The sequence below is a fragment of the Folsomia candida genome, unplaced genomic scaffold (genome assembly GCF_002217175.1).
Source record: "Folsomia candida strain VU population unplaced genomic scaffold, ASM221717v1 Fcan01_Sc006, whole genome shotgun sequence".
Lineage (NCBI taxonomy): Eukaryota > Metazoa > Arthropoda > Collembola > Entomobryomorpha > Isotomidae > Folsomia > Folsomia candida.
The window spans coordinates 1,843,811-1,987,095 of NW_019091198.1; the positions used below are offsets into that span (position 1 = coordinate 1,843,811).

At 38.5% G+C, this 143,285-nt stretch overlaps 9 protein-coding genes and 1 long non-coding RNA gene across 30 annotated transcripts in view; 5 read left to right on the plus strand and 5 right to left on the minus strand.

Moving 5' to 3' along the window:
• Positions 1–7,494: 7,494 nt before the first annotated feature.
• LOC118436117 lies at positions 7,495–8,134 on the minus strand. The gene is made up of 3 exons (XR_004835220.1): positions 8,015–8,134; positions 7,696–7,954; positions 7,495–7,611 (listed from the first exon to the last, which is right to left on the minus strand). It is a non-coding gene; the product is annotated as an uncharacterized LOC118436117 (long non-coding RNA).
• A 4,900-nt stretch (positions 8,135–13,034) lies between these two features.
• Positions 13,035–37,559, plus strand: LOC110850898 (paired box protein Pax-6). The gene is made up of 10 exons (XM_035852635.1): positions 13,035–13,801; positions 16,253–16,347; positions 17,573–17,774; positions 18,189–18,369; positions 26,146–26,398; positions 32,640–32,786; positions 32,874–32,956; positions 33,217–33,413; positions 34,974–35,206; positions 35,351–37,559. The coding sequence occupies exons 2-10, from the start codon at positions 16,335–16,337 to the stop codon at positions 35,440–35,442; spliced, it is 1,401 nt and encodes a 466-aa protein (XP_035708528.1). The 5' UTR covers positions 13,035–13,801; positions 16,253–16,334; the 3' UTR covers positions 35,443–37,559.
• On the minus strand, positions 37,559–43,023 carry LOC110851080 (transmembrane 7 superfamily member 3). The gene is made up of 9 exons (XM_022098715.2): positions 42,746–43,023; positions 42,345–42,635; positions 42,000–42,265; positions 40,625–40,799; positions 40,221–40,388; positions 39,763–39,915; positions 38,959–39,056; positions 38,168–38,330; positions 37,559–38,074 (listed from the first exon to the last, which is right to left on the minus strand). Exons 1-9 carry the CDS (start codon positions 42,825–42,827, stop codon positions 37,863–37,865), a joined length of 1,608 nt encoding a protein of 535 aa, XP_021954407.1. The 5' UTR covers positions 42,828–43,023; the 3' UTR covers positions 37,559–37,862.
• Positions 43,024–44,339: 1,316 nt separating this feature from the next.
• On the plus strand, positions 44,340–66,862 carry LOC110850951 (ankyrin repeat and sterile alpha motif domain-containing protein 1B). 2 transcript variants are annotated; one of them, XR_004835112.1, is made up of 18 exons: positions 44,340–46,267; positions 50,667–50,747; positions 52,699–52,778; positions 52,874–52,956; positions 57,206–57,259; positions 57,394–57,494; positions 57,856–57,984; positions 58,077–58,309; positions 58,398–58,512; positions 59,683–59,827; positions 60,254–60,811; positions 60,929–61,199; positions 61,297–61,424; positions 61,534–62,124; positions 62,220–62,432; positions 62,557–62,700; positions 62,833–63,405; positions 63,828–66,862. XR_004835112.1 is itself a non-coding variant. In XM_022098565.2 (17 exons), the coding sequence occupies exons 1-17, from the start codon at positions 46,167–46,169 to the stop codon at positions 63,283–63,285; spliced, it is 3,480 nt and encodes a 1,159-aa protein (XP_021954257.1). In that variant the 5' UTR covers positions 44,340–46,166; the 3' UTR covers positions 63,286–66,862. The 2 variants fall into 2 exon arrangements, 1 of the variants encoding a protein (XP_021954257.1); XM_022098565.2 differs by having other exon boundaries at positions 62,833–66,862.
• Positions 66,863–84,005: 17,143 nt separating this feature from the next.
• Positions 84,006–85,513, minus strand: LOC110851203. 10 transcript variants are annotated; one of them, XM_035853150.1, is made up of 5 exons: positions 85,285–85,442; positions 85,125–85,184; positions 84,687–84,851; positions 84,512–84,602; positions 84,006–84,423 (listed from the first exon to the last, which is right to left on the minus strand). In XM_035853150.1, exons 3-5 carry the CDS (start codon positions 84,843–84,845, stop codon positions 84,164–84,166), a joined length of 510 nt encoding a protein of 169 aa, XP_035709043.1. In that variant the 5' UTR covers positions 84,846–84,851; positions 85,125–85,184; positions 85,285–85,442; the 3' UTR covers positions 84,006–84,163. The 10 variants fall into 10 exon arrangements, with proteins under 10 accessions (XP_035709043.1, XP_035709041.1, XP_021954582.1 ...); XM_035853148.1 differs by adding an exon at positions 84,961–84,973 and having other exon boundaries at positions 84,687–84,860; positions 85,125–85,442; XM_022098890.2 differs by adding an exon at positions 84,961–84,973 and having other exon boundaries at positions 84,687–84,860; positions 85,079–85,442.
• Positions 85,514–87,974: 2,461 nt separating this feature from the next.
• LOC110850770 (annexin B9) lies at positions 87,975–92,572 on the plus strand. 5 transcript variants are annotated; one of them, XM_022098320.2, is made up of 9 exons: positions 87,975–88,322; positions 89,731–89,827; positions 89,974–90,363; positions 90,453–90,629; positions 90,717–90,921; positions 90,992–91,144; positions 91,275–91,448; positions 91,531–91,712; positions 91,790–92,248. In XM_022098320.2, exons 2-9 carry the CDS (start codon positions 89,732–89,734, stop codon positions 91,841–91,843), a joined length of 1,431 nt encoding a protein of 476 aa, XP_021954012.1. In that variant the 5' UTR covers positions 87,975–88,322; position 89,731; the 3' UTR covers positions 91,844–92,248. The 5 variants fall into 5 exon arrangements, with proteins under 5 accessions (XP_021954012.1, XP_021954010.1, XP_021954014.1 ...); XM_022098318.2 differs by having other exon boundaries at positions 87,976–88,322; positions 89,728–89,827; positions 91,790–92,572; XM_022098322.2 differs by lacking the exon at positions 87,975–88,322 and adding an exon at positions 88,983–89,223 and having other exon boundaries at positions 89,728–89,827.
• On the minus strand, positions 91,958–118,737 carry LOC110850778 (paired box protein Pax-6). Of its 3 annotated transcripts, none has more exons than XM_035852797.1 (12): positions 117,988–118,737; positions 116,745–116,807; positions 111,576–111,659; positions 110,503–110,589; positions 110,347–110,425; positions 109,888–109,987; positions 109,744–109,824; positions 103,574–103,844; positions 95,372–95,536; positions 94,711–94,776; positions 94,332–94,617; positions 91,958–94,256 (listed from the first exon to the last, which is right to left on the minus strand). In XM_035852797.1, exons 3-12 carry the CDS (start codon positions 111,598–111,600, stop codon positions 93,950–93,952), a joined length of 1,467 nt encoding a protein of 488 aa, XP_035708690.1. In that variant the 5' UTR covers positions 111,601–111,659; positions 116,745–116,807; positions 117,988–118,737; the 3' UTR covers positions 91,958–93,949. The 3 variants fall into 3 exon arrangements, with proteins under 3 accessions (XP_035708690.1, XP_021954030.1, XP_035708691.1); XM_022098338.2 differs by having other exon boundaries at positions 94,717–94,776; positions 117,988–118,736; XM_035852798.1 differs by lacking the exon at positions 111,576–111,659.
• Positions 118,738–125,028: 6,291 nt separating this feature from the next.
• LOC110851535 (putative oxidoreductase GLYR1 homolog) lies at positions 125,029–136,463 on the minus strand. 2 transcript variants are annotated; one of them, XM_022099353.2, is made up of 12 exons: positions 136,299–136,463; positions 135,946–135,982; positions 135,544–135,870; positions 135,373–135,441; positions 135,248–135,271; positions 134,972–135,157; positions 134,691–134,864; positions 127,372–127,482; positions 127,017–127,281; positions 126,868–126,942; positions 126,566–126,670; positions 125,029–126,478 (listed from the first exon to the last, which is right to left on the minus strand). In XM_022099353.2, exons 1-12 carry the CDS (start codon positions 136,337–136,339, stop codon positions 126,279–126,281), a joined length of 1,614 nt encoding a protein of 537 aa, XP_021955045.1. In that variant the 5' UTR covers positions 136,340–136,463; the 3' UTR covers positions 125,029–126,278. The 2 variants fall into 2 exon arrangements, with proteins under 2 accessions (XP_021955045.1, XP_021955046.1); XM_022099354.2 differs by lacking the exon at positions 135,248–135,271 and having other exon boundaries at positions 136,299–136,462.
• On the plus strand, positions 128,044–134,554 carry LOC110851534. Its single transcript, XM_022099352.2, has 5 exons — positions 128,044–128,479; positions 130,486–132,465; positions 132,553–132,679; positions 132,775–132,915; positions 133,084–134,554. The coding sequence occupies exons 2-5, from the start codon at positions 130,577–130,579 to the stop codon at positions 133,657–133,659; spliced, it is 2,733 nt and encodes a 910-aa protein (XP_021955044.1). The 5' UTR covers positions 128,044–128,479; positions 130,486–130,576; the 3' UTR covers positions 133,660–134,554.
• Positions 136,464–137,029: 566 nt separating the features above from the next.
• The window catches only part of LOC110850625 (AF4/FMR2 family member lilli), a 10,403-nt gene continuing 4,147 nt past the window's right edge, over positions 137,030–143,285 (plus strand). For 2 of the 4 annotated variants that reach the window (XR_004835164.1, XM_035853103.1), the window contains exons 1-12: positions 137,030–137,808; positions 137,894–138,006; positions 138,089–139,057; positions 139,154–139,189; positions 140,186–140,266; positions 140,342–140,370; positions 140,758–140,938; positions 141,024–141,107; positions 141,205–141,373; positions 141,458–142,746; positions 142,831–143,045; positions 143,163–143,246. Coding sequence is in view for 3 of the 4 variants with exons in the window: in XM_035853103.1 (XP_035708996.1) it covers positions 137,754–137,808; positions 137,894–138,006; positions 138,089–139,057; positions 139,154–139,189; positions 140,186–140,266; positions 140,342–140,370; positions 140,758–140,938; positions 141,024–141,107; positions 141,205–141,373; positions 141,458–142,746; positions 142,831–143,045; positions 143,163–143,246 (3,305 nt within the window). In the remaining variant the exon portion in view is untranslated. The remainder of the gene's footprint in view (positions 137,809–137,893; positions 138,007–138,088; positions 139,058–139,153; positions 139,190–140,185; positions 140,267–140,341; positions 140,371–140,757; positions 140,939–141,023; positions 141,108–141,204; positions 141,374–141,457; positions 142,747–142,830; positions 143,046–143,162; positions 143,247–143,285) is intronic. The other 2 variants (XM_035853104.1, XM_022098082.2) reach the window with 2 other exon arrangements.

Below are 143,285 nucleotides of genomic sequence, written 5' to 3' on the forward strand. Positions count from 1 at the left end.
GCGAAATAGAGTTAAATATTTTAAAGTGGGGAAAGCCGATGTTAATGCGAATGTATTGCAATTTGATTTAGTAGTTTAACTATGTTTTTGATAGAAATTGTTAATTTGTTCGCAATAACAGAGATGAGACTGGACCATTCTTTTGGCTTGGAGAAAGTGCGTATTTATTCCCTTAATCTGCAAATACATAAGTTCAGAATGAGACAGTTGAGACTGAGTATTGAAAGTTACTTAAATCTCAAGTCTTTTGAGAATGGTTAGTCGATTCAGTTTAGAGTTCATCATCATCATCCAATGCAAAATAAAATAGGGACGTGATTGTAGATACTTGAGTGGTGTACAAACAGAGTTTACTTGGCATCCCATGTATAAAAAAGGGACGGAGGACGACGTCCGCATTGAGATGAGAGTTTATTTACCAAAAGGAAAGTGTAAAAACCGTTGTCCGAAAAATTATCGATCTACCCCAAAGATTTCTGTAAATATCTAAATGTGGATGATCCTTCAATGTTTGCTGCTGGGGTTTAATATCCTGTTCGAGAAACTGAAAGGAAGTCATTTCGAATTCCTGTTAATTTCGAGCTGAGTCAATTGCTTCTTTAAGGTCACTCTATCCAAGATTTTTACAAGTATTCTTAATCCTTGACATTTTTTTCTGCTAAGAATTGTAACCTAGAAGCTGCAATAGTTCACATTTGAATGATGAAATGCTGCACCATACATGTTCATAAATAGATTTATATTTGGTTACTTAGGAGTGAAGAAATCTAATACTGCATCGATAACATCATAATGGACCGATGTGGCCAAACCCACAAAGTAAAAAAACGCATATTATTTGAAAGAGATTGTTGTTTGAAAATGAATCAGATACAATTTTGAGGGGCAATGTTGTACGTCGAAATTCGATCCCAAACACCTTCCCCCTAAATACCTCGCTCTTTAGTCCTCGATTATATCGTGCAGCATTTGCACTGCTTCAACACCAGCATTTAATAATTTTGAAAAGATGTTAAAGCCCCTTGTTCGCAAGCAAGTCTGAAATTTGAGCTGACTGAATTGAATGTTTTCAAACATTGTAAAAAATAAAATATCAAGTTATTAGTGGCACGAGACCCGCAACCTAAAACTAGTGCTTTCATTTCACTTTTTAGTAATAAAGCTAAGAAAGCTGTGTATGCAAAATGAGTTTTTAAATTATCTGGAGAAAGTTAATTTTTCGTGCGTGCTATTTTTAGTGGAAAACAGGCCAGGTCCTGAAAACCATTTATACCACACTCACAAATACTTCTATGCCAAATTATAAAAAAAACTTTTACATCAAAAAATTTCGAAAATGCAATAAATACTTTGAATTGCAGCAGAATAACTTTATATTCACTAAAGTATAATTACTTTAGTCTACAAATATTTTATTTGGTTTTTTATGCCTCCACATTGCCCCCACAATCTGTCTCAACACATTTAAACATAGCACTGACAACCTGTATTTTTTATTGAATATAAAACAAATACGCAAATTAACCACTCGGAACGTAATCCTTTTATGTTCGTGATTCAAGCAATGAGTTTGACAAATCTATTCGTGTATGTGCACTCATGCTTTCTTGCACATACGACTCAATAAATTAAGGTGGGGCGAATAAGTTATGGTTTTATTTTTTTTTAATAATATTTAGTTGGTTGGTTTACAATTGCATTGTTGAAGTTCTTATGCTCACCACGCTCTTTATGTTATTGCATCGGAATGATCGAGGGTCTCTTTGTTCCATTTTATGCACGCTTCATGGGACACATTTAATGTAATTTGTTAACCAGTTTTCACTTTTGGTGGTTTGGGAGTAAGAGGAGCAGTTAGCGTGCGTGGTCATCAAAGTAAAATCTGGTTTCAAGGTAAATAAATGCGAATTAATTAAATGACGACCGCGTATGTTAAATGACAGTTCTACATATGCAAATTAATTGATGTTCAACATAATATGGATTGATGACCCACGTTGACCGAACTCAAATTTGTTGGTTGTCACATGTCTTTCAAAATCAAGCGGTACCTCAATTACAAAATTTGTCATCCATAATTTTGTCCACTTTATTGGACTCTATACGGATGTTGTTTGAGCTGAGTGGGTACATATGCAAAAAGTGGGCTGCTGCGTCCTTATATTCATATTGACTGAGGATGATGATGAGATGCGGTGTAGAAATCTATCCAATTTTCTCTGTAGACCCAGTAGCCTTATGGTTTCTATTTAGCTCTAAATAAATCATACACCTTTTCTGCCGAGGATCCTCGTTATAGGGAATCGTTAGTCAAAAAAGGTAGTAAAAAGAGGAAAAATGAGTGATGGGAGTGAATGGGGAAATTAAAATTGCTGCGCATTGTTTGACCCATGCCATTATATCGCATTGAATTGAATGCTGGATGCGAAGTTCAGTTGTTCTAATGAATAAATAGGAGGATGCATTTCAAATTGAAAGGATGGATCAATGCAACAACTCGTCATTCAGGCCTTGTCTGGGTCGCTCGTTCGCCCTTATTTTTGTTATTACACTATTATTGCATTATGCTGGCTAGTTAGGTCTTATGTGACGTGAGTGAGTTGGTTGGTGTGCAGTGCATTTTGCTTTTAAAGATTTGTTGGCCTGCTTTGTACGTGAAGAGCAAGAAGATAATGTAGGTATGTGTCATTGGATGGATTGGACGGTTGAATAATTTTCCACCTGGATTTGTATGCCTGATTAGCTTTAGAGGGTCTCTCACTCACCAGCAGCAGCAGCACCTATTTTCAATACCTCCAAAATCCCAAGGAGTACCGACCCGACTGTCCGGACTATGAAATGCAACTTAAAATTCAAGTACCAACTCTTATACTGGTCCTTGTCCGTGGTGATACCAGTTTACTCCCTGGTTGTTGTGCAAAAGAATCATTCCACAAATAAAGTGGCTGATCAAAACGAGGCAGGAATGGGTTGAGAGGACTTTTTTCCAAAGAGTACAACAATCCTGTGGTGGCATATGTGACGACAATTTGCACTAAAGTTTAACATGCAAGCTTGGCCGAAGAAATAACTTGTACAATGGAAACTAGCTACAATTTGTTATAATTTTTACAAGTTCAAATTTCAGAAAGCGTTTATGAACAAAATCTGCAAAGTCTGGGTGTCAAGCGGGCAGACGGTAATACACACAAAGTTCATTTTTAGATGGGTCGACGACGGATTAATGACAGTCCGCACCCTTTGAACCAACCGTTTCTGCCCGTGGGTTGCTTCATTCTTTCTCTCTACCACTACTATCACTGCCCTTTTGTATATGTGTCTAATAATAAGTAGACCAAGAAATATAATTGTTGATACACATTAACGATAGGAGGAAAGAGACTGTGGTAATCGCGCAATCTACTCAACTCAAACCGACGACGACCTCTGCACTCATCCAGTTTTGGTTTTTGGTTGGATTAAATGACTTGTTTTGTCCCCTTTCACACAGCCGAGTAAAGAAACCTTACTCGAGCGGTACAGCTACAAAGGTTACCCTAATTGTGAGTTCATGTTCAGCCAAATGCAAAAGTAAAACACGGGAGTGATGATGATGATGGGATTTGGACAGTCAGCAAAAATAGCAGAAACAGTTTCCAAAATGTATGTACATATCTACATCCAGACGAGTAAAATTATACCAGAAAATACAGATTAATTTCGAGGTGATTTATAGAAAACCACTCAAGATAGCGGAAATTGGGGTGGAATTAGTGAGACGCGGGTCGACTTTTGCAGCGGAACTGCACTGATGATCACATTGTGTGTATCATGCTCATTCATTTATACGCATATATCTTGAGCAGAGTCGAGGCTTTTAGCTTTTCAACTTTTGCGACAAGTCACGCAATTCTTTGCTCTGGACTCGTTTCATCAACCAGGTCGAACGAGGAGCGATGCAACTTTAATGGAGTAAATAAATACTGCAAAGTAGATATTTCAGACTCAGGTTGCGGCGAATTTATGAGCATGCATGGTCCAATTCGTTAGCTGACAGACTGAAACTAAGGCCTTTCACTAACCTAAAGGATTTATCCTTAGGTTTGATCTGGGTTAAGTTCTTTTAGAGTTCCCTGGGCCACAAGATGTTGATTTGGTGAGACAGTTGATCACCTGGTAATAAGATAGTTGATGAGAATCAAGTTTTCGGCATCTCCTTGTCCCATCAGAAAATTCCTTGGGAGGCCTTCGCTCCTCAAACTTTTTGGGTTACTGCTCTTACCTCTTACTTGCCTATGTTGGGTTTAATAGACGTCAAATCCTCTCAGAAAATCGAAACATTGTGGATTCGATATTCAGATGTAGGATTGGATCACACTCACCCGGCCAACAACTGTCATCCTTCTTCTATCACCTTCTTCTTCTTCTTCCTCCTCGTCATAACGCCATCCTTCATCCACATCGACCGACAAACCTGTTAGAAAGAAAAAAGGATAAAGCAAAGGACGCAACACACACACACACAACGAAACAAAATAATATAACGAGACGATCCAAGGAGCCAGCCTCGCTTACGAGTCAGTGAGCACAGTCCAGCGTGTTTAAATCCCAAACTTTTTTTTCTCTCTCTAATAAAGAAAGACAGTCTCACTCTCTGCAATGTTCAAGTTTAAGACAAGCATGGCATGATAATGCATGATTACATTTTTACCCTGAAAAGTTTTTAGGAAAATTATTAATAAATCCAAAGTTATTTCATACTAGTGGAAATGGTAGAAATGATACAGATGAGAATTGCGGAATATATTGTGAAAAAAATGAAATTATAAAGTATCGATACTATGAAATACGTAAATAAAAAACGGGATCAAAAATGGTCATATTTTTCGTTATTTTGAGATGCTGTCCAAACCCAAGAAGGACGAGACAACACTCCTTCGATCTCTCTCACTTTCTGTCACTTTGAGTTCAGTGATGCTCAACCAGAACAAAATCTCGTGCTGATAAATTTGTCCACCGTCTATCTTACCGAAAATTCTTTGTGCAGCCTATTCAGCAGGTCGACCTCACACGTCGATGCTTTTCTATCATACTTTTTTTTATCATATTTGTCCATTTTACAGCCAGAAATTGATCAATACTGTATCATATCGTAGTTGGGATTAGTACCTATAAATATGATAATGACACAAAAAGCTGGTAAAACACATTGGAAAACACATTGTCTTTTTTGCAAGAAAAAGCTATTTATTACATTATGTTTATATTTATACATTTTGAATGCTTTGAGTGAAACTGCAATAAAAAATGTGACGGGGATGATTATTTTATTAAAAAAGAGTTGACAGAATGGGAGCAGTAGTGAGTAAATTATTTATTAAATCATTAAATCTCTTCTTTGAATGAGGTTGATTAAAGCTGGTTTTCGAAATGCACTTTCCAGAATTAAATTAAGAAATAATTCTCTTTCACAAAATTTTGAATTTGAAAACGACAAGAAATGAAATATTGTTACTCTTGTATAAAGGACTCGAAATATTTAGTTGACGACTACACAGCTAGTCCTTATGCACTAATGGTGTTGTGTGTGCAGGAGCAGTGTTACCTCTTTTTTCTTGGACAATGCAAGATTCATTAGGCTCGCAAAGATGCAAAGCGAACATTTTTATCTCGAGATGAGTCATGATGACTGGTCTTTTTTCAATTTCATTATAATAAATAAATTATTTTAATGGCTCCTACAAATCGTTTCTACATATTCTTCAACAGTAGCTACAGAACAGTAGCAATAGAATTTTTCTTTAGTGTGTTGTAAATATTCCGCCTTTCTGTACCTGATCTCATATCACTTAATTATTTAGTCGGAAGACTGTTATGCATATCATCGTGAACATTTCAATCCTTTATTTGATTATTATTATAGAATCCAACGAGAATAACACAAGTCGAAATTCTGTCTCCTAAAACCACATGAAGTTGTCAAAACTTCTTTTATCAATGTAAGACAAAATTTATGAAGAAAAAACTCGTGTTAAAAAAATTGTACTCGTGTTTTCGCACTATAACAAAACTGTAATGAATTGTTTTGCAATTGTCTGACACATGTCTCCTCCATTTAAAGTGAGACGAAGTAACTTTCTCTTCTGCTATTTTGTCAGTATACGCAGAAATGTAAATGGACATGTTTACAATAATATTAGCAAGAAGTCGTTACAACAGGAACGAAAATTCTACTACTACTGGCAGCTACGTGTATAATGCCAACACCAAGACACAAAAAGTTTTGTATGATTGACTAACGATAAGTAATGCAATTATCATGGTTCGTTCTCATCATTATGGTGGCTGTTGCTCTCACGCAACTTTGCGAAAGAAAGTTTAAATGTCTACAATACTGTTGGAAAAATACCACTTTCCACTAAATTTGTCCAAGGTAAAGATTCGCAAAATATGGGAGACATTTATTTACTCGGTCAATTACGTAAGCCAAAAACTTTTGACACAGTCTTGTATAAAAGTTAATTTGCAAAGAATTTAATATATCGCTGCGAACTTTTTTATTACGATTCGTCAAACTTTAAATTAAACTCTGTACAAACTATGCGCATAATTGGATTCATAGCGTAAGCAAAATTCCACGTGTTTTGTTTGAAGTATTATAATGCTCGTAGTAACCGGTCCCGTTTAACTAACTAATCGAGCTTACAATTAGTCGTCTTTTATCCAAATACATATCTATCTCCTGTGTCAAAGGTGACCCCACAACTCGAAAATGGACATGCTCTACAAGGAGTGGGAAGCTTATGGAGATGGTGGACATCATTGAGACAAAGAATATTATGAATACAGAGAGCAAATCATGCCAGACTAGACGGTGGGTGATGATAATATTGTTATTATTCGTGAAGAATGGAACATCCAGTAGTGTGATCCAATCTATTATGAGGCAAGTTAGTGTAATGTTGCCAGGCCGGAGAGAGAGGGAGAGAACGCGTAAGACCGCCCTCCATTCATCCAGAAGTAATGATCCCAGCCCTTCTTTCATCAGGACTCCGCCTGGATGGCTCCGAACCAGGCAGCCATCCCATTCCCCCCGCAAACCAGAACCAGCACACTTCCTCCTTCGCTCCGGCACAAAAAGAATCCACAATCCACTCCAACTTCTTCAGTTATTCAGTCACACCACTGCGACTCCCTGTTCTTCTCTCTCTCCCACCTAAAAAACCCTCTCCGGCGGAATATTGAACAAGAGTCCGAGTTCGGAGGAAGCAAGTATGTGGATGTATGATGATGGTGATGGTGATGGTGATATCTTTACGGGGCTCGGTTCACCGAAAGTCAAGGCCACAAATATTTCTGGATTAACTTCCTCACCTAAAGTGAGTGAAAAAATATGAAGGAAGGTGTTCTAATGCAAATTATGAAATCACAACAATGCTTAATTGTCTGTTGGTAGAAATAAATTGCAAAGTTTTCAGGATGCTGTGGAGGAAAGTTGTGGTGGTTTGGGAGAGTTTTAGTTAAGCCAAATTGTTTGAAATCCCATGTTCCAGCGACCAGAGGAGTATACGCCCGGCGAGGAAGGAAGAAGTAGGGAAGCGAGTAAAATGTCCCTCGATCAATTTCATGCCCCTGCGACGCGTGTAAGTAGAGAAATTTACTGGAAAACTTTGGATGTCCATAAACTACACGGAATCTCATTTCATGATGACTTACACATCCACTCGGCTGGTGCTACTGCTACGTCGACTCTGCTTTTGGTATGATGTAACCTTGCCGGAGATGGAGTTCAGTTTCATTTTCACCATTTCCTCCGGTATTAGTATGTATACCGGATGACCTTGCAGCAACTCCCTCCCTTCTGCCACGCACTGGGTGGAAATCGCTTCACAGGAAGTTATTTTAGAAGTAAAGGAGAATCTGTGTGTACCGGCGGCTCTGCAGTTTCGTGGTACTTGGGTATTTTCGGAGCGACCTGTATATCCTCATAGTTTAGTCTTCCCCGGTTAATCGAATTTCGGTTTAATTAACTTACCTCAGACCAAGCTTGTTCAAAACAGCTACCATGCTCGGATATATGATTTACTGGCTTTATATCTCCTCTCATACATATCACGCACCCGTCTTGAAGCGCAATGCTCTGCTCTCCCTTTTCAAAGTTGGTTCTAAAACCAAAGCCAAACAAAATTAGATAGGTGCTGAGCTACTTTTGGCGAACCTGGCTGGCTGAAAATGTAAAACGAAATTGGAGAAGCTTGGCAAATATGAGTAGTACGCCAAAGTACCTCTGCAAGTAAATAACGAGACGAGATACCACTTTCTTTGAGTTTGCTTCAGCGAAATGAAAGTGAGTCGGTCGGGTAAATATTTTACAGACGTCGAACCCAATTGATCTCCTGATCTTCCAATGTTCTTCGTGATAAAATATCAATTCTTCGCGACGACAAGTTAAATAAGTGCATTTAATATATTACAGTTTCGTCTTGTGCAATACAGCGAAGGCGATCGTAAAGTGTAGGATGATATGACCTCACATGACGAGTAACATAGTTCCGCCGCTGCTCCTGCTGCCTCCAGGCATTACCAAATTTACCAAATTGGTTGGCTCGGTGGAATGAACGGATGGATGGAAAAGCCGAGTGCCATATCCAGCAAGCAAGCATTCACCAATTGACTACTGAAGTGAACTAAACTGGGAAGGTAACTATAGTCGGCTTGTAATAACTGTTTTTGTAGGGATGATTCAAATTAGTTGGGTATTCGCGATTCGCTCATCCACCAATTCTTACCATCATCTCGTTCTACGGGCCACTACGTGATCGCCATCGACAGACCATGTATAAGTTAACATGAAGTGCATATGTACATACTCTACCGAAACAACTACTTGATAAATAATGCAATATTATATATGAATCTTAAACCTCAAGCTAAACTTTCTTCTTCGCACTTGATTGTTTTATAGATTCGAGGCATGATCTCACAAACTCCCTGAAGGAGTGAAGTGAAAGTACAATTTTCTTTAGATACCCACCAGGAAGATTAGTCGTTCAAATATATGGAGACTCCATAATGGAGTCTGTATGTATTTGTGGAATTCGTGTAGGCGCAGACATGTAAAGTTTCAACGGCTTTGTAATTATCACTCCGTCAAACGACTCTGTTTTCTATAGTCGTTGACAAGGTATCCATCACAATTATAAATACAAAAAACGTAATGGCAGACATAATAAAATTTTATGCTTCATGATTCAATCAGAGATCAGACATACGTGGCCTCTTGTATGTGCAAATATGTGAGACAGCCAGTCGTTCGTCCTCATTATTATCCGTCTGGTGAAAGTGTGTCAGCCAGTCTTGTCTTTTTCTATATAATGAGGAAATCAAGTCCTATTATCAGTCTTAATAATAATAAATTGCAACAACGGTCTAGTAGCTGAGCACAATGTCATTAAATTATTGTTTGCAGCGCTAGAAGAAAGCACGTTGCAAAGTGAATGAACTGGTTCAGGAAAAAGTAATAATACTAATCCATAATAATAATAGTAATAAAAATAATAATGTAATAATTGAGACGGGGACGAGGAGCAATGAGAAGTGTGTTGCAGCAGGTAATAGTCCATGATTAATGAAGTGGATGAGGATGGAGGCATCAGACGGGAAAAACGGTGTTGGGTGAACAAGGTCGCCGAGAAGATGATGATACAGCAGCAACAGCATCCAACCACCCATCCAGAGCATGCAGTCGATAAACAAACAGATAAGAAATGGGTTTAAAATTGTAGGAGTGGAATAAAGGATTAGGATTAGAGAGTAATCAGATCCGATGGATGGATTCACTTGGTTGAATATACCACAAGAGAGCGAGAGGCATAAAAAGGAACTGTCTGCTTTGCTGCGTTGCATGTAATTTAGTAGGAAATGAGATGTTTGTTGACGACATCACTGCATCAAGATTGACTCGCTCGGCTCAATCCTGCATCCAAAAGTCTCTCCAAAGTTATAAAAGGAAAGTAAGAGGAGGAGGAGGCGGATGTTTCACAAGTGGATGGATCAAGGTGGTGGGTGAAAGCAGGACAAACTCTCAACTTTTCTGTCTGTCTCGACATCGCATTTTTCAGCAGAGTTAGCAACTGCATCCGTGTGCAACTGTTCATCAATAATTATGTAATTGAAGGGAACTACTGATTTCTCTGGAGAGAGAGAGAGCAATGGCTCATCTGCTCACTTTCGCAAACTGTACATCAAGCTGTACTTGTCACATTGATGCAAAAATGCAAGAATGCCAGGGGACAGGGTTCCGACGGTCGCGAAATGGAAAATGTGATTGAACGATGATGCAATTTCAGAAACCCTGTGTGCATCTCTGGTAAAAAGAGAAAAGAGCCGAAAAGAAGAAGAAGGAGAGACATGAGAATGGTACATAAATGGAGCCGTATATGTGTACGTACATGGCTGGCTGGCTGTATATGTGATATAAAATAATGGGGAGAAGATGGAAGAAATAAGGCAAGGAAGGCACACACAGGACTGACGGGTGGGTTGACTGGGGGGAAAGCAGGCTGGAGATTTGGGAAGATGAGTAGGCTGGGCAACTCACACGGCCTGGAATTCGACAAGATTGTTGAGCCAATGCGCTTTCAGCCTGACTAACTCCAACTCTACACAACTAGCAGCACTACCACCACCACCACCACCAACCAACCAAACCAGTATCATCCCTACATGGAGCCTTCCGACGACGACAACGACGACGACGACCAAATAATATGCAAGCCAATTCTTCTTCTTGCGTTTTGTTCTCCATGCTCCCCTTCTTCCTTCTGTTGCTGCCTCGATGCAGGTCTGGGCCTCCCGAGAGTCTTCATAATATGTCGTGTGTCTCTCGTACATAAAATGCCTTCCAACAAATGTCAAGGAAGGAAAAGGTGACACCTATCACCACCACGGAGACGTTTGCTACCACGAAATATATGTCTATAACCCATTCTCACATGCATGCATGCAAACCAGTTACAAATAATACCACGGAGGGCAAGAGGGCATGAAATCCTCCATAAATATTGCATCGACAGCTCGATCTCTACACATTCTTTTCTGCAGAGTAAAAGCGGCCTCAGAAAAAAAACAGTGGGACGACCATTTATGGGACGACTTACTTTCACTTTTATACACCATTCCCCACTCACGATAAGAAGAAGAAGAAAAAGACGATGATATATGCGGATGGACTTTCACGGGAGGAATGGGATGCTGCTGATGTGGATGTGCGTCTGATATTCTCGAGTGGATGAATGAAACAGCAGTCATTGGCGGTGAGAGTATGTAGGTGATCATCATGTGTGTGGAGCAGGACTTGTCGATTTGTGAAAGTTGGTTAAGTGAAGGGATCTCAGTCGAAAGAATGAGAGAGAGAAAGAGAGGAAACCACAGGAAGTGAAGGAAGGAGGAGAGGAGAGAGAGGAGTGAAAAATTATCATCCCGAGGTAAGATTTTATCTGAGCATTTCACGCTTCATGGTGCATGTAGAGTGCCATGAAATCACGTTAACATAATGAGTCGTTGAAGAATATGGACCAAGTCCCGATGTTTTATGAACCGTGGAGGAAAGAGAGGAACAGACTAACCTAACCTAACAACCTCAGAGATGATGATAACCACAGGCCCACATTTATACATACTTCTTCACTTACGTGCTCTTTATTTAGAAGGCGGAAACCTCTTCACTTTTTGTACCTTCAAAACTAATCCAACTGCCCGACTTCATCGTCATCGTCGTCGTCTCATTAGCCATTTCTCACACTCGCCACCTTTTCACAGCCACCTTTACTTCCACTCGTCTTCTTTAAACCCATCCATCATTACCAATCAGTCCACTCCATCGCCTTCCCTCCCACAAATAAATCATGACTTTTCAACCATGTCCTCATTCATAAATCTGCTGATTGATTTTGCAAACATGTAAAAATATTGGAAAAACTAAATTTGTCTCGGCCCTTTCTTGACATTTAAATTTACAGCAAGTTCAGTTTATTCGAGTGAAGGGAGACGATTTTGCACGCTGCTGACAACCTCTTCTTATACAACTTGACTGACTGACATTTTAGGAAAAACTAACAGTGGAACGTTATGGAACCATGGGTAGGTATCTTGTGTACATATAAGGTCAGGTATTACAAAATGCATTCAGTTTAATGTCTGGGTGCCACTTCACTTTCCTTTAAAACTCATTTTTTTAAGTGACCTGTCATTTACGGCAGTATTGTAAACTGGGCTGTAAACTCATTATCACTTGACAGCGGAAATGTCCACTAATGCCAAACGAAACAATAATTGATTCACTTTGAGGCAAACTTTATGAATAGTATCCTCTCACAAGCTCAACTTACAGGTTAGTTATTAGGCACTCTTTGTAAACTGAGTAAGTAAATAAGTGATAATGAGGGATTATCCTTATTTTAAGCAGGAGGCGTATTATGTCCCTTATTATAGAAATCCGTCATAAATAGTTACTTATTAGTGATGCCTATTCTTTCTTACCGTCCGCTCATTTCATACCTATGTCGCCATGAAGGATTAACCGTTCACTTAAATTTAATAAATAACTATCAATTACAGACAATTTTGGATGCAGGTTATCCATAACAATACAAGAAAGAAGCATTAACACTTTACAATGCATAATATAAAGTTCGGCTGAAAGGATATGTACATACTTTGCAAAAATAACTTGTCGCAAAAAGTTGAGACTCTTCAAACGCCGAGATGACACAAACTCCAAGTTTTAATAGAGCAAAGATGCACCTCTTAAATAATTTGTTGATATTTATACATGCACACATCGGCCTGCCTAGTCTGATGGCATGCACTACTGGGCTTCACCACCACATCATCACTGCAACGGTACGGAAACTGAGACGGAAGGCGAGTTCGAATCGCAGATTTGAGAAAAGGTTCTTCCTTCATGGGATTCGTTCGTTGGTTGGATGCCGAATTCGTATTCTGTTCTATAGAAGAGAGTGACGACGAGAGGACGACGACTATACTGCTTGGCTTTGGTTTCGAAAAAGGGCTGGTTGGCTGCAAGGGAGCTGCTGCTGCTGCTGTCTCCTCGAAATCCGACCGAGTGAGAGCATAGTTGGTTTGAGCAGTGAGAAGGAGAGCAAGTGTGTAAAAACAGTGGGATAAAGGTCCTCAAGTTGCAGTTGTCTATAAACCAATTCACTGCGAACAAGATAAAGTGTTTCCTCACATCATTTAACAGTATCACCATCCACCAAGTTTTCCTTCATTACACTTTATTCGCCAACAAAACCAAACCATCAAATCAATCTCATCCTCGTTCAACGCCCAATTAATTTCTTGCCCAACGCACTACCACTTTCTCCACCCGCTAAATTAATTATTTCGTCTTTCTTGCCATTTTCGGAGAGAAAATAACTTTGTTTTTCAAAGTGGTGTGTGCATGCGGCCGGTGTAAGCAGCATATCTAATTCGAAAAACCAGTGTCCTCTTCAGCAGTTTTTTTGTGAGAAACCATTTACTGTTTCTTCAAAGGATTACTATTCTGAATTACTAATCAGGATTCGTGGTACATATGTTTCAAGAAATCAGTAGCTGATCACGGACAAATAAGTGTGTTTATTTTATGTGTGTGTATGTGTTTTATTTCTAAAATAAATGTTGAATTTGTGGTGAAGCACATGAAACGGAAATTCATATAAATAATTCAAGTGGTGTTGGTCAACTAGAAAACAGTTAGAAAACATCAAGTTGAGGAGAAATACTTTCTCCGGTTGCGCAGCTTCGAATTTATAATCAAGTAATTTCCTTTCGTTTTATTTGGTAACTTTTATCGAGCATGAGTTTGGCTTCTGGTTAAGCAAACAACAAGGGTCAAGTCAAAGTGGTTTACATGGACGTGGTTTTTAGGGGGAAATTGTGAAAATTTGATCTGCAAGATTAAGAAGGAGTATTCCAAAATAAAATTAAGTTAGTTTGGAATTAATTGGAATAAAGTTAGTCTGCAAAATTAGTCTGAAAAACAGATTTACATACTTTCTGATAATTCTCAAGTTAAAAATATATAATTCAGTGAAATTTATTGTCATCAAGTTGTAGAAAAAGTCTGCTTTTTCAGCAAAAGTTTCAACTTATTCGATCTCACACTCCGTCTCATATTCAACATTAAAATCATTATCCTTTTATGCGTGGGGTTAGAAAAGATATTTTTGAGACTTTTGTATCTTCCTCTCATCTTGGAGAGAAATATAAAAAAAGTTTTATCCTGATGGCCCAACACAAATCTTGTACGTTGTCCCATTGAGTTTAAAGTTTGAAGAGAGCCCGACAACAAAAGCGTACATTTTCTGGAGCAATAGATTGCAACCAGCCCACACTTTGATACAATGAATGCAAACAATTATTTACAATGATGTGAGCAAGTAAATAATAGAATGTTTGGTGAGAGAGAGAGGAGTGTTTGCCATTGTTGATGGCTTCTGTACTTGTACGAGATCACATCACATATAACACACGTTGATAATAATAATAATAGTAATAATAATAATGCTCCTCATGGGTCCGGGTAAAAAGATACTAAGGAAGAGGAAATGAATAGATGACACTGAAGAGATCGTGGTGGTTGGCATTTCACAACTTTTTTTCAATGGGACGCCCCACGAATAATCGTCTTCTTCTCTCCTTCTTCGTGGAGGGTTTGAATTGGACGAGATGATAAATCAGGCTGACATCGACTCATAACAAGTCGGGAAAAATGGGTGGCGATTTTTATTTTATTTCACGTCCTTCGTTGCGAGTCGTATCTAATATTTCACCGAGTGTGAATACTGTCGATAATAATAGACTATCGATGGTATGATGTATTTACTTGATTGGAAAATATTTTTTGGTAGAGTTTTTATTGAGAAAGTCAGGAAAAGGTATTCGAATTAGTAGTATCAAATTTTCATGTTTTTTAAGTGTTCGCTACTTCGGCTATTTTAAAATCGATCTGCATTCACAAATTTCTATCGGGTGAAGTTGAAACAAAATTCGACAATATTCAGCACAACATTTTTCCCGTTCAGAGAGATTCCTGTCCAACTAAACGGATTATTCATTGTTTATTTAATCGTAAATTGAGACGACGACGAAGAGAGTGATCTGATCCTCCACTCGGGCCATCAATTGTGCTAGGAAGTAATGATAATGCTAACAAACAAGACAACAATTGCGTACACGTGGCACTTATTCACCTCACTTGTCAAAATGTGCCACGTAATGTCCACATTGTTATTCATTTGTACCCTTAATTGTGACTCGGATTAGGTTTCACATTTCACTATACGTACATATTTATGTGCACCATTGTGCTGTTGTGCTTCACTGATTGTGGTGACTGGAAGAGTGATGAAAGTTTGATAACCTGATTATTATTTGTTACATTTTGAGCTGCATGACATGGACTTTTCTAAATCAAATCTCAATTTTTATTTACATTTAGATTTCTAGAATCAATTCGTACTTTCATATATTTCAACTCAGAAGAGAAGGAATGTTGTGATGTATAATTTTAGCAATTACAAAATTATACACACAAAATTTATATTTCCATTTTGTTGCCAAAAATTAATTTGCATATTGACTTAAGTATTTTAATGGTTGAATGCATATTTAATTTGTATGTATGTATCAACTGTTTGGACCTTTCCTGTCTTCTAGTCACCCTTGTCACTGTTGTTCCCATTACTATGCAGGACACATCACTGTCTCGAGCATGTTGTTCGTGTCATGTCACATACAATTCGACTTGGTTGACCTTTATTTCTCTGCCTGAGCAGTGTCCGGTTCAAATGGATCGTCTCATTCCTTACCCCCATGACTTCTGTCTTGTTATCAACTCATCAGACTTGCACTAGTCACTCAATCTAACCTCAGTGTCATCTCATTGTGAATATGCGTCCATTTGTTACTCGATTAATTTGAGTGACAAATCAGTTAAGATTTTGACTGTTACTGGAGACACAATTAGTGACTGCTTTGTCATCCATTAGAATGGCGACGAACGATATTTTATGTCACGAAAACGGATTGAGAGATAAAAATTCTATGTGAATTGTCAAGTCTGCTTTCACTAAAAACATTTCGAAATATGGTTTATGGTTTAAAATTTATTATGTAAAGTTGTATGATATCCACAAAATTTTAAACGATATAAAGGTGACGAGAAATAATGTGTATCTAATAAATTTTTGATTATTTGAAATTTCAGATTTATTTTTGTGATTAAACAGTGAGTTAATAACAGCTTTAAAGTGGCTCACTGCAAGATCCAACCACTAGGTATACCCGAGATGCCGCACAAAGGTCAGTCCCAAGAATGTTCGTAACAAACCAAATTTTATTTATTTCATTTACTTCTAAAGTAAGAAATGCTCTCGGTTAATCTAACCAAATATTGTTGGTCAATGAAGCAAATGAATGGCAAAAAAGGAAACCCATTCGTCAAACCAACTCTTGTAATTCCAAGCCATAAATTAGTTAAAGAAAAAGTTTGCCGAGAATGTGAGCAAGTTAAGTGAGCCCCAATTAACCGGAGCAGCAGGGTATGAATATAAAGGACACAATCCTGGAGGATGAGCAGGCATAGACAGGCAGAAACCTGGTTGCTGCATCTACAGGCATGCCATGCTAGTTGCCGGAAGTTGGAGAAAGTTGTGAAAAATCTGGTAGTGAAAAAGTTTTCGGCGTCCAAGTGTAGTGAAATGGTTAAAGAGTTTTAAGAGAGTTTGGTGGTGGCCAAAAATAGGGCAATCCTAGATGGTTGGGTGGGTGGCTGTCGGTGGTGGGTGCAGCATGAGCCGATATTCGTTCTCCGCATAATTGGTCACCAAACGAGTCGTGAAGTTCGTGAAGGACACTAACCTTGAGTAGTCACTGAACTGGATGCGTGCGCTTATACGAAACCAAACCAGCCAAAAACCACCCACCACCAACCACCCGACCAACCAACCATCATCATCATCAAGTCTCAAATCAACTATTGACTCTCTCTCTTTCGGCTCCTCTCTGTATACTTTCACTCACATTTGCTAAATGTTTTACCAACTTTCTTCCTCAATCCGGCCCAACTTACAACTCTGGCAAGAATCGTATTCATTTATTCCACCGCCTTCTTCTCTCTCCAACTTTTACCACTCACTCACTCCGTTTTTAGCAGAATGCCTAAGAAGTGGCAAACTTTTATGAAAAGTTCAAAATTCATGTGCCAAATTTTTCCCACAATCAGTTCAAACTTTTTTCTCTTGACATTATGTTGAGGGAATAAGTGTGTTATTATTATTATTATTATGCGTTAAATGTCAAAACACTTTGATTGGTTTTCGAAGAAAGTAGCTGCAAAGATTGAATGTCGAAAGTTTGGGTGAACTTGTAAACTTATGCTATACAAAAAATAAGATTGATATGATGAGAGAGAGCATTTCTTACATAATTTATGCTTTTATTGTGATTGTGAAAAACTTAAATTATATATAATTTTTCCTAAATTGTGCAGGAATTGATCAATTTTTACGCTGATTCATACTTTTAGATTATTATTGGGACTCAATGAAGAAATTTGACACAGGGCATAGTGGTATAAATCAATTGGGTGGTGTGTACGTAAACGGGAGGCCACTGCCGGATTCTACCCGACAGAAAATCGTCGAGCTCGCCCATTCCGGAGCCAGGCCGTGTGACATTAGTCGCATCCTCCAAGTTTCTAATGGATGCGTTTCCAAAATCTTGGGGAGGTGAGCTTGACTTTCCTTTTGATGATGAGTAGTGGCGGTTAATGTCATAATTGGGAGAGGTTCTCGTGATGTATATTTGGCTCGTGAATTGGGAAGGACGGAGACGAAGTGTGTTATTACTGAAAGCGATTAGTCTCGAATAACAAGTACAAATAAGCCATGCTGCTGCAGAGCACTTACCCCACTGCTAACTGGGTATGGTTAGTTTGGATGGATGGATGTGCATGTTTCCTTCCTTCCTGTTTCTCCGTATGCTTTCCACTACTACGACTACTGGGATCAAGTAGTAGCGAGTGAGTGTGCATGCAGTGGGAGAAAGAAGCAGTGGGGTAAATAAATTGTGTAGCAAATAAGTGTCCATTCTTGCAGCAATAATTCCTTTCATTTGTCTCAACTAATGTGTTTGGATTGCAGATACTACGAGACAGGGTCAATAAAGCCGAGGGCTATTGGCGGAAGCAAACCTCGTGTCGCTACTGGCCCCGTTGTCACCAAGATTGCCGAGTACAAGAGAGAATGCCCGTCAATATTTGCATGGGAAATCCGTGATCGTCTCTTGTCCGAAGGAGTCTGCACTAATGATAACATCCCAAGCGTGAGTTTTAATCTGCATGCACAATAATTGTTCTTTGGCATCATCATGATATTGTTTTATACACGAAACGTTGTCATGTTTAACTGAAATATCTGAAAATACGTGGTATTTAAACCTACATACTTGATTTCGTACGACTTGTATTTATAGCTGTAGACTTTATTTTATATAAATAATTTGCCAACATTTTTATAAATCTCGTGGTGGTGAAACTCCAAGTCCGAATTTTATTTTGGTCTCCTGCTGTTATGTAAGGTTCTCGTTGGATATAAATATTTCGTGGTATGGTCAACAACAGGAGAGCGAACGAGAGAGAAGTCTCACATTATTTGTTGGTGGTTGTAGTAGTGTCCAAGTGGGCAGGAGATTAGTTTGATGTAAAAAGGCTGATGTAGCTTAAGTGGAGCTTAGAGCGAGGATGGATTGGTTTGGCATTTGGCATGGTTGGTAGTGAATATAAGGCCACACACACTTTGCTTATGTGGTGTTGGAGAAATAGCTTTTGGTTTCTTTTTCGGTAGATTTAGATGGGAGATTTCCATCCACGGCCGTCAACTCGATCAAATCAGTCGGCCGGAAAGTTCTCTCTGATGCATCCAACTTTTCTCTCTCTTTTCTTAAATTCTTGATGCATTCTCTCCTTTCTCCCTTCTTGCCTCTACTTCTTCGTCGTCTTCTCGTGTCTATCACGTCCCCTTCCAGCCATTTCCGACCTCTGTCCAATAATGTAAGCTGCTAACCTTTCTTCTTATCACTCTCCCTCCCAAAAAATCCTCTCTCTCTCCCATCCATACGTACTTATAAACACACACACACATGGCGGCCAACCCGTGGGGCAGGGTGGGTGATGTAATGAGATTTCGGATTTTACCGAGCAACGAGAAGAAGAAGGGGAGGAGGAGGATTCTTTCTTGGATTGGGGACGGGAGTTTCGGTTTCGGGAAAAAGTTTCCAATCTCACATTCAGCTCGCCATCTTTTTCAAAACTCTTTTTTTTCTCACATTTGCTTTTTACTCGTGCATCATAATGCCTGCATTTTTGTTGTGTTGTGTTGAAAGTATAAATTTCAAAAGTTATGGTCTCGTTTCTCAAACCACAGCTACATACATCCGTTTCTGAAGAATAGTAGTAGTCTTGTAAACACTATTAAATTGTGGTTTTCGTGCACCTATGTAGCGATGTACTTGAAGCTATGCAGGAGTTGGATTAAAAATCAACATGTCCGTTCAAGTGGAAGAGACGAAGGCTCAAATTTGAAATGTGAAGATTTGATTAAATGAAAGCCAAGAACTCCTTCGTCATTCTGAATTATGATGCATCAGTCTGCTCACGGATTACTTTATGCGTGGCTGCTTTTGAATTATCCAGTAAATCAGTCCACTACTACTGGGCACTTTTCACCCTTAATTAGTTGAAGTTGTGTATAGTCGTCCCACTCACTCCAAGCACAAGTGTAAAAGGATTGATTTCTATTCTGCAATTTGTATTTTAGACGTTTGAATGCAACTCCTTTTACGTGACGTAAACCTCTTTTTCTTTAATGTCTCGTATAGCCGTAACTTTTAGTCTTCATAAGTTGGACTCTAGCCGGTGGGCGTTCTGTTCCCCATGGACAATGAATTAAGCCCGATTCGAGACTTGTAACAATAAAAGGGAAGACGATGAGTAGAATGAAGTTATCATCTCCACCAGCCCTGCATTCATCGTCCTCAAGTCGTTGCAATGATGATGATGATGACGACGACGACGATAATAATGATGGCCAGCCTTTCAAAGGAATAAGGTTTGGAGCAGGAAGTTGAAATGAGAATGTAAATTAAATGAGTTGCCTTGGCTGGAGACTCGACGAAATCTCAAAACGAATTCAAGTTCATTGCAGCATGAAAATTTCTTACGCATGAGAATGCATACTCGTAGCATGATAATATTGAGCAAATGAGAGAGAGAGGAGAAAGAGGGACCGAAAGCTACCTCGTTTAACAAAGAAGATATACTCCTCAGTCAGTTAGGAAGGGACACAATTGGAGCGATTGTCAACCAGACAACCCGTTCTGAACAAAGAAGAAATCGTTTCAACGCAATTTGCAAATCATGTTCAAATCAAGAACTTGTTTAGTAAATGTCTGTACGTACATGGGTATGAGATGGGATGAGAGAAAGGTGTACAAATTAATGAAGGGGCGCATACTTCTAAATATATGTACATTAAATTTTATTGTATAAAGATTATTTTATTCTTCCCTTCACAATCCTTTTTCACTTGGGAAACCTCTTCAATTACAATTACCACTTGTACACTTGTTTTTGTACACATTTTCATTGTAATTTTATTACCGAGGGTTGGACACTAAAAAGAGAACAGCAAGGAAAAGGGTGGTGGTGATGAAAAAACGTGCACATTAATGAAACAAGTGTAAGCTATTATGCTTCACGTTGTTATTACCATTATTATTATTCTTAACACTGAACTGACTACCAAACCAAACCGCACACAACTATTAAGTCAGTCACTGCTTACTCGATACGCGATTGTACGTATTACTCAGCATTTTCAGCCTCCCATTTTCCATTCGCTCCCGCATTACACGGAAATATATCGTCTTTGTTGTAAAGCAATACTTCATGACGGAATGAATGTCCACATCATATTCAAGATCATTAAGTTCCTCCCGTGATGCTGGGTGGGTTCTGACACGTTTATTTATTATGAATTTATGCCATTCGGGCTGCAATTGAGGAAGGGAAAGGGTTCGGCTTGGACACCTTCTTTCACTCCCTTTCTTCTTTTTTTGCTACTGTATTTGATGGGCTTGATGGTTAGTTAGTTAGTTCGTTGGATGGGTGCATGAGTGGGGAGAAGAATAAGGGCTGCTAAATTGTGTTAATGTACACTCGCATTCTCTCATGATAAAGACCACGCCGATTCTACGGGATTGAAAGAATCCACAAGGACACATTCTGGGAAAATAAACAGAATGTGAAGTTGGGCAATTCCACAAAATCAAATGCAATGTAAAGATCACAATTTGGACTTGTAGCTCCAAAAATATGTGTTCTTGTACGCATTGTATCCCACACTTTTCAAGTGCTTTGCAACAAAAACACGAGTTTATTTCCGACGAAAGTATACAATATGAAAGCAGATGAAGTTGACGTGCAGTAAGTAAAGTAATGCTGTTCAGTCAATTCTGTTTTATATTATGTGTTCTGCTCCAGGACTGAGAAATTCACTTTAAATAAGTAAGTGGATAGATCTCTCTCTCTCTCTCCCTCCCTCTTACACACCAATGAACACAAATAATATCGACATAATCACATCCAGCAATGCAATCCCAAGTCCAAATCTGGAGTGATGGTGATCATCTATTTCTTCTTCCTCCTCCATAGTTTATCTGTCCCCTTGTTTCATCCGAGGAGTGACGTGACGTGTTTCTGTCTGTCTGTCTGTGTGTGGCTCATGTCAGCGTTCAGCTAGTTTTGTCAGGAAGTAATTATTGGACCGGTTGTCATCTCGCCCACTTGTGTTTGAAAATAAATAAGTATGCGAGTGGGGCTGACATATTTGGATAACAGGTAATAACAGGTGACATGTAAGAGAGTGTGAGGACATGGTTCACATATTTAGTCATGCATGTCAGAGCTTAGGTTGGTTAATTTTCCAGGTGAAAGTAAAAACATGTGTTCTCAATTAGAAGAGTATGCACACATGTCGGGAAATTTCAAACGTTTCTGAGCAAATAGGTGAAAATTTCAAAATCCATATATCTGTTTTGGTCAGAGAGAGACGGTTAAAAGTTGACTTAAAGGTTTAGGTAGGGAGCACATCACAGGTTGGTTTCTCTCTGCGCGAATGATTAGACATGTTGACTCCGGTGGTTGGTTTTGGTGTCATTTTCATTAACTGGATGAAAGGTGGAAATTTGGAAATGATGGAAGGGGGCGTCTGGGAGCGACATGAAATAATCAGAGAAAACCTTTGGAAATTTTGACGCGATGCTAGTTGGTTGGTTTTCATTTTGAGCAATGACGACTTGCTGTAATAAGAGTGAGTGGTGGTGAGAGTGAGAGTACGAACGAATTACTTTGTGGTTGGATGGAAGTCAAAAGGCCTTAGCGAAGTGAGCCTGTCAGTGCCAACTCTGTCTGAAAACATTATTTCCGTCCAAAACTCTGTTCAGATTTGTTGGTAAAGTTAACAGGCAGCAGGCGGAGCGGGTAAAGATCTCCTAGCATGTAAGCACTGCACAATATACAAGAACTAGTGGATGAATACGTGGGCTGAGCAAAAGTAGTCGTGGAAAGAGCTAAGCAATACCTAGAGAAAGAAGGCTCAAGCTCAAATTGAAAACAAGCACGGCCAACAAATACTCCTCCAACTCTGTCAATTCTTCTCTCGCCTAACAAATTTCTTTCTGAAATCCGGAGTCCTCAACCAAGTCAACTTTTTGTTGCTCTCACTCATACTTTCACTCCACTTGCTTTCTTGCCGTCCTCGTCGTCCTCGTCGTCTTCCTGGGTTTTCTATTCAACTATTTTATTTAGATTTCTACCCTGGGATGGATGCAGTCCTTACGCGCTGTGCGTGTGCACGCTCACAAGTCTCGAGATAGATCTGCATCGATCTATCTTAGATATATATGTATGCACTTACTCGGAGAAAGGAGGAGGCGGAGGGGTAGGTCGACCGACCACTATTTTCCTAACAGAGAGAAAGAAATGGAAGGAAAAGCAACTCTGTAGCGAAACAAGAAAAACTTTTCTATTTGAAACAAGAGTTGAGTACTAAGTATTAAATGAGTCTTTGTGGAAAATTTTGTTTATAAAAAGCCAAAGTACGTATAAGGACTTGCTGACAGGAGAGCTTTCCCTCCTCGCCTTAAAAAGTGTGTAGTAAATGTTGTGTTGAAACGGTGGATGGGAAATTTCTCTAAAAGTTTGGAATAAAAATAGTTTGTGTTTAGTGTTTCCTTAACGTCATCGTGCCGTTTTATATTTACGTATTGGCAATGTACGCACGGCAATGTCTCAAAAAGGCCTTTGAACCATTTATAAATAATAATGGGACTTGTGTATCATGGCGATGATGATGATGATGCTATCGTATAAGGCAACTTTTTGCACAGCTCGTTGTTTGGATGGAAATGCATACGATTGACGCGATATGATCTGATCTGATTAGTTGGATTTATTTATCCTTATTAATATAGAGTGGAAGTTATGCATATTGTGTGTTCTGCGAGCAGTTGTGAGTTATAAGGACGGGCGGAGAACTAAATATGAAAAAAATGTGTTGCATTTTGCGTCATCTGCATGCATTCACTTGGTATAAGTGAGTGAGTACAATCTATATCGTGGTCGTCGTGCTCGCCGTTGTGGGTTTGTTGGTCGTAGCAATGGTGGTTTTAGGTTAGTTTGGTTGACTGGTGAGTGGAGTGCGATTGAGAATTCAATTAAAGCTTAGATGAGACTTTTTTGGATCTGGGTAGTTTTTTCGGGTTTAGAATGGATTTCCTATTTCCGTGTTATTTCACATTTGAGTGCATCTGAATAGCATTGGCACGCTGCAGTGCACTCATTGAAATGGGCACCACCGTTCTGCTTCTTCTGTCCTCCTCTGCGCAATGTATGCAATCGACAAGAGAGGAGAGAAAATTGTTGTGACCCTTGCACGACTTATTATTATCCCGGACCTTAAACCTACATGGCTAGTTTTTGGACCGGGTGAGTGGTACGTATTCTTCTGCTGGGGATCGCATTGATGATGATAGAGTCCATTAACTGAGGCCTTTAAGCACCTTGTCCAACTTTAAGATTATTACATAAACTTCTGCCACCGCCTGACCCAGCCATAAAAATACGATTTCTACTGACCTCTTGGAACAGAATCTTGGAGAGAATTCTGTCAAGCAGTCTCAAGTCTCGCGTTGGTTGTGGAGATTCGTACTCTTTGACAATTTTTTTTGAGTAGCAGTCGAATTTAAATCCAGTCGGCCTGCTGGGTTCATCGTCACTCACGTCCCGTGTGAGTGGGTTCACTTCATTGAGCAGGATGATGATTTCTTGTACGATTACCTACTTCTGAATGGAGAAGTGGAGTGGAGGGTGATTAAGGCAGCAGAGAGATGATGACGGAAGGAGGGAGAGACGGAGCCGGACAATACGACCGAAGCCAGCCATTGTCCTCTAATTCTTTTCTTGTGCTATCATTCTCCCATCATCATCTCGATACCCCTAATCATCCAATATGCTCACACTGGCCTTCCGGAATTCAAAAGCTATCATTCATCTCTCATCCAGCCTTTCAAATTAAATGACAAGTGTCTCCTCTCCTTCGAAAGAGACGACGAGGACGACGACGACGATAACCTCTGGTCTTTTATTATATCGTCCTTTATTGTTCTTTGCTCCACTATTGATACCCACTTTTCGTCTCTATGTTCGTATTCGTATATAAAAATGCGTGGTTGACAGCATGACGTGAAGTGACAGGGTATGTAGTCAGGATAACATGTGATAATGTCGTAAAATGGTGGGAGCATAACTGGTGATAAAATATCTCAAATACATGAATTAGAAATGTGAAATGTGGATCCGCAAATCTTAATATCTTTAATTTTTAAGAGGCTAAGCACATGTTTCATAACTTATGGTTCAAGTCGGATAGTAACGAGAAATTATGCTTCGTACCTATTTAAATTATCCACATAACTTGATGGAAAAGTCTGGTATGTGCTGATGACAAGTAAGAAATTTAAAGTGGTCACAAATTGATATCGAATGAGAGTTCATTGGACGAGAAGAGAACGAGTAGAAAGATTGAATGATGATTTAGCACTTTCTACTGTCATGTTCCAATCCCGTGTGTCGTGTGGGTCTACTTTGTCAATATTCAATTGTGGTTTTTGCTTGTCAATTCCAAGTCAAAGTCTTATCGAGTATTCATGAGTAGACGACGAGCCAAGGAGAAATCACACAATCCGAGTCTTCGAGGAGGCTGCAATATTACTTATATCGCCATCTCATAAGATATAGGCTGAGACAGTTCTCCTCCATTTCGCCTTTCATGTGAGTGACTGAGTGAATGTGAATAAAATAAAATGTAATCTTGATGAGGATGACTCGAAATGTTCAATGCTTGAAACTGTGCAGGATTTGATTTTGATTTCTCCCCCGAGAGGAGTCTACACTAAAGTCGTCAATTTGCCAGCGATTGAATTAGTCTGATATTCAATTTAAAATTCAATCCCCTCCGAGACTTTCCATCAAGTTTTCCTCTCTCTCTCTCTCCACCAGGCAACCAACCATCCAACAAACCAACCACAACCAGTCTTCCTTTTGCGTATCATGCAGACCACCACTAAAGCAACAATGCCGACCAGCCTTCTCACACTTGCATACACAACTATTGATTCTTCCACCAAGAGCAGAATCGTTATTCTCTCCTCTCCAAATATTCAAAATGAACATGATAACTTTCAGAGTTGAACTTGGAAAGTGTCGTTGACGCAATTCAGGTGGCGATTACGAGATTTTCTGTAATGATTATTTCCAACAGATTCCATGAACATCTAAAAAAAATCATAATTAAGAGCCAAAAAATGTGAAAGCAGAGAGTTGCAAAAACCGAGTTTGACTACGAGTTAGTCCGCGTCATTAGACTCGTGCTTTCTCCACATGCATACATAAATCAGTGCCAGGAGGAATATTCATGTCCTGGTGTAAAGAACATTGCGAGAAAGGTGCTGAGTTTGGACATTCTCTTGTGTGATTGGCAGGTATCCTCGATCAACCGTGTTCTTCGGAATTTGGCAGCGCAGAAGGAGCAGCAGAGCGGAAACCCAACGGCGGACTCGGTGTATGACAAACTGCGGATGTTCAACGGCCAGGCGGCAGCCGTGAGTGCGGCGGCAGGCTGGGCGTGGTATCCGGCTGGAGCTAATCCTGGAACAATCGGACTCCCTCCACCCACAACTCCACTTTCCGCTCCGATGCCACCCTCCTCGGCCCGGGATGACCCTCACAAACGAGGTATGAATGCATCACACCTAGTTAATAGGCCTACCTACCTGTTCCAATTAACGACTTATTCCCCATGCATGGGTGCTGTCCAATAGTCGTGGGTAATCAGCATCGTGATGCGGTGCTAATTTTACGTAACCGGCTAATTAGTTTTCATTTGACACTTTGAATGATCGAATTTCACATGTCCAAACATTCGATGTGGACAATGCCACTATTCAATAGTTTGGTCATCTGTGTATGTACATACGTATACACATTTTGTTACGAGTTTCATAAAGTTTTCTATGAATCACCGCTTTGTTGCATGGGATCAACTCGAGAGAGCTTACTTTTAAGCAAGAATGGGTTTACAAGTTTGTGGAAATGCTACGTACTTGAAACTATTATGCACTTCCCCTGGGATAACATTTTCTTAATCATGTTGACTCATTCACTACAGTGCAAGATGTACAGCTTCCAGTATCAATGGTGGCATAAACATGGTGCATGACAGTTTGGGATAATCTTGTGTCATTTTGTCGCAACAAATGTGACGTACAATGTATCTCACCACTCGGGAGACACTTATCCCTTGAACAAGTTGAATTGAAATTATAATTCAGCTCTAGGCCGACTTGGGCCAAGTCCCCTTTCACTTGAGTTATTTGGAGCATATTATAGTATGGAACTCGCTTTATTATTTTATTATTCCCCGCTGTTACAGTAAATATATCCTTGAGAATTAGCAGTTCAATTCGATATTTCAATTTTTACAATTCTTCTCAGAATGTTACGATTAGAATTTTTGAAATAGCAAAAGTTGGTTCAACAAAAATGTATCGTAAAGAAAAAATTCACGTAGGTTAAAATTTATCCCTATATAAACTGACTTATCATTTCGTAAATATAACTATCGCTTTTTCTGAAAGTATTGAATTATTCGATCCATTGTCAACTTTAATCCTCAACCATTGAATCGATCTACCTCGCCTCTCGCTGTTTAGTTTTTGATCCAAATGCGAGAATTGGGAAAATAAGTCAGTTTCATTCAAAGTACATTTTCATATACGACATAACACATACATACGAGCAACATTCTTGGCTGAATGGAGTCCGTGTTGAAAAATTACATTGTCAATCTTTGTGACCCATTAATAGGTAAGAAAGTTGGTCGTAACAAAACCCAATAAATTCTTGATGCGATGTCCTCGTGAGATCGTCCTCGACCATCAACGTCTGTCCGTAGCACCCATTTCATACAACTTTTATCCCATTATCAACCACCAAGCTGTTTATTAGCTGCCCATTGTTGACTAACATTTGTGAGGATCAGATTTTTGATGTTGGTCGCGTCGCCTCCACTCGACTCCACATGGGTCTATTTTCATAAGAATAAGTGTTATTCACTTCACATACGCGTACCTTTGCTTAACAACACTCGTGGGTCGATGTAAAGTAACAAATTATTATTGGGACTGTTGGCACCCATGGGAAAATTGACTCTCGGTCATGAGAATCCATACACATTTACACTTTGTGAGATTGTGTGAATGAAAATTCAACTCTCATTCATAACTGATGTCAAGATGCCATTTATTTTCATTCTCATTCATGAGTCCAGTTCTGGATCTGGCTTCGTGTGGGCGTTTTAAATTTATCCTCTAATGTGACGTTGAAGATGAAATATGACGAAACACAATGCAACAATTCGAAATTCGATTATTGAACTGGATTATTGTAAAACGGCAGGATTTTTAAGTGAGACTGAACAAGGGAAGGAACGAATCATTCATTGATGCACCTGAATAAGTGGGAAAAAAAGAAAATTCTTTAAAAGTTTTTTTCTCAAGTCCAAGAGATCAAGTCTTATTGTGAATGGAGGGTTTGTTCGGGTAAAATTTATTGCTGACCTTTAAACTGCTCTTATTTAATGTATCGGACAAATTCATACAATCCAAGTGTGTTTGGCTATGTAGGATATTTTGTTATACGTCTTGCACAAGTTGACTTACACTTACAATGGCCAAATTACGCAATTGTTGCTCTATCCTGGCATCATAACTGATTAATTAATTAATGTATGTATGCCGTATGTCATATCAATGAATATTCAACTAACGATAAGTTTGCCATATTGTCAACTATGAATGACAGTTCGGACAAGAAATCCTCCACAAAAAGAGTAGCATTCGTTAGTCGGTCTAATTTAGCTATGTTTTTGCCGGTAAACTAATCCATTTGTGTCCTTATTTTGAATCCTTTGGCTGCCTCAAGTGGTGAGAGTGTATTAGGTAATTGGAAATGCTCTTTTCACCGGCAAGTACCAAGTCTATTCAACCGACTTGGATTTTAGCTCTTTCATCCCTTTTTGTGCTGGCTTTCCTCTGTGTCCCTATCAAAATCGACCCACCACCACAATCACCACACAGGCCGAATTTACTCAGGACGTACGTTTAATCCTTCCCTCATTTATTTAGAGGCCCCATGAAAAGCAAGCAGTATTCACATACATATTCCATACCGACAGAGATGAGATGCTTACTTGTGAAGAAAAGAAGCCCGAATGTACACATTCGTGTCAATCTGCTACAAATTGTATGAAACAAAGGCTCAACATGGTGAATGGAATACATTGCTTGAGAAGATGAGTGCAAGACACATTTAGTCCGATGTCGTCATCCACTCCCCATTTTAGTTTTCCTACAAACAAAACTTTAAAGTGCATGGAGAAAATGTCAAATGAGTTGATCAATTACTGATCTTGTTGGGGAGTCGTTCGTTGAGTTGTGAACAAATTTTCTTTGACTCGCATCCGAATATTTGAACTCATGTATCATTCCGTAAAAGGACAAGACATATGAATAGCTAGGAATAGATCTAACAGGACATGTACGTAAAGCCATAGGCATGCAAATATAATATCAAGCTCTTTGTATAATACATCATATATGAGAAAGAAAGAGAACTACTCCATTTCTGATGGGTTTTCCACTCCCATTAAGAAGCAGAGTCCAGAGAAAGAGAGGAAAACGACTGGAGAGTGAGCCAGCCTGCCTCCGACTTTTTTAAGATCAAAGGTCTCATCTCAGAAAACAGATGATGATCACTTTGCGAGGACGATGACGAGGACGAGGACCAAAGAGAAACATTCGCAGTTGACATTGTAACTACAAAAGTGGATACACGACTCGTATAACACGAGTTGCTTAACAAAACAAGGGCAGACTCTCTTCATCTCATTTTGTAAAGGTAGAGAAAAGTAAAGGATGAATTTTTAAAGTTTTTTTTTCGGAACCAACTTTGAAGAAACACAAAAAAGGCTCAACAAACATGTTATACGTACGTGAAGGATCCGTTTTCTTAAAAAGTTAGGCATTACATTACACACCTGGAACAAAACTTTTGCTGTTGTTAGTTCTGGGCAGAATTGAAACTCTAGTTTGATATTAAATTTCAAAGACGTTCTTTCTTTTGTTGCTATTAGCTCATCCAGTTGACTTGCACAATGTTTACTGTTCTTATTATATGAGATACATTATGATTTTTTGGGAAAAATGATTCGTACCCATGTCCCTCTTTTTTTGTCTTATATTCCAGGAAACCATTGAAAAATTGTTTGATTTTTAAAACTACAAAGGGCAAAGGGTCTAGTTTTTCATTCTTGAAAGACACAATCATTTAAATGAGATAGAGTACGAGACAAGAGACATCCTCGTAACTTTATTCAGACCAAAATGATGTCTTATTATTTTGTTTTTAATGGCATCGTCCCACAAATTGTTTGTCTCGTAATCGTAACATAAAGTTATGTAATTTTATGACTTTGCAATATTTTATACCGTTTTGCATAAACTCTGATTAAGACTATAAAACTTTGAGGAGCTCCAACTCACTCAGTCACTCGTGTAAGATGCCATTTTGACGAAATAAGCAACAAGGCGGACCAAGTAACCTTATTTGGTTCTCTGATTGTCCCCAAGTTTTAAATTTCTTCTACATCACTGAGCTCCCTACTAATTAAGCATATTTGGACTACAGAAGCTTCAAAGTTTTATTAACTCTGAACGCTTTGAAGTTGGCCGAGTGAATATGGGTATTAATGAGCGTGATGACTGTAATGACGGGGAGGAGGCATGCTTTTAGACTCAATTTTAGTATGCCAAACTGAAATTAGTACAAAATAAGTTTTGAAAGTATGCATAATTGTCCTTCAAACCTGTTTCTTGTTCCACTTTTCAAATATTTGTAATCTATATTGATAGCTTTTCATATATAAAAAATACACTTGTACGTACCCAACTTGAATTTTGGTTTCCACTCTCTTCACCTAGCTCAATAAAATATTTGGGCAATATTTGGCAACTTGTGTGCACAAAGGGGTGTTCCTCCTCGCGTGGAAACATATGCAAAACCGGGCAACGCGGTGGTTTTCAGGAACCCCGGGAGACTAGGTTTGTTATGTAGATTGGTTCATCTCCATACAGAACGGACTCTCGTCGTCGTCTCTCTCTCGACAGGGAACTCTGCATCCCACGGCCTCCTCCCAGCCCTTAAAAATGATGAACGGATGCCGTCGTCCGGGAGTTTGTTAGCATTTCCACCTGAATTACTCTGCACACAGAGGAAGGAGAGAGTGGAAAAGACGAGGCCGAAATGAACCAAACACACATAACACACAATCCTTTCCGAGAGAGAAAGGGGACAACGTGGTGCTGATGGTAGCGTACACGAAGCAGGCGTTATGTCATCTCACAAATTTCAAACTGTTCCACAACGAACCAATATCTGCACAAGGAAGACGAAGGGTAAATCATTATCGAGCATTGTTAACTGCTGCTTAGCAGTGTTGATTTCCCACTCCGCTTTCTCTCACTGTTTGTCCTTCTCGTAATTCAGTTTGAGTTTTAGTGGTGGTTTGGCAGAGCAGAGTGTTTTGATAGTATGATGATGCATGGACTTACATATCCAAAATTTGAGCTGATCCACATTCCCAACACACAAATTGCGAGCTGCATATCCTTTTCAGAATCAAGTTGGGTTGGTCCTAGTGATGATAGAGTCAGAGTTGGTCTACCTTGACTGGAATTTGGACATACATATGCAAAATTTATATATACACAAATCGGTAGCTGGAAGCTGCAGAATAAAATGTGGAACACTGTCATCTTTAAGGGAGCCATTTCAAATTCAAATTGAAATTCATGCTCAATTGTGAGGAGTGAATCTTACACTACATTTCACCCATATATACATAAGTAAATGCAAGCAGTATAGTCAAACCACGAGTGCACCTCGTCTTCCTGATTAGAAAACCGGAACAGGACATATCGTCGTTGGGTTGACTTGGTAGAAAATTTAATGCAAACTTTGTATCCTGCATTGTTCTGCGGTGTGTGTGTGTGGGGAGTGGGATGACATTCTTTATCATCTCCAAACCTTTCACAATGTTGGTTGAGGAGGAAGAAACACACGAGGAAAATTGTATTCTAACGGATATTATACGACCACTTGAAGCCGATTGGTTGGAGTGGTTGGCAATAAATAATATTCGTGGCATTTCCAGAGCATGCGAAGCTCAATAGCTTAGAATTATGAGTCTTCCTCTTCCTACTCCTCCGCCTCCACCGACTTTTCCGTCCTTCTTCATTCTCCTCTTGGCTCTTGTGTATTTCTTGATTTACTTTTTGTACCCGCAAAAAAAAGAAAAGGTAGCCCGTATTTTTACTGCTAACTCGAATCCAGTGTACTTGAACTAATAAGTAGCAAGAAGGAAAAGAAGAGAGAAAGCGAGGGAGGGAGGAAGAAGGAAGGAAGGAAAAGAAAGTTTTGTGCGGAGCATTATTGCATTCACGCAGTTGGATGGAAAAAATGAAATGAGGGAAAAGTTGTGAGAAAATGGGACTATGGCGAATGGTGGATAAGACCCTTTTAAATGCGACCCAAACGTAACAAGATAGAAAAAAAGCTTTATATGACGAGCGCAAGTTCATTTCATTCCCAAAGGATTTATCCACACGATACAATACAACACAAATTGAAGGTCTTGCGTTTATTGCATTAGTAAAATCATGAAATAAACGAAATCATTGTTATTGCCCCAGGAAATTTCAGAGTCATTTTATCCATTCGTATGTATGTGCATACATTCCACCGCAATATTATATTCACAACTGAAGAACGGCCCATTGTCTCGGTCGCTGCTGGGAGAAAGCGAATGAATACATAAATTTTTACATAACTTTTCAATATTTTCCTTCTAAATTTCCAGAAGTAAACAGCGAAGGAACCTCGGATGGGAATTCTGATCACAACTCATCCGCCGACGAAGACTCCGAGCTACGACTCCGACTCAAGCGAAAGTTACAAAGAAATCGTACCTCGTTTACAAATGATCAAATTGAAGCGTTAGAAAAAGGTGTGGTTTTTACACTCTTTCTCAGCCAGAGCTGTTCTGGTCCACCTGATTAATTGCTAATGTGGACTGAATGTTGATTTTCCGCAGAATTCGAGCGTACTCACTACCCTGACGTTTTTGCAAGAGAAAGGCTTGCAGAGAAAATTGGTTTGCCAGAGGCCAGAATTCAGGTGAGTATATGTACATACAGTGATTGGAGAACCTCCCTTTCCGTGGTCAACCACCGCCATGTGCATGTCAATTGCTTTGACAAAATCAAACCTAACCTCATTACATACAGTTCCTGTCTCTATTTGCTCACAAACAGGCTTAATTATGACTTTGAGAGCTGAAATTGTTAAATGAACCAGACTAATAATTATCCAAGGACTAAAACTGACTATTTATGTGGCCTCCCTTGTAACATTATTATTATTATTACGAATTGCAGGTGTGGTTTAGCAATAGGAGGGCGAAATGGCGTCGGGAGGAGAAGCTGAGAAATCAACGCCGAGGTTCATCCGACCATACGGCCATTTCTCCCCCACCAACAACTGCCAGCTCTGGTCGACTCCCATTAAACACCGGGTTCAACTCCATGTACGCTTCTCTACCACAACCTATCGCCTCCATGCCAGAGTCCTACAGGTAAATACAGCTCAAATCTGTCAGCAGTACGTAGAGTAGAGAGTTGGGTTGTTTCGTCGCTTTTATAATCTGGAGCAGAATGTGGAGAGATAATCCATTACATAGAAAATGATTTCGTGCCCACTATGCTACGTACATGCATATTCCAATTCCACCATCTTCACCATCTGCTCATCATCATTGTTCAATTGAAGTGAAATCATGGAGTTTAAAATGGAAAACCACAGAGCAGTGTGGATTGATGGATGCATGGTTTGGTTTGGTTGGGATGTTGAATTTCCAATGAGACAGGTTCGTCTGAAAGGGTTCTGCCATTGGATACAATTGACAATGTGATGTATTAAATATTTATGTACGTGCCTAGTGGGAAGTCTTATTGCTTGGCTTTGTACGTTGCGCTGCGTTGAATGCATCGCACAATGGAGGAAAACTATAATTTTAATCTCTACTCTTGTGGAGATGCCGTGACCAACCAGAAATCTCAGCGGATGATAAAATAAAAAGATGAATAAATGCAATAGATAAAAGTGTCAGTCAGTCCGCGTCGTCCATCCCGACACAGGATTCATTGATAGACGGGCCCAAGCTCCTACTTGAGAGAGGATTTGAATTTGGATTTTGAAATGGAAAAACTAACCAATGCTTCAAATAAGGATTACATTTATTGTGTTGTTGATCGTTTTTGAATCAATTTGATCTCGTTGTTGGGTGGGATAAGGAGGGCAGAGGAGAGTGATGATAAAGGAGTAGAGTTATTATTGGGCACTGGCTAAATGAAATCACGCCATGTAATGCTGGATGCCGGGTTGGATGGATGGTGAAGATTATTTTTTTATTGAGTCTTCGTCGTCGTCGTCGTCGTCGTCGTCATCGGCGTGGTTTATTCGTTGCATCATTTCTGCTGCTAGTGATGATGGTGTCGGGGTGTTGGTGGGCGTAATCGTCATTCCTTTTCGCTTCGAATTTATTATTAGATTGGACCCAAATGATGTCTAAGCCACTGCCTTCTCTTTTGTCTGCCTCTCACTCACAAATACCTTTCCTCTTCCTCAAATCCTCTCTTTTCCTGCTACCACCACTTTCCACTGCGTATGACGAGGACGTGTAGGAGTTGGTCCTTAAATTGCTCCTGATTTTCTCCTCCTGCGCTGCATTCCTATTCCTGCCGACTGAAAGCAAAAGCTATTATCCGCTCGCTTTCTGTGTCGCTTCCAAATCAAAGGAATCAATTTCATTCCATCCTTTTCAATTTGACGGGGACAAAGGGCTCTCCACATTCTTGTCACTGTTGTCACTTTCCTCTTCGATGCGCCCAACACCATGCCACGCAGGCAGGCAGGCAGGAGGATGCATGCTTTCCCTCACACAAAATGGGCGGAACGAACCATGGAAGGTGGTAGTGGTGGTGAAAAGACAGGTACAGAGGACCGTCGCCGTGGTGTATATCCGAAAAATTCCTGTTAGCCTTCAGAAAACTCCATGCAAAATTGCGTACAACTAACTAAGCGAGAAGAAATGTCCATATAGTCGAATCAACGTTCTATACTTTTCTGATTACAGTTCGATGTCGGGGAGCTTATCCAGCATGAGTGGCAGTTGTCTGCAGCAACGGGAGCCTGCTCATCCTGCAGCGAGCTATTCGTACATGTTTGCAGACCCACTTTCATCACTTGGAAGTTACGGGAGTAGGTCTCACTGTGGGTCAGGTCAAGGGTCTGGTGGGGTCAACTCTCACTCCTCCTATGGTCCCAACACCCACTCGGCTCACGGAGGAGGGGGCAGTCAGTATCACGGTAAGCCATGCTATTTTCTACCTTCTCCTACGTTTCCTTAAACCTGAGGCCTGATGACTCGTGTGTAAAACCGCATCCAGTTCCAGTGAAATATATATACGCCTTTTTATACTGAAGGGTTTCTTTCTCCCCTTTTTTCCTTAGGAGTGATATCCGCTGGAGTATCTGTCCCTGTTCAAATTCCCAGCCACGGACCAGATTTGTCTACCAACTACTGGCCTCACCGGCTCCAATGACATGCATACCATTAGACACCTTTAGTATAAAATAAATATTCCAGCCCCACAAAGTGACTCGAAATCAGCGGAATCAGCAATATCACCAACCAGTGGAGCACGTAACGTAATAAATAACTTGATGTGACATTTCTCAGCATACACAGCGACGGGGTCGTCTTGAAAGGGCGAACTTCCATGGGGCTGAGGTGCATGTTTATGGTTGAGTTTTGGTGGGTTGGTTTTAGTGGCGTGGCAATCCAAACCTCTGATGTAGTAGTAGAAGAAGAGCCTTCTTCTTGTGCTATCAAATAAATTCTGTACCACGGCGCAAACCGACTGGAATACTGAATACAATCCAAATCCTACCGAAACCAATCCAGTCCATTTTCTAATCCTATCAGTCTCCTTCCCTCACTTTGTGTGTGTAACTCTTTAGAACCACCACCAACCACTACCAAATAATAATAATGTCTACCAAGTGTTCCTCCGTCGAATATATATGGTCAAGTATTTTATATGATCTCAGCTTTAATTTTAATCCTTTTCTCTCTCACGTCCTCCTCCTCCTCCTTTTCTCTTTATCTATCTACGTAATCTGCTGTATGTACATTCCCAGTTAAATTAATGGGAAATTGCTGTTTCCATTGCTGGACTTTAGTGCAACTCTAAATTTGCATCATCCATCTTCTTCATTTCATGCCAAGTTAAGAACAATCCGTAATGCAATCGTCTAATTATGTCATTATTATCGCATAATATTCTTCATCTCTTTAATCAAATCACGAACATATATTTTTTTACATTGAACACGTATTGTTTCCTTATTTGTGAGCATGCATGTCAATAAAATTGAAGGTCCATTCCAATCGTGGAAGTAGCGAGGAGAAAATTTTATAAAAAATCAATAATTTCAGATTCCATTGTATTGGCGTAATATTTATTTGACGTGACTTGTTCAAGGTTCGGAGAACAATATATAGTGAATATATACCTATGAACCCTGTGGTAGTAGTATTAGTATTGAACTGAACAATTAGTTTACTCATTAGCTATACATACATACATTTATCGACGACAAGTTGTAAGTAAAAAGCTACTTAGTGACTGTGCAATAATGCAATTGAACGCACTATCAACCACCACCATCATTATTCATATTATTAATTATTATATCGTTTATCTAGGGGGATTATTTATTTAAACGGTAGCATTAAATATATATATATATGTAACTGTACCATACTGCATACTCCATATTTTAACTGTACATTACAATAAATAGCCTAGTGGTTAGAAATTTTGTTAATTTCTTTACATTAAAAGTATGTAAGAAGCATTGGTGAGTATAGAAATTATTAGTAGAATCGTATGCATGAGAATGACGTGTATTGAGAAAGTGACGAATATTTTGTAGCCATTTTTCAACAAGTCCATCATCATAACTGACTAGAAAATCGATCCCTTTGACTTTTATTCCTCATGAAATGGAACATGAGGGAAAAACTATTCATAGCTTCTAATTTTTTGAAGACGATAACGTTCCTGTCCTACCAAGAGCCAAAAACCAAATTCACTCCATACCGCAAAACTACTTATGAAGTGTGGGTGAAGCAACCAATTTTTTGCGGATTGTACAGAAATAATAAATAAATTTCGTATCTTTTCTGCCAATTCATTCTGATGAGATCAGCGGAAACAGGGTCAATATTCATTACTATTTATCCATGCGGGAGGTAACCTACAAATAATTCTATAAGGAATGACTACGAGAAAATTAGCATTTATCAATTTATTACATTTACTACCACACTAAATAAATATGTAGTAGCGAAGCATAATCTTTAAAAATATAGTGAGTAATAAAAAATGAAAAATAATTATACTTAATATTGTTGTGTATTGAATTATTAAATACGTACGCAATTTAAACTATGTAACAACATGAATAGCCGTTTAGTTGTAAGTATTTACGTAGTAGAAGTTTGACTTGTAAGTAACGGAAGAATAAAGAAAGTAATCATAACATGTAAGTATTATTATCTTGATGAATACGAATGTTTTGTCGAATCAAGTCAAGACTATGATGATGAGATAATATGTTAAGTGAAGTAAATCTTTGCTAAAACAAGACTGAATCAGAGTCCGTGTATCCTTTTATTTGTCATATTTACAAATCCGTGAGAGAATTAATGTGGACAGTGCATTTCATAAAAGTACAAGGCGATGGTTATATTCTAATTTTTCAAACTTAATTACAATGCGCAAGTATAAACTTAAACTACAAAAGTTTAATAAGAGACTCATACATAAGCTGCATACGTATATATATTTTGTGTTCATCACATCTTTGTTCTGTGTAACGAGGGGTCAACTGCGACAACCAGACGAATATTGTAGAATTTTTATATGGAATAAGTAAGTTTTTTGAGACGTTATGATCAACTAAGTAACGGTGTTCGTTCTGAAGGGATTGGGATTGTTGTGACGAGGACAGGGGCCGTTGGTTCATACGTCAGTCTTGAATCTCCAGCATCATTAGTGGGCCAGGTCGAGGGCGTTGGTGGGAAGGGGACTCGGTTTTTTTCACGCCACAACTGAAACGCCAGTCCCGCAAGGGCTAGGACTGCCCAGGTCGTGGTAAGTATTAAATCTGAAAAAACGGGCGGGTATTAGAAAGAAAGTTGCATAAAAATGAAAATGATAAAAATGGAGAAAGTTTGAGGATGGATTAACACTCACTCACCCAGAATTTGATACGGTGGCTGAATAATTGCAGTGCTGAATTCACTATCAGTCGCTCTTCTCATTACGTTAAGGAAAATGTATTTCAAATTGCCACCAATATAATGATCAACTGGAGCTGTGAATACGTAAGCACCTACGACGCAGGAGACGACAATGCTTGTCTGAAAGAAGTCATTAAAATAATTTAGATACATAAAAATTAACTTGTTTTCCTTAAAAATTGTCCCCTTTCCATCATTAATTTGTACATCGCAGAGAAAATATTTAACAGCCCTGTTGGCGAAAAAAGCAATACAATTTCCGGAGAAAACCATTTGTTAAAAAAACGAAGTTTCCTTGAAGTGTAGCCCTCATATGACAGTCATTTCATCTCTTTTTAATTTCTAAAATCACTGAAAGTCACGTGCCCCTGATAAATATAAATTTTCAAATTTTCATCTTTATTGTGCATCTATTTCTCCATATATTTAGTATTCAGAATTTAAACTTTTTCAGACCAATTAAAAAAATAAACAAGTGTGGGTCCTGTTGTTGTCCCCAGGTTTGTTACATAATTTACTTCACATTCGTAAATTGAGTCCAATTGAGTAAATTGAGTCAAACAATAATTAGTTCATCTTCTAACTCGATTCTTAATTGTGTTCTATTCTCGGTACTCGATTTCATGTGTGTAACATTTCAAGTCGATAGGATGACCTTTAACAAGAGTTATCGGACAAACAGACGGACACGACGAGTACATAAGCCCTGACTCGGGGTAAAAGGAGAAAGAAAGAGAAAAAAACTCACCAATTTGTCAAATGAGACGATAGCAAGTGGAACTGCCAAAACGAGACAAAAGTATGCCAACCAGAATGTCAAGTCGTCCTTCATTACGCCAAAGTCAGCTATATTGTGGAACACAGAATAATAGGGAGCTGATTAGTCTTTGATCTTTTGTTCTGGGAATGTTTTGTTTATTTCCTTGGTTGGGTTGGGGTCCGTTTGTTGAATTGAGGATCAATCAAGGAAATCAAAATAACAAAAATGAGGGTGGGACCAAAATGAACACACAACTTTTCTGGACTTGTGCTCACGGTCCGATGCTCTCTTAAACGAACAACGCAAACTTCTCCTCTGTCCGTGTCCACCCTTTTTTATTGGCTGAGGGTAAATAATATAGCGGATATAAAGAGAAATTGAGAAAGAAAGCTGAAAAAAGTGAACAGAGTTGGCAGCGTGGCGGATAAAAGTCGTTGTGTTTGCTTATAATTGCAACTTGTGTAAGAGGGCGAGGTTTTGGTCGGCGGTGGACCTAGCACTTTTGTTTGTATTTGCCCAAAGCAAGATAAATATCGTCGTATCGCATATGGACCAAGTAGTATTTTCATTTACAACAGGTATGTATTTGTAGCTTTTTGTGAAATTTCTGTCGAGGTTTTTAGTTGCAGAAAAAAATTTCATAAAACGATACTCTTAATACGATACTCGATATCTTAATGATAACAAAAATTTTCTGGGAAACTGGAGTATAATCAATAATGATAAGATGTTAAAATGCATAAATGCCGCACATATGTTTGTTTCCGCATTCCCTTCACGGATGTTGCTTACCCAAGGGTGTAAATGAGACGATGGAAGCGAAGAGTGATCCGAGAATAAAAGAGGCTAAAAAAACGGGCCCAATGGGAGTACCACACTTGGCCCAAATGATGACCCAGGCTGCTCCACCCACTGCTCCCACAACTGTTCCAATAGTTCCAGCCCCTGATCAACATGAGAAACAAAGTTATTTTCATAATTAGCTCTGACAGACCCCTCAACAACTCAGTCATCCATTATCCCACTTCAACCATACAACTCGTAACTACTAAATACAACTTGTAACATTCGGTAACAGTGTCATTATACACAATTGGAAACGGAGTTCAATAGTTTCTCCAGGGAATCTTGCGATTCCGAGGGGGTGGAGTGGACACTGGCTAAGCCGGTGTACCAACTATTCGTAGATAACCATAACTCTGACTGACCAGGAGCTTATTCGAAAATGGAAAAAATACATAAGTCCTTACCCGAACTTTCCATGTCGACGGAGAGCATGAGGATGACGTAAGAGAGGACGGCGCTGGCGAGGAATCCAAAAAGGAACAGTTGGCACTTGTACCACCGGTGGCCAAGGGAAAGTAAAAAAAATCCAGCAAACACTAACCATGCACTCAACAGCTTAGACCCCGTTGACCCTAAATCCCAACCACAAGCAGAGATTGTTGTACTAAATAGATAACAGCAATTCGCATCTCACTCAAATCAACCATCTGCTGCTCATCATTCACAATTTACTCGGAAATAATATATTTAGTAGACCGCAACAATAGTGCATACTTCTGATCTCATTTTTTAAGTCGGTAAACTTCAATCCACAAGTGGAGTCATCAGAATCTGTCCATATTTAACATAAAATAATTTGAGCACTAACCAAGCACAGAGCAACCGGCTTCAAAATCCTCCAAGTCCGTGGAGCATCCAAAAGACAAGGTAGGGACGTATGCGGCAGATGCCGTAAGGCTGCGAAGGACCACCGCGACAATCCGCCCAGTTCCAACGTAGTTTGCAAATTTTAACTTTGAGGGCGGAAGTCCATTAAATTCCACCTACAACCAACCAACCCACACATGATTCACTATATCGGAGAAAGCAGATTTGTTGTTGTGGTGAAAGTCAAAGTAAAACGGAATAAGGTTTTCATGGAATGTGTCATGTTCGAAATTTAAGTCGAGGATGTGTAGAAGTCTAGTAGTGACAGACAGCTTTTTAAGTCGACAGTGCATTGCACATCACATTTCATGCAGTTTTACACAAAAATTTTCGCCACACCATTAGGACAGGAAGGGTTTAAAAATTGACAGGTGACAGGAAAAATAGAGTGGAATCTGAAGTAGAGTATCCTCTCTAGTTACCATCATTTTCAATTCCAAAATCTTTTTAAAGTTTGACATATTTAATTCAAGTGAGGTCGAATCCCTGGAATACGAACGAGCCCATAAAATATACCGGAGTGACCGTAGTTAAGGGATCGCTTTCTTCATGACATTATTGTCAATGGAATCAAACGCATGGATTTCTGCCTGGATATCATCCGTCCGTCCTCATTAATCTTCCGCTCGTGAGCAATACCTGACGACGCTTATTGAGTCGTAAATAACTAGCGATGCCCGAAAACATGTGCGAACGAAGAAGGGATCAATATGCTGCACAACATATTTAATGTCATGATGACGTCTCTCCCATGCGATATTCATTACTGGACTAAGCGATCATTTGTAGTTTAATTGGCACCACCCGGGGAGAAAGGAAATTCGAAATCCCCTTGGGTTTTCAGCTATGAGACAGGTTGTCCTATAACTAACCGCCCATTTGTCGCCATCAAGATCTATGACAGTTAGTGAGGAGGCGTCCTTGTCAGTCAAAATTATGTCTGTATTCCTAAATGCCAATTGTTTAAAGGTACAAAGACGCATGTACATGAAGCTACATATGCATGTATATATTGTATGTATATATGCATATTATTGCATATACATACAAATGTCTGTATATCGTTTGCACTTGTCCCTCATCACATCATCTAATTCACCAAGTAACAAAGAGCGTACATTACATATGCCTAGGAGTGTACCTACGTATGTACTCACTAAATGTATCTCACTAAATGCCCTAATATATTTACATGATCTATGTATGCTAAATGCATCCAATATTTTCACATTAATTTCAATTACATGTACCTAGAAATGGTGGTAGTTTGAAAAAATTCCTCCCAAAAGAAAAAAATAGCAGGAATTGATTATTACCTTCGTCCCATATTTCTCCACCGAAGTGACATTGGACATCAAACGAATGCTGTCAAATGCTGTTCGAACAGAAAAATCCCTTTCAGGAAGATAGTAAATGTAGATGTCATACTGCAACGGAGCTCTATCACAAGTCGCCGGCTTGACATTTAGAGGCCAAGATCCTAACGGGTACTCAACTACGACCAGGTTAGGAGTGAATGAGGTGGGGAGGTAGGGCGCCGTCTTCACTGGCTCCTCCATGTTACACCCACCAGGAATGGGAGCTGGAAAAGTAGCAATTTCATTCCGTCAGTACATAGTGTATCTAAAATCAGTGTCCAATTTTAGTTCAAAATTTCATACCGCTGTCATCATACGTTTGTAACAGCAACAAAACATTCAACTCCAAGTCGTTGTCATTAATAACGAAGACATCCGACTTTTCAGTCCCGTTGAGCACAAGTCCTACGCTGGACCCTTTGACGGATTGACCCACGGTGGGCGTGGAGGTGAAAGAAATTGTGACATTGACACCAACCACGTGCGCTTGCACCAAGGAGTATCCAGTACTCGAGGATCCTGAGACCGTTATAGAGACGAATTGTCTGCCAGGAATCGAGACTTCTTGAAATTGGTCAGGATTTAGGATGATGCCTTTTAGGATAATTTTATGTCATTTTAGTTATCAAGAATGTAATAAATATTTCTGTAAAAAAATCATAGCGTGCTTTTTACACAGAATCTTTGTTATATATGGCACTTACTTTGAGTTTGACCCAGAGCCTCCCATATTAAAATCAAGAGAACACCAAAGCTCCGCAGAATGTTATGAAAATGACTCTTCATTTCTAAAGTTTTTGTATGAAAACAGTTGCACTTCACTTATGCTCACATTTTAACTTTTTTTCCTGAATTTTTAAACCAATAAAACAATTTTATAATAGCAAAAACTTAAAGAACAATTGTACAAATTATTGTAATACTGCAAGAACACTGATCTGATCGAAGTCATATGTTTTTCGTGATGATGATAGTGCTGGTATATACGAGTGAACAAACAGTAAGTTGTGTTATGTAGTGGAACTGGTTTAGTGTTAGCACTGCATAATGTCATGCCATGCAAATGAAACTGTTCAACCCTTTCTCAATATACTGGACGCTGTTATGTGCTATCTGGCATTGTAATTTTAACGGTTAAGTGTAAATATTCATAGTGTGTTTGCTGTGACTGACAATAATGGAATATTTATGGAATATCCTTTATTTTAGATGTTATTAATACGATCAATATAAAATTTAAATTGACCAAACGCATGGACATAAATACATATGTACATATAGATAACATTGATTTTGTTGAAAATATATTTGTTCTAGGATCATCACATGTATTGCATTTTAAGGAAGGCAAATGAGTAAATTCATGAGGTGTATATTTTTGTAAAAATATAAATAATTTTTATATGAAAATATAACCTGCGGCATTTATGCCACAGTTGAGCTGTGCATGTCCTTAAAATCCTGGGGTTAAAATAACCTGTAAAGTTTCATAGCTAATAAAAATTAGTACTTAGTTTTCAGATATTCAATAATACAAGTCCAGTCAAATAACATAGTGATGCCACAAAACACGGAATCTCTAAGTATCAGGTTTTATAGCCATTTCGTGATGTTATTCCTTTATTCTTTATAGCGGCTGAAATAAATTAAACCTGATACAACATGAGTCATCAGTGCCATGTCAAGTCAATTGATGTTTTGATCCTTTGTTGAAAATGATGAATAATATTCTGTGCACTGCTTACTAAAAAGTAGCTCACTTTTCATTTCTGACTAATACATGCATACCTACAAATTATGCACATATGTAAAGACCCGAATGCATTGGCAACTTTTATTTCGATCGGTCAAGAAAATGCTACGTCGCGAATCTATGCAAAAGATTAGCTAGCTCCATTTCTAGGTTATACTTCCCTAATGTAATTTAATATAACAAAACCAATCATGAAATTCATACACGCACTTCCCTGGAGTTTCTTCCTTGTACAATGCCAGGAAAAAAATGGTTTTTGTATTGTATTAGCTTAATGCTAGCAAGTAATTCACTCAGCAAAAACTTTCTGCTCAATTGCATGTCTATGTACCTACTTGTTATTGACTCGTTTTTCGAGCAGTCATGCAGTATTCCAACCTAACTAATTATAAGTGTTTTTGGAGTTAATGCAGTGTGCTGATGCTCTTAATATCCAACTGTTTGTGTATGTGTCACACTCAACTGGGTTGACTTTAACATGCAAACATACACATACACATGGCAGATACGGTCAGCATGATAATGTCCACTGTCCACTCAGCACCAACCACCATTCTCCTGACTGCTTAGTATTAATTTGGGACCGTTTCACTAAAGTTGATTAAATAAAATTGGCGAGAAGTTGAGGCGTATATAAATACAGAGCAGTGGCGAAGCTGTTGCTGCTGCTGAAAACGAGATTTGGGTGACTAAGGTCAATGGTCAATCTACTCTATTTAGTTTGGACGTTTTTTGTATTCATCCTTCAATTCGCATTTAATTTTTCGTCAGTTTAGGCTTTGGATTGGTTGGTGATGTGTCCACTTAATAAAAATTTGCTACTGTTAAACGTAGTTTTTTTTTGCCAATCTGATATATATTCAAATGCGGAGTAATCATAGAACCATTTTTCTCCAACAACCATCTCAGTCGTAGCAATTGTGCTTTAAATTCCCAGATCAACATTATTATTATTAATTTAAGTTGAATTTGAGTCAGCTAAATTATTAAACCTATTATCAAGTGTATTGTTGTGACTTATTTAATTGTGCATTTAAACCATATATTACTACGAGGGTTAGGTACTCCTGCAGCAGTAGTGAAAGTGTTGCGTGGACTCGAGCAGGAGCAAAATAATTCATTACATACACAATGCAATATTATTAATAAACTTGAGAAAATACGAGGCATTGTCGAGATTGACATAAATAAAATCCTCTGCTTTCGTGTCTGGGAGCCACGTTTTATACAAATGATTCATCGCCTTCCCAGCAACTTCTCATCAACGCATAACGAGTGTGATATAACCGCATAGATTCTGCATATTGAGATATAACAGAACATCACGAATAACTACGTAAAGTTGGTAGAATCCTCTCACAAAAGTATTTATTTTTTCAAGTGCATTATAATAAATACGTTGAGACAGTACATACAAATGCATACAACAAGTGTCTCACCTGTTCAGTGTGTCATCTGCTTCAGTAATTACTAAAAAAAATAGATAAAACGAAGCCAAAAGTGGTAAGAAAAGCAACGAGCGTGGTGCATCTTGATAATACACTGAAGATGCCCGTTTAAGGTGCACACCTTACTTTTTTCATGCCGTTGTTGTATTTATAAAACCCTCGTTCTGCAACTACATGTTGCAATCTTAAGAGAAGAAGCGAATCCCGTTTCGTTATCCTAGTGCTCACCTTTACCTTCTTGCCCATGCAAACACTGGCAGTAAATAAACACTACTTGAGCACGCGATGATGGTATTCAGCCGTGTAGGAGAAGGAGTAAAGGATTGTGCCCAAGTTTGCTATTTATCGTTTGCCGTTCATGAAATCACATCAAGCGAGGAGTGCGGACTTTGAGAAGTTAGTTAGATAAATTGCAGAAGAAGACTTTAACGGCACGACACGCGATTCTGTCTCATTTTGCCAGCGTTCCTGAAAACCTGCGAGTTTTATTAAGCAAGTGATTTAATATTTCTTTGTTCTTGGTGGACGAGATTGAGGATTTTTATTGAATCCATGCAGCCGAGCGTGGTTGTACGTAGATCAGATACACGGACACATACGGATCGGAGGCATAGAGTTTGGCAGCAATAATAGAGACCATTATTGAGCTTTGTGTGTAGGAAAAGGGGGTCGAGATATATTCGAGTATAATATATATCACATCTCTTAAAGAGCAGGCATGTGCAGTGTGTTGTCCAAGTATGGAAGGGTGTGTGTGGATCGATGATTCCTCTATTCCACGACTACGACTCCCTGTCCACCAAAATATTACGTTTTCACACAAATTAACCCTTTTTCTTGAGTTTTAAACGTGACTTTAATTAAAGTGTGTCGTGGGTGGTGCAAGTGGAGACAAAAGGTGTCCAATTTGCCTCATGGGGCAGCATGGGAAAGGATCAAGAGCTAATTGAAGCAGCAAGAAATGGTGATTTCAACATTGTGCAGAAAATACTCAACTCCAGGGCGAAAAAAGGAACATTTTCCAGGTTGGTACAAACCTACAATCCCGCGTTCAAAACCCCTATTCCTCCCAATGCTAAACGCAAAAAGAGGCTCCGAGCTGGTTTTCTTGTCCCACTTTTTACACAATTTCTTAATGTTGTTAACTCCTCATTGTCTCTCTTCAATTAAAATGAGCAGGACTCATTTCCAGGAAGAATCATGCAATTCACGACGCTGTGCACATTTCATTTCACCAGCACTTGCACTTCTCTGTGCAATAGTGGAGGCGGAATAAATTATGAGAAATATCAGTCACTCTGAATAATTTGTTTATCAGCCAACGCCATAAATGTAATCACCACCGGCAGTGATAATAATGTCTTAATGTCTGTTGTTTACCACACATCGGGAAGAACTGCACATTTTTATGTCCCATTTTTTCAGCGTATCCTTCTCCCCGCATGTTTATCAACATTTCGTTATCAGTAATTATCAGTATTATTAGTGTAATCATAAAATTTGATGATAGGTACGATTTGTTCATGCAGTCCAGCCAGAGTTCATGCAAAACTGTAATGTGATATACGAGCTAGTTTGCATTGATAAACAATCAACATCGCGGAATTCAATTATATTGGCACTGCATGAGATGGGTTTAAACGTTCAGCATTAGCAATTATTAGTAATTTTATTGCTTATATAACAGCCGTGGTTGTTTGCCAATTTAATTATTTTTGTAATGAACTAAGGGATAAATATTTTTATTACTGGTTAATTGGAAAGAACTAGGTGATTAAGATCGAGAAAATTGAGCTAGAGGTATGGCAAAACCACAACAATTGTGCAATTTTTTCAAAAGATAGAGATAGATGGTTGATTGATGGAGTAGTACAGTACATACCTAACAGTAAATCACGATGCAAATAAAAATAATAATGCTGCCTGTTGGGTATTTACAATTTGCAGTAGATAAGGTAACCACAAAAAATAACCGCATTTGTATTAGTAACTTTGTAGAAGATTATTATTACTGTTACTACTTTTTAGTTGTAAGAAAATTGTCAAATATTGTGCAACAGAAATCAACCTGCTTTCAAGTACTCGTATATTTTTAGGTACATAGGTGAAGGCGAAATGCATTGTATGTACTGTACATACGTATTCCAGCCTTGAGAAATTACTCAATTTGCAGATACTAAATACACAATTCCATTATATTTGTTAATATTGCTAAATAGTGGCTATTTGTTGGCGAAGACTACGAATAATAGCAAATTGATTAATTCATATTTGAATAAAGTCACAAAATTAGATAGGCGACTGATTTTTTTGATAAACATGCCAAGTTTTAATTGATCATTTTGTCTGTCCAAATTTTGTTGAAGAGTGAATAAACCAAGGCTTTCTTTAATTATAATTTTTTATTAAAGCCTCAGCTTAATGGGTTTTGCATTTTTTAGTGCCAATTATTTGCATGTTATCCACGAGTGCATTTACCTTAAAAAAACTGTGTAAAGCTGCAAACCTGCAAAAAAGAAAAACCACGGTATGGTCGTGAGATAATAATAAATAAATACGTCAAAAAATGGCACTGTCGATAAACAAAATAATACAACTTATTGCCACAATACTCTTCTGTATTAACGCTCATGGTGGCAAATTTTGTTAGAAAGGCCATTAATTTCATTGTCATTGTGTGCCATTGTGTTTGCTATTTATTTCTGCACCGATGGGCAGATTACATATAGTGCAATTTAATATTGAATAATTGACTGCAACAGTTACAGAATAATAGCAATATAATAACTGTCATTCATTAATTTTTGCACACCTTAAAATCTATTAGTCGATTTTCCCATGTACTTATATCGGTTACATCTCAACCACTCATTAATTCTTTGTGGAGTAATCAATTACATCGTTGGTGGCAAATCGTGACAGAGTAATTGAATCTAAAGTATTTTCTTCAGCCAAATTCTATACAAGTAAATCGGGTAGCAAGCAAGATTAGAAGGCAAATTTATGTAGTATTTAACTACCATTGTTGGTCTACAGTGAATTCTAGTGCAATATTTATCTTATTTTATCCGATTTAATAAATATTTTCGACAAGTTCAGATTTTTACCACATTTTAAATGGTTCGTACTTCGTTACTTCATAATGAAGATTGGTTGGTGATGAGTCCGGCATAATCGATCCCGCTTGTGTCCGTCATCTCTCCTCTAAATAATCCGGAAGAAAAGAGCTTGCATGTGCCTGACTCGCCCGAAGCCCATGTTTTACTCTGCTTCTGTGCAATCCCAAGACAGAGAAGGACAACTCAGATATAAAATTGTGATTGGGTTGTGTTGTTGAGTGAATTCAGTGGACTTTGAATTTATGCAAAAATCAATGAATCATCAGCTCCTATCTCGGATTGAGGAGTGGTAGTCAGTGGTAAAGCTTATCGATTTTCGTACACAAGCACAACACACTCCCACACATTGTGGTCTTTTACTTACCATTTAAGAAGATGGTCGCCGGCAAAATGAATTCATAAGCTTCTTTATTCCTATAATTTTGAAATGTTGGAAAAGATTTGTATCTCGGTGAATTTGCAGCTAATCCGCCCATAAATCTGCAAGTTCATCCCAATTTGTTTTTGTGTAATCACATTATTCATCAGAATGTCGTGGGAGCTTAACGCGTGATTTTATTAAGTTAATCATGATTTCTTTACTGTTTTTTTTCTTTTGGAGCAAATCTGCAGATTATAACGAGATACTTATGTCGTACAATGTTGTTGTGTAGTATATTAATGCTGCCTTGTTTGAATTTGTGCTTAATATAATAATCTCATGGTTGGTTGTGCTCATCATCATCATATATGTAGCACGAGTATGTGCATCTATATGTGTGTGTGGGTTTAAAGCTTATCTTTAAAAAACATCTGTCAAATAAAAATGTTTAATTTGCACAAGTTCCACCTACAACTGCCAATAGGTATAAAAATAATGATAACGGACGAAAGGGAGGTGGGAATAATAGACGCTGCATGTCTAGTGTGCGTTTCCTGTGCAAAAATCAAAACATTATTGCCTCGACTTTTGCAGGATTTGTGATGATTAGTTCTTTTCAGTCAGATTTTGACGATAACAAAGCAAAATGCTTGCCTCACCATGAGTTGGTCTGACTTGAAAGGAGAGATGGGAAATTGGATTAGATTTTTTTGTTATAAAGTCAAGTATACATAAGTCAAATGGAAATGAATTGAATTGTGTGCACCATTCATTCTCGTGTAAACTGACTGACTGACTGAACCAAATAACAACCATCGAAATGCTGGTGGTAGTGGGTGGGTTCAGTTTAAGAGGATTTTTCAAATTAATTTTTTAATTGCAGCTTCAGTCATAAATTTTCTGCGGAATGGGCGTTTTTTTTTAATTTGTAAATACACAAAGTTAGAAAGTGTTGGCTGTCGGATGCTGTGTTGTTGTACTTAATTACTTGAGATGTCATACATATCATGCTGAATGAGACGTGTTAAAAAAATCCTGAACAGTATTTTCTGTTGAAAATTAAAACATTTTCATTTTCAACTGTAACAAAGTCAGATAAGTAGTTTCTATTTGTAGGCTGCTCTTACTTAAGTATAAATATTTGAGTAAGCACGTTATTTGTCGAAATCATTGCAATATATCATTCCTTCTGTGGTGATATCGATCTCTTATCAAATATATCTGCTCTTGTGTAGACGGATGGATGAAGTTGCAACAAAATCTGCCAAAAACCGGGAGGGGTCGTTTCGTTGTATGCAATAGAATGGAAGTGCATAGACTTGAAAGATGTTGATGCAGCAGGGCTACCCATACACTAACCTAACCTACAATGCTGTCATTACCCTGATTCCTTTTTCTACACCGTTTGATTTTATGTTATCTTTGATGTTCAAGCTCTGAAGTTTAATCAGCCTTAAAAAGACGACGAGCAAAAAAAACTGGGTAACTCTAAAGTGGTGGAAGTTTTGGTGATGTGAATTGATTTCTCATTCATGCATCACACAAATTAGACTTGTTGACACTAATTTGTTTGCAATTACTGAACTGTGAGATTTTTGGGCAAGAACAAAGTGCTCCTTTCTATTCTCGGTTTCTTTACGTTACAAGAATAACTTTTACTTGGCTTAAATTAGCAAATTGCTGTTCATTTTAAGGCGGATGTTGTAAATATAAAATGAAAATTTACTGTAAAGTGAGTGAGCCATGAGTACAATTGGCTTCACGTGCATGGAATTTTGCAAATTATTCACATTTCATGCCGATTGTGATGATGGATTGAAAACTATCAAATATAACGTGCGTAATATGTGTCGTTATCGCCCAAAGATTTTCATTTCTGATATTTTTTTATCGAAACTAATGTGCATAAATGATCAACAATGTGTCTTTTGTTTCTATTCACAGTTTAAGACGAGGCCCTGGAGCAAATGCTCAAGATGCGAATGGCTTTACTGCCCTTCACCACGCAGCTGTTAACCGTCACAAGTAAGACCATTTTCAAATTTGTAATTTTAGTTAATATATAATATCTACTTGGCAAAAATAGGGTCATAATTGTGTACATATAACACCATAATTCTCATCGTGATGGTCTAAATGCCAAAATAAAGTGCTGTGTGAAAGCAAATACGCACGCAGTGAATAGACCCGAATTTGCATCCAGTTCAAACTTATCGCATAGGCGACGACAACGCCTAGCTTTTCATGCTGTGGATTCTTTCAACATGATTTTATTTACGACAAAAGGAGGAAAGAAGAAGAAACACAGTTTGGTCATTTCATTTGAGTTTTATTCCAAAATGAGTCCAACTTTAGCACCATTTGCTTCCACATTTCACATAATTTATTGCAAAAGAGCGCTTTCAGTGGTCTCACGTTTATGTTCCGGTTGACAATTTTCTAGCTCATTTTAATATTCATGACCCACCATTAGTTAACGCGACGAGGAGGAGGAATGTAATGCCATCACGATGAGACTACTGCCTCAGCCGGTGGCCCGACCAATGTGCAAAGACAAATGTGCAAACGACAAATGTGCAAAGACGTTTGTGCAAATGATAAATGTGCAACCTGACAAATGTGCAGCCCGATAAATGTGCAAACGATAAATGTGCAACCGATAAATATGCAGGAATTTTGGAATTATGTACATGTAAAAATTCTAAATTTCAATGAAATAATTCGGGATTTATTTATTTGCTGTCATTTTAAATTCTGTCCCCGAGGGGTGTCCCTAACTAAAGTTTAATTGTCACTGTCACTAGCTAAATTTAGCATTACATAAATGTAAGGTTAGCATTACAGTGATTCGGCACGGGAATTTTATTATAAAATTGACAGGGGTCAACCCCGTTATAATGATGATTAGTAATATTTAATAAGTATAAAATCTGCATTATAAGATCTCCAGCTTCATAAGCTTCACCACAAAATTAATGTTTCAGAATTCTTAGTTTTTTGATAAGATGTAATTTGATTTGAAGTGTAAATTATATCAAGATATATTGCACTATTTGTTGGAAAAATTCCTGCACATTTATCGGTTGCACATTTATCGTTTACACATTTATCTTTTGCACATTTATCGTTTGCACAAATGTCTTTGCACATTTGTCGTTTGCAGATTTGTCTTTGCACATTTGTCACCCCATCGCCTCAGCCGGCACCGAGCACACATTCATTTATGGTGTGACTTGGAAGCAACCGGCGTGGCGAATCTTATTTGCATCAAATGATGCCATTTCTTATGCACTGGTTCCATACATGTGTCTCTATATTCGTATCCACCAGCAGAGCTTAAGTGTTATGTGAGCTGGTAGCTCAGTCATAACGAGAATAATAGTTCTGAATTTGAAAGCAGACACACGACCTTTAGTTTCTTACTTTTTGTTCCCTTGTATGTACATAGTTTTGATTGAGAGTGTGTGAATTTGGGCAAGTTTTTAAAGTTTATTCATTCCTCAACAGATGCATTATTTGAATTAATCTTTGTCAGCTACATTAATTTAGTCGCGCCTATTTTTAGCCTAACAATGGAGACATTTCATTAGAGGAACAAATTACTTACTGCATCATGGAATCAGATATCCGTTCATGTGGAAATACTTATCTAGCAAATGCAAACTATTTATTTTTGTCGTTGTCATTTCTAATAAAATCACGTCCATCAAAACAGCACTTGACTTTTGTATGGTCATTACGTTGCATTATAGTAATTCTCAAATTCACCATAATAAAAAGACGACTCATAGAACCACCCAAATGACGACCTTATTTTGTGACATGGAGCTGTTTGGCCAACCCCTAATAAACAGAATTTTATGTTTTATTTCTAATGGAATCTGTATACATGTATGACGACCTGTCCGATGCAAGGATCAATAAAATGGAAATCACTACAAGTTGTTTCTGTTAGTGACACTATTTCTTGTTGCAGGGCGATTGTGGAGTTGCTGTTGAGTCATGAGGCGTCAACGAACATTGTTGACCTGCAAGGGTCATCTCCGCTGCATTTGGGTAAGTTTATTTTTTTACATGTAATTCTAATTAGGGATGCCACGGGTACGTGAGGGCATCCCAAGTTCTAATCATAATTTATTTTGAAACCACAGCGGCCTGGAGCGGAAATGAGGACATTGTCAAACTTCTCCTCACGCAAGGACCATCTGTGCCTGGACCCAATGTCAACCTCATGGTAATTTGCTCATTCAAACATTACATCATCATGTTTATTATGTCGCTGTTGTGTGAATGTTGCCACATGAATCGCACAAACTCAACCCTCTCGTCTTCTTCTGCCTTCTCATCATTTTATGTTCAATTCGATTTGCTCCATCCAGTCAAATTTGGGTAGGATCACAAACAGAGGATGTATTCACAATTATTATTACATGCATATCCATATGTACGTATGTATGACGGGGACGACAAGTCTGATAGTTCTGGGCCAACATAATGGGATGAAATTAGGGAGAAAAGACTCCGATGTTGAATGCTGCTGGAAATATCGTTACTCAGCACGATCATGATGAGGATGAGGATTGATTGTTGATTTCATTAGGGTAAAGTGTGCGAATGAAATTGAAATGTGGCTCATATTTAGAGCATCCCAATCACACCCAAGTGAACATTTCAGCCTCAAACCCTCTCCTTGCTGCTGCTGATTCATGTTACACTAAATGTCGGGTAACATTGTTGTAACAAATGGTGGACGGACGCAATTGTGCATATCACAGCATCATCAGCAGTATAACCATAAGATGATTGCACCTATTATTACGTATGTCCGTCCGTATTTTTATGTACTTGTTATACAACCGGAGGGTGGTCTTGCGTCTGATGATAATGAAGATGTCGACTTGTTTGAAAGTGTTGACCAGACCGTGCCTTATTCCGACTAGCGCGTGGACTTGACAATTGAATCATGCATACGAATTGTTGTTTGATAGTTATGTAGAAACCTCTAAAAATTAATTAAATCCATCCTTCGAGTACATTGTCCATCCCCCAAGAGTGGTAATTCATCGGTTAGATTACAATGTGGTAATTGGGTATCCCGTGGGGATTGGTTTTCAATGTCATTGTACATTATGTGCAGCAGTCATCCAGTTGCGGGATGCTGTTGAGAGTGGGAACAACATTTAATCTAATTTAAATTCTTACTAGACTAACAATGCTTTCTACATGTAATAACCAGCATATTTATTACCACGCCTTGTTACAAACTATGATTTCGCCAAAAACTTAGTTGTCCAAGGACTGGAAGCCAGAATTATTGTTATTTGTTCTAATCATAATTAAGGATATTATGCAATACTTGCTAGATCACTTTCACGGTCTCAATCTAACTAACTAACTCCGTATATGTACCAGGCATGAGACCGGGTCATATTCCGACCAAAGTAAAGCAACGCCACGCAATCAGGGAGCAGAATTTATTGCTGCATTTATGTTATTGGCAGAAGCTATTAAGTAAAATCCCATCCGATTTATCTTCCTTTTTCTTTCCTTTGCTTTGTATGTGTATGCCCTTGCATGCTGCGTAAGGACGTTATATGTAACACTCACGCAAGCCCATCCACCCGATCTTGGGTCACATTGCAAATGCATTTCGTGTTATTACGTCAAACTGGCGGTGGAATGAACTGCAGTTGAACTTTTCATGAAATGGGAATGAAGAAGGGAGATTTATTGAATTAGCATTGATTGTTGGGTGTATAATAAGTACGTCGTGCTGCGTTTGACCAGATTCTCAATGTGTGTGGTGTGATGAGATGATGTGTGACATTGACTCCAGGTCCGTATTAATCTATTTCGGGTGGGTGGCCTGTGAGATTCAACTGCACGATCTTGGTCCCAATTTTCACTACAAATTACACAACATCTTGCGCAAATTAAAGGCGAGCGACCTTTCTTTTTTTGGGGTGGATGCAAAGCGTAGGCTTCATTAGGTGTTTCGACCAGATAAGGAGGCTCCCTCCATCCGGATCATTTTCATTCAGTTAATCTCCAATCCCATTCATTCATAATTTCGAGCATGATGACATGGCGTACGACAAAAAGAAGGTCACAGGGCTGCTCCTTATCACACTACTAGTTAACATGGCATACTGCACAAGAATGGTAATGGAATGGAACCGCTTGACATTTTAGGACGGAGATGACGAGCAGTTTGGAGAGCTGCTGCTTCTTGTGTGCTGCTAGCAACTGTTTCTGTTGATATTGATTAATTCCTCCGTTTTCCACTTGGCTCCACAGATTTACTTTCACTCTGTGGCAGAAGAGGAGGGTAGAACTGGTAGGAGAGAGCAGAATGCGTGCGCCCTAATGGGTTTTAAGTAGTTGTAAAACTAAACTGCTTCTTCTAGACGAACCATTTTCAAAGATTCGGTTTTCAAAGATTCGGTTTTCGTCGAAGAGTTTTCTACGAGCCAGGGTCGTTCAAATTTGAATGACACTATACGAACATATATTGTAATTATGTTATGAATCATCAATTACTAATTAATTACAATACTTTAAAACTGCCTGCAATTCTCTGACCTATTTAGTAGTAATTATGTATTACAGAAACTTAAGCATACATACAACAGCATACAGAAATTCCATAAGGAAAATAAAGCATTATTGCCATAAGCGCAATATAAAATCAATGAGGAGCGACAAATATCAATAAAGTTGAAGTTTGTGGAAATGACAATATTTGCCAATAAGATAAGAAGGGGAAAGCTCTTCTCCAAAATTTACTTTTGCACTTGAATGTCACTTCTCTGAGCCCACTTTAGTAAGTAGCGCTCACACGTCGTCCGCGACCTTATTGTCACCAAAACTGTCAAGTGTTTTCGACTGAAGTGGGACGATGAGGACGACGGGTGAGTTTTTTGACACATAAATTGCCCTCATAAAACAATGTTTGGTCAACTCCTAAATATTTTGTACTTTGCTTTCTCCCATTTATCCGCAATAAAGGAATGATCTTTTCTCAATTTATATAAATATTTGGGCGCACACGAGTCTTAATTGTTTTGCTCCATAATGAGTCGTCCTATTTATATAGGTCCAATTCAAGATAGAATTATCAGTATGTTTTAGTTGCTGGTGACGAATTGCATGTTTGTTTTGTTGGGAAGAAGGGGACAACAAGAAGTGGTTATTATACTTTTGTGTCATGCTGTCATTTGGGAGGCTTCTGTTGTTCAAGTTGTTGCAACATAATAATACATACATTAGTTTTGAGCCACCACCAACCACCCTTTGGTCACAAAGTCACGGAGAGAGCCCGAGAGAGGAGATGATGACATTATATGATTACTTTATCAGACTTGTTCCTGAATAAATGATGCTCCCATCGTGCTCCTGCTGGTGACAAATAGTGCAGACGCCCACCACCACCACCCGCTCAGCAACTTTCTCTTCCCCCGTTGCATTGAAACCAATGGGCTTATTTCTTTCTTCCCGATATTTAAACGGATTAAAATCAACGTAATAAAATCCGGGAGTGTGCTGTTGAAATCTGTTCAAAATGTAAATATGATATATCTCATTTTGGATCATCGCTTAATTTCATTCAGCATGCAGTAACTCTTCATTGGCTCATCGTGACCCTTTATGTTTTATATTACCAACTATTTCTGGGTGGCTCGGAATCATACTTGTGACATGAAATGCATACATTTCTAAGCTTTATTTAACCGATGCGATAGTCACTCGATGGGAAAAACTTATTTTAGAATTTATTTTTGTCTGTGAAATAAAATGTCAAAAGAGTTGGTCCGACTTTTTAAATGCCAGAAAGTCCCCTCATTTCACACAGTGTTTGATAAAGTCATAAAACTGTCATGAGTCGTTCGTCCCATCACCAGTTCAGAATAGAATACGTAGTTTTGTATCTATTTGTTGGTTGGGGGTGTACGCTGGCAAAAGAGCTACTCAAACAAGAGAGAAAGACAATGTGGAAATTAAGATGCGAGAACTTTACTCGTGGACAAATTAATATGAGGTTGTTTGAGGGTGGTCTCCACAGTCATTTGTGTTGTTGGTTATAAACATTTGCCAACAAATTTATGACGAGGGGATCCCATCCCTTTGCTAGTTTTGGGGTATTTTGTTGTTGATGTTTCTCTGACAGGTCCAGTTTTTACTCTCGTCTCTTAGATGTGTAGATGACAAAAGTTATGTCACCACCAGGGATAAACTTGAATGAAGGTTGTCGTTCCCTGTCAGTAATACAATTATTGAGAAAAGGACGAAACCACAGCGGTTTTCATTGCACATAAATGTATTACTCGCATATGTATATTGTTGATCTCAGAATTATATATCTGGAAATGTTTAAATGTTGGTTGGGCTGGGTATGTGCGATTCATAATGGCATGCTACAAAATGTACCAGTCGTGTAATTGGGTATAATTTATACTACAAATATATAATTGTATCATTAACAGAACAAGTCCTCGGAGACTGCACTCCACATGGCCGCACAATTTGGACATACCGAGGTAATAATGCATACATTACTTATTAATTCTTCAAAATAAGACAATAAATTACTCATTAAACTAAAAATATGAACTCTTTATGCTCCTTTTTCCAATCCATAATCAAATCATTGAACCTGTGTTTTTTTCCGAAGGTGGTCAAACTGCTCTTGCAACACGGGTCAGATCCTGTCATAACGAATGAGCGACAAACGCGACGTGAGACAGCTTTGGACCTGGCTGCACAATACGGGAGGTATTCTGTCTCACCTGTCCATTTGAACTCATCGTCGCTCGTATTATTTTGTGTCCTCATCATCATCTCTTAACCATCTTGTCACATTATACTTCCATTTCTGTCTCTTACTCTTGTGTGTCACATGAATTCCAACCTTTCCTCAATTTACATTCTTCGTCTTCCCAGACGCAAGAAAATTGAAATGTACTACATTCTGAGAGGGTTTTCTAAAAATAACATTTCGGAGGATAGTTTACCCTTCATGCCTAGCGATGAAAATGCGTCATCTCGTTTATTAATAATTATTAACCACGACGACGATGACGATGATGAAGTTTCTTAAGAGAATTAGTAAACTTCACTTTCCCCATGTTTTTAGATTTGAGACTGTTCAACTGCTTCTTAAATCACACCCCGAGCTACTAGCCTGCTACACCAATGTGAGTACTACAAAACAACAAATGTTTACTCACACGCCGCTACACTTGGCCTCCAGAAATGGTCACAGGTGCGTAAATATCTAAGAAGCGTTGTTTAATTTCAAAATATCTTACACGAAATTTTGAAACTCTGCATTCATAAAATTGTGAAAATAAACAGGGCGGTGGTGGAAGCTTTAGTGAGAGCTGGATTTGATGCTAATGCTCGCACTTCGCAAGGAACGGCACTCCACGAGGCAGCCCTGTGCGGAAAGGTGGACGTTGTTAAAACCTTGTTGGACGCTGGGATCGACGTCTGTGTGGCTGACAGTCAAAGGCGGACGGCGGTGGACAGGTTGAACGAAGTCGGCCTCAAAACACCAGTCGCTAAAGAAATAGCTGAGCTCATTCGAAGTCAGTGCAAACAAACATAACAATCCATTAGCTCAGGTTTCCTGAATAAAGATCATTTTGTGAATGGATGGAAATGAATGATTTTCAGATGCCCTCAAGAAGAAGTACAGCTCACAACCGAAAAACAGCTCTCCACTCTGCTCGCCATGGGAAAGTGGGCCCCCCGTTAACAACAAGGATGGCAAACTTCCTTTGAGTCAAATGTGAGTCTACTTTTCCCTTTCACGAGTAATATGTAACACTGATGATGATTTTTGCATATCTCAAAACAGCTTTCTTATCATCGATGCATACATTTTTTGCTGGTCTCTGATGAGCATTACACATTTTGCTGTAAAGATGCGATGATTGGTCTTGACACTGATGCTCGAATCGTGCATTATGTGCAGCACTGTATTTTGTCATCCTGCTCGAAATGTGGATAAAAGGCGAGGGGGATAATTGATGATAAAATAAACGCCTTTAGTTCTCGTGATGTAAGTGGGATGCAAATGCAGTCATTATTATTACGCTATTACATAAGCAGGAAAACGAGCTAGGAGGAAAAGTGTACGTACATAGGTTCACTTAGTTCATGGTCGCTAATGTTTGTTCAAAGCCTTCAATCAATCGTGTGGATGATGATGAGTAAAACATACATAGTGTGAGATATGTACACTCTCGTACGTAAAGTAGCCGTCGTTTCAGCAGTAAGTACGCACCCAGCCCAACTTTGTAAATGTTCACAAATGACATGGATGAGTGAACTTTTAGAATTAGTTTAGTTCTGCTGTGCTCATGATGTTGTTGTAATATTGAATGCAGTACATTGCGTGGTTGTCGGGTGTGTATGTGTGCACAGGGATGGATGGATGGATGGAAAAAGGGATCAAAAAGCATGCAAAAGAGCGACCCTTATTAATTCTTGATTCATCAAATGAGGCGCAACTACATATCACGATTGGGTATCCAGTACCACTCCCATATCTTGCCGTTAATGTTCTCAATAGGAATTTATAAAAAGTCCATGTTCTGAAATTAATTGTGGAAATGAATTATGACAAATTTTATTTTATTTTGTAAATTATGTGAGCTACATTCACATTATGCAATGAAGGAAAGGACGAGATGAAGGAGAAAGTAGTGTATAGTTAGCGGTTGGATATAGTAGTAGTAAATATTGGTTCTCTTCGTCACGCTTAATTTACATATGTGATCCAGCGATGATGGAAATGACGTTTACTTTTATGTATCTGGAGAAAAGGGGAAGACATAATGCTTTGAAATATTGAAGTGGTTAGATGAAAGTTAAATGCACGTTGTCGTCGTCGTCGGCTTGTGATCTTTCTTCTCTCGAGCAGATGACTAATGAAGGCTCTTGTCGTTTCAATTAGATACGATAATCACTCATACAGCGAGGCCGAGACGAAGCTGCCAAGATACTCTCCGCACCACTCGCCCAAACCCAACACTTTCGTCAGAGGCAAGACTCGCAGATCGATGGATGTGAATATGGGAAAGGGACCTGATTTTGAAAAGGTAATTATCTAGATCCTTAATTAGCTTTTCCGCACAAAAGCGCTTCACGCCCTTGGCTGATGGGTGCTTACTCGTTCTCTGCCCCGGCTCCTGCTGCTGGTTGGTTTTAACTTTCCAAGTTTCCACAATGAAATCTCCAAGAATTCTGCCACCACCATAAACCACCAACTAACTTGCATCATAGCATAACAGCAGCATTCCCTCAGTCACAGTACTGAATAATTCACCCACCACCAGGCCTTTGTTGTAGAGGAGGCACAAGTCGTCGGTTGAACAACCCACACCATTAACCACCACCGTCTTCTTCGACGAGAAATTTCTCTTCCTACAAAATCCTGTAGCTGTAGCATGTAGAATTATTGCTAACATGCAAATCACGGGGATCCCGTCTAATAATAATGCTTCATGAATATTTGCAAATTTCAGCCCATAAGCACGCCACCAAAGAAACCTCCACGACGAAATCTTTCAGCTTCTCCAACACACCCAGATTTTGGAGGGGATCATGCCGAGTTAATGATCATAGGAAGAAACAAGTCACTGGACGAAGGAGTGTACAGTGACCGATGGAGGAAGAGTTTAACCACGTACGATACTAGTCAGTCCACCGAGTCGATCGACCTTTCCCCGGTGGAAACTCACAAACATAACAACTCCGGTGCCAAAAGTGACAACTCAAACTCGTCTTCCGCTGTGTTCAATGGGGGGATGACTACTTCGGACGAGCTGAGCCTGAGAAAGACCAAGTCGAAATCGCAACATTTAGGATTAGACAGTAGCCAGTTCGTGTCCGTGGCTCATATTCGACTTCGAGATGCCAAGAGTGAGCAGAATGTTAGTCCGTTGGGATTGACCACGAAAGAAAGTTTCGATGACTTGGACCACATCGATGACGACTTTCACCATTCGCACCACATGGCAAACTCTCATGGTATCAATCATTATGCGGTCATCCGACACCCAAAACCGGTTGCCAATCATCAAGTGAGTAGCTGTTTAACTTTCTTTCGTCTTAATGCATTCATTTTTAAATGGGAAAAACTGACACAATTCCGCCAGAATCATCATCATTCATTACCATTTGCATCTTTGTATCATTAGGGGTTGCCTGGATCAGAGGATAAGAAAATCCGTACCTTGTCCAGAGGACCAAAACCAGCCATCGCTCCTAAACCCACGATTCCACCTAAACCCAAAAATATTAAAAGGCAGATGCACTCTTACGATAATGTGATTGACGAAAATAAGAGCAAAACCCCGGCACAGCGTAGAACCACGCCTAAGTCAACCTCCATGTCCATCCTAAGTCCAGTCGACGTAGATCAAGAGTGGGAAAACATCACATTGTTTATGGACTCATTTAATGGCAAAGGTAAACAAGCTGTTCATCAGTAATATCTAGCATGGTGGTTATTTAGTTGGCATTTCATGTTGAGATTTTAACGAAATCTCATTTATGTACGCATTAGACGGGGAAAGTGGTGAGGTAACGAATACATACGGATTGAGCCCCCTTGGCAAATGGCTGGCTCCGATTAGAATGACGGAGTACGAGCAACTCTTAGCTTCGAGTGGGTTTGATGATGTGCAATTTTTGGTAAGTAATTTGATTTAGTTTGAGTTTAAGGCGGAATGAGTAGCATGAAGGCGAACTAGAGGAGCTGGGGCAACTCGCTGACGGTAAACATTTGCTTTTATACACAAAGGGTGCCGATATTTTGGATGAAACCTGCCTCCTTGAAATTGGCATGTTAAATGCTCAACACAGAAAAATAGTGGCTGCTAGAGCTCATTTGACGGATGTAAAATGGCCACCACGTGTCGAAGGCATTCCGAAACTACAACCTGGTTGTGAAACGCCTGCATCTGTTGACCAATGGTTGAAAGATTTACACTTGGAAAAATATGTGCCAACATTTCGCAAAAACATGTACCGAGATCCTACGCGATTGGCGAAACTTTGCAATGACGAGCTAATCACCCTGTTGGAAATTGATTTGCTGGGCCACCGTCGAAGAATTTTGGCTGCTGCGAATAGAATATTAGTCTCCAACGGCGTTGGCGGACGTGGTGGCGGTGGTGGTGGTGGTATCAATCGAAACGGGAGTTGTGGAATTCAGACGACGTCCAGTAGTTCCAGATTTGAGAATGGCGTTGGAGTGGATGAGCTGGAAGATGGCTCATTACCTCTCCGTGATCCGAATCATCTCGTATCCGGTGTGTCCTCTGCTTTGAAGACGGCTTGGCGACATTCGCCGGAAACACTTATTGACGGGAGTGTCACGTACAAAGCCATTGTGAGTAATGCATTTAGCCAACCGTGATTTTAAACCAATTATAAATGGTGTCACTGTGGGTAACCGCTTTTGTGTAATGTTTATGCAATACATAGTACGTCGGATCCAGTCAGGTGCACGAGTTCTCGACCACAGATGCGATTCAAAAGGCCATCCAAGAAATTCGCAGCAAAGAGATCTCTAACAAGTCAAAGACCGTAATGATGGCGGTGGGAAGTGCCAGTGCGGGTAGCGTGCTTCTGCTCAACACCCAGGTCACTTTAATTGTCTCCGCTTCAGTGGTCAGTTGGTACAATGCAAAGACAAAGGTGAGAAGCCATATATACGTATACCGACTTTGAACTCTATAATACGGATCATAGACCGGCAGTCGGTGTGAGATGACCTCAGTCAAGCATAATTTTATTGGAAATGTTTCTCTCCTCATTCCAGAATCTGATCAAAGAGCAAGATATCAGAAGCATTCAGTGCACTTGCCAAGCTTCCGATGATCTCAGACATTTGGCCCTCGTTACACGGACTCCCGACACGAATGACAAAAGTCATTCCTGTCATGTTTTCCTCCTCGACTCCGTGGTAAGTTGTTAAGCATGAGCATGAGTAGCAAATCATCCAATTAGGACACCATAACTGTACATAAATAACAACAGCACCAACCACACCACACCGTCGTCTTGCATGGGGTTTCATACTTGGTTAAATTTGCAGGAATTGGCCACCGAAGCTATTCTCACATTGGGGCAAGCATTTGAAGTGGCGTATCAGCTCGCATTAGGGAGCAATACGCAGAGCCGAGACAACAAGGGTCACATGAGGTCTAAATCTGCAAACCAACTCAGCACCAAGGCCGCACCTCCACCCTCCTCGTCCTCTTCGTCATCTTCAAGTCCTACCTCCAAGCTGAAACAGAGGGACAAAGGGTTCAACAATAATGTGACCAACAACAACAACAGCCACCACTGCAGGTCTCTGTCTGTAGATGAGATTCCACCACCACCCAATCTCGGAATTTCTAAATCCTCCTCTAATTCGCCCCAAATTGATCCTCATCTCAAGAAAGATTACCAGTTCCCTCGAGCCGAGTCCTTTAGCTTCAGCTCGAACTCTAATCTCACCCGAGCTCCAATTGTCTGTCCAATTGTCTCAAAAGAGGAACTTTGATCCCAGGGACTAAGTCGGGGGTAATTTAGGAGTGGGACGAAGACGGGGGCGAAGGATGACGATGCGCCACTGCTACTAAACAACTCTACTCCTAAACGCTTTAAAACTGCAACTGATAAGGTATTAACTTGAACCATTACTACCGAGGCAATGCCTACCGAAAACTTTTGTTCTTCATTACGTATGGAAATTCTGTCTCACTCGAGTTATTATAACGCGAATTATTACTATTCTCAAACTTTAAGCAACATTTGGCTCAAAATATCACCTTACGACAGACAAAATTATATAGTTTATTTACTTGATTGATTGAAGCATGCTCATGTTTTTGACCAACTCCTCTTTACAAATAAGATTGTAACACGACATACTCATATAATTTTGCGTCCACATTTTTGATGCAATATTTAAAGATGACGAATTGATGGGCAGAAACCTCAAGTTTTAGTTGTTATCGCCCGGTAGTACATACATAAGTGCATACGGATGGTGGCGGATGATGGTGAGGTGGTAAAAATCTCACATTTTCTCACTCATAATAGATACACTCACTCACTCAGGCGTACCTTCTTTTCAAGATTGAAGATTGAACGAGAAATGTTTTACGGCGATGAAATGAAGCACGTCTCTGGCAGAATGGGTCTTTATTTATGAAATTAGCAAATTACTAAATAATAACCAGCTAAAAAAAATTACACGTATTTATATCGTACGCGACTCCAAAGGTGCTAGACGCACGAGAGGATCGATCTAAATAATCGAGCAATTACACGTTACCAAAGTCGTTGATAGTCAATATTCGGTAGATTTGTGCATCTCATATTTCCGTGTTGTGACGTAAAAAGTATTTAAAAAATTCCTTCATCATCACCTATTGTTCATCGTAATAATCGTTGTTGTGCATGGCTTCCGTCAGACAGTAAAACTAAATTTGTCATTCAAAAGTGCATTCACTGCGGGATAATATGAATAAGAAAAAGAGATTGGAAACTATAAATTATTTAACTAATTATTGTTATTATTATGCGTACATTTTTCTACTATTTGTGTTTTTCCATTTCATTGAAGCTGTGACGATTAATAATTTTTAAGGATAACTAGAACGTTCGTAACCAGAAGGCTGTAGTGGAGGATGAAGAGGAACAGATATATGTAGTTAGTTAGTTAATTAGTTATGTTAATTGTTGTTGTACCTACAACTTTTCCAAAAAGAAACTTCACTTTCTCCATTTGTAATCCACTCCAAGGGTTCAAAAGAAATCGAGTTGCTCAAGGAGGACCTAAGGAATGAAATTAGTAGATTTTTCTATAATGTGGAACAACCTTTCACGTATTTCTAAACCTGTGCACCACGAAGTAAAAACCTATTCTCTCACACACACAGAACTTTCTCCTTCTAATTTCCTGCATTATTTTTCTTGTTGCACTTTGATAAATTCCTGATATGATGTCGCATGTAAAAATAGTAAAGTGTGGTTCAAGGGAAGCATATATTGGAACAGCAACATCGATATACTGTGTAGACGGCCTAAAAAACTATGTAATAATTTGCGTAATAATGGTAAAAATAGGTTAGGACTTTAAGTAGAAGTTTATGCTTGACGGTGCTCCTATAGTTGTGATGATGAATTAAGACTTATTGGTAGCTCTGTTGGATTGAAATTATTTCAAGTTTCATTATCATCTTCTTCCTCGGTCTAGATGAAACCATTGCTGGAGAAAATAGGACTATAGAGAGAAAGCTACGGTAAATTATTACGGTCAGTGAACATTTGTGTATATTTGTGAACTCATCACCATAAATAAGTTGTGTTTGGACTAATTAGTTAATAGGCAATGCGAGTATCAAAAAAGTTTTAATAAGTTTTACTCCTTGGATATTTTCCCAGGAAAATTATACCATTCGAATTAACACGATATATTCTGAATCTGGATGCAGTTTAGGAAGAAAGGAAAATTTTATACTGATTGCTCAGTTGCTGAACCTAATCAAAAATATGATAGAGTCAAATTAACAGCCCAAACTTTTCCACCTGGCATAAGTATGTATGTAGCTCAATTTAATTTGTGTGCGTGAGGGTTACAGCAGTTAACAGTTAATAATGCAACGTATAACCTTCCGATAAATACCTATAGCTACACAAATAAATAGTAACAATCATCCGGAAAAGGGAGCATCTTTATTTTATTTACTGCAACTGCAACTATAATTATGGGTATTTTATTATTATTATAATGCATGTTCATATAAATAGATCTGTTTTTTTATTTTAATCGATTACAATAACGCATAATGCATGAACTGCTTAGAAGTAAATACTACGTTTAGATAATGTTATGCTCATTGTTAAACTCAGATTTACTATTATGATATAATACAATATATATGTCTGAAAGGTGCAGAATTTACTTATTACATATTGTAATTATTCCGCTGATGATGAGTGTACCCTCTGAGATTAAGAAATATATAGTGACTGCTAGTTACATACATACATAAATGCATACATCATGATTAAAGAAGGTTTGTTTTCTAAATGTAGTGGAGGATAAAGTTCACTTGTTTAGTATTTAATTTTTTCCCCAATTTTTAATAAGAATCACATCTTTTAAACAGAAACTTGAATTTTTTGATTTAACGGTAACAACTTATCAAGATGGATTACAGCCAGTCACGCATAATTCTAATAGCTCTATTTAGCAGGATAAATCTTCAATTTAGGACTTATTTTTAAGCAAATGGGAAAAATGTCTTTCTGTAGCACGAAACTGTTACGCATTGTTGTACTCTCAGAATAATGTTTACTGGAAACTGATCAACTTTATAAATGTCATCACATTCTTCAAAAAATCTCGTATTTCTACTTGTTCGCATATTGGTAATTTTATAATGTTAATTCGTTTATGGTTGTCATCAAGTGATGTAGTAGCGAATCAAAGGCCTATAGCTGGCGTGTTGAATTTAACCTAAATACATATGTAGAAGGAGGACATGGAAATGTCAAGTCAGACTAACTTGTGGCAATATTGACCAAAAATATTGCTTATATAATTTATGCAAACCATTTTTTTGTAACTTAATTTAGGTGTATGCTATTGTTTAATTTATTATTGTATCCAGTCAAGAATTCCTTCAACCGTGACAATTTTATAGCTAATTTGTATTACATATACTTGTCGAAATGATATTCCTATACACATTCCTATTATGTTATTCACTAAATTAGAGGTATTGTCAGAGAGTACATACGATTGTTAGAATATTATAGAATATTCCGCAACTAAACATACACATACTTATGTAGCTAAGAGTACGTAGATTAATTTTTTGCAACAGTTGAAACTTTAAGTCCGAGAAAAACTTTTATTCTGTAGACAAAAGTCCGCAGCTTCTGTTTAATTATTTACACTCTCAACATCGAAAGTTACTTTTTACAAAAAACTTCTTTGTGCTGTGCTAAAAACTATTACGTTCGTATCCACCAACAGAGATATACTGCTTTGTGATATGCTTTATTATTGAAATTATTATGCAATAATAAACAGCATATTATGAAAAGATAGTAAAGTTTTAAAAGTTTCGCAAAATACTGAAATTATTTGGCTCATCGTTGAAAATATTCATTTATTGCGCATCTTATTTTCAAGACCACTCGGTCGAATTGTCGACATGCTCACCATTTTTCTTAGGTGATTACAGACAAGTATGCATTTCAGGTTTTCCAGAAGTGAATATCTTCCACATATCCACTAACTGAATACCTTCCCGATTCCAGCTCATTATTTATTGGAGAAAGTGAATGGGTGCAGAGGCAACAGCTCATACAACAAAACTCCTCTCTCTCTCTGCCTTTCTCAAACACTTCACCAATGGATTTACTTACAGTGATTGGTTACTCTTCGTTTATTTCTTCCAACCAGTTGGTTCTAAATAACAAGACGGGATAAATCCATACCTCACTTGGGACGACGAAGAATATGGGAGTTTTTTTATTCATCTTCCCAGAATTGGGGGAATAACGGTTGCTTGCACATTTGCCAGCGATAACGAACGATTAAAATGGTAAAAATCCAAATGATGGTTCTTCAAGGAAGTGAAATAATTGCGAAATGTAAGTTAAATCGGTTCCAGTGAATTTTTTGAGGACTTGAGCAGTGCGTACCATAATGGTTGGTTCGTGGTTATTTAGTGGGTCTGATATGCTCACCCTTTACAGAAATGATCACCAGTGGATATTTATATGGACGGACAATGCATAATCATCAGCTTAGCCATGAATTGCACATTGTTGCATCTGCACTTGAAGCATGCTGAATGAGCGTAACAAACGGATTCTCAAGGATTTCCTCTTGATGGTATCATTGTCGTCGTGTGAAATGAGTCTCCAGTTCAATCGGTTCCACTGATTTTCTACTCGAGATGAACTCTCGGTATGTGGAGAATTTTTTCGTTCCAACACCTTTCAAACAGTCACCCCAACCCTTTTCCAACACTCTTTTGCCATGTACATACGTACTTGCTGCCCATATTTGTCCCACTCTCAAAAGAGGCAACATTCAACTGGAACGTAGAATAAAAAGCAATTAAATGTGTTAATACTGAAATAAATTATCAATGAGTTACGGCAGGGTTGAAAGCGAATATTCCTTCCGTATGAGTGCGTCTGAAGGTAATTAGGACTTTCTGAAAAACTTTATCGTTTTTAATTTAAATATCTCAAAAGATTATTGCACAAATTTTAGCACTAAAAGTTAAATCATCGGACCTCATGGTGAGATAGTCGATTGAGATATTTTTTTGAACGATAATGCAGAATAGGCAAATAACTTAATGGGCGAAGGGTTCAACTTCACAGCAATTAAGTTAAAGCCGAAGTGGCAATCATTCAAACGACAGTGAAAAACTGACAAATGTTTTATAATTAATTACACGAGGGCATACTACGAAATGCAACCATTATCCCCACGTCACTGCCACTTTATTAATTACTTTTATGCAATGTGTGTATGACTCGTTGACCCAAAAACTTGCCAATATTATGAATGCATAAACAATCGCATCGTACAAGTGGTATCAATCAACAACAATTGGTAAAAGTTACTTAAATTCATACGTAAGGGAGAGCATTCCATATAAATATTTCGTGGCATATTTAGAAATGTTCACACCCATGAGCTCGACCGTGCCCTGGCAGGACTCGGCTACTGGAAGCAAAGGGATGACGAAGAGTAAAAGTTATTACATAAATAGTTTCTGGAGAAAGAAAGGACTTGGAAGTCTCGAACACTTGGAACAATATTCCATGTTCACATGTTGGTAGGGATTTCGGGGAGGCAGCTGGGATTCATTTTTGGATGCTGATGTTGAAACAAGGCCCACTCAAGCGGCAAGCACCCGGATTTCTTTCTCTTTTCGGAGCGAGAAACATTTGTTTAATATTAAATTCTTGCTTTTTGTCTGTCGTCTTGGTCGTCGTCCTCGTCACACAAGGGCGAAACTCCATGTGGTGGTTTTGCATCTAATAACTTGCTCCTCAGCGCAAAAGTCGTATAATGTAAATCAAGCATCCAGATTTCCAAGTTTGCTGCAAGCCGCAGATCTCCACAACGTACGTACGTATATACGACGAGCGTAATTATTTTGAGAGATGTCATGGGGTTATACTCCTCTTCCAGGAATAACAATGGAAATACAAAATAATAGACTTTAACAATGAAAGCTGTCCCATCTCACTTCATTTCAATTCATTGAATTCTTCTTGACTTTCAACAACCGGGTCCAAAACCAAAACGGATGACAAAAGAACAAAAGGATGAAGAAATATTATTGTGGTTCTTTCTTCGTTTTCTCCAGTTCAATTCTTTCTCCGGAGCAACCCCGGAGTGAAACTCATATGCAAATTTGGTGGTGATGCTAAATATAAAAAATGAATTTTGATGTACGAAATGATTCCAGATTTTGCTTTAATACATTTGCAACTATTAAAACGAGAGTTGTGATCTTATTCCAAAAATAAAGCACAATACTGATTCGTATTTAGTGTGTGTCATATTGATTCTTGAATAGAAATAGAAGTGTGTTAATACGCTACAATATGACGCTTGGGAAGCGAATACAATTTCATTATTGATACGTATTTTGATATCTTGACTTGTACATGTCGTGTTAGCTGCACGTGTTTGAATAATTTAGGAGTTTTCATTTCCGGTCCCGTCAGTTGGACCAGCGAGATAGGGTGAAACGTGATAGGGACGAACTGAACGAATGAAGTGGATACATATATGTAATTCTGCAAAACTGTCTCTCACTACGAATTTTCCACCATCGTTCACCAATAAGGTCAAGGATTTACTCTCTCAAAATCTAATCAATGATTATCCCGACGATTTTTCAAATGGATTTCGTGATTCTAAAATCTGGAAATTCGACGGGGTTTAAAGTCAACGGGCTAGAAAATGCAGTGCAACACGGGATGGGAGGATTATAAAATGAGCTTGTTTTGTTACACAAATGCCACGAAGCAGAAATAATTATTAAAACCTCCTAATCCGATGCAGTACGAAAGTCAAACTAGACCCGGTGGATTAGTCCTTATCTTCATCTTTGTTTATGAACTTTCCGTGTTATTTTAATTAGGACTTGGACCGTATTATAGTTATGCAAGTGAAATAATGAAGGAACAACTCATATATAACATGCATAAATAGATATGTGCCTCATCACCTTCTTCTCCATGCAGTGCAACCTGATTACATAATAACACAATCAAGAATCACCTAGATAATTATTATCACTCGGTCTGTTACCTCTTACGGTTCAGCTAGATCTGATCCGTCTTTGTCTTAATAACCTTCTTTTGACACCACCATAAAGCCAAGGTTAGTTGGTTATGTAACCCATTGTACGGATTCGATGATGTCATTTCTGTCATTTATTATAAAGATCAAATCAGTCGTAGTCTCGTCTCAATTTTACAACAATCGTCATAACGTCTTCCTCCCATTTATTATTCCTAATTAACATGTTCATCAAAGATAAAGCGATTAAAAACGAAGGACAATCACCAAATTTTCTCATGCACCACTTGCTTACGTATTTAAATTTCTACCACTCTCCAACTTAAATAAGAGAGCAAAATGGAATACTTATCGCCTTAACGCGTACTTTTCTCTGGTATAAATCGCAAGTACAAATCAGTGTCGACAAAAAAACGTGGCAAGAGTAGAAGCGATTGGTTTAAAAAAAGGAGACACAATCCATTACATAATTCCCTATATTTGTATTCAGTGCAGTGCATCGTGCTCTCATTGGATTGCATTAAACGAGTTTTTGGTGATGCGGTGTTAGATGGATGCAGAATTCATCATTAATTCCTTTTCTGTAGGAAATTAACCATCTGCGCAGACAACCACGAAGAAGACGAACAAATCTCTCTTGAGCCATCCACTCCAAACACGATTCTGCTGCTGCTTTTCACTCCCCGTATATTTTATCAGCCATTCCTGTCGTCCTTTCTGTGTCTCCCAGTTGGACAAGGCCTCTTTGTTTTCAGAGACCGAGTTTAATGCACATCTATTCAGTGGAATGTACATGCATGCTGCCGGATGGGTTGGTTCTGCGTGTGTGGAGGCATTCATTCGGCGGCATGAAGCTGGCTGAGCGAGGCGTGTAATGCGGAGAGAAAGCTGGGAATGGAAATCTGAAAAAGTCGATGAAACTAAACCAACCCAACACACCGCCACGCACCGTCGCGTCTCTTCTGCTGCACTTTCTCCACGCACTCACTCAGAAACCCATCCATGGGCTGCTGCTGCTGGAATCCAGCTAAGCGAAGTGTGGGAGTGAACAAGAAATAAAATCTGCCTGATTTCCATCCCCTCCCACGCACGCCTTGTTCCCCACCACCACTTTCCTCCAAGGACAATTAATAACGATCTGAAGCTGCCCGTTTTTACTTAGCAATTAAAAACTTACATCATCGTCAGGTTATTGGACCGGGAATAATTTACTTTGAAAATAATTCTACAAAAAAATCATGTTAAACGATGTTTGAAATATGACATAAAAAATCTGGGTGAAAGTATATCTTTAGACGAGTTTGGAACGTGTGATTAAATTCATGAGCTAAAATGTCATGCATATTTCTGTCGATTTTATCGGGAGCGTGCTGAACTGTGAAATTTATTGGCGATGAGAGGATGATGACGAGGCTGCTACATCTCTTTTAACTTGTACAAATGCGGCGACCCAAAATTTTTGCATATATATTGACGGGTGAAAAGGGAAATTAATTGGGAGCCACGTGACTCGTCGGGATGATACTCTTTCATCTGGCAGTAATAATGTGAAGGGGGGTTTCTCTCTTAAAAAACGAAGCTGATCCATCTTTTATTGAGCTTGCCTCCCTTTTTCACAGAATCGGTGACGGCCTGTGACCCAACTTCCGCTGTTTTTTTTTACTTTCCTTTACGCACAAATCCCTCGGCAAAACTACAATTCTGCAGTCAGTGGTTGTGGTGGTGGTAGTGTGTGTGCGGTGTGACTGCAATAAAATAAATGCGACGCACTCACATGCATGAAATGAACTCGTTGGGATCTTGGTCTCGTGCATTTTTAATATTTTGTTTTATTTTTGTGGATAGTTAAAAAATGGCTCAAAATATTATTTCTAGAGAGGGAATGTCGACTGCTAATCATTCAAGGGTTGCAATACTCCGGAAGTGTATCATCCATGATCACATATCTATTCATGAGTGATTTTTTAAATATAATGATTCTCTTATTTCATAAAGATTATATATTTTACGAGTTGATGGTAGCTGAGAGGAGCGTGTTCATTTATGTACACAAGAGGCGATATTATTTTGTGCGAGGGTAAGTGACCTTTTTGATTTTTGACAGCAATGAAGGAGAGAAGAGCGGAACTGGAATTGAACAAAGCAGGAACCACGCTCTTAAACATTCTTGGTCCAATACAGCAACACAATTTAAGAGAGTCGTCGACTCATCAGTAGACTTTGTTCGAGAGTACGTAAAGTGTCCATAAAGTGGAGAGCAGAGAATGTCAAACTCACCATCATCAGTTTATTATTGGAGTGAATGAATAGATCACTTGGCTCAAAGGGGACACAAAGGAAAAGTCTTCCCATTAGGGTTTCATATTATTATATCCATTTTCTATTGCCTCCCTGCCTCCCTCCCGTTGTCGTCCCTTCCTCATTTACTTGTTTGTTGCTTATCAAAAGCTAATCATGTGGAAACAATTCCTTCTTTCCTTCCCCGGCTTCCTCCCACTCGCTCTTGTAATGTGACCTCTCCCCACTCGGACTGACAGCAGCGTGGACAAGACAACTCATCAAAGGCAAAGGTCGGCTCATCCCCCTTGACGCAATTTTGATGGGCACATTTGCATTCTTGAATTTTTCTTGGATAATATACAGTTGAAAATGTGGGTTATATGATTTTAAATTTCTGAGCATATGTAAACGTAGCGGTGAAAGATATGTTGGTGCTAAGAAGGGAAAGAATGATAAATATGTATTCATAGCTACTCGTGCACACGCACATGCCGTGGAACTATTGGCACGCACACACACCGAATCTAATGGACGGATGTTCCCTCAATGTCCCTGCCTGGACATGAATGATATGCCAATAATGTATTAGAAATTGTATTGAAAACTAGTAAGTGGGAGCTTTGCTTTGGTGCAAAACCATCCGCTAATTCACCCGTGTAAATGGAAACTGGGAGATCACGTGCCCCGTCGGCAACCATTTATACTCATAACATTAGTTACATCATAATTAGACGCTAATGCATCAAAAGTCAGACACATTTCTGGGAGGGTAGAGCAAGGAATTGCACGGGACGGACCAGGCAGACGTAGGCTATTAGGATAGCAATAATTGGCCAGTGACTCGTGTAAAATTGGGAAATTGGAGAAAAACTAGAATATTTCATGCTTCAACGTGAGACTGAGTTACTGAGGAGAGAGGGTTATGAATTATTCAGAATGATTACGTATAAAAAATATATCAGTTATTTGATCCTGTTTCTTATCTTGAGATAGACCTCACACTTGACCTGGAACAATGCTATATAAACTCATCTCAAAGTTGAGAATGAGCCTTATTGGCTATAAATATACATCAACTATGTATGTACGTACGTACGTATTATGATCTCATCTCACCGACGTACGTTGCATTCTTAAATCTCCACATGCACACAATAGAGAAAGAAAGAAAGAAAGATGCATTAAGAACCAGAGTAAAAGTAATCCAATCAATATGACTCACTGACTTTGAAATGATCTCAATCTAAAGAGAAAGAAGACGAAAAAAGAATCAGCGACATCAGGGCTGAAACTGTGCCCTCCTCCGCCTTCTCCTTCGCCCCGTAATCTCTAAGCAGGGAACAATACATACAACGCAACGATAAATCGAAATTTGGTACTGACTCTGGCATTAATGCATCCAAAATGGATACACGTAGCCCCACGGACGGATCGATCCGCCAGAAGAATGACAATATTATCTCGTCTAATCTTCTAAACCCTTGGGTTACTGAAGCAAGCAAACCGGACTCTGGGGCGAGTAAGTGAGTGAGCATGAGGTTGTGCCGCTGATGGATTCAGATTCCACAATAATGAATCCGTGTTTAACTGGAAAGGGATAGTTGGGGATTTAAAGACTGCAAAGGTATCAGGCCAAGATTTGGGAAAGGATCAGTGTGTCCACGGTTTAAAAAGTGCACGAACGCGTATGGAGGAGAATCCCTTTGCTACCTTTGCGCTAATAATTACTTCTTTCAGTACTAACCAAAGGGTACAATGTGACGGAACTCTTTGCGGATGATTGTGTTGTTGCTCAAACAGGTATTCACTTTAGTATCGAAATCCTCAAGAAAACGGTTATTTTTAGCCGTCCCGACCTGGAGCGGTGATTAACAATAAGAGTCGGCAATCTTTGGATATGCGAGAAACTTAAGCCGTTCTTTTGGCGTATGTTAGTGGAAATTTATACACAATTGGTATGTGTGTGTGTGATACTGCTGGTGGTAATATGAATTTTGGTGTACGTTGGTGCCGTAAAATAATAGTACTTGCATGATCACAACGGTCCCATACTGCTTGCATGGTTTTATGGAAAAGCAGGAAAGTTGGAAGGAGATGAAAAAATTCCCATAAGGTTTGGGTGAAAAGATGTCTTAGTTTTCATAAGTATAAAGCCATGTGTTCCTCCGATGAAGGCAGCTTGCTTGCTCTTCTTTGTGTGTGTAAGGCTTTTACGAAAACAGACTTTTGCTTAAGACCTGTCTCCAAACGGGGCCTGGAATTGAATTTTGGATAAAACGAGCTCTTGGTAAATTTTGCACACACGGAGAAAAATGTCTAAGCAGCAGAGTATTACAAAGGAGAGAATGTTGCGAAAGAGATTGTTGGCATTGTATGAAAATTGGAGGATAGAATGACGCTGCTGTTCCTGCTCAGGCCGGTTGCTTGGGTGGGTGTTATTAAACAAGGAGGAGATGGATGGTCCTTGGTTTGGCTTGCTTGGAACAATTTCGGATTTTCGAATTTCCAGTTTTTCGGTGTTGCGAGGCCTGGTGTTCTTGAAAGTTAGTTGCAAAGCTCCAATGTTTTCCGTCTTTCTCATCTTCTCGCTCCGCTGCACCCATTCTAACCAGACTTGATGGCTAATCCGCCGTGAAGTTGGAGTAGAAAACTGTGTGTTCGCTATACAGCCGATGGGTCGGAGGATGGGATCCCAGCCACATGCTTCCACGCTCAGACAAACTTCCTCAACTCCCAACCCCGTCGGCGTCGTCGAGAGGGGGTGGTCCAGGAGTTGCGCCCGAAAAATCATCGCCTCAAAATACTCGAGTTTTGTCCCCAATATAACTACACCGTCTTCTTTTTCAAGCATTACTCGTTTTTTTGGGAGAAATCTTGCAAACCGGTTACACATATGCAATTAAAATAATTTTAAGCAGCCTCTGAACAATGGCAGTAGCACAAGTCAGGATGGTGAAAGTTCTTTGGATGACGTGCTCCATCCACCACCCTGCTCGGGAAGAATGGCCCGTTAAATTTTAAAGCGTGAAATAGTGTTGTGTGCTGCACTACCCACACAATTACTACTTTTGCATACAATTCAAATGCTTATTCCATGCTTAGGAGAGCTTTACTACTTTCTCCTCTCAGATTTCTATGTCCTTTGGATATGTTGTAGTATCCCATGAGTGCGAACAAGGACCCCCAAGTAGTTTGACTCCATGGTCACATTTACGCCCGCCACATTTACATTTACCCACTCAAAGGGGCCAAAAATACGAAAAAAACACTGCTTTCACTCATTCAAACCCTCACAAAAAATCCAACTTTACTCGGATTTTGATAATTCTTCACCATTACATGTTCTCCAAGATAGTCACTTTCTCATCAATATATATTTTGAATTTTTCATAGGCATGCAAGTCCGGAAATTTTCAAAAATATGAAAATTTTGTAAAAAAAAGTTCATTGTTCACTCATCGGGTACATGTCCAAAGGGCATCAAAATCTGAGAGGAGCAAGTAGTGAAGCTTTCCTCTTCAGTCTAACCAATATACAGAATGCATGCAATCAACAATCTTTCAAAAACCTTTTTTACAGGCTGGTTAATTCTCCAGAAACTGCCCTTTGTGTTTTATTTAATCACTAAAAATCCGCAATTCACAAATACATAGAGAAACAACTAAGCATTTCTGCAAACGCAAATCTTAGAAAGTCTGATGCGATGCATGTGACTAATTCCAACACATGCTTGATAATCTGATAATTTTTTAGTAAAATGTTATTCTAGGATTTTTATTCTAGAACATAATATGCAATAGGGAAAGTAAAACAGTGAACCTATGATCTTTGGGGACCAGTAGTCCACGATTTAATTCAACATCGGCCCTCGAGTTGGTTACAAAGTTGGGCTAATCCGTTGAGAGACCACACATTCCTTTAGAATCGGCCGAATCCCCTGCCGAGTTGCGGCTGCACCTTTCCTCCAACAATGAAGCGCTGTTACAGATCCCGAAAACATTTAAAATCCCTCTTTCATCCTCCAGACTTTCTGCACTTTGTGTTCATTATCTAGTTCATGATTTCTATCTGGATCTCCTGAGCCCCTTCAAATTCGAAATCCTCTCTCTCTCTCCGTCGACATTGTTCTCTATAGTAAACAAGTAACAATGTTGGGTCCACTACTTCACGAGCAAAAGCAAAGCTAGCAAAGCCACTCAAGTTTGGTTACCAATCACTCAACAGCGTCCATCAGAGGATGGCTGTGTAGCTGGTCCATTTTAATCATCCACTTACCTATTCCACAACTACCTTCGTTCCGCCTTCTTCTCAATATTTGTTTGGTAACAATAACAATAGTAATAACAACAACAGACAAATGCATTTCATGAGCGGTACTTTAGCGAAACATCAAAGCGTCCCCAGCTTGCCCGTCAGTCAGCCACTCACTTTTAAATATTTTTGCTTTCCGTACGTATATCATGTCGAGTTTGAAACAAATTCATAACAGGAGTGAACCACAACAAAGGTTTAAATTTTATTCATATGAATAAACAGCTCACTCCAGATTAACCTGGATGTCGCAGAATTTAGAGAGCAGGAAAGCTAGTCCTTGTGATTTCATATATAGTTTTGTTCTTGAACACGAACAAGATTCTTCCAGCATCATGGTGATTGGCTACCTGGTTGGTTAATATCGCAACAAATTTCATACATTTTCCAACAATGAGATTATTAGAACAGCGTGATCTATTGTCATCGCTTGAGGACGCTCTTGTTCCAGAGTGAGATGATGTGCGGATACATCGTTCACGCCTTTCCATTGTATCGTCCTTTGTCGTCGTCCCCACCAAATGTGAATTTAGTATCATAATGTGCAACCGAATATGAATTGTCACTTGAAAAGGTACCGATAACCCTCTCAGTTTCACTCGAATTATTTCATCTTCACCGAATGAATACCTTTGCACTATGGTTTCAATCAATGGAGAAGAGGAAGCCGTACTTGTCCATTCTTCCATCACATTTGGCTAATTACGCACAAATATTTACCGAGTTTTGTAAATAATCAATTGGCTCTTTTGAGGACAAGCCGATCATAAACTTGAATATAAACTATCCAACCCATGGTTTACCAGTCAATCTCAATACCTACATAAATATATAGATATAGTAATACATAAGTGTGTAAAGTGGTTCAACTAGGGAAAATATTATTATTATCATCAACAAGCTAGTTTTGTCTACCTGATTAAATTTTTGATTGGTTATTCAATGTTGCGAAACCTTCCCCGTAAATTACTAAAATTAATTTCAAATTGTCCCCAACTCTTTTCTAAAGAACAACCAGTAAAATTGTATTTAAAAAAGTTTAGGTCCACAAAAATGACAGATAAAAGGGTCCCACACACATATATACACTAACCGAATTACACAAATCATACGACATCATCTTCCTTCAAGTACGCATTTAGAAATTGACGGACAGCCGGTGATGTCACGTTACACAAAAAGACGGACATGGATTAAGATTAAAGCCAATGATGAAGAAAGATCAAACTTGAGATAAGTCGAGGGAACCAAACAGAAAGTTAGAGACAAGGTTGGGAAATAACTTTCATGATATCACATAGCGTAAACAAGCCAACTTTTAAAAACCGAATCAAGATAAAACAAAAATGTCTGAGAAGAAATATGAAACACTTTTCTCTTCTTCTCCCTTTAAGCGATTATTCTTGTTGGGATCTTGGATTATTTTTTTAACTTGTCGTCTATGAAATTGAAACTGGGGTTAGGTGGTGGAAAAGTTAAAAAAAAGTTTCATTTGAAACTTTGTAAAACCAAAGTTTCATTTTCCGCACTTGAACATTTTCTTTGAAATTATTTTTGTGCCTGTTATTTATCAGCTCAGTTTTTCTCTTTGTGTCTTCGCTGTGCTACCCATCGAACAGAAAATTTGGATTAAAAAGCGAGGAAAATAAGGAACCTTTAGATCCCAGATTGACTATTAGAGACAATAATAACCAGTTCAAAGAATTTGGGACATCACATCGGATTAAACCTTACGCCACGAATGAGAGGGGACGAAGAAGACCACCTCCCTCTCAATCCATAGCCGTCGGATCTTTAATGACATTTGTCCTTCATTTTATTTTCGGTCAGACTGATCTAGCCAACTTCCTACGTATCCTTGTCTGACTGATAGCAGCCTCATCTCATCTCAACCTTTTTGAGTTTCGTTTCGGTGGTTTTGTGGTTCCCCATTTAATTGGTTTGGGGCTTGTTTTATTTTCCTCTAGATGGTTAACAGCAAATTTCATCATAATTTTATTTTCCTTTGAAGTTGGCAAATAAAAAAAATACTGTCGTCTGTTGAGGAGGTTACTGAGAAATAGAATCAAAATCAAATTCCAGTCTATTTATTGCAATAACAGAAATAATATCCGGTTTGATAAATAAATGATATTAATCCCAACTAAGATCTGGCTTTGAGGTCCAATTTTGCTGGATACTTATTTACGATTAATATTTGCTAGAAATTTCGTGAAATGTACAAAATCGTGTAGAATTTTAATGTTGTAAAATTTCGTGAATTGTACAAAATTGTATACAATCTGAATGCTGTACATACATGTGTATATTTATAAATCGCATATTCAAAAACATAAACTTTATTCGAAATAAAACCAGTGACTGGATTTTGATTTCGGCACGCAAAAAGAGTTTAGTTTAATATTGGTTTCTTTTGTGGCGTAGTTTCATCACTTTCACCCGTTTCAACCCCATAGCAAGTAAACAGTGTATTATTAGTAGCAAGTAAGTATACATAAGGATAATCTCGCATGGCATACATCTCGTGTGTGATGTGTGGTTCTGCTCAAATTGAAACTGAAATTGCATTACTTTTCCCATTTTGTCAAATCTTTCTACTGAACAAATTACTACTCACAAATGCAGTTTCACCAAATCTATAATGCAATATTTGCTCTCTTGCTGTGGCCACCAACCTTCCATTCCCTTCAGTCGTACAGAAATACGTATGTACATGCAATGAGATGAGTCGTAAGGGCCCCAAGTTGGATTGGAATTAAGAGCCATCAACGGAAATCACATCAAGTCAACTGCAAAAGACAACATTCGCTTTTTATGTCTGCCCTTAAGCCACAAACTGCAATCAGGGTCGTAATATTACAAGGAGAGTGAAAAAGCGATAGAAAACTTTCAAGTGCTGCTGCTACCGTTGAATTGCTCCTCTTCAACTTTTATTCCTCAACATTTCATAATTTTCAACGCAGCAGTGCATTCTCATAATTTTCCAAATTATACGGAATAACATGGCTGAAAACTTGAGTGTCAATTATACAAACTCATTTTCTCTTCCCATTTATTGTTTGCAATCACACTTTTGCATTATGTAAGACGTGATGCTAATGCGGCCAACCGACTGCAGCATAATTATTATCCGGCCAAACATACATATTACGTAAGACGTATAAACTTTGTAATCAATACCATAAATTCCCATGAGCGAAGAAAACTACATACTTTTCTACCACCGTCTACAAAGTAGAAGACGTGCCTTCTTCATAGGACTGCATATTTCCTTGAGAAAGTTGACTGCGTTCGAGATGCAACTCGCTTAATGAAATGAACCGAAAATTATTCATCGCATCTCAGCGCAGTGCAATGGAAAGAACTGGAATGAGTAGCAGAAGTAAAGAAGTGGTATCGAGTAGTGAATCGGGTTATCGAGCGTGTCATCATCATCACGATTTCCATTTGGATATCGGCAACCAACCAGCTCGACTGGGTGGCCATAAAGAACTTTCTTTCGGCTTCTTGCAACTTGAGAGCCACGCGGAAGTAGAACCCGGCCAGTGGTCCAATGCAATGCCAACCAGCAGTCATTCAACTTGAATTCTTAAATGATGCGAAAGTAGTTTGTACCATTACCCACGCACAATAGGGATATGCACATATCACACATTGCAGACAGCCAGACAGACAAAATAGATGCAGAGTTCAATCGAACTACATAAAATTACACGCGTACAAAAAAAGAACTCGACATAAAATTATTTCGGTCTATAAAAGCAGAAATTTATACCAACTGGAGCGTAATAAAGTTGGCGGATTCGAGATTCTGCGAATGCACATGATTGATTTTTTTTGTTTCGTTTCATCCTACAACCAACCACAGAGTTAAATCTTTGTAAGCAAGCACACCGGGCGGCGAGGAGGTTAATTGAGTTTGCACGTTTTTTGATGTCGGAGCAGTGAAATTGCATAATTCGAGTGTGCCAGACGAGCAATGTAATGCTGCAACTTTGTTCGCGTGACGATGTATCACTAACAACTTTCTCCTCCTATTACATAACCAGCAACCTTCTCTCTTCAAATAATTTGTTCTACTTCTCTCATTTCCATTTCAAATTAAAATTATTCACAATTCTGTCCGATTGCTTCTACCCGGCCTCACAAAAGTGAAAACTATCCCAGACTCTGGTCCGCATCGATCCACTTAATTGTCATTTTCACCACTATATTCATATCCAGAGGGAGCGAGATAAAAGAAGAAGTTTTCGAATTGGATCATTCTCCTGCTGCTGCTGCTCTCAGCCATCCTTGTCCTTCATTTCGTGTCGTCTCTTCTTCCTTCTTCTTTTATGCATCCACCGTGCTGAACTACTTTTTAGTCAAGTTAACAGAGTTTTGAAGAGAGGGGAGACGGAAAGGAAAGGCAAGTGCATCGTGAATAAGAGCCCAAGAATGGATGGATGAATGTTGAGGATTACGTTAGATCGTGGAGAGAAGGAGGTCTTCCCCTTCATCCACTAACTAACAACCACCGGCAGCCAAAGCACATAGAACAGAACAGAAGAATCTCTCATGGGGCGACTACAACAATATATTTCCGAACGCAAGTTCAACCCTAACCAAGTTTTCTCTCGTCATGGGCCTCCTTTCACTAGTAGACTAAAGCGTCGGATTCTATAGACTTATTCTCTCCCTGCCCCAAATTCTCTCACCTCAACTTTCTCCCATTGTTTGGAGATGATAACGAGATCTTTTGAGAATATCGGACACATTTTAATTTCTAATATTATTAGCATAACTTGTTTTTTTCCTTAGGTAAGCAACCAAGGAATGTGACACGCTTGACCGTGGGAAATGGGAGTGAAACATGAGTTCAGTCAGGCGAAAGCGTGTGTACATATATAACTGCAGATCAAAGTGGTTCCTATCGATTACATGTATGTTGTTGTTCACATTAGTCTTTAACTGTCCTTGACAATAAGTTAGATTGCTAATCACCCCTTTTTCCTGTGCGTAATTGTCTTTGTCCAAATGTGTCATAATCATGGGCTTATTCATGTTGGCAAGAAACACAATAAGTATATTTATTCCTGCACAATTACAGTCCTTGGCACAATGAGGAATCTCAAGTATGAGTAATAATAATACAGATTGTGATACGCAAGAAGGCATTAAAGTGGTCTCACCTGATTGTGAGTGGTAGCAGGTAAGGTATCAAATCAAGCGGAATATGCTCGTTCCGAATAAAAAGTGAAGCATGATTAGGAATAAATATTTTGTGATGCATTCATATCTCTAAATGGTTTCAATGATGACGTTGAATCGTGGGAGTTTGGAGATGATGGGAAAGTAAAGACCGGTAGTAGTCGCTAGTCGAGTGTTCACTACTTCACGTAATTTATGGCGTGTATGTACTATTTGTCATCTCGAATGTGTAATTACTGCCTCTCCTTATATAAAACTTTTCCTGACCAACAACAACCATTAAATCGAGCCTGTCAATGAATAAATGGAAAAAGATGCCAACCCAAGGAAGGAGTTTCTTTGAGGGTGATCATCATCAGGAGATGATGTAGTCGGTACAAAGCAAAGTCTCACGAGTCAGGTGTTAATAATTTGGACAAGAAGTAAAATAATGATTTGAGATTAAGCACACCAAGATCTTCTCACAAGGTCCAGAAATAAAAAAAAATCTCCTCAATAAAAGTTGGATAAAGGCCTCGAAATCTTTACAATTCAGTGCATACGATTCAGAAAAGGAAGATGGCATTTAGATTTATAATGTAAGAAAAAGGGAGACCCATTCAGTTTAACAAGACAGAGTCACCCTTAAAAAGAAGAAGAATCAAAGCAGGCAGGCCAAGAAGGTGCATTACATTAGTAAAAGTTCAACAACACTCGAGCATTATTTGTATGCACCTTCAATGTCGTCCTCTTTTTTGTGTTTGACGAATGAAATAAAATGTGTTCATGAAAAGATGATGATGAAGAACGGCAAGAGTAAAAGCATACGAACGACGGATTTCAATGTATGTATTTAATGTGAATGTCTTTCCTTTTGTGAAGATTCTTCCAATGCTACTGTAAGATTTAAGACATTTTTCAACATTTCTGCTCCTTTCTGCGTCTTTTTTAAAAATCTTATTGAAGGCAAACTTAGAGTGGAAGCAGTAGTCACGTAGCATTAGTATGTACAGAAAATAAATTTGTACGTTTTCCCAGCCCAGAAAATGCTCAGCTTTAAGTTAGTTAAGTTCTTATCATTAAAAGAACGACACATGGGTTTGATTGACATTTGTTATGGTATATATATCCGAAATAATCTATCCAAGTATGTAATACAACACATATGCCATCACCTTTATAACTTGCATCACCACAATGACAAATTAGGAATGGTTCCGTGAACTTTAATGGGATCTAAATTCCACCAATTCTTCAAACTCCATTTTCTCTTAATTACTTTCTTACTTGGATGTAAAGATCTTCTACATGGATTTAGGAATGAAAAGGAAGCACAGATTTGCCTTTTTTATAAATTTTATTAAGGTGACCATTAAAGAACACGGCGTATATAGCACCATCACCATCATCACATAGACCGCAGTGCAATCGGCACATCTTTTTATATGAGATTAAACAACAATAGTTGCTGCTGCTTATGCGGTTCGGCATCAATGAAAGAGTTATAAATTACCCGTACAATGATCAAATGAACAAAATGGAGAGTGAATGAAATCTATTGAGCAGAGAGGAATGTAATGATTGGCCACAATTGTTTGCGGTCAGTCAACCTTGCCCCTTGCTATTTAATGCGAGATGTGTGGATTAGAATTTAAATTCAGCCTGTTCAGACTGATGTTGGGTGGATCCATTATTTTATATGCACCAATTTTATCATGTCCAATAGTTAATGCACCGCATTTTTATTTGTATTTTGGAAACAGAATGGAATGAATCTCCTTGTGGACTTGGACCAAGTTTATATCAAAGTAGATTCAGAAGTGTTTTATGCATTGAACTCGTCGTCACAAGGGAATTTGTAACTCGGTAAAAGTCCATTGTTCAGAGGCGAGTAGATGCATGCAACCGAATGAAAACTGAGGATGAGCCCTATGACACATTTGGAAAGGATAAATTAAAATTACAAAATACTGATTAACTCAATGATCTACAATCTGACAAATTATTGATATGCGTGGTCATTTTCTGACTCTGGACATTTCAAATTTTAGAGAAATAAATACAGCTATTATGTTGCTGTATGTTGCTGAATGCATATTATAGTTAAATGTATGACTTGATATCCCACATAAATATATTTACAAAAATTTGTAAGGCAAATATTTTGCTGGTATACTGTCATAGTATTTATTATATATTATCCGGTGAGACTATATCACATTTCAACTTATTCGTGTAAAATTTATATAAAACTTACGACTTAAAAAAGTAATATAGATGTATCTGAATTAGATAGAGGCTAACACGATGACCATCGAGGCTAAGTTTCTGGTCCATTCCTTTGAATTTTTTCTAGTAACATTTGCATTCTGCTGGCCATTACGGGCTGACCGAATTTATTACGTTTGGAATATGCTTTAAAATTCGATTTTCTTTTTTCTATGTTCTCAAGCTTCTTGGTCAAATCTGCTTGTTTTTTTGCCTGAGCTTCCGCCTTCTGAAGAACTGCGGCCTCTTGGCGTTGCTTCAACAAGTCTCTGGCTTTCTGGAGAGCTGTAAGTTTCCTCTGTTTATTACTCCCTAAAATTTAGTAATTCAAAACTTGGTATGAGTTTCATATTATCACAAGTAAGGGTGTATAAGTATAAAAATTAAGTCAAAGACGCACCAGTACTTTGTACGTCAGGCGACGACGGCGACGCTTTCTTTTCATATTTATTAGGTCTGGAATCATTGTGTCGATGATGAAAAGTAGATGGCTAAAAATAATATAAGAAACATTAGTATAGCACAACCAAATTGCATTGCAATGTTTTTAAAGGGATCACAAAAATACTTATTACTCTTTTAAAATCTGCTGACACGTTCCATGAACTTGTGGCGACTGGTCGTCGTGATGTCGTACCATGAACATTTTTCCGTACAAAATGCTTATTTCCAGATTTGATCTTGCTTACGTTCCAACTGGACGTTCCAGATTTTTTTACCGTGGTCTTGTCCATTTTTGTCTAATCCGTCTACAAGTGACAAATATAAATATTTTAATTGTAATTCAAGAAAACTCTGCTCGCTGTTTTACTTGAAGTCTTTGTAAATGTATATATACATACAACATACCGTTAAATATGAACCGCAAATTGCCGATGTAAGTGATGTAACATTTTCCAAGGAAAACGTTACATCACTTACATCGGCAATTATAAAGACTTGACTTGTACTGTTAAAAATTTCTGACACCAATAAATAGCAAGTCTGATAATAAACTTTCAGCAAAAACTAACCGACACTGCTAATTTTGTGCCAGACAGCCTCCACTTAACACACAGATCTCGAATACTTCTCTAATTAATCATGGACAAGTTTAAATAGTTAATTCACTACAATTATAAATTCCAGTTGATATAAACTTGCATTTGAGGTGCTAGGAAATGAACTCCTTACTTTTAAAATTAGATTTGATATCTAAAAGCAGAACTACAAAAATTGATTAGTTAGAAATTTGTCGTGCTGACAGACTTACAAATCAATCACTATTTAACTACGGTTCCGCACGTTAATAAATAAACTTTTATCTACACGTGCTTCTGGGTGACTGAAAAGTAGAGGAATTTGAGAGGCTTGCACTCTCTGCCACCAAAACGAAGTGTAATTTCGAGCAAGTTTCCATCTCTGCGGACGAGAGGGCCATCAAAGCATCAGAGTTGGATTTGCAGTACAACTTCATCAGTTATCATGACGGGCACAAAATAATATGTCGTATGACGATATGATAACCACTCCCACGTAAAAGGAGAGTGATAAGGTTTGCAATGAATGTGACTGATAAGGCAGGGAGATGAGGATGGACATGAACATTGATTACTTTAGTAAATTGGTGAGCTGACTTCATTCGAATTCAATGAGACAAATTGCACAAGTAAACTACTAAATCATAATAACATCAACTATTCCATGTTATTATGTATAATTAGATCTGCCGAATACATGCTAATAGATTGCTATTGATATTTGCTCAAAGAAATATCGATATAATCAATCTGCTCTTCTGACTCAGTTACACGTGAAATTATAGAATCTGTTTGCTGATTCCATTCGAACTTCAAGGTGATTCATTCATACTTGTATTTTGGAGGTATACTTTCGCAAACAATGCGTGAGTGACGCACTTGTCAAAATACGTCATTGATTATATACTCACACTCACATTACATTAATGTGAACTTTTATTTTAACGACTTTAAATTTGCGACGTCATCCAAATGCAAACGTCATTAACTGGTACTTAAAAAACTTGAATGACTCATTCTTATGATTTTATTGATAGTTGCAAAATTGGTGACACATGAGCTCGTATGTTAGAGCGTCATCTGTAAAACTAGGAGCAATGCCTCCTTCTTCCAATACGGACACATTTCAATGATAATGATTAAGAGATTAGTGCAATAAGATATTTTAACTAGGCCAAATGCAATGCAATTGATGGGAAAAGTATGCTCAAAAATTTGGATGGAAGAAAAACGCTTGGCTTAACTTCTACTGTGCGGCTCAACTTTATTGAATTTTTGTTTTTGGAAACTATGTAATTTTTTTTCGTATTTACATAGCTATAATTAATTAATATGATGACACGCAATGGGAAATAGTAATTTGCTTAGATTTTTTTGATATCGCGATTAAATACTATAAAATGCACCATTCTGAAAGTAATAACTGACACGCATAATAATTATAGTTTGTGATGACTGAGCTAATGATCATGCAACATCCTCAATCCTGACTGGACTAAACAAACGAAATTCAATTGACATTGTGACCAACTCCGAGAACGGATCAATAATAGCATTACTGCAGCAATCCAATTTCGTTGGGAAAATATGTCGCCAACGATCTGATCTAGATGAATTTCCTCCCATGGCTCATGAAAATCACGGATCTCGGTTATTTTATTGACAGCTTGTGCGGCCAGGTTGGACATAAAAATGTCAGCTTGCATATATGTTTTTTTATGAATTGAATATTAATATGCCGCATAATAAGTGCATAAGTAGTATTCTGGAAGCAACAAGTAATCGTTTATTACAAACTGTTGTGTGAACTTTTCGTCTCTCTGAACTTTGCATGAAAAGGTTTTAGATACACAAACTCAGATTCGGATTCACAATCAATGAATCTGCATTCAAATAGAATTTTGTCATGAAAATGTAGGTGTGAAATGAGAGCGGCCCATGATTCTGAACCACTGCTTTTAATAATACGTCACATTGTCTAATCTTGTAATTCTTAGGAGGTTTTAGATCACAAAGATTTCTTCTTAGTCTCTTATTTGCTTGTCATGTCCCGATTTTGGCTGTACAACACAAACAACTTGGACAAAAAACATGCCAGATTCACTTTGCGTCTCACTCATGGTAAATACACGTTACCATCTCTGCAAGTAACTTGCTAACTGTTTTGCGCAAAACAAGTTCCAGTCGGATAGATTTGTCATCAGGCCTCATGGGGCGCTGGATGGATACTGCATGCAACTTGTCCAAACCCCAAAAGAATTCAATCCAACGTATATGTCTCAAAACATTTAGATTTTTTGGCAGGAGAACAGTCTCACATCCAGCATGCAGTGTTACAGCGTGCAAGTTGTTTTAATGTGGTTTGCTGTGCAAAAGTCCAACAACTCTGCAGATCTTGTGCATACTTCTCATCCTCAGCTCGATACGGGCTAAGTAAGTACACTGCATCTCCTATTCTCTTCTTACTCATACACAGTCGTCATTAAACGAGAATTGGTTTGTTGGCATGAGTGTATAGCTGTTTTGTATGCTAACAATCATGCCATTCGCTTATCTTGTCTGCCTCGATTTGTTAGGCAAGTAATGTTGAGAGTAAAGAGCATCAGCTTTTCGCCAGGATGATGCATAAGCCCAAATAGCTCTACTACTCGCACGATCATGACACGAATGCCCTTGGTCTCTCCGTAAATATTTATATTTAATAAAACATTCTCTTTACCGTGAGTCTGACGGAATCCTTCATAACCATTATTCTACGAGGACTGCTATATGCTTTCGTAGTTTTGTACTGTAACGTAGCCACACATATGCAAATTTGCAAACCTTCAGAGAAGCTAATTAGATAAAGCAGTATACTCGGTGTACTCGTGGTTTACCAGTTAGTTGTGCTTTAACTTTCCGGCTGTCATCCGGCGATAGTGGATGTCGACGTGTAATAGTACATGCAATTGCAATTCTTTGTATATAAGAGTTGTGTGTGCCACATACTGAGGTAGTTGACAGCAGTGAAGGAAGGAGAGGCTCCCAATTAGTTGCAATATTGCAGTTTTATTTGACGAACATTTGTGCTCGATTGTTACAATCTGTGACTATTTTTAATTAAAGGGAATTCAATTTTGAAGCTATTTTATCACTCGTTTAATTTGTTGTTCCGTGCTTGAATTGGTGGAGATAACTTTGAGAACTCAAGTGGTAAGGATTTTAAACAATGCCTAAAATTATTAAATGGTGTTAGAATAGGAAATTATGCTGGTTATTATTATATTTTGCAATGGAATACAAGCTGTAATATTAGTTAGTATTAGTGCATTTTACAACTCTTTCCATGAGGTATCTTGCATTATATTTACGGCGTGGAAATATTTTAGGCTGGGCGTTTACCATTATTTTATTAATTCCGTCATGAATTTGACCAATTCTTATCAAAAGTATGCATTACACTGTATTGGATGACGAATGGTCGAGAATTAATAATCATTCCAATTTCCAAGTAGTTGTCAAAAAAGGAAATTCGCATAAAACCTTGGCGTGCATGCCGGGTTTGCATTGTGCTCTTGAAGTCATGCGAGATTCACATGTAATAAGGCAATGTTGACGGCGATTCTAAAACTGCAATTAAAATATCCACTGAAATTAGCACTAAATGAATGGTTACAAGGGTATTAAAATGAGACTTCTTTACATAATTGAAAGTCAGCCCTGAAAGTAAAATGAGAAATGAGAAATTGCATTCTTATGATTGCTAAACAAATTCTGAGTGACACGGCAGCGTCATCTTGCTAGTCTCGTAGGCCCGGTTGGCCGCATGCCTTTTTTACTCCTGGCATTCTACGACTTCTTCTCGGTGTGGTTGGACTGTGGCGAGATTCTCCCACTATTTTTTCTAATTTCAATTTTTAAGATTTTTAAATTTTTCATTTTTTGAAAACGATTTGGTGAGAGAGTTTCCCCATAGTCAGGATCACATTTTTCACTAAAAAAAGTAGGGACTTTTAGGTTTTTGAAAAGTTTAGAAGGAAGGTGTAAAAGTTAGGAAGATAACGACCAAGTTGGCAGTAAAGGTTTAGAAGAGGCTTATCAATCAATTGGAAAGGTAAAGTTAATTATTAGTTTTGTGGTAAGAGTCATGAGAATGACATGTTAATAGAGTAGGTACAAAGTTGAATTGATTGACAACATTGGTTGATTATTTTTGTCCAGATTAGGCTCGTTCGTTCGTTGTTCACTAGTGATAAGCTCAACAAACACAGTGTGCACTGGTCAATTTTCTCTTCTGGCCACTTGTTCATGGTTTATTCTCAAACGATAAATCTAGTTTTTTGATATTTTATTAGGGTTTTTGTGTCTAATTGAATACAACTCTTATCAAGTGATAAGGATTTGTAGAGAGGAAGGACCCGGTATATATTATTTTTTGTTATCATCAGAATTAGTCATGGGTGACAGTATCGTTAAGAGAGCTTTTACATGTTAGAACATCTTGTGGTACAGGCTGGCATAAGTTACTTATGCTTTATTGCTAGAATTTATCATCAGTTGTTACGAACCAGGTTGCAATACGCATACTAATTTTGCTAATTTGTTTTATTTGACGCAGCAGAATGTATCCCAACAACTCGAACAACCCCCCGTACCCACCGTACAATCAGGCGCCTCAGTATCCACCTCAATACCCGCCGCAACAAGGTGCTCCATCGGTAAGTCATTTTATATCATTACTAATGATTCATTAGTCTTCTTATGACATTGTGGCTGAAGCACGGATATTTCAATCCTTCTCGCCTTGTGAATAAATATTTTTAACTGACTTTAAATGAATTTTTAATTGTGTTTACCCTTCCAGGCGTGCCCTTATCCGACTCAACAACCGGGCTACCCACAACCAGGGGGCTATCCGAGCGCCGTTCCGCCATATCCACAACAACAGCAGTACGCTCCCCAAGGATATCCATCAGCAGTGCCACAGGCAGGTTATCCACCAGCAGGAGGTTACGGATCTGCACCGGCGTACCCCCCTTCTCCATTTGGTCAAGCTCAACCATACCCACCAGCGACTGCATACGGCCAACAACAAGCTCCACAGGGTTATCCACTACAAGCCTCAGCTTATCCAACTGTACAAGGCTATCCGACGCAAGCAGCTGCTTATCCTACTCAGGTTCAGGCTTCTCAACAGTTTGCTCCCTTGTCACAAGGACACGCTGCTCCTGCGATGAGTCATCAGCAGATGGAGGTACAATTTTTTGTCTCTTAATTTGACATTTGGATATTCTTTTTTTTAGTTCAGAGTCCTAATTATATTTTAATTCAATTATATTTTAGGGTTCTCCGAGCATCCGCCCGCTTGCTAACTTCAATCCAACAGCGGATGCGGAAGGACTCAGGAAAGCTATGAAAGGATTTGGCACTAATGAAAAAGCGATCATTGACATTTTGACTAAGCGGACGGATCCCCAACGTCAGCAGATTACCGTTGCATACAAAGCGTGTTATGGGAAGGTAATATTTTGAGTAAAGTTTAATAAAATATGCAAAAATGGATAATATATGATCTGCATGCATTATTGTTATTAATTAATTTCACAGGATTTGATCAAAGATTTGAAGAGTGAGCTGGGAGGGAAATTAGAAGATGTAATCATTTCTCTGATGACTCCGCGAATTGACTACTTGGCTAAAATGATTCATAAGGCAATTTCTGGAATTGGAACGAAGGAGTCTCTTTTGGTCGATTGTCTGTGTACTGCGTCTAATATGGAAATTAGAGCAATTTGCGCTGCATACCAAAAACGTATGTTGTTATTTTTATTTGTATAAAGTAATGACACAATATGATTATATATTTCATTTACTTTTTTTAGTTTTTAACACTCTACTTGAGCGCGACTTGAAAGGTGACACTTCCGGGCATTTCATGCGATTGTTGGTCTCTATTTGCACTGGAAGTAGGAGCGAGGATACTTATGTCAATCAAGCTATGGCTGCTGAGGACGCGCAAAAGTTGCTTCAGGCTGGTAAGTTTACATTATGTATAAGTTAATCAATTGATTTTACCATTTTGTTTACTCTCCTGCTATGAATATGAATACTAAAAACATGTTTCTAAATTATGTTACTCATTCTATGGTTTATTGTAATTTGCAGGTGAGAAGAAGTGGGGAACAGATGAATCCGTGTTCAACATGATTCTTGCAACTCGAAGCTATTCTCATTTGCGCATGGTTTTCCATGAATATGAGCGGATTTCTGGACATGGCTTTGAACGAGCGATTCAAAGTGAATTTAGTGGTGATGTTCAAACTGGGATGATGGCAATCGGTAAATTAACTCATGAATATATTTTTTGATATGTGGCAAAAAATGCTCACGGTGTTAAAATAATCATGATATTTTATTACAGTCAAGTGTTCTAAGAATCGGGCAGACTACTTTGCCATGCGTCTTCACGAAAGCATGGCCGGGATGGGGACCAAGGATAATGATTTGATCTTCCTTATAGTATCTCGGGCTGATATCGACTTGGGGAGCGTCGCAGCCGAGTATCACCGCAAGTATAATAAGGCGTTGGCTTCTGATATTTCCGTAAGTAGTTACATACAGAGGCTCGATAAACACATTTTAGTCATATAAATTTAACTATAATTTTTTCTTACTTTTAGGGGGACACTTCAGGCGATTACAAGAAAGTTCTGCTTGGCATTCTTGGAATGTAATGCTCAGATGTCAACCTACAATACAATCCGATCACACAAGTCTGGCGTACATATTTCTGTCCCTGACAATTTTATATTCATTATTTTATTCTATATATCAATTTTTTCTTTTTGAATATATTTTAATTCAAAAGAAAGTCCTTTTGGCTTTGAATTTTGTATGAATGCATCCTATGATTTGACTAATTTTTAAATCCATACGTGTTCTAAATGTTTTAACGTGACAAATTTATTCCAATGTTGTTTTATTTACCTCTCAATACTTCTCAGACAGAAAATGTATCTTCTATGTTGGTATGTTTTGCTGAACTTTTGTACTATGAATTATAGATGTAATTTAATAGTTAGAAAATGGGAACTTGTGACACATATGTAAAATGCTATTTCCAACTTGTAACAATGAACTACACCTACAAGTTCTCTTTTCAGTAAATCTCAAACTACAAACTTAAAAAATTCAAGTTCTGGAAACTTTGAATGCAACCATTTTCAAAATGTTCCAAATTAGAAAGGTGTGTATGTTTTTCGGTTTTTTCGTATAACTTCAGAGTAGGCAAAAGTATGTAAACCTTAATATTTTTAGGCAATATGTTCTTTAGCTGTTTATGAATGAATGACTTTACCTTTTTACATGTTATGAAAAGAGCAATTATCCAATTGTACAACTATTTAATCAAAAGAGCAGATGACAAATTTCAGTAATAAAAATGCGACATTGAATTATAAAACTAATTTGGTTTCTGATGGCATGATTTATTTTTAAAAGTTTACAACTGTGACACCATTTATCTAAATACTTACAGGATAAAACTTTCTTGAGTCATAAAGTTGTATGTATCATTTCAACAAAACCTACATTAATATTAGCAATAGTCGTCTTAAGATTATATTTTATCTACTCAAGTGTAGTACATTATCAGCAGAATATAATGAAATACCGTACTTACAACGTTATACAAAGCTAAAAAGCTTTGATAATTTTCCTCCTCGTGGTTCTAAAATGACTTGGACTAGACAATAGTAAGTATCTAAACATTTAGTTTGTGTTCTTTTTCCTCTGCTGCGTCGTTAATCGTTTTTGTCTGTTAAATATGTAGCCTGATCTGGCCTTTTTTAAATAGTATACGACAACTCGTAAATGAATAGGGAAGCATTTAATATGCCTGAATTTAAAATATGTAGAAACAAGTTAATACTAAATGAAATTCCTGAGCATGGTGGCTTGAATTTGTGATAATTACGGGATACCCTGCTGCTGCAGAACATATTTATTATGAATCCGTTCCGAAAATAGTGACATTATTTGTCTATAATTAGGAACGCTGTTTTGTTAATAGTGCACAGAATTCCACTGTCAAAGTAACAAAAAAATAAAATAACACTTGCACGATGAGTCTGAGATTATGTCATTTGTAGAAAGTAGAGTTTAAACTTATGCAAATATTTCGTATAAGTAGATATTTTGAAATCCTTCCATCGTCACCAACCCTAATTGATCAGGATTGGTAAGAAATGGACACAAATAATTGGGGAGAAAGTCACATCGTTTCCACCCCAGTATACATATATGTTTTGTTAAATTAAGTTAAAAGTTACACAGCATTATTAGTATCACAATGGTACTCTTTTACATATATTTATAATTATATGTATATTTAAGCTATTATGTAATATAATAAATAAATAATAACGATCATACATAAATGCATGTGTTGTATATGCACATACATTTGTAATTGTTTAATATTTTCACCTTTTTTCTAGTATGTTTATATGCAACTACTTAAAACTAATAATACTGATAGCCGACTCGGATTAAAATATGGGTCTCATTTCATTTTCTGTAACGTTAACATCAACACATATTAAGAAGTCGGAACGGGGAGAGGAAAATGAGTAGAGTTTGTGTAGCAATTAATTCTGTTGTTACGTTTGGGATTGAGTTTCACTTTCTCCATGAACAGTGCAAGTTTGTTTCTCATTTCCTATCTATCCATCCATCCATCCATCGAGAAGAAAGGGAGCAGTTTCTTGTCGGAGTATTTTCACTCGAGATGTGGAAAGAAGGTGATGATGTTGTTGGTTTGAACTGATACTAAAATGCTGCTAGTTTTTCTCATGGACCGTTTCTAGACCATAAAGTGAATGATAAGAAGGCAAATAGAATCCTGGCGCAGCGGAATATTGAGCTTGGTGGTAATTGTCTGTGGGTCTGACTGGCGAATAGGTAGAGGCGAGTCCCAATGGGTCGTAATGAGATCGTGCCATGCATGGATATGACGAGGAGCTAAGAACCACATCTGGATTCCCGTCCCGTTGCAGGCAGTGAGCCCCGGATGTTGTGACCATCCCTCCAGGCCCAGAATTCCCCATCATGCTCCCATGACTTGTGAAGGGGGCCACGGCACCAATCCTGTGCAGGAAAATACAACAGAAAAACACAAGATTAGTCTCATTCTGTCTCAAGACGATAGCAAGAAGTTAGTACCCGTAATGGTCCGAGGGTGCATGAGTGCTTGGAGGATGGATCGGGTAGACGGAAGAGTGGTGAAACGCGTTTCCGTTTGTGATGACCCTTGAAGGAGAAGGGGGTGGTGGTTGTTGGTGACTTTGTTGCTGGTGGTGTTGTTGCTGTTGTTGTTGTTGTTGCGAGTGTGGGGGTGTAGGCTGCGAGGATGGGTCACCAGGCCGGCGTTGGTTTCTCAGTTTCTCTTCACGTCTCCATTTTGCCCTACGATTGCTAAACCAAACTTGTATCCTTGCTTCGGGCAGACCTGTTAATTTTATACCAAAAAACGAACAGTTACATCAAAATATTTAAGCATTATTGCACTTTTAAATGAAAAAATATTGTCAAAGATGCGTACCCATACCAATTTTGGAGGCTAATCTCTCTCTTGCAAAAACGTCTGGGTAGTGAGTACGCTCAAACTCTGTGAAACAAATAATACAAGTGGAGGTCATGATTAATGTCCAGATTATGTACTTATAGGAAATTATTAGAGTAGAAACTCTGGCTGACCCAACATTGAGTATTAAACCAATAATAGAACAGTGGTGGTGAATTGGCGATATTAAAAAAAGTTCTATACGAAATAATAACACGCAATGCAACAACTTTTGTCCAGCTCGATTACTAAGTAAGTACACACATGTGCAGTGTACGTAATGACCACGAGTCCGGAACATGTACAAGCACATCTAGGTATTGGTCGGTGGGTACTACTCCTAGTGGTCATTTTACATGTAATAAGTTGCTCATGCCCCATCATCATCCCTGTGGAATGGCAATAACAATAAGAAAACAGCTCTCGCTTTTGTTCTCTCTCTCTCTCTCCCAAGAGGAAGGAAATGGATTGACGGGATCAGCCAGATCGGAGTAGTGGTAGCCGACCAAATCCCAGCAAACCACCGAGAATAGCATGCTTTAAAGGATTTTGAGGAGAAAATGTTGATTTCGGTCAACTTTAGTAATCATTTAGATCAATAGGAGAGTGGTCATAATGGGAGAAGACAAGAAGATTTTACCCTTTTCTAAGCTCTCGATCTGCTCGTTCGTGAAGGAAGTTCTGTTCCGCTGCAGCTTCCTCTTCAAACGAAGCCGGGCCTGGTCGTCGAGGGAGGAGGCCGGACCCTCGGACGCCACAGAACTGTTGTCTCCTCCACAAGGACTCCCATTATCCGAAAGTTGCCCTGAAAGTTGCACAAGCACAAAACAAATCCTTTAACTGCATGACCACCTTGCTTTCACAGGCTCAATATTACATGCACATACATACGTGAGTATAGTTACGTAATAGACAATAGTACACACTATGGTCCCTTCTTCTCTCATACATACGTACGTACGTACGTACTTATAATAATAATGGTCAAGTCTTTCGCGTAATAAGTTTGTGCGTTGCAACGAGGATGATATCATAAAAAATTGGGAGAAATTCCATTGGTATGCCTCCATTTTATAAAACTCCGCCCTCAAAATATCTTAATCAAGTTATTTGAGCATTTCAAAAAGGTAGTCCGCCCCCTACTTCAAAATTCTCCCTGATTAATTCAAAATTCAAATGTGGGCAACATATATTTTCCGTCATTTATGTATCATCACCCACACATTTATACCTTGCTCCAAATTATGTTGGTGTATTTCAAAATAGATAATATTATTTCCATTCAAACTCATTTTAAAAATTTGATTCTAGTCTAACGTATTGTAAAATGATGTACTTTGCATTCCTCCTTTCTCTCTCTTGTATCTTTTATGCATGGATATTTCGAAATTCCATTATTTCTTTTTTAGGGGTGTGGGGTGGAAGAAAGAATGTAGGAAGTAAAGGAAAATCCACTCTTTTTCACAAAGAAATGATGACAATGACAACATTAACATCTATTTTGGTTTCATATCTTGTTGATGCGTAAGAGGGCTTTTTTCTCACTCTTTCTCCTTGTCTCAATCCATGGACTTTTCCTTCCCGTCTCGTGCATTGTTTGCTGTTCATATTTATTCATACAGTTCATATTCAATATTCGCCCAAGCATAATGGAAGCACTGGTTTTTTCGTTAAAAATTCAAATGCAAGTGTTATTTCAGGGTTCGTTTAACATTTTGTTGTACGGGAACAACATCGTAGCTTTGCGTCATATTTCATTAAAACTGTAATGAAAACTGGTAATACATTCGGATTTTAGATTGGACCGAGTTCTAGGAGGGTATGTCTGTATGGAGTGCATTATACTGTTTATTTTGAGCAGGGAGAAAGCACATTTGAGCATCTCCGCCCAGGATTATTTTGCTTAGGTAACAACAACATCCATGAAATAATAAATGTGATTAAAACGACATGCATTTCCTTCTCAAGAATGCCACTTGATTTTGGTGTGTTAGGAGGCCGGAGAAAGTGGTGGGTATCGTAAGTTGGCTGCTCGTTGGCTGGTCGTGTTGGGAGCAAACGAGCGGTATTATTATTGGGAGTTGGCAGGAGGCTACATCGCAATGGAGGAGATAACGTTCTCTCCTCGCTCCTAGAATTCTATTGAAGAAGAAAGCATGAGCCAGAGCCAGCCAGCCACCCTCCGAGAAAGGAGAGCGGATTGCATTGCCTCCTCGGTTTGTGAATCGGGTAGCGATTCTCACTCAGGCAGAAAGTCATGATAAAACTCTCACAATCACAAATAACACGTCAGAATTAAACTAAAAACTTGCCAGGCAGAGAGTTTCAATTTGCACCCACCAGCCAACTCACCACCATCATGCAGCCCAAATAACTTGAGTTCTTCTTGGAATGAGGAGAGAGAAAGCAAAGTATGAGCAGTAAACGTGTAATGCTGTAATAGCGCCATCATCCAAGAATAAGAGGAGGAGGAGGAGAGGACACTGATAACAAAGCCGACGTACTTAGCCAGTTACGAGAGAAATAGACAAATGCCCAAGACGACCGAGGAGAGATACTCGTCGTAATAACTGCGACGGTTCTACAAATAAATGTATAATAACAAATGTACGTGAGAGACTCTCGAGCAGTATGTGCATCGTATTTACTTATCAAACTCCATGTGGTTCACTTGCTTTAACTGATTGAACAAAATGACTCTGCATGCTCTAATATTCTCCTTCATTACGGGTGTGGATTATGATCTAATGAATACCACATACATACTTTTGGTGTTGCCATTATTTAGATTCTGCAAGGAAAACAGGAAGAAAAACGGGGATAACAACGTTTCGAACTTTGTAAAATATCTGAAACACACCTTAACTATAAATGCGTGTCAAGTTGAAATGTTATCCTCTTTGTCAGCTACACCGCTTTTGGAGCTCTTTATTCCAAACAACAAGCTCATAAATGGGCACACCTCATGTGAAAACATAATAATTTAAAATGACATGAGCACATCAGCCTCAAATAAGAACCATTCTTTTCAAATTTACTGCTTTTCACTGGCAAATCTACCCGACAAAACAGGCCATCCCTTCATTAGTTATTAGTCTCAAATGTATGATGACAAAACCAAAACGAAATACCGACCGACCAACAAATACAACAAACACACAAGCAACTGAGCAAGGTGGGTGGAAATAGGAAAGAAAAGAAAGGGAATGAATGACAGATGACAAAGAGTGACTTATTATTCAAAGTTCCAGTGATTTTACAAACATTTTACAAACTAAAGAGAACAGATTTCTCAAAATGAAAACAAAAATTGACTCTACGAATTTATTAAATGTTTCCATCTTGCACATAAAATTTTGACATTACATTGGTAATAAATTTTTGCATCATCAAGATGAGAGATAGAAGTATGTAAATAACAAATTACGCAACATCAAAAGTTTCATGGAATGTGTCCAAAAATCTATCTACTTATGTAAACTGAATACAAGATTATTTTACAAACTTCCTCATTCAATCAAATGAACCATCATGATTTACATTGTTGGGAAATGTTCCCCATCCAAACAGGCAAAGCATGCAGTGAGAAATTACTCGTCACAACAGTAGCAGTGCATGAAAAATATCAGTTCAAAACCGTCCAACCCAGTTAGCTGTTTTTGTTGGAAATGGGAGAAAAGACGGCGAAGGAGACAAAAGCGATCCGCGTCGTACTTTTATTCTCAGGTCTCAAAGAAATTCCGCCATTGTCTGCCCATTGTTGAACTGTCGTGTGGATTTCTGCCGTGAATTCTTGGGTCGACGTCGTCGGCTGGCTCTACCTTAATCTATGATCTACTCCTCTGCACCCTGAAGCGCAGAGTACTCTGAAGTAGTAGTCGTAGAGCCAAAGACTTTCCTTTTGGGTTGATATCTCACTAAATCCATTCAAATGAACTCTCTCTCTTTAACTGAGCCAACCAGCTCTTCTGCTGAATGAGACAAGTTCAACTTGAAAATTGGACCGTGTCTTCAAGAAAAGACAGATTTCAAACGATGATCTCTTTTACGCTTCACTTGCTCCCTTCTCATTTACTTCTTCCGCAAACAAGTCCTTAAACGTGGAGGTACAGCAGGCCGAACAAGTCGTATCATATCGTCTAATTGAATTCAAGCCCCAACGACTATTATTATTTGAACAGCTTATTTCCACAGCTCTAGGCTCACAAAATTCGCGTCCACCCACAACTATATACGTAGTAAATACATGTTTAAAAAATTGCGATTCTCCCATTTACTTAATTGCCTAAAATCTTCAGAATACATTCCGCACAAATTTGTCGTTATATATTTTCAATGTTAATTTATCGTAAATCAACCAAAAAATCGATTTCCTTGGACCCACTCACTTATGAGAATTTAAAATGAGACAGTGCATTTTTCTACTACTCGGCCGTGTAGCAATTACGTTTTTCTTTCAGACAACCCCATTGCAACTTGGAATCAATCAATAAGTTGAATCAAAGGAACGGAATGGTAAAGCTGCTCCCTCATTTTTTCCACTATAGAAGAGCGCATATACATAAAATACTCAGGCCGAGGAGGAGGACGACGAATCAGAATAAAGTGAGTTGTAGTTGCATTGTATTACAAAAGTTATCAATCGTGCATGCATGTTTGTGTGTGTGTGATGCTGATGTTGCTGGTCGGGATGATGGGTTCCATCCAGGAGAAGAAATTCGGTCGGTGGGGTAGTATCAACTGGTAATGCAGAGATTTACTTTTTGGAGTCGAATGCAGTACAGAATCCAGATCCTTCATCGTCGTCGTTCGTTCGTAGGGATAAGGCGTTATTCACACTCAAATGATTTCATTGCAAAAGGCACATGCACATTTCGCTCTCACATCAATTGGACAAAAGAAGTGCTGTTCCATTGCATTATGTCCTCCTTTGAGCCAAGTGCTGACAATCAGCTTCGCTATCCTCAAAATGTACGCGATATAATATACAACATGCATGCACACAACATGGCATAACCGAAGAAGAGAAGAAAACTTTTCTTGGGGCCACGTTAAAAGAGAAAGATCCCGATTCTTTCTGGTTATAAATGCTCCTGGATTTTATAATTCCTTTTCCTAAAGAGGGGAGAGAGTTGACGTTTGAAATGCGTAATAAGTACGCAGAAATAAAAATGTGAGTGACCGATCTATGCAAACCCTTGACCATGTATGTGTATGTGTAATTAAGTAATTCATCCATGCTAGTCATTAGCATCCAATTTATCTAGTCGAGATTCAGTATTATACGAAATATTATATGTATGCAAAAATGATAACTGGTAAGAAATATGATTGGTTGATGTATTTACAAAGCTAAAAATTAAATTAAGCAAATCTGGTGGAATTGGGATCAGCTTCTTCCTCCAACCCAATCCGATATGGTGACAATAAAGGTTTAGTTTAGTTGTACACTTGGGACACCTTAAAAAATGGAATAAGGGTGGAAAGTGGGAAAATCTGTTGAGCGAATAAGGCTTATTCCATTCGAGTGATAATTCCTCCCTGATGAACAATTTATGGTCTCATCTGCTTAAGCATATCATCACCAACCCAGCCAAGCGGGCAGACAGGGAGGAACCAAATCATCTCAATCTTTCACTCTTTGTCTTCAGGATATCCTCCAACGAGAGAAAATCAGTTAATCAGGAAACGATTCCTCTTGTTTTCAACCAGCTAAACCGACTCTGATACACCTTGTTATTTACTTACGTACTCGTTGTCCTAACCAACTTAATACTTGGGATTTAACCCATTTACGATGTTGCTCCTTTTAGGTGTGAAACTGACTATAGACCAAAAACCAACACCTCTTCTATCCTAAAGATGACTCAAATCTGATCAAAGCCGTGTGGGTCATTGCAACCTATGGCTGACTACAAATTTGGCGGATATAATCCTAGGACGAAATAGGTATATTCTTGGTTTATGTTGAATTACAGATAAAATCCTATCGCCACTCATGTCCTACATTCTTTGGCATCGGAACTCATTCGAGATAAACACTACTCCGCACCTCCACACATAAGAATTGACGCTGTGGGTGTTGCTCATGGCTGAACAGACACAAAATTATAAATCTTTCAACAAATCAAATCAATCCTAGCATAAATCCTTTCTTTTGTGTTAAGTAGGAGCAATGCATAATCTCCTCCTGTTCATCCATGCCCATGAACACATTTCAATTGTTGGTTTCAAAATATAAAGTCCAAACACAATTCAATGATGACCAATGAAACCGCATCACCCATCCGAAACCAGACCAACAACACTCATCATTCCTTCTCTTCCTACTTGTGAGATGGTCACCAGGGACTCATAAATATTTCCATTTGCGTTTCCCTTCGACTACATCACCAATTCACACCACCCTTGTGTCAATGTCTTTATTCTCTGTTGGGTATTGATGCAGGGATGAACAGGGATTTAATTGAATTTTGTCATAAAACATGATATTTTGGATTAGTGTATGCTTGAGTGCGGCCAAACAGTCATTATTAACAAAAGATTGATGCACAACTCAAATACTAATTTTCAGTAGTCCAGCATGTCTGCCACAATAAATGTATGTGTACAAGTAGAAAGCGTGAGACTGTGGAGTAAAGTGCCAATAAAATCGCCATTTAATCTTCATTTTTTAATAGAAAAGGATTAAAAAATTGAAAATGGAGCAGAATTGATAATGATGTTTGTTCAGAGAGTGATAAAGTTTTAACTGGCTGCGTGCAGTTGATTTGGACGACAGCTTATATTCATCTTTTTTTAATAGAGACTACTAAACTTAAATTCTTCCAGAATGACTGTGTGGATTGATAAATAATACGTGCGATGGCCTGCGCTGCCAATGGGACAGCTGCCCCCGGACTTTAAAAACAAGTTGAGCCAACCCTTTATCCCTCTCCTCCTCCTTTACGGCTACCCTACACCATCGTCGTCGTCGTCGGCATCATCACAACCAGACAGACAAGAGTGTAATGGTTGTTGGTTAGTGAAGAATTGAATTGGATGACGATGAACAAATAATAAATCCGTGAAGGGAGATCATCAAGGTGTTAATCCGACCAAGCCCTTTGTTTATTTAGGTGTAGACCTTCCGCCGCCTATATCATTATTTATTATCTGTCTCACACGCTCATCTTTTGTGTTAATTAATGGAACAAGCCATTAAATGTTGTTTTAATAGGGAGTTGGTCCATGGGGAAGGATTATGCATATTTAGGAAAATTTCGTCCCGCTGAAACAAATGATTATCCTTGATTTTAACCTCAAGTCACGTTTAGCTAAGCTATATTAAGAAAATAATTACTATTTTTGGTCTTTTTAATTATTTTTTTTACTTTGATTTGATATGATACACAAAGGCTTTGAAGAAATCTTAATTTTAAGCTAGTCCCTTTTTTGTAGGTTATTTCATACTTATAAAAATATGCTCTCGCCATAATTGCGATAGCAGTTCTGCTCGAAGTGTAAAGATTCGTTCTCATTTTGAGTACATATAAACGAAAAAGGATCAAACGGAAATCAGACAAAGAAGAATACGTACAAGAGCACAAACGAGACAGATATTCCGAACCAAGGGTTTGATGTTGCTGACATGCATTGTATTTTGGAGAATTAGTTGTCTGGCTGGGAATTGGGTTGCATATTTCGAAAAATAAGAACAAACATATTACAACTTGTAATATTTAAGAAACACCAGAATTTTTAAATTTATGTTTTCACATATTTCTATGCTTTTATCTGGTTTAAAATATATGCGTAATCAGGATTAGTTATTAAAGTTTATATTTCTTGAATTGCACTCGACATGGAAAAAGCTGAGGCTTTTGTACGCTTCTAACTTTCTCTTTTTTCTCTCTGTCCTCCAGAGTATTACTTCCCCAATAACGCAGAATTATATAACATACTGCACCGATCAGCTTAAGTCAAAAGTGCACGCAACTCGATGAACAAAATCTGATAAAGGATTACATTCTGATTGATACGAGCAGAGTGCAGGTGGTTAGGAATGCGAAAGATTCTTGTAATCAGAACTTGGTCAAAGTAGGAATTTTCAAAAATATGTTGGTCGGAAATTTTAGTAGGAAACCGAATAAATACAATAATGCGTATATATGTAGGTTTATATTTATACGGCTTGGGAGGCTAAACCAGAATAATTTTCTACGCATGTTCATTCATCCAATAATAATGATGGTATTATCCTACACGCAAAATTACAACTAGTCATAAATTGCTTAGAAGGAGACAAGGTCCAGCTGTCTGCATTAAGCCAAGTGCCAAAAATTCATAAAATCAAAAAGTGTAAAAAATCCCTTAAGAAATATCCAGTTCCTTTGGTGCAATTGGCTCCTCCACATCACGTTACTTGGGTGAAAGCCATTTTCATGGATGGTTAGCCAAGTGTGGGATGAATGCGGTGAAATCAGAACTGATTACCTTGAGTGATCTATGAGTCTAATGAAATATTTAAGAACTGAGAAGACGGAGGAGGAGGAGGACGAGGAGAAAAAAGCACGAAACCACTTCTTGATGGATGACTGCATTTGAAAAGTGAGAGCGTGACCGTAAGTTTCATTAAACATTTTTCCTTTGTTTTTGCCGTCACAAATTACGCAAAAATGTTTTAAGAGGGATCGGAGATGAAGAAAACTTAATATTCAACGAACAAGACGATTTCTTAGAGAGAAAGAGAGCAATAAATTCTAATTTTTCTTCACAAGCCTTCATTCACGAGGAAAAATTTTAGAGGTAGAAATTCTAATATTTTTTTACCCAGAAGAAAAATACCAGTCTCTGACTATACCTTTCTTGACGGTGTATGGGTCTATGGGGGATGAGGAATTTATGCATCCGTTAGAATCCTCCGGACTTCGAATTCCACTTGCTCCGTACGAGTTGCAAGAGTACCACTGTCCCCTCGGCCAGTTTTGGTGTCCTCCTCCTCCCAACAGCCTCAGCTTGTCCTGGGCAATTTGATCCTGGTGATCGGATGGACTCATTGGTGACGTAATTATTCCGTCACACGGGTCCTTCCGGGATGATAAATTGCGCAGCACGCGGTTGATAGATGATACCTGCAGTAATAAATAAGAGAATGACTTATAGACATTTAGATAACGGCATTAAACAAAAAAGTTACCAGTTACGCAATCATCCTGATTAAAGCAATAACTTACTTTTATAAGAAATGTTAAAAAAGAGAGTGCATGAATTCACCGACATCACAAGCAATTAACTCACGTTGAGATTCGACAAGCCCCAAATTATTTTCCTCCTCATACTATCAAATTTTACCAACTCTGAGAGGCGGAAGAATGAAAAGGGATCAATTAATATTCAAGCCGTGCTCCACGACTAGAATTGTGCAATACCCAGGGCATGGAAATAGAGGCCCCGACATTTCTGGCATAAATACCTCGAGCAGTGATTACAATAATTCCTTTCCACGGCTACGCACGGGGGCATTAATTTAAATGCCGGGTAAATATGTTCCGCCATGAGTGCCTAAATGTCCCGGGCATGGGCATAAGAACAACTCCAGTCACGACTGCTGGGCTTTGCTGTTCTGAAAAAGAGATTTATTGCAAGATAGGTTTACGGAGAAAGTAGTCAAAACTCAAAATGTTTCATGATCTGGTTGGTTGGTTGTAGTGATACGACATACGTAAGTACATACGCAAATCATGGAGTAAAGGATCATGGGTTGCAGCAGCAGGCGTGCTTGTGTAATTCGTGGATGTGGGGAGAGGGAGGAGGAGGAGGAGGAAGGACGCTCCTCAACCTTTTGAAATGTCATTAGCATATATTCCCCTCTAAATTATTGCAGTCAAGTGGGAACGGGAATTTGTAAAATAAATGCAAAAGTAAAAACCAGCAGCAGAGTCAAAACTTGAGCTGCTCGATAGCAAACCGTACGTATCTATGAGATTTTCGTGCAATGATCCCTCTACACCACATTTTGTGTCAGTTGCACACATTCTGAGACAGTTTTAGATTTTACAAAAAGGTTGCGCCTGGTTTGACCTAGTCATCCCTAGTAATTTCACTTTCAAGTGGAGGATACTTGAAACTTTTTTTGTCTATTTTGCATATTGTACTTGAGACAAAAGAATAATCCCACGTTTCCTGAAAAAGAATAAGAAATGTCAACCATTTCTTGGCTTCGTGTGAGTAATGTGTATTTTTATCCTGTTCTGTACAACACATTTTTTGTACGTGGCGTCATCGCATCAAGCAAAATGTACGAGATGAATGTATGAAAAAATTCGAGATGTGTTTGTTGCCATGAAAAATCCATTTGCCTTTTTCTTACTTTTCTTCTCTAGCTTTAGTAAAAGCGTTACTTTTCCAGAAATCAGAGTGGGACAGAGTGGGACTTTCTCTGTCAAGTGGAATATACATACGTGCATGGGCGCATTTCAACGTCCCCGTATGTATTTACTATAGCATGTAATGGAGTTGTACACACTGGTAATGTGCTATCTCGAGAATCTCGACACTTTCTCCGACAGTAAGTAGTTGATATCACGTTAACTAGTAAAGTGTGATTGAACTCGATGTTTTCACATAGCTCTGCGCGTGTTTACAAGCTGCTTGAGTGTGTGTGTGTAAATGCCATTTTTCTTCATTCGTGAAATGATAAATAAATTAGAAGAATGAACAAACAAAGGAAAAATAATTCCAATCTTGTCCCTTACATTTACAGGATCAGGATCTTATCTTCCATCATATTGAGTAAGACAAAGTGTAATTTCTACTGGAGCAAGGAGCCATTAAATCTTTACATTTTCCTTGTTTACAACCACCATGTTGTGTTATGTTTCATATATATTTTTCCTGCATGCATGACCACCACTACCAGCCCCACTGGCGTAGAGACATCATGGGGATGGATGATGGCCCTCACTTACATTATTGTATGATCATGAGAAAGGCGACGAGAGAGATGAAAGATCGATGAAGATGTCAAAAGAATGTTATAACGCCTTGTCAACTTTTCCTCGCGTCGACCAACTTGACTTTACCACCAAGTAGACCACCACACACCAGACAACATTCCATTCCTCCTCCCTGTTGTCGTCCTCCTTGTTTGAGAGAAAGTCAAAGTCTTCTTCTTCACATACGTACGTACGTACGATCTACTATTACTACGATTCGTTTGTTGTGCTCTACTCCACCAACCAGAAGACAACCCATTTTATCATCAGATTACCATTTCGCCTATTTATTCGATTGGATCTCTCTCTCCAAGAGTACGTAGTAGCAACAAATACGCCAAATGGGATAATAACCACGTTCTCATGGTACATACAAAAATCCTCGCACTTGATTCCGTTCCTTTATATTTATCGCATACTTTCACACAAGTAAATGACGCACAACAAGCAAAAGACGAATGGAACTGGGATGATGACGGTTCTCATTGTTGTTCTTGTAAGACACATACGAGTCCAAAAGTGAGTGGTACACGAAGAAGTAGAAGAAGAAGAAATCAAGGGAGATTGGATTGAGCCATTTGCAATAATCTAACACGAGCTCCTCTCCGCCTTTCTCCAATCCAGCCACCATCACTAAGAAATCAGTTTTCCTCCTTGTAACTTAATTCCGCCTTGTAATGCACTCACAGTAATCCTATATTTCTTATTGAGAAAGTGTGCTTGTTTTGCTAAACTATGTGTGATAAACCCAAATCGAACGACTTTTATAAGCACATTTTAATGTGCATGGTACGTGGATGTGAGGAGCATGTCAGAAAATGTGAAAGCGTTCTGGCAGTATTATTTATTAGAGGAGCGTGTGTACATTTGTGGAAGTACGAGTAAATTTTTTGCAACTCACTGCATGGAGGAAATCCACTCTGACAAATTTGTATTTGTTGGTTTCGGTAAAAGTCTGTTCGCATGATATGATCATTCAGAACATGACCCGGCTTCCTATCCATCACGACCAAATAAATCTGAACGGAGGAAAAAAAACTGTACCAAATCAAATTGAGGACTGAGACGAATCTTGTACATAAATACATCCAGCCATCCAGCCAGCTAGACCCATCGACATCTCACTTTACCAATAATGTGAATGTCTCAATTAATCCGACACGATGCTTTATGGGTTTCATAGTAAAGTTGCCTTTTCGTCTCAAATTTATGATAATAGTTCACTCTTTATGCGTGAAACATGAATTTCACAAAGTCACCGTAAAATGGATTCTATTCCAGTCGACAAAACAATACTGATATGCGAGAGACAAAAGTCAGGTTATTCGCTTCAAGCGACAAATTTAACATTACATGCTAAAATCGAACTTGATGAGTATAAATACATCGTGATCCCTCAATTAGCATAAGTGACGACAGAATATAATAATAGCGACCTTTGTACTTTGCATACGTAGTAAAAAAAAGAGTCATGCACGCTTGTGGGAAATACGGGCAGAATTTATTATTTATTTTTGGACATTGTCTCCGCGGCACCCCACCGACGTCGGGCAGGAAGTATGTAGAATCATAATAAAAAGTGAAGCAGCAGCCGCATCGGTCTGCTGGGACTCTTATTATTCACAAGGGTACGAATCCAGCACTTGGCGGGTAATGACTGATTTCTCGCTGATTAGTAAACCTACAAATGGCACGACAATATAGCTAAACTACTCCCAGCCCTAGAAACAATGGGGACATGGAAGAGAGAGGGACAACGAATCCAATCTGTGGCCCATGAATACAAATAACAATAATCTCTGGCGGGTTAATATGTTCCATCATCACTTTCCTCTCATAATAAAGACGTCGAGAGAGAAAATGAGATGATGATAACTTTCTCCCCCTTGCACAACTTCGGACGACCCGTCAGGCACACAGGGCCTTATCACATGTGCTTCTCAACCCCATAAAATAAATATATCTTGTGCAACGGGACACCAAGCATGCCACCAAGATTGCTATCTATCATATGAAAATTATTGATGGCTGATTTGGTTCCTGATTACAAAAATAAATTGTTGTTTCATGATGTCTCCTCTCCTTGGGCAGAGGGCAGATGAGATGCGACAAGGGAGGAGGAGGGGTCCAAACTGTAAGCAGCATGCCATTCAAGGGCTCTCTCCCTTCATAATGAAATACTTTTTAATGATGATGCCCTGCCAATTAAAGTGTGTTCATTTCTAGTGTTCAAACGACGACAAGGACACAAGACGTAGTATTGAAATGGTGCAAGTTTTGAGGAATTTTCTTTTGTGGACGTTTGCCCAACTGCTCTCGAGAAACGTCTCAAGTTCATACTAAAAGTAAGTATGAAGCTGAATTTTGAGTAATACAGATCGAGTGTAGGGAGCGGAGAGCGTGATTTTTTAAAGAAAGTGGTAGCATTAGAGGAGGGAGAGGTACCCATTTGATTTAAATCCCGGTGGTAGCAGGACCATGTTGGTCGTTGCTTATGCTTTCATGCTTCCAATGTGTGGTATTGATATTGGTAAAGTCGTTCACCAAGCGATATGTGCTGACTGCTGGGCTGGTTGGAGAGTTGTTGCATGGATTGCATGTGTATGCGAACTTCCCAACCAACCAAGTCCGCGATTTCACGCTCGACTGGTTTGATCCATAATGCAAGAGATGTGATAAGATTCTATTTGCTTCATATCCCACACAGTTGGTGGACATAGTAAAAGTACGTACGGAACAGTGGTAAAGTTGCTGCAGTGATGATGATAGCTTCCCTTATGTTACTTTCCTTGGGAAAGGGTACGAACGGAACTACTGTGCATGGGCACGATGGGGGAAAGAACCGTTCAGCATCAACTTTTTTTCAGAAATGAATGCTCTTATACTTCTGAATTGGGCCCAAAATCAAACTTCCAAGAAAGTAGGAGGCCATGGGTGCTGCCATGCAATAGCTCTCTTGCCTGCTTCCTTCCTTCTGCTTTCACTTTTCAGGAGGCACCTGTGCGGCAACTTCTGAGTGCTATGCTATTTTTTTACTGCATGGATACACAACGAGGTGAAATTGTTGTGACGCAATTGGGACGAGAAATATTATGGTGACATTGGAAAATATAAAATTGAATCAAATTATATGCAGTCTAAACGTTGCAATTTAATGCATAGCGTGGATTTGTATAACGGGAAGCATTGAGCATAACGATTGGTCATAAAATGTCGCATGGACGAAATTTGATATTATTATACGGAAGGTGGAAACCAAACAAATATGGAGGGAGGATGTCCAAGTGGAAATTTTGTTGTCTTTTGGACAAAAATCCCTTGTTTTGCTCTCTACTATTCTTTCGAAGAAGGCAAACTTTCTCAGGCCGGGACCATAAGAGGCGATGATGTGAGTGAGCGGTGGTGAATTTTCATGTTGATAGTAGTAAGCAATGCATCCTGTGCTCCGAATAGAAATGAATGAGCAAGGAAGAAATTCAGGAGCCGAGAAGAGCAGCAAACTTTTCTCCACTTCCCCTCCAAAACTTCTGAACCAGGAGTGTCAACTTTTTGTCCGAACACGGTGACGTGACATGACGTTGGACACGGATTGTGACATGGACATGACACGACTTTCTTTCCTTGGCTGTGGGTGATGACAGCTTGTGCATTTTTAGCTCATTCTTATGTTGATCATGTCTCATGGCGGGTGGGTAAGTAACAATACGACTACGACTACCACCAATTCCACCATCGTGGAGAAAGGAGAGAGGGAATGCATGCCTGGCTGCCGTTTTGATGGTGGACAGAATAAATCTGAAAATCCGACTCTCTCGCAAACAGCTCCACTCAAAAAAATAAAAATCTTTTACCGTCTTACTTCAGCCCCAGTTTAAAAATAATAATATTTTGGCGTAAGCCAAGTGTAAAAAGTGTTCTGTGTCTATGTGTATGCTTCATACATATTTAAACAATTGTTGTTATTGGCGTTGTGAGGAGGAAACCTCTCTGGAGAAAAATGATGGTTTCCATTCATGAAGGAAGGATAAAAACTTACACTTGGAATGTTGTCATTTGTACAAATTCCCTCGGATAAGAGGCGATCCCTGATTTCCCACGCGAATATCGACGGACACTCCTGAAATTACAATTAAACATTAATCCTGGTAAAATAATTGTACTATGATAAAAAATAACTCACCCGTTTGTAATTGGCTATTTTGTTCACAACGTCTAACGTTGCGACGCGAGGTTTGCTCCCTCCAATTGCGCGTGGTCTGATCGACCCGGTTTCATAGTACCTGGGAAAACATACAATAAAAATAAGAAACACTGGACACAGTTGTGTGTCAGGATGCCTACTAACTAAACAAGTACAGTCCAGAAGTGTGTATGTATGTTGAGTTCAGAAGTCGCATATGCAGTTGGAATCTCAAGAACAATTATTTTAAACTCAATGAATGATATAATTGTCTTTCCAAATTTAAAAAAACCCAAATTTTGGCCATGTATAGAGTTTTTACGCAATGCTTGTTTGACGCACTTTCAAGCAGCCCAATCTAAGACGACCAAGAAAGAAGCTCTATGTGACCCCTGAACTCAACTTTCACCTCAGGAGTAGACCTACGTATATTAAGTTAATATGGATGATGCAACTTACCGTCCCAATATTTTGGAGACGCAGCCATTGGACACTTGCAATATCCTTGAGATGTCGCAAGGGCGGGCACCGGAATGAGCTAAAAGTAGACGACACATGTCGGATCACGGAAATATTTATACATCTACTTGACCCACAATTCATAAATGCACTTACCTAACTCTACAATTTTTTGTCGCGTGGAATCAGGTAGAGGACGGCCACTCACAAAAACACCGCCTAATTGATTGACTCCACTGTGGCCTGAAATTTTCAGAGAAAGAAAAGAAATTATCATCTCTATTAGATTACTTTATCATCCCGTTTGTGCTCTCAAGTCTGAGTGCGTCATAATTTTTATTAGTATTATGAAGACCTATGAGAATATGGGGTATACCGATCAGTTTGAGTTACCCGTTTACTCTCACTATCCGATTTTTAGCTAGACCTCACGTTTTTTCATAACCTTGTCGATCTTTTTTCATCATCCATGGAACCATTTTGGTTTATTTATTTTTAGTCCTTGTCTACCGTGCAAATGATTTAACCCCAACAAGCAGACACGATTATTGGTTTAACAACTAATGCATGATGTCATAAGCATCAGAAACAGTTTGAACCCTGAGTGGTGGTACATGTTAGATAGTTTGAACGGTTTGCCTATATTGCCCACCAAAAATTTGGGTCCTTCTCTGACTATGACATTTGATTTTATTTCGTTGTGAATGAGTCTGCATAATATGCCTTTTTTAACCGTCATTTATGCATCGCGTCCACACTACCCTGCTTTCTTGTCACCCATTTGTTTGAACAGCAAAAATGCTGAATGCAGGCTGACCCCAACATAACACATCTGCCATTATTTTTCATCATCACAAAAACCACGCCAGATTTAACTTTCTACGAGAGTAGTGTATGCATGCACGGGAGGGACCGGGATGTTGACAACATTCGTTTTAAGGGATCAATGGATGATTACCATGAGTTAACATCTACCATTGTTAGTCATTAGTCCTTCTTCATGACAGCTATTCTGATGGATTTGTGTGTACATGACTGCTGAACGAGGCAAGTTAGTTGCAGGGCAGAGTCACATGATGCAAATTGTATTTGACCAAAATTTAATTCCCGATGGAATTTTATACCACAAATTAAGGGATTTCTGGCTTATCTGATGATCTTTGAACAAAATGTACTATGAAATGTATATATTTATGTTAAAGGGTTTATTCAGTATGTAGTAATAATACCTAGTTGGTTGTCTGCGTGTATCATCGCGTCTCTATCCTTAAAGTCCTGTGGTTAGTTTTAATCCAGAATTTGGCCTTGGAAATCTGGAATAATGTTTAAGATTCTGTGTCAAAGCATCTATATTTTAACCTTAACCTGATATCTCAATAAATACTTTAGTGCGGGTGCCTTTGTATGGACAGAATATTCTTAAAAAACCATTTAGAGTCGCATTGACCTACATAATGCCGAGCTACTTAATGGGTGTAGAGCAATAATGTCGCCTTTAAGATGTGTGATCATAACGGGATAAAAAGATTGAAAAGTGCCAAACTGCTACTAAAGTGAGCTATAAATGACATGTTCATATAATAATCGTTCCTACTCGAGTCAACAATGAACTCGAGAATCTGACACTCACGAAATTATAAAGAACCTTGGGGTGAAAAGTGGATCCTTATTGAATGGAAATAATAAATGCCCCAACAGAAAATCCATCGCATCCAAGTGGTCCAGTCGAGAATCTCAAAAAATTTCATCGCTTTACTACTATTAACTTTCTGAGACTCGTTTCTCCGCCCACTGCTCGACTCGGAAGGAGGAAAAGTCAGACAAGTCAAAAAGCACATACTTTAAGAGAGCCCTACGTACCGTCAGAATGAAGGATAATGGAAATCAATGCAATACCAACAAGCGACTCAGTCAGTACTACCTGCATACTTGGTCTTCATCCATTCCTGCATTCAACTCAACAACAATAACACATTTTTCAAGCACCCAAGTAACTTAAGTTACGCAATTCCATCCATCCATCCATTCTCTCCATTGTGATCTCAAATCAAAAAGCAGAACAGTAAAGAATACAAAAATCGCATGGGGAGAAAGAAGAAGAAGAAGGAGTTTAGATTCTGAGTGAGGCAGTGAATGGAGAATCTAACGATATTACATAAACGACAACGATGACAATTTCACCAAAGTTGCTGCTCCTGGGTAGGTTCGAGAGAAGAGAGGAAAAAAAAGTTGTAAGCTACCAAACCAACCAACCAACCAACCAGCTACCAGCTTCGACTACAAAGAATGTAAATCTCTACAATCACTTTCGCCCTTTTAGTTTTAACTCAACATAACGCACACAACTTTTGACTTTTGATAATATCAACAATAAAAAAGTTGGAGTGCTGGGCTCAGATGAGCCATGCAGACAGTCGCAAAGTGAGACGAGTGCTCGAAAGTAAGCAGATTAACCTTGTGATTTAATTGTGGTGTGGAAACCTGACTCATATGACGTGCATGCATGTGTACATAAATATAATGTAAAACCAACAGTCAAAATTAAGCATGCATCATGTAGTTGACTCATATTTCCCATATTTTCTTTGAGTTATCATGAATGAGTTCAACACAATGGGTGCAGAAGTCCTCAGACTTTCATCATTCAGCAATTATACATATTGCTTAGGTCAATTTTGTTCTTACAACAAATACATGGTCACCCGTTTTCAATTCACAAACAGTGCTGAATGAATTTTGATCCGGAATAAAGAAATGTAAATGTAGAAATTCTGAGAGAATCTGTGTACCTGCACTTGGCACAGCATTTTACCTGAAAAGTAAAACTTTATCCTTTTGAGCAGAGAGGTCAAACTGGTGCATTGTGCTCTTACAACTTGTCCAAAAGCGCCGAGAACAAATTCAATAATGGAACTATTAACTAGACAACACAACTTGACAATGGTTTTTAAGGGTCTGAAACATGGGCGAACTCCATTCATGAGTCCTTGTCGTCTCCTTATTTACACCGCGGTCGGCTTTACACCGTGAGACGAGTATGTTACACATATTTACTTGGGTATATTTCTAAATATGTTGGTGATTGTCTAAGATTTTATGAAATTGAAAATCATTGCGAAATACAATACTTCGATCCCAAGTTCTAAATATGTTTGATTAGATGATTTTAACATATTTTTTCCTACTCAAACCACTCGAATCCGTGTCCCTTGAAAATCAATCAAACCCAACAACATAAGACTAATTGTCAACAATTGGTATCGGAATTTATGTCAGATTTCATACAAAAAACTGTCCTACAGAAAAGGGGATAAGTTTCATAACGAGCATGTACCCTTGTTCAAAACGAGTAAAGGTTTTCCTGGTTGGGTGTTACTACTACTACTCGTGACACACTCACTAAGGTGACGATGATGACGATGGGGATGTTTTAATTCAGAAAGATGTGACATGATAATAGGTACAATAATATAAAATATTGCAGAGTGTCGGGCTCTAATAAAGGTGACGACACGGCCGAGTCGAGGTTTTTATTCTGCTCGTACATAATAAGGGACCCCGTTTGTCAGCTTCACATTCTCATTGTACTCTCGATATTGTTGTGTGCCCAACTCCTTAGTTAACAGTAGTGATGTGAGGATGCTAAGGGATTTGTGTGCTTTGAAAGTTGAAGTCTCACTCACTCGAGAGTCGACACCCCATCCACGATGGGCTGCAACCAACCAACCACCAGGCTATCATTTTTCAATTCTCCTTGTTAGTTGCCACTTATATATTCAACGCCTCCATTTTGCACGGACAAAAGGGCTCTCTTCAACTTATTTAGAAAAATTTATCAATGTAATCTACACCGGGTAATGTTAAGGAGCGAAGAAAGAAGAAGGGAGAAAAACATGAAACATATTTTTACTACTCCTTGTCGTCCCATCGTCATCAGCGTTTCATTATAGATTTTGCCTGCCTGCCTGCCCGTCCCCTTTATGTTCATTTGTTCGTTGTCGCTTTCTATGTCATCATTCACTCAGACCTGCACTGTCATGAATGAAGCGCTTCATGGATATAAATAGCATCAAGAAGACGAGTCTATACACGATAATAAATACTCATTATTAGCCTCGCAGGATAGGCTATTAATTTTACAGGGTTGCTCATCATTAAGAAAATGTCTCCCATCTTGCTTCATAAAAACCCCCCGCGAGATACTTAAACGGGTTGTTTTGCTCTTATCTCTTCCAATCCGGTCCGACACATAATTTATTTTACATTAAAAAAGCATTCAATGTTTAGCCTACAATAATTTAGCGTCTCCTATTCGATGCATTTTGAGAGGAGGATTACATGGACGGAGTAAATAATAAAATGAAGAAACGGAACGTTGGTGATCACGGCCTGACGCACTTTTTCAACTGATGACGAGGAGGCGGAAGGATCGTGGTGAGAGATTCTTATTGTCCAACGCCTCGGAGCGGATATCCGAACTTCAGCCAGGCGAAAAAATGCAGACGTTCCTTTCACCCACTCAATGACTTTTGACAGCACAAACTTCCGGAGTCCTTTTACTACCGAATCCGTGAATAATAAATCCCGATTGTGATTCCTGACCTCTCTCTTCCTCTCTCTCTCACTGGATATTTCCTCATCTCTGAGAGAGAGAAAGGCTGTGGGATCATCAAACAGAGTCTGAACGAATCTCTAAGAAGGGGTGAATCCTGAAATCCGGATGGAAATGGAAACATTTAAATGACCGGGGCTTCATTTTGCAATAGAAACCCGATTGTGATTCAAAATACTGTTTTGGACAAAGGGAACCCAAATTATTTGATGCCACATTATTCGCATTACTTGTTTCCCATCCCATACACACTACGACATCCATGACTCATGCATGCAGTCAAGTTCCGGATTGATTTCCAACCCCATTGTCAGCATAATGTTTATTTATCATTGCTTTATATACCCAATATTATGCATATTTTGAAATTAAATACGAAATTTCCTGCCGTCCCGAAAAGTTTTCCTCCGTAATAAAGGGAGATATTTATAAAGGGAGATAATATTTAGAAAGTAATCTGAATATGAACCTTTTACAACCATTCTCATCCTCTGCAAGCCTCATGAATACGTACTTCCGAACAACACAAAAAACTGTCATTGTCACTCGAAAACCTAAAAACAGAAACTCATAATGATCCGAATGAAGCAGATTTGAATTTTGAATCATCTTTGCTCATCTTCATCATGACTTGGTCTTGTTGTGATTTTGTTTTGTGGGAAAAGTTTGAGGGAAAAGTAATAATGGGGGAAATCGGAATGAAGAAGGTTTTCCGGTATCCCGTCACAATTCATTAGTCGCCGGATCCATTAACTTGCACACATTATAAATACACTAACTATTATATATTCTGGAGAAGATGACAGTGAATTTAATAAAACCGAGGAACAAGGAAGCTGTGTGCGGGCAGGGCCGGTCTCTTCGGAGAATAAACTTGGTTCGTTCGTGTGGCGAACAACAATTATGAACTGACTCTTATTATCACTGCGGAGGATGAATGCTAATGAAGGAAACCAAATATAACCGAATTCATGAATAATCAGAATTAAAGTGGTCATGATGACGATAATGATCATAGTCCAAAATTTGCAACTCGCATGCATAATAAATCCAACCTTTATGTAAGTAACATTGTACATAACAATCGAACGGGGGGTTAAATATACATTCATAAGGTGGACACAATCTTGACACGGCCAATAGTACAGAAATACGAATGTGACGAAGTGAGCAATGACGCAACGGCGGGTGAAAATAATAACTTTCCAATTAATTCTCCTGACCAGAATTAAACCGAGCAAGAGACAAAAAGGACGTCGTCTTTGTCTCTTGTTCGGCTAGTGACTGAGTGAGTGACAGGTTGGTGAAGGTTGTGACTGAGGAAAATAACCTGTCTACTTGTCCACCAAAGAGCAAGTCTTGTTGCTTCGGACGAAGGGAAAAGGGAGACAAACAGACCGATGGATGGGATACGTGGGTGGACTCATTCATCAACTTTATAGCCACCCAAGAGTCATTGCTCGCTGGTCTGGGAATGGATCGGATTATGTAATCAAGGCGTGTTTAGAGATTCGTGTACTAAATAAAATCTGAGAAAGGTGTAACATCTAATTCTGAAATTCCTAACATATTTTTAGCAGTAATAACTCTATGTTTAAGTTAATGAGTTATTATCTTCGCAAATTTTTGTCACCTCATTTGACAAATTTCTGATTTTTTTCCTATGAACATACAACCCGAAGTAGCATGATTCATTATCTATCGTCTTTTACGAACTTGATGAAGACGAGAAAATCGAAATGATTTCCATGTAAAATGCCCGCAAGCAAGCATGATATCTACTTACCTTTGTGAGGCATAGGTTCTGATGAATTGGAACCGGAATGGTGATGGTGAGGGTTTGAGCGATCTGTGGACAATATTCAAGATATAATTAATTGTAATTGCAAGAATATAGGTATTATCAATCTCAAAACTATGAGAATCATGTGTGTTGATGCGCAAGATTAATTAGATAAATGTTCGTAAGACTAATTTTTTGCATGTATCTATTGTTAAGATTTGAGAACAAATTGGTTATATTATAGTTTTTGTAATAGAAACTTGATAAATTAAAGTAGAAAATAGGAAAAATTAAGGGAAAGTAGGACCTATTCAGGACGAATAATCTATATTATAAGCTGGAAATGTTTGTCTGCAACGGAAGTGAAAGTAATTTTCCGTGACGGAAGTTAAAGTGGAGAAAGTTTCATTTCCCTTGCTAACACACATTTCCAGCAAATAATATAGATACAATAAAAAAAATGGTGGAATTAATTATGAACAATCGTACTTAATTTTCATGAAAATCAAATAAGCCCGGCGGGAGACGGGCTTATACGCTAGTAACTTTATAAGTTAATTTCTCAATCCTGTAAATGCATCATCACTAAATTCAGGTACTTTTCATTGCAATCGAAACTACCAGTATCCTCAGTTCAAACGCACTTTTTTCTCATTAAATTCGCAAAATGATACAAGTGACATTCGCAATAAAAGATGGCTTTAATTGTATCATTGAAATGGACCATGATGCAGATTCAACATACATAATGGAGAGAACACGTGAAAATAAAAATAAAATCCGTTAAAATAGAATAAAATAGAATGTTAACCTATAACATTTTAGTGATTATTTATTTGTATGTATATGCATACAACATTTCCTTTATTGCAGAACATACTTATGAATGCGATAATTTTGGTGCAAAAACGTAGATACTTGCAAGTACATAAATATATGTGGTTCTGCATACCAAGAATGGTAACAAAATAGAATTAGCGTTCTCTCCAGAGATTTACATAGTTGGAAATCATTATCATCTCACGAGTCAAGGATATGTACGGAAATACCGCATGTTATTATCAATAAAAATGCACAATTGATCCTACACAATGACAAACTAAAAAAACTGAGCTCTCTTCAGACCAAACACTTTACAAGAATTAAGAATCACTTCAAAAAATTGAAAATAATAGTTGTTTCTCCAATTGTAAATATCTCTATTTTAGATATAAACAAAAGAACCCATCGCCTTGAATAACCGTACCTGTACAGCCCGGCCATGAGGCTGCGGGCGAAAGTTGAGATGCCGGCAGTGTGACGCTTTTCTCACCCACTTTCCCTCCAGGCACGAAAAACTTTCACCTTCGAATCGAATTCACCACCACAAATTACCAGCACGCCAGAGAGAACCAGTGTTTACGACAATTGTACAGATCTGCAAACCCCGAATATTTGAGTCAGTCAGTCACTTTCACCACTAAAACGGATCACAAAGAGTCAACATGAGACAACTTGCTACAAGTTGTGGCGAGCAGTCTCTTGGCCAGTGGTGGTGGTTGGTTACGAGAATAAAGTGAGCGTTTGAGTGTAAATTGACAAGTTTCCTTCCGGTGTGGACTCACTCACTTTCCCTCTCTTTCCTCAAAACCAAGAGACCGAGTTAATGGGCCGAGAAGGAGGATCACTAAATTAACCAAGTGCTTGTATACGAGACGACTCCTCTCTGCTTATTTACTCGTCGTGTGTCAACTTTCCCAAAAAAATATGGCTTATCATCTTTGGGGAATACTGGTGTCTCGGCGGAGGTGGAGATGAGATGAGACGCAGTTGAGCTGTCGAACAGAACTGACGAATACAACCTGTCTCACTCTGTCTCATGAGGTTTGAAGGTGGCCAAAGGTGCTGAGCGGATGATGAGAATCTCGGGTAGTCCAACTTATTGGATGATTCCACTCGGTTGATGATTTGTTGTGGAGTGAGGCCGAGATCAGCCCTTGGCTTTGGTTATCAAGTGAATGTTCAACAGGGAGAGTGGTCCGCCTTCTCCTCGGTCTCAGCTCCAGTCTCTCCTGCTCCCTCCACCAATCCCTCACCGCTAAATGCGCCGGTCGACTTTCCCTCACAAATTCCTCGCCACCAAAAACGCACTCACGCCGCTTTGTTTCCTCTCGGCACAAGGAAATAGCAATTGATAATCCATGTAAACGGACCCTCTTTCCCCATCGTGTTCATAAGGAAGTTGTCTCAGGAGATGTTATGCACTGGACATCGTGTAATGAAATGTGGGCAGGATGACGCTTTACATGCAGTGATCGGTATTCGGTAGGCGAGTCTGGTATGTAATTTCCCTTGGACTTAATAGAACTGGATGGGGGATTGAGAGGGCCTCGGCTACAGCTTTTTGAAACGGACGATTTTGTGGACCATGGTTTCTCTTAAGGAAAATCATTGACGATTTTAGAGAATGCATTGTTTTGGAACAACGTATATTTAGAAAATTGGTACTGAAATGTTTGGAGCATTTACATTTTAAATTTTGTGTACGTATCGTTCAATTGTAAGTTGAGTAAAGATATAATGGCATTTAAGATTGTGGTTTGTATATTATTATCTTCGGCTTGACATATGTATGTACATGGGGTAAGAATAATGCAAATGCAAAGGTAAAGTTTACAGTTTTTACAGATTGTGTTAAATGAGATAATTTTTTACGAATTTGCATTTTTTGACTTTCTTTAATCTGAAAATTTCTAGCCAGAAGTAATTATTTATTGTATAAATCTGTATACGCACTTATGTAACTTTAACTTTGTTTACAAATTGTGAAAGCCTTTTTTTAATATTTACGCATTATGTAATAGTATTGGCGTGTAAAGTGTAATTTGTTCATGTGGGGTGGCAGAACGTAAAAAGATCCATGTATTCCTAACGTGATATTCAAATTTTCGTCACGAAATTTTGGACTAAATAAAATAAAATCGAGCAGGGATACATATTCCCAAATCAGTATCATGAAATAAAAAGTGAGCAGTGGGAAAGGATGGCATTATTTCTTCTTCTCGGTTGCTTAATAGAGTGTCTTCCAGCCCTGTAAAATAGGCTGCTGGGTGGCTGGAGAAATGAGAAAAGCTCATTCAACGATCCGACTCTCTTATCTTCACAACTTGTGACACATTTTTAATGGAATCCTTTTTACCACCCCCAAAGAAAGTCACATTTTCACAGTTTTTCTTCTTTTATCTTTATTTATAATGTTTATTTCATTCCATGCTCCGCGCTCTCTAGAATAAATCATGAAAATATAACTGCGGAAATGTCCTCCGTACTTGATTTCGACTCTTTTTAAAAGCGAAACATAAGTATTTTTATCACTTATGGTGATAAATACGAGAATATGCAATCTGCTACTATTTTCACCCAGCGGAAGTGGTGCACTTTTTGAAACATTCAATAGAAAGGTACAAAAGAAACTGCGTTTTTCTCAAACTCGGTGAAAAGTATGGCGCACTTAAATAACTACGTGTCAATAATTTATAGTACGTATTATGTAAATAAATACGAGTGCCTCCTTCTAGTAGAACACAATAGTAATAGTAATAAAACTAGTGGTAATAGCATCGCGGTAGTATTTTCACCACCACCATCGAATCCCATTGAAGACGTGTTGCTTATATAAATCCTTCTCAATTCTCTCTTTTTGGTGATTTGATTTGACCATGTCGTTTCGCTATCTGCTGTCTGTCACCACCAGCAGAATCGTATTTCAAAGCACATCTCCTCCTCGTCTTGTCAGTTGATTCTGCTCTCGTGAATGGACGAATCTCCTCATTTATCGCGTGACGTTTGAGATAAGCTGTCGCTCCGATTTTCGTAGCGATGTGAGATTTTCATAGCTGTCACTCCAGAGAATGACGTGTTGTTTTATACGCAAGAAAGCAGCAACCAACCAACCTCGTCATCGTCATCATTTCACTCAAAATACCCTGTGGGGAATATCAGCGAAAAAGAATGGGTATGCATATAAATATAGGCTCCACCAGATAGGCGTCCATTAAATTTTGTGGTTTGTTTTCAAGAAAAACGTAAAAATGCATGTATTTTTTTACTTACATACATGTACGTATTGCGTAAACCATGGATTAGCAGTGACAACTAATAATAAGATTCTTCTCGCATGACAGAATATTTATGTTGTACGGAAAATAATGTTATTTATCAGGATAGACGTGGACCGAGACATAGCTCAAGTGTGATGGTAGAGAAGTATTTATTGTGATCGTTGTGTGTATGTACATGCATGCATACGGTAATACATTGTGAGTTGACAATGGTGCTCTTGATTTGATTCATGAGCAGCAGGTTATCCATACATACTTCCTCAGATGACGAACAAAATAAAGTTATGGTTTACGTTGGTTGGTAGGAAAATGATGAGGATGAAGGTATTGTTCGAGGGGAATGGGCTTTCCACCTTATTTGATTAAATGATTGACAAGGTTCGAGTTGAATGATCATTCAGGGTGCTAATTGAGGCAGAATAATCGTATCAAAGCTTTGCTTAAAGACCAAACTCAAATTCTGAATTTGGAACGGTTGGTTGATACCATGCGATCTAGCATCCTATTTACCACCACCATATCACTGCATTGTTCTACTTCCTAACAATGGGCACGATCTACAAAATATTCAAAATCCGGCCAAATTCTACACCGAATCCAAGTGGATGCTTAGCATTACAAAGGAATGATTATATTTAGGAGATATTGAATTGTTTCTCATTTTGTGTGTAACGGCTATTAGAAATCCTTTACAAGTTTTTAAGCAGGCAGGAGATTTCAAAAATTGCAGCAACACATACACAAACACTTGTTATCAGCGTGGATTATTTAATATTTCGCTTACGTAATTTTGCTATTTTGCTTAGTATTTTCCTATTTTCCTGTACACAGGGTAGGATTTTGGATAGCTGTCAAATTATTTAACATTTTTAGCAGTGACTAAACTCCTGTAAAAAAGCCAGCCATAGTTTACGACACACGCGTGGGTATGTATGCATGTTCTGCTATTGAGTCTATACAAACAAATGGGCGCTTAAGTGCAACATAAGTCCGCACTTGAACTATTATGCGAAGAAAGTACGTTGAAAAGTTGAAGTGAAAGCCAAAACACGCGATCTGCATGCACACGTACGTAGGTAAATGCGTGTGTATTCCTGGTTATATAATCATTAAAGATTGCGGGATGCTACATTTGCCTGGATAAATTCGACAATACTTTCTTTCTTGGTGAAGAGGCGAGTGATTGAGCGAGGTGAGTGTCTCTTCTCTGCATCCATCCATCCCTTATTGTTCCAGAGTTAGCAAAACTACTTGGAGCTGGAACGGTGGGTATGAAGTCATTAAATTTTTCCGCACAGTGACCCTGTTTAGCTCTCCGTCAGGGTGGCATATGCCTCCCGAAACTTGGAATAAAGGTGATGGTTGAATAAGAGTGGTCATACAGAGCAATTTGACTGGAGACGATCAACTGGAAAATCCATACATCCTTTTACACACAAACCAAACAAAATTATTCCAGTCCAGACCAACCAAACTGAAAATCCACTACCGGATGCAATGCCCAAGTGTGTGTGGTTGTTGGCATTCCTTATTGCTCTTCAGGCCTTTCTCCATCCACGTCCTGCTGGCCTAACATATTTATTAATAAGTCAAAAAATTCTCCAAAGTGATTTGCTTACTGCTGTGCCCAGTCGTCCAAAAAATATTCAAGAGAAATGTTTTCAATGAATTTTTCCTCGTGGGGGGACCTATGTCGTAAGAGTAACGGGCATGCACAAATATGTAAATCTACTTGTGGGGGTTTGCTAGCAGTTCCGAACACGGTGATGGTAATTCATCCTTTTATCTACGTATGCCTTAGGAGGGGAGCTTGCGAGGTTGATAATAACAGATCCTGATGCCCTTTGGATATGTGGTAGGGTCCTATGAGTGTACTAAAACCCTGAAGTGGTTTGACCCCATGGCCACATTTGCGCCCGTGGCGGGCGCAAACGCTCAAAAATGCCCAAAAAACGCTTTCACTCCAGGTTTCACTCATTCAAATCCACGCCAAAAATCCAATTTTACTCGGATTTTGAAATTTCTTTCACCATTACGCTCCCAGATAGTTGCTTTCTTCAATCCAATGTCAAACTCAATTTTGATGATGATTATTTCGCAGGCATAATTTGCGTTGTGGATTACTACAACAATGCTCATTCAGAATTTTAAATTTTAAAAATACTAATAATTTCGAAAATATTGAGTTTGATATCGAATTGAAGAAAGCAACTATCTGGGAGTGTAATGGTGAAAGAAATTTCAAAATCCGAGCAAAATTGGATTTTTGGCGTGGATTTGAGTGAGTGAAAACCGGAGTGAAAGTGGTTTTTGAGCATTTTTGAGTGGGTGTGGCGGGCGCAAATGTGGCCATGGAGTCAAACCACTTCAGGGTTTTAGTACACTCATGAGACCCTACCACATATCCAAAGGGCATCAGGATCTGTTATTATCAACCTCGCAAGCTCCCCTCCTTAGTCTGGACTAAGTTAGTCACAATGTGAATGCATTACTTTTTACCGATGTGCGGCAAAAGTTCACCAACGTGTGTCTCGGAATCTATAGATTAATTACGGATAACGTTACGGTAGGTGTCATTTAAATGATTAAGAGGAAAATGATGATCAATAATAAAAATAAGTTTTGCTTTCGTTGTTTTAACCCATCTCTTGGCTGACTAATCATAAGTAGTAATATGTAGATATCATTCCTCCCAGTTTTTTGCAGCACAAAAAGTGTGTCATTTTTACTGTAATGAAGTCATCAAATTGTCAACTTCTCGATGGGAATATTGGTCTCGTCTTGTCACATCATCCTGCCTGTTCAAAGCCACTAATGTGATTCGTCAACACGTTGAGCGAGTTCCAGTAGCCGAGATTCGCATAAATTCTCATCCCATGTCTGGATTTCTTCTTCTCCCGTGTAGAACGCTGTGGGACTTCGACGTTTGACTGAATAAGAATGAGAGAGAAACCTGAGGAGAGAAAGGGACACCACGCGAAGGGGAGAGGAAAGTCCCAGCAAAGCCACAATTAAAGAAACCGACACATCGGGGAAATCCTATTCATTCGGAGAAAAAGGTAGTTTTTCAGGACTGATTTTCCTGTTGTGTAGTGAATCAACTCAGCACGGAGTCAAACGATAGTGATGCATATACGTACCAAGTCTTCCCATTCCATGCTTCGACTTGTGTCAAAAATACCAATAATCCATTCAATAATTCTTAAGTAGAATTTACAAATCTTTTCATGGATTGTTCTAACCCATCCACACGACCCTTCATTCTTTGACTTTCTCTTACTTACATATGTACTGGCGAAGTAGATTCATCACTCTTATGTACATACCTGCTGTCCTAATGTATTGAACGCTGGACTTTGCTATTCAAGTGAGTCTGACTACTAACGTTTGTGGCTGCTGCAGTGGGGTTGAGAACAGGTACCGATAAGACATTGAAGACTGGGGATACACAAGTAAGTAAGTGCGAAAATCGGCTCAAGAGGAGTCTTGTTTGGGAACAATGGGACAAGTGAGTGAACAGAGAGCTGCCTGGAGAGACATGGATTAGAGCAAGAAGTACACGTTTAGTAGTAGATTTTAGGACAATGGTTCACCTGCAACTGTTCAGCCTTGTTCCTCCTTGTTCCACCTTTTCCATCCCCACTCTCCAGGAGTCTGGAAACGATCTCTCACTTCATTAACAAAACATAATCTTCTCGGCCCGACCCTTTGTTTACCACATTTTCCCATCCACAGGACTCCCCAGTCCTATTCAGTGTCAAACAAAGTCCAGTGGTGGTTGGCGTTGCTTCGTTATTTGTACTAGTCCTTCCTTTCCTCGCATTGTTACATAATAAGTCTTCACAACTTCGGCTCTCTCAGCTTTGGACAACTTTTCCTTGGGAGCTGATCTGGTTCACAGAATAAATTTGCCAGTAGCTTCATTCTCTTGTATATTGAATTATGTATGTATGTACAAGATGCAACTCGCAGACTATACATATGTCAAGCGTAATATAATAAAATTGGCAACACAGTGCAGCTTGCTTATATAAGTTCAAGGCAACATTTTGTGAAATGCACACATTAAATCCGAATGAAATTGTAAAATCATTTTTCAACACATGAAAACGACATACGCAAGATGCATGAATGAATTGTAATGAATTTGTTAAATTTATGATAATAAAATCTTCATTGCCATACAATTTAGTACTTCTATATACGTTAATGAGTTTATTAATCAATTTCCGAGTACAGAATTATATGAAAGTCAAATTAATTTTAAAAGTACTAATTTTAACGTATGACATAGTCATAATTGTAACAATTCATCTTCTAATAGCAACTTTTTTTTTGTAAAAGTGCTGGTAACAATAAAACTATTCACCTCTCGAAAATAAATGATAGCAGTGCAACAAGTACTGATAAATCCTGTAAATGAAAAGGATGCTATATATGTACCTACTACGATTAGTTCTAACTACTTATCCATATTGGAATTACTTACAGCCAGTATGGATGCCAGGATACGTATTTTATTCCGCCGCAAGTTTAGTTATAGAAACAAAAAGGGGATAGACTAACTTTTTATACTATAAGGGAGTGGGACACTATGTACCGGTTTTGTAGGAAAAAGGAACCAATTGGTCCTGCAACCTACAAATTTGACATTTCATATATATTTCACTGGTTGCATAATTGCAACTTAAATCTTTCTATATTCTATACTATGGTCTGACAATTTAAAGTAGCAGCTAATTTTACATGTTTAGAATGAGCCGCTTCTTTTAATTCTTAGACCATAATCTCAAAGTGCTATACCAAAACAATAATTAATTACTCCTCTTATTCATATATACCGAAGTATTTACCTAAGCTAAATCAGTGTATCATATATTTTACCAATTTAAACAACAACACAGTCGTCTCAACAAATAAATACCAATGTGTTTCAGATATTAAATAACCAGACAAGTTTGGGAATATTTTTATCCTGAACCGCTTGTTTCATAGTAAAATTACGAACAACAGATTAACCAAGAAAAAACATTCAAGTGCCATATCGTCTGTTAAACAGTATCAAATATCGCACGAAAGCCGATAGGCAAGTGGGATCGTCAACTGGTAATTCATATAGCCCAGGAGGTACGATTAAATCCTGGTAAGGATTGTAATTTAACGTCTAGAGATAACATAAATAAAAATTTACTTGCACTATTACAATTCATCATTACCCCACATTACTTATAACACAGTGCTAAAGTAGCAAACGATATTATTAGATAAGATATTGCAAAAAACAAAGTCAGCCATGTATACTCATAACGCCGGTAAAAATGTGAAGCAGCATGAAGTGGAAATGTTCAAGCTAACAAAGAAACTATCAAGGAGTAAGAAATATGCACGCGCAATGCCGACATCATATTTAAAGGGCCAAAATATGAAGGAAATTAGTTTAAAAACGAGCACGAATATATACAGCTGAAACATCATGTTCAGCATATCCTAGGCGTTTGGCATGTTTAAACACCTCGTTTGCAGCAGCTGTGAGTGGTAGAGGCTGTTCAATTTGATGACCGAGGTTCAGAGCCGTGTTCAGGTCCTTCTGCATGTACTGAAGGGGGTGCTGGACGCCAAAGTTGCCACCCACGATGACTATAAGCAAAACACAATAAAACACATGTGAAAAATGAAATCATAACTAAAACTTTCAAATCATCGTCATCGTTTATTCTAGCTCACTTTCTCCCTTTTGTTTGATCAAGTCATTTGAGAATGTCGTCAATCCAAGAATTTCCATAACGTCGTCACTTTTCAAATTAGCTCGATCTGCGAGCGCCAATCCCTCTGTTAAAAAACAAAGAAAAAATTAACGACTCGTGTCATGAGAGTGAGCAATGCATACAGCAACGTGGCGCCCATCACACAAATATAATTGATAAGAAATGTGATCTTTAAGTCGCAAGCTTGACTATCCCGGCTCAGAAGTCGAACAGTAAACATCTCTTTCTCGCGTTTGATTTGATTTTACTGCATACACGTACCAGTTAGTGCGGCGACTGAAACTCCTTGTACCAATTGCAGAACAAGATTCATTTTAATGGCACTGCCAACCTCACCTACAAAAACAAACTAATTTTAAACCCCACCTTGCTTGTAAAATTTTCTTTTCTTCCAACTAATTATAACGTACCCAGAAAGAATGATCGCGAACTAATAGCAGCAAAAGCCGTAAGACAGTCATCATATAAAGACCGTTCTCCAGCAGCGAGAATGATCAATGTCCCCTCTTCAGAGTCGGACTTGCTGCCCTGCATCTGGGCTTCTAGATAACGTCCACCTTTTGCTTGAATTCCATCAGCAATATCCTTGGATGATTCCACGTCAATTCCAGTCATTTCAACGTATGCCTTGTGAGCACTCATTTCTGAATCCACTCCGCAATTTCCGAAAATAAGCTGTAAATAAACATACCGTTAATTAATATTTTCCGCAACAGAAAAGTGGCGCTAAGCGGTATAATTCAATATTCATAGTGTATATAATACCTCCTTCGCAGTTGTAGCATCCGACACGCAGGAAAATATAATGTCCGATGATGCGACAACATCTGAAGGAGTCAAGCCTTCCGTTGCTCCAGCAGTCACGAAATTGCGACACTAAAAAAATATTCAATCAGTAAGTCATCATAAATAATATCATCAATTTTTACCCCTCTAAGAAAAAAACATGCAACAAAATTAAATCACGAAAAGCATAAAAGTTTGGACATTGTTGCAAGACTTGAAGCAATTATGTTAAATTTTGTATTGATTTTCTTTCATTTTATAATGCACATAATATATCATCACTGATTTTTGCACACTGATATCAAGTAGTATGCAAAAATCATGCTGTTGCCAGAAAGTCTGCATAGTAATAATATTAATACAATAAAAGAACTCATTGTATGCTTGCATTTACAAAGGAAAAGAAGGAATATCATGGGTTTATGGGTTCATCCACGAAAATATGCCCCAACTTTGTCCACTGCACAATGTCTAAGCAAGACTCCTCAAGCTGGTGTGCAGTACGTACATAAAGGGCTATAACTGTAACAATAAAGCTAGGGATTTGCCATGACATGGAGAGGAGTATGAACTAAACCAAGAGGAAAAGATATTGGTGGCAGGCGCAAACTTTTCTTGTCTGGCGCATGAGATGTAACCACCATCGACCATATTCCGACCCTGCAGCAAAATTCGATCGAATAACAACTGACTTTACACTCTCAACGCATTCTCGCTTTGACTTTAATACCAGCATTTATTAACCTGCTAAAAAATAGTTTCCCAGAAAACCACACATTTATTTTAATTCCTACACCTCAACATTATTATATTTTACTCAGCCAAGTTGTTCTCGTTTTTAATATATATAACTAATACGAATCGAGTTGTTCTTCGTTCTTTAAGAAAGATTACGATTGTTAGTTGAGCACTTTTTCGCAGTACTTGTCAACTTGTTAAGAAAGAAAAGATGTAACGGACGAGCTTCATCAAGTAATTCAAAAATAAATAATCGTAAACGGCTAAAGTGCGCAACATTAAATCGCATTATACACCATCAGCAACCTTACTAAATAGCAATTGTGCCCTAATAAAAAAATCTCGCATGGTAAGTTTAAATTTTAAAATATTACATAGTGCTATTCATTATTTGATGCAACATTGTTAAAACAGTCATCTTTTGAATATGCATAGTAAATGAAGTAATAACTTAAGTAAATCAGTAAATAGTAATTAAATGAAACATCAAGTTCAAGCAATTCTTGGTCATTGTGAGAGTAGTGAAGGAGATCAGTGTCATTAAATGGATCAATAAAATAGAGAATGTCTTTAGCATAATGGAGAAACGATCAAAGCATAAAAGTTAAGAAATTAATTCACAGCTTGTAAGTGAATGAATTACTACTACGTGAATCAATAAATAAATGAGCAGGTCAAAGGTTGAATCATCTTATGAATAGGACTCTTTGCTAACTGCGTATCTCAACAATTAAAAACAGCTCAGCCTTAAGAAAGGTTAAATTAAGATTTTGTGAGGCAATGAAAATTGCAAATGGCCTCCCAGCTATTATATATGCATGCACGTATCAGAGATATATAAGCAGAAAGAAAAACTCAATAAACGGGTCCATAATAAAAGTAGTTTAACAACTATTGCAACAACAGCTCAGGTATCAAACAGACCACATGCAACGCATTGACATTTTTTTTATTTCACTGGCAACGGCACAACTTTACTTGCACTATATTTAACTTGGCCAGTGCAATGCGTACATCATAATATTTTACCCAATGCTATAATAGGAGCAGTAGGAACCTGATATACACAAACTCAAACCCCACTAGCAGTAGGGTATGCTTTTTGACTTATAATAATGTTCTTTGTACCTCTTAAAAAATTCACATTCTTTCAAACTCCGGTGTGCCAGCCAAGTATTTTAGCTATTCTATTTGAATTCAAGGCAATCGCTTTTACTATTATATTTATACTCACACTCACTAAATATTCAATATCTTGAGTGCCAGTAGTTTCCAATGTACAGGCAAGCTTTAATGGCACACGAGTAGCTTGAGCAATTCTACCACCCAATAATGCATGATGAGTAATTAATGACGACGCATACTAATTATTTTATGATAATTCATTCACCTATTTATCTGCGCACCATTTAACTAATATACTTCAATTTACTCTCACAAGAGTTAGACATTAAGTCAATTAGAAGACATCTTCCAGATCAATCAACTACAACTTGGGCAAATAATAGGAAAGAAAAGCATGTTCCAAGATATTTGTCACAATAAAGAGACATAAACCGCATGAAAGTGGTATGATGACGGTCAGAGAAATCGATAGTTTAATATAGCGAGATGGACCTGAACTACTACTCTTCACCCCGATTCAGTCAAACTGCTGAAATGTCATGTATCATGTCGTGGAAGCCTTGGAAAAACATGGATATTCTCTTCTTTTGGTCAGCCCATGTGCCAATAAATAATGCGCAATTTTATCATGAGAAAGCTAACACAACAAATTACTTAGCCATATCATACTCCTGGTGATGGTGATATTGCTCTTGTCCATTCTTTCACTATTTATCGCTCACTCAGGAAAACTGCTTACCAACCTGCCTGCAGACTTGCCACTTGCACACATTATGCCACCAAAAAACACGACCATGCTTTAAACCAAGTAGAAATCGTGTCGACCGGCTGCTTTATAAATATTTGATCGAATCATTGAATCACAAATTATCCTTGAATTACAACAGGAGTTATTTGCTCAAATTTTCATTACCATACCAGCATCAGCACCATACACACACACACAAGTTCAACCTGCTGCTGGATTGAATCATCAACACTTTCATAGTTTAGTGATCTAGATAGACAGATTATGCATAGTTTAACCAACACCTTGTTCCAGTTCAAATAAGAGAGAGACTCATATTTTCCAAGCACTATGACATGAGCTCTCAAGTGTTAGTATTATAACATTACATAATTCCAGTTAAATTGAATCTGCCCAAAAAATTGTTCGTGGTTTATTTCTAGCTACATATTTTAGTTTGGATAGAACACATGCATATTCTAAAGAGATTTCCTTATTTATAGGAAATGTGAGCTAATCTCGTCCAACATGGATCGGTAACACCCAAATAAATTCTTGACGGGCAGGGGAAGGAAGGGGGCAACGGACGCCAAGATGCGCCGGTTTTATGACGAACCCAATCCGTTGGTCTTTTCCATTTTACTCTTTCTCCTCTTGGTTCACACCGCGACACAGGAAAACCAATATCGTGGCTTAGGAGGACAAACAAACGCCTCAAATAATAATTCCTCAACTAATAATGAGATGTCAAGTGGTCTAGCCTCCTCCACCACTGGAAATAATAATTTCATCCTTTTCGACTGTCTTCCAACATGCCAGTGCGATTACAAGATACCAAATCAGCGATTGGAGATCAATTGTCAGATTCAATCGTTGCCTATATACAACACGGATGTCGTGGGAGGAGCCCCTATAAGAGATGAACAACAACTCAGCTTGGGCGATGGAGTACGGACTCTAGTATTGCGAAATATGGTCCTAACAAACAAATCCAGCTACAAATCAATCCCTTTGCTTTCTCCAAACACCTTGGTTAAACTGGAGCTGCACCATGTGCACATGGACGCGATGGAATTTTTAAACTCGGCCCTGTTCGAAAGCTCCAAAAATAGTCTAAAACATGTGTTTATTTTCCAAAGCTCTACAATTAGCACTGACATTTTCTCAACGGGCTACACTGAAAAGTTGAACGCCTTTTCAAGACTCGAGAATTTAGATAGCCTTACCGTTTGTGATAGTAACCCTTCCCTCTCCCATGTGATTCTCCACTGTCTACCTGACCTCAAACATCTTCACGTATCAAATAGTTCAGCCTCAACGGTGTACTACACCTCCTTCTCCCATCTCAACTCTCTCCAGTCCTTAAATCTCTCCCAAAACCACATCACCACCATTCCTAACGGTCTTTTTGACAATCTGAAGAGTTTAAAATCTCTGGACATCTCATACAATCGTCTCACACATCTCCAGGAGGATGTGTTCCTGGGACTGGGGTCACTTCGAAAATTGGACTTGAGCCATAACAAGATCCAATATGTGGACGCTGAAGTCTTCACACATTTACAAGATCTCCAAACCATCAATCTTAGCAACAATGAAGTTATTCAATTCTTTGAGCCATATTTCAAGCACAATGACAATCTGCGGGTGATAAACATGTCAAATGCTTGGGTCTCGGATACATTCATCAACGAAAACGCCAATCGTTCCTACAGGGAGATGGAAGGACTGATCAGCACTTTGCAAGTCGTAGAAGTGCTTGACCTTAGTGATAATCAAATGATGATCATTCCTGAAACGCTTTCTCATGTTCAACGACTCACACATGTCCATCTGAATGGCAACCCCTGGTCATGCACATGTGACGAGAGGTGGTTCTCAGATTGGATTGCCACGTCAAACGTTTCAATTGGGAAAGATAACTCTGCGAAAGACACTTTCTGTACCCCAAATGGAGGTGCATATCGATACCCCTTAGTCGAATATATTGAAAGTCTGAGAAAAACCTGCTTAGGTTCCGAGATTACGGCACGCTATGCATTTAAGTATTATGCCGTCATGGGAAAAGACAAGTTACTGAGCTGTCATTCAAGGACGACAGCAATGCCTACAATCACATGGATTACGCCTTCAAAGAACAGAATCACGGTAACTGCTAATTACACATCAGTGCACCAAGAAAAGAAGAATAATAATAATGAAGAAGATGATGATGATGACGGTGATAATCACGAACTTTTGGAACCCTCAATATATCCTGATGGAGCTCTGCTTTTGCATAATGTGGAAGGACCCGACTACGGTTTATATTTATGCATTGCCACATATGACGACTTGAACATTACTCATTATGTTCACGTGGGCATGGATGTTTCAATTTTCGAGGACGTTAGACTTATGAGCCTCGTCGTTGGACTGATCTCAAGTTTTGGGTTCCTATTCTTGGTTCTACTGGCACAGCTCATACGATTCTTGCTTTTAAGGTAAAATCTTAATTTGAAACTGAAGAAAATTTTATGATTCAAATATACACAACTAAACTCAATGAATCACATGTCTTATTTTCTTAGGTCTGGACTTCATTGCATTGCTGTACGAACGGCAAATCAAGCGAGGAGAGTTCGAGCTTTCTTTGATTCAATGGAACAGAATAAAAATAGTCAACTGGATTGGTTGCGACAGAACTACAACATGCAGGTAGAATTATTAAGATTATTCTTATCGTTATGACTTATGATAGGTTTTTCATACATTCTACAAAATCCTTATCAACAAAATGTCTTTATTTGCAGTCCAAGAAAATCCAAGATAATTGTATCTCTCAGTTGGAACGAATAAGAGAGAGTTATACAAACCAAACAAAGAACTTGTCTGAATTCCGAGATTACAGTGCCCAACAACTTACTACAATGAGGGATCAGTATCAAGACCAGGTAAATATTTCTAGAAGCGATAACGATAATACAAACTTAACATATGCATACTTTTCCACGTATATAACCAGCAACGAACTAACTACCTAAATACTTATATCTACTAACTGCTCAAACAAGCATTCCTTGGTTGCTCAAGTACAAATATTTCTCATTATAAAATTTCAGATTCGTAAAGTCGCATCCTATTCTGCTCACCGATTAGGCAAAGTACGAGAGAACTACGTCTTCAATCGAAATAGAGTTGGAAAGTTTAGTAGTCATCAACTTATCCGCTTAAGGGAAGCTTACAAATGGCAAGCTCAGACACTAAATAAGATTCTTGAGAATCTACCACAAGGTCTCAACTTGGACTCATGTCGTGGAGTGGGGGCATGTGTGGATGAAGATTCGGAAGATTTTATTGGACATTCCTCAACCAGATCCTCCGTACGGCTCCAGTCTTCTTCAGGAGAAGAGCATGTATCAGTAGGAGGAGGAGGAGAGGATAAACACAATGAGCATATCTCACTCCTCATTCCCCCAGAATTCTTGGCTTCTTACTTAATCCCCCCAATTCCTAACTTTAATTTAGACGAACAAGTCACACTCATGGTTGACGTCTCGAATAGCAGAAGAGATTTGGACAAACTTCTAGTTCATAAGAAGGGGTCTGCATACGACCGAGAACAAAATGGTCATTGTAGTAAGACTTGTGATGTTGAGTGTCATTCGAACCTTCCGTTTGCTGATGACGATGTTTAAATTGTTCCGCATTTGTTTATTGTTTTTGTAAGTAAGAATTCCTGTTCCGAGAAATAAAAAAAAACTAACTAAAAATCCCCATGCCATAATAATAAACTCAATCAATGATAAATGGAATGGAATAATGGAATACTTTTAAATTTTAACAACCAAAATATAATTATTAGATTGATGCCTACAATCAGTTGCAACATTGGAAAGATTTGAATATTTTAAAATGATTCAAAATAGTCTTTTCTGTCTTATTATTTACACACCAATCAAATACCCTCAACAACATTAACGAAAGGCAATATCCTACTGAATATAATTACTAAGTGTCGTATTAAGACTTGTCCTGGCAATATATCCTTTACAAACTCCCCGCACAACAATATTTTAGGTAGGTCTTTGACCCAAGTTCAACAGATCAAATAATAATGTAATGTAGCATCATTCCCATTTTTTAACCATCAGTTATATTTAATAATATAGATTGGAAGTCTCAATAAATCTCAGCTCAACTCAACAAATTGCATGAATATGAGTAGCTAAAAAAAACTTGTCCAGGTTGATTAGTAATATACCTATATTATACAACAATATAAAGTTTTTAAGGATTTTTGTGATGTTGTGTGGTTCCTGGTAGACCCACACATTTGACTATGATTCGTACTTAATTTCTAGTCACAAACAGTACGAGAATATCGAAGCAAAAACTACGACTCCAATGCGTGCGATAAAAATCTAAGTATTGACGCAAGAACGGTAGCAAGTCGTGTATCGTCTTTAGTTTATAAAGAAACTGTATCATATTAACGAGTTAACTAAATTGGAAAAACTAAAAAGTCGTGTAATGATTAATTAGGTTGAAAATTGTATGATCTTTCATTCAATAAAAATGTTAAAAAAATTATTTTGCATTCCAAAAAATAGGTGGGTATGCATAAAACAAAATTACATGACCACGTTTATCTGCCACCTATCCAGATGTATTCAGTAATGTGTATGCATGCAAAAAATAATCTCAGCAACTAAAATATGAAGCATACCTTTTCGGGAGTTCGGTTCCAGACGGTCACTTTATGACCGGATTGAATTAGGTTCTTTACCATTCCTGAACCCATATTCCCCAATCCCAAAAAGCCAAACCGAAGATCAGTGGGCTTAATCTGCTTGCTTCGGAGAGTCTCACTGATATCCCCAATGTTGAGCGGAACTGTGTCCTAATGTAATAAATAATAATCACAAATTTACTCATCATATTCGTTCAATATCCTAAATTAGAATGTTCAATTTTATTCCTGAATGTATTTATTTATTTCTCCTTTACCGGTTTGGCAGCAACTGTTGGTCGATTTAGCAGAATTGTCGCTGCTGACTTTCGTGGTGACGCTGCAGCGTGAGCCGAGCCGCTGGCAAACGGTAGTGATTTCTTTGGAGTTTTAGCTTTCACTGCCTTAGGAGTGGCCTCTCCATTTTCCGCAACAGACTTCTTCCTCGGAGCGCCCGAAGTAGACTGCAAACGAAATGTAAAAGCAAAATGTAAATGCAAAAGAAATGTATTTTTTTCGATAATTAAATTCTCTTAATAGTCGTCATTACGAACCCACGAAGAAGAAATAGAAGACGACTGTAAAATGCAAAGCACAAAAAAATAACAGCATGTCAAGCAGGTAAAAACAAAAGGAATAATATGCGTATTGCTTATTGTATAAATTGTTGGCAACGAACCCGTCGTTTTTTGCCTTCGCCTTCTTCCCGACTAAATGAACGTCCACGACGTTTTCGTCCACCCGAAGTCTGAAATTAGAAAAAAAGTTAAATTGTATTTAATTACGTCGAAAAACTAACAACATCTAACCTGAATACATTAAGAGTATAATTGACAAATAATTCATTTACCTCAGAAACATTCTCATCTTGTGCACTGTCGTCTACATATTCGAATTCATCCTCCACCGGCACAAGTTCTTCCTCTTCATACTGCTGCTGAAACTGAGATTCGACATCTTCCCCCGCCTCTCGCCGAGAAATGTACTCGTCACAGTCAACAATCGCATTTTTAAACAACTGTGACTTGCATACATTTGAGTTTGCTTTTCGCTTTTCAGCATAATCTTCAATTTGGTTTTCATCAATCCATCCAAAGTTTTGCGATCCAAAAAACCAGACACAGTGCATAGGTTTAGTAGCCTTTGGTTTCTTCATATTTGGGCGAGGAAGTGCGATCTTACGATTGAAAATTATCCATGTTAGATTTAACCAGTTAGTAGTTAAAAAAAAGTTGTCCAAAACTCGTCTTACCTTTCCAGGCCAGGTTGAAAATCCTTTCATTTTCGCCCTGAAAACCAACCAAAACAAAGCCATTAAATGATGTGTCATTTTACTTATTTATTTACTAACGTCTTCGATCATCCCCTCGCCCCCCACCATCCTTCTTATCATCATCATCATCTATTCTCTTTTACAAAGAAACATTTCCTTTGACCTCATACAACAACCAAGTGATTAGGAATAAGGCGGTATTCTCACTCTCGGAACATATACACACAACTCTCCTAGCCGCGTAAAACAGCAACCGGGGAGAAAACTTGGTTTTCAACACGTTTTTTACTCAAAAATGTAATAATGGGTTAAAAAATTAACGCTGCACTTACCACACAATATCCCCCACTTTCCACTCGTAAGTAGATGCCATATCTTCACTTATCGGAGACCTGGAAGTTATCAAAAATTTGAGATTTGGAGAAACACTTGGTTGAGAAACGAGTGAAGTTGGCTGCAGCAGAATTGGACGAAGAGTGAGTGAGGATGGTAGGAGTCAGTCAGACCGGGTTCCTCTCAACAAGTCAACTCGTAACCTATCAGAAGCCTCAGAAATTGCAAGGGGACAAAAATAATGCCCGTCCTCTCCAATCACTCAGATCAATCCATCTCTAATTAACGAACTTAAAAAATACAATTTTCACATCTCATTACTACATTGTCATTTTGTCGTGGCTTTACTATGTCAACTATTTCCAGGCCTAGCTCTACGCACACACCAGCCACTGGAGCTTGGTCTTTTCCGGCTTACGCTCTAGTTTTACCAGTACCGGCAGTGCGATATTGAACAATTGTCTAAAAATATATGATGGTGCAAACTAACTATGCAAAGTAATGTTGAGATGATGTTTCGATTTTGATGTCAATTCTAGAAATGACCAAGGACCCCAATGCGACCCTGGATGCGGCCGAAGCCGTTGAAAAACATGTTATAGATCTTGATAATGTCGCCAAGCTCGCCATCTGTGGTGAGGCGAGGGCAGATGAAGTTTGAGGGCCGTGGAGGGATGGCGTGGGGGTTGATTTCCCTGAATGGGGACGAAAGAGAGACGACGGGTTAATTCGAAGAAAAAAAAACTGATCAGAGAGGAGAAGAGGAATAACGAGGAGAGGAGTAGTAAAGTCAAAAAGTAAGGCCCAGAGAAGTGTATGTACGAGCAGTAGTAAGAGGACCATCATCACATCAGTTCGTGAGGACGACAGGCAGGGGAGAGAGAGATGATGATAATTTTAATCAGTAATTATTGACAGGGGGACTCCTATTACTATTATTATTTGTGTGCTAACCCTTTCCATTATTTTATGTTCCATTCTTTCATTCAAACTGCAATACATGCCCACCCATCCACACCCGCACATGACTCGGTGAAAGTTCGACTTTAATGTTTTGATACATTACATCACATCATATTGTACATTACCAGTAAGTAACAATGCCATATAAAAAAGTTATTGTTGATTTTTAATAATCGTTCGTTTTTGAAGACTGATCACCAGAGTGATTGCAAGAAATAAAAAACAAAGTGAAGAAAAGGTCAACGGTGGGTGGTTGGTTTCATTCAACTACGACAAATACGACAACAACATAGCAAAACACGATTGATACATCTCTCACCTGTTCTACTATTTTTGTTCTCTAACATTTTTTGTGCAAATTGAAAAATAAGTTTGTATTGTTGTCTTGTGGAAAAAGTGAGTTGCTGGACTGCCAAAGCAGCAGGCTTGTATTGGCTCAATGCCTCTGTCGCGTTTTCTCGTTATCGACATACTCACAGCAGCGATCAACTATGCTGAGAGGCTCTTCTCGTCATGATGGCATTCCTAACAAGCAATCCGCCAAAGGTATTGTTTTTGTATGATAAAAGAAAGTGGTCTATATGTAAATAAAGATGATAACAATGGTCAATCTCTTGTCCTATATATCAAGATCCAGATAGGGACAGGCAAAGGGAGCAACAGCGAAAGGAGAGAGCACAAATGCTTCCAGATGATAAAGAAATTCATGCCGGAACTCATGATTTGTTCAATGCACCCGTTAAAGTGATAATCAAATTAACCTACCTTACGTCATGAACATCTGATAATGAACAAGTTATGACCTTTTTTGTAATGATGTTAACAGGTTAAACCATCTATTGAAGACACAACAAGCCTCCAAATTCGAAACAGTTTGGGAAATTTTGAGCCGATTCGGCGTTTGATGGAATATCCTGGAACCTCTCAACCACCACAAGCACAAATACAACAAACATTTTTAACTGGCCCTGCTGCTGCTGCTGCGGCGGCGGATCGAGGATATCATTCTGTAACGTCAGCAAGTAGTGCGCTAGCACCGCATCGTAATACTAATCATAATATTCACGACCCTCCAGCACCACTTCCACCATCATATCGTCCCCCTCCATCTTCGTCGTCACTAAATTCATTCCCTCCGACTATACCCCCCGAGTCGAACAGTACCAAAAGTCATTATCAACAACGCAATCTCTATCACGTTAACCATCATCCGAGCAGTGGTGTGGTTAGCAATAATATCAATTCTAATAGCAGTAATACTTCATCAGCATTTTCATCCTCCTCTTCTTCCAACACTGGCTCCACCAGCGGTAGCCTGTTATCAACAAACAGTAACTTCCGTGCGTCTAATAATCACCATCAACTAATTCCTCCAATCTCCAAAGTGCCACAACAAAATCAACCCCCGTCGTTGTTATCTACTTTGAATGCAACAACGGTTTTTAATTCAAACTCAAGTAACAATCCTCCAGCTTTGACAACAACCGTGCCCTCCATTTCCCTCAACAACTCCGGACCAATACTCAATAGAAGTCCAAATTTTAACAGTAACAATAATCAACAAGTGAAACCAAAATACACAACACATCCTGCATCATTCGGTGTAAATTTTAACGACACGCAACAAACTATTAGTGGCGTTGAGGTGAAAGTGGATGGTGCAAGTGTCCAGACCACTACTGAAAGTTCAGTATTTAATAACAATGAACGGTTTTCCAATCGCAGTAATAATAGTATTCGAGATCCCAAGTGTAATAAAACTGTGGTTCCACATAACAAACCCGCACCTGAGCGAGTAAGTACTAGTATAGATTCAGGCACTCGAAAGTACCAAAAGCTAACGTTTTTACAAGTCAAAATTTCATGATATTTTATCCCCAACTCCTTCTAGGCGGATAGTCAGCTTACACTAGAGAGTATTTTGAAGGTACGTGGGTGTAACACAACTCGTTTAATTGAAAATATTATAGCGAACATAATGTTATATGGCGTCAAAGAGGAAATGGGAAATATCTCATAAAAAAGAAATGCGAGTATAATGAGGAACTTACCAGTTGTATTCCTGATCCATGATGAGCGAGAAAACTGAAGAGGCCCTCAAAAACTTCAAAAATATATCTTATCGACTAATTGAATCTCCTTCAAAATTAGTGATGGAGTAATTATGAAAGTATTGACACAGCAAAAAAAATTAATCACACCTCAACTGACACGCAGTTTCAGTACAGACTACGACGACGGCGACGTAGGTAGCAGCAACTGAAAGAAAGTACGTTGACGAGACGAGACTTTAACTGTAGGCAGATTATACAATTAGTCGAAAACAGCGTGTGGCGGCTTCATCTTCATCTCATCCACAGTCCAGGCAAGACAACACAATGGCTCTTTTGCCGCCCTCTGCCTCTGCCGGCCGTCTTCTCTGCTGGATTCATGTGGCACGACGCACGACCATGTGCTTATTCTTGGCTGGTCTTGCATTCATCTTGCGAGACTTGTTGGCCGTTTGCATTTAGCAATACTTTGGACGACCATAGTAAATAGTAATGCTGGAGATTTAGATTGTATCTGATTGCTGCATTTCAAGCAAGGTTTAGAAGCTTGATTTTCATGACCTACGTTTCGAATTAGTCGTATAAATAAATCTACATAAATTTAGCCCTAGTATTAGCCATTTTCTTTTATCTAACTACTTTAGACTATTCACCTGACACTTTTACTAGGCATACAATTTTAATTAAATAAAAGCGTTTAACCTTTAAAGTTGAGAAGAACGACTACTTAGTACCTACTAAGGACTTCAAATTGGTACTGAACTGATACTAATGTATAAAATATTCCATTTGATTTCTACAAATTAATTGCACAGTGCAATTTGCACTCGACATAAAGCATTTCTAGCTATTAAAATATGCACATATTACAGGAAATGACAGATGTCATCCCTCCATTGACTGCTATACTTACGCCTGTTAAAGATAACAGCAAAAGATTACCTCCACGGAGGGTAAGCTAATTTATCAAAGTACTGTGATGAACATTGCTGTACATAACTAATTGTTGTTTATTTCCTTGTAAATAGTCGTCCAAAAGCGAGGAGAAAATAGTACAGTAAGTTAATCTTATTCTAATAGCAATGTCTTGGTTATTAAATAAATATTCGACTAGGCACTTGTTTACTACCATCCCGTTGCACATTTAAACACAGCTAAAGTGATGGTTTAGGTTTAGGACCTCTCACTATATGTCACTTTCAGATTATGAATATTATAAAATGGTTAAGAAGGATAGATGCTGTGCGGGTGTGGCCTATTATTGAGAAAGGAGTTCTTGGCCTCAGGTTTCCCAGTAAAGCTGAGGCCAAGCACTGTTTTTTCATTAATAGGCCACATCCGCACAGCATTTATCCTTCTTAACTAGAGTATAGTATATTGGTATCTCTAACATCGACTAGTAAGTATCTATCTATAAGTAAAATTTTCCTATATTTTTATCTAGATCAATTATCGATAGCGGCATGGCCAAGATCCCTTCGCCAGTCCCCAGAATGGAGTCTAGCGCCGAAAGTAGCTCAAGCGAGTCCGACTCTGACTCCGACTCTGAAGATTCTGCAAGCAGTGGAAGCCGTATGGATGATGATAAAGCCGACACCCTGGGTTCATCGTCTAATCCAAATACGGTAAATTAATAGTTAATACCTCATTAGAATCATCCTTGCCCTGCAATGTATATATTGTTTAATAATGAATGGTTCAAATAACTAGGGCTCTCCCACTACAAAGTGGAATCTATCCTCATTTCTGAAGAATGAAAATATTGTCGCTAAACCGGTTACAAAGTCCCCTAAGGTAAGTCTATCAATTTAATTTAGTCAAAATTATTAATATCATTCACTTTATTATTAATAATCTTATTTCTAATAATAACACTTCTTTGTGTTATCAGGACAATATCAAGTCCAACTCTTTCAGTTCTTTGGATAGTTCCGATCCTATGGTCGACGAATTCGGCATGCTTATCACTGATAGAACTGATAGTGTGACTTCCACTGTGTCCAATAAGAATCAACCCCCTCCTAGCCCGGTAGAAATTGCACCAACGTCTGTTGCTCTTGGTAAGTACATTGAAATTATTTGTGTCGACTGACTTCTTAAATTAATGAATCACTTTTACACGTCCCATTTACTTGAATTTACAGAAACCCGTGCTAAATTAGCAGCTCGAACTACTAGAGGATCTTCAAACTCGCGACCAGAACCCCACATTCCAGTAAAGCCAACTCCACCCACCATTCCCGTGAAAGTTGCTTCGGCGCAATCCAAAGACAAAGTATCGTCTTTAAGTGCTAGTAGCAGTGAAGATGAAGCCGAGCCAATTGTGAAACCTAATAAGCGTAAATCTGGTGCAAAGGCGACCTCGCAGTCAGAGGATAAAAAAGCGTCAACTAGCGGTGCTACTACAGCTAAACGTCCTCGTCCCTCAGTTCCTCCTCCAGCAGCAACTCCCATCACCACCACCACCACGACGGCACGACATGCTGCTGTCACCAAGAGTGGCGGTGAGAGTTCTCCTGAAAACAAATTGGCCAAAGGTAGTAAAAATGGGCAAGATAAAAACAAAACAGACACTATCCGAAAACTCTTCCGTTTTGGGAACAAGCCCAATGCTAAAGTGCAAAGCCCCTCCTTCGTCGAAACTGGTGACTCGGGTGGTGGTAAGATTGTCCCCGCTACAGCTCCTTCTGCTACTACCGGAAAATCAGGGTCCAACCGTGTGTCTGGAAAAGGTGGGAAGACTTCTTCCTCCACATCTGCTCCTCACAATGGTGACATTGTTTCCTTTAGTGATAATAAGAAAAAAGAAGGATCCAAAGAAAAATCTTCCCAAAGTAAAAAACACCCAAAGCAATCTACTGCAAAATCTTCTGCTGCTTCTGCTGCTAAATCCAATTCACCTAACCAGGACCTTAGTGGAAGATTAAAGGATGACGGAAAGTCGGGTTCTTCAAGCAATTCGTCGTCACTAATAGTCCGGATACCTCTTCAATTTGTCACCTTAATGAGGAGGAAAAAACAGCTAGAGCAGCAACAACAACAACAACAACAGCAGCAGCAGCCAGCAGCTGTCAATCCATTTCCGGCCCAACCTTCAATTGTTTCTCCATCATTACAAAAAATGGAAAAGGAACTTGAAAAAATCAGTAAGGTCGCAAAATCGGTGGCAGCTAGCACTGTAACCTCAGAGCCGCCCCATCGAGTACCCAAAGTTCCCCAAAATTCTAGTCGCGTTGGCAGCTCGAGTGACCCAACTATTGTTCAACCTTCTCTAAAGTACGAATCTGGGATATCCCACACCCGTGACGATCCATTGTGTTCACGAGCAGAGCGTCTTTCACCAGTCCGTTCGAAGAAGCGACCCAAGAAGAAATCAAGGGCATCGCCCAAGAAAGCGAAACCCAAGAGGGAACCTCCCGATTCTAGAACAAAGGTGAGTAGTTAATTTTAATACTTAGAAAAGCTATTTAATTGAATTGATTCCATTAACAATTTATTTATTATTTACAATTTATAGTTGGAAGGTTATACTACTGATGCTGAAGTTTCTTCCGCAAATGTAGTTGGTTACCCTCCCTGTGATTCAATAACAAGAACCCCCCCGATTGACCCTGATGTGGTCCAAGCGCCAGATTCATCACTAAATCCTTCTCATTTGCCGACTATCCCACCTCAGGTCCAGTATTTCAGCTACTTTGAAAAAAATGACATCAAAGATGATCTGTTTTCAAGGTATGTAGTTTTGACAGTCTCAGAAATGGTAAACTTTGGTTCAGTTTACCTATCTCTGAGCCTGTTTCTGTTATGCATTAAATTAAATGAATTACTCTACTTATATTATCTATTCAGAGATCAAGATTCATACTTGGAAGAAGCCAAAAAGTTGAAACATTCAGCGGATCAAGAACGCACGAGTACAGCTCAGGCGTCAATGTAAGTGTAAATCCAGTCTTACCAATAAATAAATATATA

Excerpts from the sequence above, each read along its gene's own strand:
- LOC110850898 (XM_035852635.1), top strand. Across the intron at positions 17,775-18,188 it reads GTTTCCAAAATCTTGGGGAG|ATACTACGAGACAGGGTCAA; the intron begins GTGAGCTTGACT and ends TTTGGATTGCAG. Across the intron at positions 18,370-26,145 it reads CTAATGATAACATCCCAAGC|GTATCCTCGATCAACCGTGT; the intron begins GTGAGTTTTAAT and ends TGTGATTGGCAG.
- LOC110851080 (XM_022098715.2), bottom strand. The coding sequence starts at position 42,827 with ATGAAGAGTCATTTTCATAACATTCTGCGGAGCTTTGGTGTTCTCTTG. Across the intron at positions 42,266-42,344 it reads ACAAACGTATGATGACAGCG|CTCCCATTCCTGGTGGGTGT; the intron begins GTATGAAATTTT and ends CTACTTTTCCAG. Across the intron at positions 39,916-40,220 it reads CGTCGACATGGAAAGTTCGG|GGGCTGGAACTATTGGAACA; the intron begins GTAAGGACTTAT and ends CATGTTGATCAG.
- LOC110850951 (XM_022098565.2), top strand. The coding sequence starts at position 46,167 with ATGGGAAAGGATCAAGAGCTAATTGAAGCAGCAAGAAATGGTGATTTC. Across the intron at positions 57,260-57,393 it reads CACAATTTGGACATACCGAG|GTGGTCAAACTGCTCTTGCA; the intron begins GTAATAATGCAT and ends TTTTTTCCGAAG. Across the intron at positions 57,495-57,855 it reads CTGGCTGCACAATACGGGAG|ATTTGAGACTGTTCAACTGC; the intron begins GTATTCTGTCTC and ends CCATGTTTTTAG.
- LOC110851203 (XM_022098888.2), bottom strand. The coding sequence starts at position 84,845 with ATGGACAAGACCACGGTAAAAAAATCTGGAACGTCCAGTTGGAACGTA. Across the intron at positions 84,603-84,686 it reads TGTCAGCAGATTTTAAAAGA|CCATCTACTTTTCATCATCG; the intron begins GTAATAAGTATT and ends TATTATTTTTAG. Across the intron at positions 84,424-84,511 it reads GCCTGACGTACAAAGTACTG|GGAGTAATAAACAGAGGAAA; the intron begins GTGCGTCTTTGA and ends ACTAAATTTTAG.
- LOC110850770 (XM_022098320.2), top strand. The coding sequence starts at position 89,732 with ATGTATCCCAACAACTCGAACAACCCCCCGTACCCACCGTACAATCAG. Across the intron at positions 90,630-90,716 it reads ACAAAGCGTGTTATGGGAAG|GATTTGATCAAAGATTTGAA; the intron begins GTAATATTTTGA and ends TTAATTTCACAG. Across the intron at positions 90,922-90,991 it reads TTGCGCTGCATACCAAAAAC|TTTTTAACACTCTACTTGAG; the intron begins GTATGTTGTTAT and ends TACTTTTTTTAG.
- LOC110850778 (XM_035852797.1), bottom strand. The coding sequence starts at position 111,600 with ATGATACACGCAGACAACCAACTAG. Across the intron at positions 109,825-109,887 it reads AAATAGCCAATTACAAACGG|GAGTGTCCGTCGATATTCGC; the intron begins GTGAGTTATTTT and ends TTGTAATTTCAG. Across the intron at positions 94,618-94,710 it reads AGCCTCCAAAATTGGTATGG|GTCTGCCCGAAGCAAGGATA; the intron begins GTACGCATCTTT and ends TAAAATTAACAG.
- LOC110851534 (XM_022099352.2), top strand. The coding sequence starts at position 130,577 with ATGCGCCGGTTTTATGACGAACCCAATCCGTTGGTCTTTTCCATTTTA. Across the intron at positions 132,680-132,774 it reads GACAGAACTACAACATGCAG|TCCAAGAAAATCCAAGATAA; the intron begins GTAGAATTATTA and ends CTTTATTTGCAG. Across the intron at positions 132,916-133,083 it reads GGGATCAGTATCAAGACCAG|ATTCGTAAAGTCGCATCCTA; the intron begins GTAAATATTTCT and ends ATAAAATTTCAG.
- LOC110851535 (XM_022099353.2), bottom strand. The coding sequence starts at position 136,339 with ATGGCATCTACTTACGAGTGGAAAGTGGGGGATATTGTGTG. Across the intron at positions 127,282-127,371 it reads ATGCTACAACTGCGAAGGAG|CTTATTTTCGGAAATTGCGG; the intron begins GTATTATATACA and ends GTTTATTTACAG. Across the intron at positions 126,479-126,565 it reads GATCAAACAAAAGGGAGAAA|TCATCGTGGGTGGCAACTTT; the intron begins GTGAGCTAGAAT and ends TTTTGCTTATAG.